Source organism: Acipenser ruthenus, chromosome 52, assembly GCF_902713425.1.
Source record: "Acipenser ruthenus chromosome 52, fAciRut3.2 maternal haplotype, whole genome shotgun sequence".
Lineage (NCBI taxonomy): Eukaryota > Metazoa > Chordata > Actinopteri > Acipenseriformes > Acipenseridae > Acipenser > Acipenser ruthenus.
In genome coordinates, this window is record NC_081240.1 from 3,268,349 (window position 1) to 3,408,247 (window position 139,899).

Consider the following 139,899-nt stretch of genomic DNA (forward strand, 5'->3'; position numbering starts at 1 on the left):
CTGGTGTGTTCCTTGTTCTTCATGATGCTCTTTGCGCTTTAAACGGACCTCTGAGACTATCACAGTGCAGGTGCATTTATACGGAGACTTGATTACACACAGGTGGATTCTATTTATCATCATTAGTCATTTAGGTCAACATTGGATCATTCAGAGATCCTCACTGAACTTCTGGAGAGAGTTTGCTGCACTGAAAGTAAAGGGGCTGAATAATTTTGCACGCCCAATTTTTCAGTTTTTTATTTGTTAAAAAAGTTTGAAATATCCAATAAATTTCGTTCCACTTCATGATTGTGTCCCACTTGTTGTTGATTCTTCACAAAAAATTACAGTTTCATATCTTTATGTTTGAAGCCTGAAATGTGGCAAAAGGTCGCAAAGTTCAAGGGGGCCGAATACTTTCGCAAGGCACTGTATCTCTGTTTATTGATGGGAGTGTTGAGTGCTGGTGTATCTGTGTTTATTGAGGGGTGTGTTGAGTGCTGGTGTATCTGTTTATTGAGGGGTGTGTTGAGTGCTGATATATCTGTGTATATTGAGGGGTGTGTTGAGTGCTGATGTATCTGTGTTTTTTAAGGGGTGTGTTGAGTGCTGGTGTATCTGTGTTTATTGAGGGGAGTGTTGAGTGCTGGTGTATGTGTTTATTGAGGGGTGTGTTGAGTGCTGGTGTATCTGTCTTTATTAAGGGGAGTGTTGAGTGCTGGTGTATCTGTGTTAATTGAGGGGAGTGTTGAGTGCTGGTGTATCTGTGTTTATTGAGGGGTGTGTTGAGTGCTGGTGTATCTGTGTTTATTTAGGGGTGTGTTGAGTGCTGGTGTATCTGTGTTTATTGAGGGGTATGATGAGTGCTAGTGTATCTGTGTTTATTGAGGGGTGTGTTGAGTGCTGATGTATCTGTGTTTCTTGAGGGGAGTGTTGAGTGCTGGTGTATCTGTGTTTATTGAGGGGTGTGTTGAGTGCTGGTGTATCTGTGTTTATTGAGGGGTGTGTTGAGTGCTATATCTGTTTGTTGAGTGCTGATATATCTGTGTTTATTGAGGGGAGTGTTAAGTGCGGGTGTATCTGTGTTTATTGAGGGGTGTGTTGAGTGCTGATATATCTCTGTTTATTGAGGGGTGTGTTGAGTGCTGGTGTATCTGTGTTTATTGAGGGGTGTGTTGAGTGCTGGTGTATCTCTGTTTATTGAGGGGAGTGTTGAGTGCTGGTGTATCTGTTTATTGAGGGGTGTGTTGAGTGCTGATAAATCTGTGTATATTGAGTGGTGTGTTGAGTGCTGATATATCTGTGGTTATTGGGGGGAGTGTTAAGTGCTGGTGTATCTGTGTTTATTGAGGGGTGTGTTGAGTGCTGGTGTATCTGTGTTTATTGAGGGGTGTGTTGAGTGCTGATATATCTGTGTATATTGAGGGGTGTGTTGAGTGCTGATATATCTCTGTTTATTGAGGGGAGTGTTGAGTGCTGGTGTATCTGTGTTTATTGAGGGGTGTGTTGAGTGCTGGTGTGTCTGTTTATTGAGGGGTGTGTTGAGTGCTGATATATCTGTGTATATTGAGGGGTGTGTTGAGTGCTGATATATCTCTGTTTATTGAGGGGAGTGTTGAGTGCTGGTGTATCTGTGTTTATTGAGGGGTGTGTTGAGTGCTGATATATCTCTGTTTATTGAGGGGTGTGTTGAGTGCTGGTGTATCTGTGTTTATTGAGGGGAGTGTTGAGTGCTGGTGTATCTGTGTTTATTGAGGGGAGTGTTGAGTGCTGGTGTATCTGTGTTTATTGAGGGGAGAGTTGAGTGCTGGTGTATCTGTGTTTATTGAGGGGAGTGTTGAGTGCTGATGTATCTGTGTTTATTGAGGGGTGTGTTGAGTGCTGGTGTATCTGTGTTTATTGAGGGGTATGATGAGTGCTGGTGTATCTGTGTTTATTGAGGGGTGTGTTGAGTGCTGATGTATGTGTGTTTATTGAGGGGAGTGTTGAGTGCTGGTGTATCTGTGTTTATTGAGGGGTGTGTTGAGTGCTGGTGTATCTGTGTTTATTGAGGGGTATGATGAGTGCTGGTGTATCTGTGTTTATTGAGGGGTGTGTTGAGTGCTGATGTATCTGTGTTTATTGGGGGGAGTGTTGGGTGCTGGTGTATCTGTGTTTATTGAGGGGTGTGTTGAGTGCTGGTGTATCTGTGTTTATTGAGGGGTGTGTTGAGTGCTGGTGTATCTGTGTTTATTGAGGGGTGTGTTGAGTGCTGATATATCTCTGTTTATTGAGGGGAGTGTTGAGTGCTGGTGTATCTGTGTTTATTGAGGGGTGTGTTGAGTGCTGGTGTATCTGTTTATTGAGGGGTGTGTTGAGTGCTGATATATCTGTGTATATTGAGGGGTGTGTTGAGTGCTGTTGTATCTGTGTTTATTGAGGGGTGTGTTGAGTGCTAGTGTATCTGTGTTTATTGAGGGGTGTGTTGAGTGCTGGTGTATCTGTTTATTGAGGGGTGTGTTGAGTGCTGATATATCTGTGTATATTGAGGGGAGTGTTGAGTGCTGATATATCTCTGTTTATTGAGGGGAGTGTTGAGTGCTGGTGTATCTGTGTTTATTGAGGGGTATGATGAGTGCTCGTGTATCTGTGTTTATTGAGGGGTGTGTTGAGTGCTGATGTATGTGTGTTTATTGAGGGGTATGATGAGTGCTGGTGTATCTGTGTTTATTGAGGGGTGTGTTGAGTGCTGATGTATCTGTGTTTATTGGGGGGAGTGTTGGGTGCTGGTGTATCTGTGTTTATTGAGGGGTGTGTTAAGTGCTGGTGTATCTGTGTTTATTGAGGGGTGTGTTGAGTGCTATATCTGTTTGTTGAGTGCTGATATATCTGTGTTTATTCAGGGGAGTGTTAAGTGCGGGTGTATCTGTGTTTATTGAGGGGTGTGTTGAGTGCTGATATATCTCTGTTTATTGAGGGGTGTGTTGAGTGCTGGTGTATCTGTGTTTATTGAGGGGTGTGTTGAGTGCTGGTGTATCTGTGTTTATTGAGGGGAGTGTTGAGTGCTGGTGTATCTGTTTATTGAGGGATGTGTTGAGTGCTGATATATCTGTGTATATTGAGGGGTGTGTTGAGTGCTGATATATCTCTGTTTATTGAGGGGAGTGTTGAGTGCTGGTGTATCTGTGTTTATTGAGGGGTGTGTTGAGTGCTGGTGTATCTGTTTATTGAGGGGTGTGTTGAGTGCTGATATATCTGTGTATATTGAGGGGTGTGTTGAGTGCTGATGTATCTGTGTTTTTTAAGGGGTGTGTTGAGTGCTGGTGTATCTGTGTTTATTGAGGGGTGTGTTGAGTGCTGGTGTATCTGTTTATTGAGGGGTGTGTTGAGTGCTGATATATCTGTGTATATTGAGGGGTGTGTTGAGTGCTGATGTATCTGTGTTTATTGATGGGTGTGTTGAGTGCTGGTGTGTATCTGTGTTAATTGAGGGGTATGTTGCGTGTTGAGTGCTGATGTATCTGTGTTTTTTAAGGGGTGTGTTGAGTGCTGGTGTATCTGTGTTTATTGAGGGGTGTGTTGAGTGCTGGTGTATCTGTTTATTGAGGGGTGTGTTGAGTGCTGATATATCTGTGTATATTGAGGGGTGTGTTGAGTGCTGATGTATCTGTGTTTGTTGAGGGGTGTGTTGAGTGCTGGTGTATCTGTGTTTATTGAGGGGTGTGTTGAGTGCTGGTGTATCTGTTTATTGAGGGGTGTGTTGAGTGCTGATATATCTGTGTTTATTGAGGGGTGTGTTGAGTGCTGGTGTATCTGTGTTTATTGAGGGGTATGATGAGTGCTGGTGTATCTGTGTTTATTGAGGGGAGTGTTGAGTGCTGGTGTATCTGTGTTTATTGAGGGGTGTGTTGAGTGCTGGTGTATCTGTGTTTATTGAGGGGTGTGTTGAGTGCTGGTGTATCTGTGTTTATTGAGTGCTGATATATCTGTTTGTTGAGTGCTGATATATCTGTGTTTATTGAGGGGTGTGTTGAGTTCCGATATATCTGTGTTTATTGAGGGCTGGTATATCTGTGTTTATTGAGGGGAGTGTTAAGTGCTGGTGTATCTGTGTTTATTGAGGGGTGTGTTGAGTGCTGATATATCTCTGTTTATTGAGGGGTGTGTTGAGTGCTGGTGTATCTGTGTTTATTGAGGGGAGTGTTGAGTGCTGGTGTATCTGTGTTTATTGAGGGGAGTGTTGAGTGCTGGTGTATCTGTGTTTATTGAGGGGAGAGTTGAGTGCTGGTGTATCTGTGTTTATTGAGGGGAGTGTTGAGTGCTGATGTATCTGTGTTTATTGAGGGGTGTGTTGAGTGCTGGTGTATCTGTTTATTGAGGGGTGTGTTGAGTGCTGATATATCTGTGTATATTGAGGGGTATGTTGAGTGCTGATGTATCTGTGTTTGTTGAGGGGTGTGTTGAGTGCTGGTGTATCTGTGTTTATTGAGGGGTGTGTTGAGTGCTGGTGTATCTGTTTATTGAGGGGTGTGTTGAGTGCTGATATATCTGTGTATATTGAGGGGTGTGTTGAGTGCTGGTGTATCTGTGTTTATTGAGGGGTATGATGAGTGCTGGTGTATCTGTGTTTATTGAGGGGAGTGTTGAGTGCTGGTGTATCTGTGTTTATTGAGGGGTGTGTTGAGTGCTGGTGTATCTGTGTTTATTGAGGGGTGTGTTGAGTGCTGGTGTATCTGTGTTTATTGGGTGCTGATATATCTGTTTGTTGAGTGCTGATATATCTGTGTTTATTGAGGGGTGTGTTGAGTGCTGGTGTATCTGTGTTTATTGAGGGGAGTGTTAAGTGCTGGTGTATCTGTGTTTATTGAGGGGTGTGTTGAGTGCTGATATATCTCTGTTTATTGAGGGGTGTGTTGAGTGCTGGTGTATCTGTGTTTATTGAGGGGAGTGTTGAGTGCTGGTGTATCTGTATTTATTGAGGGGAGTGTTGAGTGCTGGTGTATCTGTGTTTATTGAGGGGAGAGTTGAGTGCTGGTGTATCTGTGTTTATTGAGGGGAGTGTTGAGTGCTGATGTATCTGTGTTTATTGAGGGGTGTGTTGAGTGCTGGTGTATCTGTGTTTATTGAGGGGTATGATGAGTGCTCGTGTATCTGTGTTTATTGAGGGGTGTGTTGAGTGCTGATGTATGTGTGTTTATTGAGGGGTATGATGAGTGCTGGTGTATCTGTGTTTATTGAGGGGTGTGTTGAGTGCTGATGTATCTGTGTTTATTGGGGGGAGTGTTGGGTGCTGGTGTATCTGTGTTTATTGAGGGGTGTGTTAAGTGCTGGTGTATCTGTGTTTATTGAGGGGTGTGTTGAGTGCTATATCTGTTTGTTGAGTGCTGATATATCTGTGTTTATTCAGGGGAGTGTTAAGTGCGGGTGTATCTGTGTTTATTGAGGGGTGTGTTGAGTGCTGATATATCTCTGTTTATTGAGGGGTGTGTTGAGTGCTGGTGTATCTGTGTTTATTGAGGGGTGTGTTGAGTGCTGGTGTATCTGTGTTTATTGAGGGGAGTGTTGAGTGCTGGTGTATCTGTTTATTGAGGGGTGTGTTGAGTGCTGATATATCTGTGTATATTGAGGGGTGTGTTGAGTGCTGATATATCTCTGTTTATTGAGGGGAGTGTTGAGTGCTGGTGTATCTGTGTTTATTGAGGGGTGTGTTGAGTGCTGGTGTATCTGTTTATTGAGGGGTGTGTTGAGTGCTGATATATCTGTGTATATTGAGGGGTGTGTTGAGTGCTGATGTATCTGTGTTTTTTAAGGGGTGTGTTGAGTGCTGGTGTATCTGTGTTTATTGAGGGGTGTGTTGAGTGCTGGTGTATCTGTTTATTGAGGGGTGTGTTGAGTGCTGATATATCTCTGTTTATTGAGGGGTGTGTTGAGTGCTGATATATCTGTGTATATTGAGGGGTGTGTTGAGTGCTGATGTATCTGTGTTTATTGAGGGGTGTGTTGAGTGCTGGTGTATCTGTGTTTATTGAGGGGAGTGTTGAGTGCTGGTGTATCTGTGTTTATTGAGGGGAGAGTTGAGTGCTGGTGAATCTGTGTTTATTGAGGGGAGTGTTGAGTGCTGATGTATCTGTGTTTATTGAGGGGTGTGTTAAGTGCGGGTGTATCTGTGTTTATTGAGGGGTGTGTTGAGTGCTGATATATCTGTGTATATTGAGGGGTGTGTTGAGTGCTGATATATCTCTGTTTATTGAGTGGAGTGTTGAGTGCTGGTGTATCTGTTTTTATTGAGGGGTGTGTTGAGTGCTGGTGTATCTGTTTATTGAGGGGTGTGTTGAGTGCTGATATATCTGTGTATATTGAGGGGTGTGTTGAGTGCTGATGTATCTGTGTTTATTGAGGGGTGTGTTGAGTGCTGGTGTATCTGTGTTTATTGAGGGGTGTGTTGAGTGCTGGTGTATCTGTGTTTATTGAGGGGTGTGTTGAGTGCTGGTGTATCTGTGTTTATTGAGGGGTGTGTTGAGTGCTGGTGTATCTGTGTTTATTGAGGGGTGTGTTGAGTGCTGGTGTATCTGTGTTAATTGAGTGCTGGTGTATCTATGTTTATTGAGGAGAGTGTTGAGTGCTGGTGTATCTGTGTTTATTGAGGGGAGTGTTGAGTGCTGGTGTAGCTGTGTTTATTGAGGGGTGTGTTGAGTGCTGGTGTATCTGTGTTTATTGAGGGGAGTGTTGAGTGCTGGTGTATGTGTTTATTGAGGGGTGTGTTGAGTGCTGGTGTATCTGTCTTTATTAAGGGGAGTGTTGAGTGCTGGTGTATCTGTGTTAATTGAGGGGAGTGTTGAGTGCTGGTGTATCTGTGTTTATTGAGGGGAGTGTTAAGTGCGGGTGTATCTGTGTTTATTGAGGGGTGTGTTGAGTGCTGATATATCTCTGTTTATTGAGGGGTGTGTTGTGTGCTGGTGTATCTGTGTTTATTGAGGGGTGTGTTGAGTGCTGGTGTATCTGTGTTTATTGAGGGGAGTGTTGAGTGCTGGTGTATCTGTTTATTGAGGGGTGTGTTGAGTGCTGATAAATCTGTGTATATTGAGGGGTGTGTTGAGTGCTGATATATCTGTGTTTATCGGGGGGAGTGTTAAGTGCTGGTGTATCTGTGTTTATTGAGGGGTGTGTTGAGTGCTGGTGTATCTGTGTTTATTGAGGGGTGTGTTGAGTGCTGATATATCTGTGTATATTGAGGGGTGTGTTGAGTGCTGATATATCTCTGTTTATTGAGGGGAGTGTTGAGTGCTGGTGTATCTGTGTTTATTGAGGGGTGTGTTGAGTGCTGGTGTGTCTGTTTATTGAGGGGTGTGTTGAGTGCTGATATATCTGTGTATATTGAGGGGTGTGTTGAGTGCTGATATATCTCTGTTTATTGAGGGGAGTGTTGAGTGCTGGTGAATCTGTGTTTATTGAGGGGTGTGTTGAGTGCTGATATATCTCTGTTTATTGAGGGGTGTGTTGAGTGCTGGTGTATCTGTGTTTATTGAGGGGAGTGTTGAGTGCTGGTGTATCTGTGTTTATTGAGGGGAGTGTTGAGTGCTGGTGTATCTGTGTTTATTGAGGGGAGAGTTGAGTGCTGGTGTATCTGTGTTTATTGAGGGGAGTGTTGAGTGCTGATGTATCTGTGTTTATTGAGGGGTGTGTTGAGTGCTGGTGTATCTGTGTTTATTGAGGGGTATGATGAGTGCTGGTGTATCTGTGTTTATTGAGGGGTATGTTGAGTGCTGATGTATGTGTGTTTATTGAGGGGAGTGTTGAGTGCTGGTGTATCTGTGTTTATTGAGGGGTGTGTTGAGTGCTGGTGTATCTGTGTTTATTGAGGGGTATGATGAGTGCTGGTGTATCTGTGTTTATTGAGGGGTGTGTTGAGTGCTGATGTATCTGTGTTTATTGGGGGGAGTGTTGGGTGCTGGTGTATCTGTTTATTGAGGGGTGTGTTGAGTGCTGGTGTATCTGTGTTTATTGAGGGGTGTGTTGAGTGCTGGTGTATCTGTGTTTATTGAGGGGTGTGTTGAGTGCTGATATATCTCTGTTTATTGAGGGGAGTGTTGAGTGCTGGTGTATCTGTGTTTATTGAGGGGTGTGTTGAGTGCTGGTGTATCTGTTTATTGAGGGGTGTGTTGAGTGCTGATATATCTGTGTATATTGAGGGGTGTGTTGAGTGCTGTTGTATCTGTGTTTATTGAGGGGTGTGTTGAGTGCTGGTGTATCTGTGTTTATTGAGGGGTGTGTTGAGTGCTGGTGTATCTGTTTATTGAGGGGTGTGTTGAGTGCTGATATATCTGTGTATATTGAGGGGTGTGTTGAGTGCTGATATATCTCTGTTTATTGAGGGGAGTGTTGAGTGCTGGTGTATCTGTGTTTATTGAGGGGTATGATGAGTGCTCGTGTATCTGTGTTTATTGAGGGGTGTGTTGAGTGCTGATGTATGTGTGTTTATTGAGGGGTATGATGAGTGCTGGTGTATCTGTGTTTATTGAGGGGTGTGTTGAGTGCTGATGTATCTGTGTTTATTGGGGGGAGTGTTGGGTGCTGGTGTATCTGTGTTTATTGAGGGGTGTGTTAAGTGCTGGTGTATCTGTGTTTATTGAGGGGTGTGTTGAGTGCTATATCTGTTTGTTGAGTGCTGATATATCTGTGTTTATTCAGAGGAGTGTTAAGTGCGGGTGTATCTGTGTTTATTGAGGGGTGTGTTGAGTGCTGATATATCTCTGTTTATTGAGGGGTGTGTTGAGTGCTGGTGTATCTGTGTTTATTGAGGGGTGTGTTGAGTGCTGGTGTATCTGTGTTTATTGAGGGGAGTGTTGAGTGCTGGTGTATCTGTTTATTGAGGGATGTGTTGAGTGCTGATATATCTGTGTATATTGAGGGGTGTGTTGAGTGCTGATATATCTCTGTTTATTGAGGGGAGTGTTGAGTGCTGGTGTATCTGTGTTTATTGAGGGGTGTGTTGAGTGCTGGTGTATCTGTTTATTGAGGGGTGTGTTGAGTGCTGATATATCTGTGTATATTGAGGGGTGTGTTGAGTGCTGATGTATCTGTGTTTTTTAAGGGGTGTGTTGAGTGCTGGTGTATCTGTGTTTATTGAGGGGAGTGTTGAGTGCTGGTGTATGTGTTTATTGAGGGGTGTGTTGAGTGCTGGTGTATCTGTCTTTATTAAGGGGAGTGTTGAGTGCTGGTGTATCTGTGTTAATTGAGGGGAGTGTTGAGTGCTGGTGTATCTGTGTTTATTGAGGGGTGTGTTGAGTGCTGGTGTATCTGTGTTTATTGAGGGGTGTGTTGAGTGCTGGTGTATCTGTGTTTATTGAGGGGTATGATGAGTGCTAGTGTATCTGTGTTTATTGAGGGGTGTGTTGAGTGCTGATGTATCTGTGTTTATTGAGGGGAGTGTTGAGTGCTGGTGTATCTGTGTTTATTGAGGGGTGTGTTGAGTGCTGGTGTATCTGTGTTTATTGAGGGGTGTGTTGAGTGCTATATCTGTTTGTTGAGTGCTGATATATCTGTGTTTATTGAGGGGAGTGTTAAGTGCGGGTGTATCTGTGTTTATTGAGGGGTGTGTTGAGTGCTGATATATCTCTGTTTATTGAGGGGTGTGTTGAGTGCTGGTGTATCTGTGTTTATTGAGGGGTGTGTTGAGTGCTGGTGTATCTGTGTTTATTGAGGGGAGTGTTGAGTGCTGGTGTATCTGTTTATTGAGGGGTGTGTTGAGTGCTGATAAATCTGTGTATATTGAGGGGTGTGTTGAGTGCTGATATATCTGTGTTTATTGGGGGGAGTGTTAAGTGCTGGTGTATCTGTGTTTATTGAGGGGTGTGTTGAGTGCTGGTGTATCTGTGTTTATTGAGGGGTGTGTTGAGTGCTGGTGTATCTGTGTTTATTGAGGGGTGTGTTGAGTGCTGATATATCTCTGTTTATTGAGGGGAGTGTTGAGTGCTGGTGTATCTGTGTTTATTGAGGGGTGTGTTGAGTGCTGGTGTATCTGTTTATTGAGGGGTGTGTTGAGTGCTGATATATCTGTGTATATTGAGGGGTGTGTTGAGTGCTGATGTATCTGTGTTTTTTAAGGGGTGTGTTGAGTGCTGGTGTATCTGTGTTTATTGAGGGGAGTGTTGAGTGCTGGTGTATGTGTTTATTGAGGGGTGTGTTGAGTGCTGGTGTATCTGTCTTTATTAAGGGGAGTGTTGAGTGCTGGTGTATCTGTGTTAATTGAGGGGAGTGTTGAGTGCTGGTGTATCTGTGTTTATTGAGGGGTGTGTTGAGTGCTGGTGTATCTGTGTTTATTTAGGGGTGTGTTGAGTGCTGGTGTATCTGTGTTTATTGAGGGGTATGATGAGTGCTAGTGTATCTGTGTTTATTGAGGGGTGTGTTGAGTGCTGATGTATCTGTGTTTATTGAGGGGAGTGTTGAGTGCTGGTGTATCTGTGTTTATTGAGGGGTGTGTTGAGTGCTGGTGTATCTGTGTTTATTGAGGGGTGTGTTGAGTGCTATATCTGTTTGTTGAGTGCTGATATATCTGTGTTTATTGAGGGGAGTGTTAAGTGCGGGTGTATCTGTGTTTATTGAGGGGTGTGTTGAGTGCTGATATATCTCTGTTTATTGAGGGGTGTGTTGAGTGCTGGTGTATCTGTGTTTATTGAGGGGTGTGTTGAGTGCTGGTGTATCTGTGTTTATTGAGGGGAGTGTTGAGTGCTGGTGTATCTGTTTATTGAGGGGTGTGTTGAGTGCTGATAAATCTGTGTATATTGAGGGGTGTGTTGAGTGCTGATATATCTGTGTTTATTGGGGGGAGTGTTAAGTGCTGGTGTATCTGTGTTTATTGAGGGGTGTGTTGAGTGCTGGTGTATCTGTGTTTATTGAGGGGTGTGTTGAGTGCTGATATATCTGTGTATATTGAGGGGTGTGTTGAGTGCTGATATATCTCTGTTTATTGAGGGGAGTGTTGAGTGCTGGTGTATCTGTGTTTATTGAGGGGTGTGTTGAGTGCTGGTGTGTCTGTTTATTGAGGGGTGTGTTGAGTGCTGATATATCTGTGTATATTGAGGGGTGTGTTGAGTGCTGATATATCTCTGTTTATTGAGGGGTGTGTTGAGTGCTGGTGTATCTGTGTTTATTGAGGGGAGTGTTGAGTGCTGGTGTATCTGTGTTTATTGAGGGGAGTGTTGAGTGCTGGTGTATCTGTGTTTATTGAGGGGAGAGTTGAGTGCTGGTGTATCTGTGTTTATTGAGGGGAGTGTTGAGTGCTGATGTATCTGTGTTTATTGAGGGGTGTGTTGAGTGCTGGTGAATCTGTGTTTATTGAGGGGTATGATGAGTGCTGGTGTATCTGTGTTTATTGAGGGGTGTGTTGAGTGCTGATGTATGTGTGTTTATTGAGGGGAGTGTTGAGTGCTGGTGTATCTGTGTTTATTGAGGGGTGTGTTGAGTGCTGGTGTATCTGTGTTTATTGAGGGGTATGATGAGTGCTGGTGTATCTGTGTTTATTGAGGGGTGTGTTGAGTGCTGATGTATCTGTGTTTATTGGGGGGAGTGTTGGGTGCTGGTGTATCTGTGTTTATTGAGGGGTGTGTTGAGTGCTGGTGTATCTGTGTTTATTGAGGGGTGTGTTGAGTGCTGGTGTATCTGTGTTTATTGAGGGGTGTGTTGAGTGCTGATATATCTCTGTTTATTGAGGGGAGTGTTGAGTGCTGGTGTATCTGTGTTTATTGAGGGGTGTGTTGAGTGCTGGTGTATCTGTTTATTGAGGGGTGTGTTGAGTGCTGATATATCTGTGTATATTGAGGGGTGTGTTGAGTGCTGTTGTATCTGTGTTTATTGAGGGGTGTGTTGAGTGCTGGTGTATCTGTGTTTATTGAGGGGTGTGTTGAGTGCTGGTGTATCTGTTTATTGAGGGGTGTGTTGAGTGCTGATATATCTGTGTATATTGAGGGGTGTGTTGAGTGCTGATATATCTCTGTTTATTGAGGGGAGTGTTGAGTGCTGGTGTATCTGTGTTTATTGAGGGGTATGATGAGTGCTCGTGTATCTGTGTTTATTGAGGGGTGTGTTGAGTGCTGATGTATGTGTTTATTGAGGGGTATGATGAGTGCTGGTGTATCTGTGTTTATTGAGGGGTGTGTTGAGTGCTGATGTATCTGTGTTTATTGGGGGGAGTGTTGGGTGCTGGTGTATCTGTGTTTATTGAGGGGTGTGTTAAGTGCTGGTGTATCTGTGTTTATTGAGGGGTGTGTTGAGTGCTATATCTGTTTGTTGAGTGCTGATATATCTGTGTTTATTCAGGGGAGTGTTAAGTGCGGGTGTATCTGTGTTTATTGAGGGGTGTGTTGAGTGCTGATATATCTCTGTTTATTGAGGGGTGTGTTGAGTGCTGGTGTATCTGTGTTTATTGAGGGGTGTGTTGAGTGCTGGTGTATCTGTGTTTATTGAGGGGAGTGTTGAGTGCTGGTGTATCTGTTTATTGAGGGATGTGTTGAGTGCTGATATATCTGTGTATATTGAGGGGTGTGTTGAGTGCTGATATATCTCTGTTTATTGAGGGGAGTGTTGAGTGCTGGTGTATCTGTGTTTATTGAGGGGTGTGTTGAGTGCTGGTGTATCTGTTTATTGAGGGGTGTGTTGAGTGCTGATATATCTGTGTATATTGAGGGGTGTGTTGAGTGCTGATGTATCTGTGTTTTTTAAGGGGTGTGTTGAGTGCTGGTGTATCTGTGTTTATTGAGGGGAGTGTTGAGTGCTGGTGTATGTGTTTATTGAGGGGTGTGTTGAGTGCTGGTGTATCTGTCTTTATTAAGGGGAGTGTTGAGTGCTGGTGTATCTGTGTTAATTGAGGGGAGTGTTGAGTGCTGGTGTATCTGTGTTTATTGAGGGGTGTGTTGAGTGCTGGTGTATCTGTGTTTATTTAGGGGTGTGTTGAGTGCTGGTGTATCTGTGTTTATTGAGGGGTATGATGAGTGCTAGTGTATCTGTGTTTATTGAGGGGTGTGTTGAGTGCTGATGTATCTGTGTTTATTGAGGGGAGTGTTGAGTGCTGGTGTATCTGTGTTTATTGAGGGGTGTGTTGAGTGCTGGTGTATCTGTGTTTATTGAGGGGTGTGTTGAGTGCTATATCTGTTTGTTGAGTGCTGATATATCTGTGTTTATTGAGGGGAGTGTTAAGTGCTGATATATCTCTGTTTATTGAGGGGTGTGTTGAGTGCTGGTGTATCTGTGTTTATTGAGGGGTGTGTTGAGTGCTGGTGTATCTGTGTTTATTGAGGGAAGTGTTGAGTGCTGGTGTATCTGTTTATTGAGGGGTGTGTTGAGTGCTGATAAATCTGTGTATATTGAGGGGTGTGTTGAGTGCTGATATATCTGTGTTTATTGGGGGGAGTGTTAAGTGCTGGTGTATCTGTGTTTATTGAGGGGTGTGTTGAGTGCTGGTGTATCTGTGTTTATTGAGGGGTGTGTTGAGTGCTGGTGTATCTGTGTTTATTGAGGGGTGTGTTGAGTGCTGATATATCTCTGTTTATTGAGGGGAGTGTTGAGTGCTGGTGTATCTGTGTTTATTGAGGGGTGTGTTGAGTGCTGGTGTATCTGTTTATTGAGGGGTGTGTTGAGTGCTGATATATCTGTGTATATTGAGGGGTGTGTTGAGTGCTGATGTATCTGTGTTTTTTAAGGGGTGTGTTGAGTGCTGGTGTATCTGTGTTTATTGAGGGGAGTGTTGAGTGCTGGTGTATGTGTTTATTGAGGGGTGTGTTGAGTGCTGGTGTATCTGTCTTTATTAAGGGGAGTGTTGAGTGCTGGTGTATCTGTGTTAATTGAGGGGAGTGTTGAGTGCTGGTGTATCTGTGTTTATTGAGGGGTGTGTTGAGTGCTGGTGTATCTGTGTTTATTTAGGGGTGTGTTGAGTGCTGGTGTATCTGTGTTTATTGAGGGGTATGATGAGTGCTAGTGTATCTGTGTTTATTGAGGGGTGTGTTGAGTGCTGATGTATCTGTGTTTATTGAGGGGAGTGTTGAGTGCTGGTGTATCTGTGTTTATTGAGGGGTGTGTTGAGTGCTGGTGTATCTGTGTTTATTGAGGGGTGTGTTGAGTGCTATATCTGTTTGTTGAGTGCTGATATATCTGTGTTTATTGAGGGGAGTGTTAAGTGCGGGTGTATCTGTGTTTATTGAGGGGTGTGTTGAGTGCTGATATATCTCTGTTTATTGAGGGGTGTGTTGAGTGCTGGTGTATCTGTGTTTATTGAGGGGTGTGTTGAGTGCTGGTGTATCTGTGTTTATTGAGGGGAGTGTTGAGTGCTGGTGTATCTGTTTATTGAGGGGTGTGTTGAGTGCTGATAAATCTGTGTATATTGAGGGGTGTGTTGAGTGCTGATATATCTGTGTTTAATGGGGGGAGTGTTAAGTGCTGGTGTATCTGTGTTTATTGAGGGGTGTGTTGAGTGCTGGTGTATCTGTGTTTATTGAGGGGTGTGTTGAGTGCTGATATATCTGTGTATATTGAGGGGTGTGTTGAGTGCTGATATATCTCTGTTTATTGAGGGGAGTGTTGAGTGCTGGTGTATCTGTGTTTATTGAGGGGTGTGTTGAGTGCTGGTGTGTCTGTTTATTGAGGGGTGTGTTGAGTGCTGATATATCTGTGTATATTGAGGGGTGTGTTGAGTGCTGATATATCTCTGTTTATTGAGGGGAGTGTTGAGTGCTGGTGTATCTGTGTTTATTGAGGGGTGTGTTGAGTGCTGATATATCTCTGTTTATTGAGGGGTGTGTTGAGTGCTGGTGTATCTGTGTTTATTGAGGGGAGTGTTGAGTGCTGGTGTATCTGTGTTTATTGAGGGGAGTGTTGAGTGCTGGTGTATCTGTGTTTATTGAGGGGAGAGTTGAGTGCTGGTGTATCTGTGTTTATTGAGGGGAGTGTTGAGTGCTGATGTATCTGTGTTTATTGAGGGGTGTGTTGAGTGCTGGTGTATCTGTGTTTATTGAGGGGTATGATGAGTGCTGGTGTATCTGTGTTTATTGAGGGGTGTGTTGAGTGCTGATGTATGTGTGTTTATTGAGGGGAGTGTTGAGTGCTGGTGTATCTGTGTTTATTGAGGGGTGTGTTGAGTGCTGGTGTATCTGTGTTTATTGAGGGGTATGATGAGTGCTGGTGTATCTGTGTTTATTGAGGGGTGTGTTGAGTGCTGATGTATCTGTGTTTATTGGGGGGAGTGTTGGGTGCTGGTGTATCTGTGTTTATTGAGGGGTGTGTTGAGTGCTGGTGTATCTGTGTTTATTGAGGGGTGTGTTGAGTGCTGGTGTATCTGTGTTTATTGAGGGGTGTGTTGAGTGCTGATATATCTCTGTTTATTGAGGGGAGTGTTGAGTGCTGGTGTATCTGTGTTTATTGAGGGGTGTGTTGAGTGCTGGTGTATCTGTTTATTGAGGGGTGTGTTGAGTGCTGATATATCTGTGTATATTGAGGGGTGTGTTGAGTGCTGTTGTATCTGTGTTTATTGAGGGGTGTGTTGAGTGCTGGTGTATCTGTGTTTATTGAGGGGTGTGTTGAGTGCTGATATATCTGTGTATATTGAGGGGTGTGTTGAGTGCTGATATATCTCTGTTTATTGAGGGGAGTGTTGAGTGCTGGTGTATCTGTGTTTATTGAGGGGTATGATGAGTGCTCGTGTATCTGTGTTTATTGAGGGGAGAGTTGAGTGCTGGTGTATCTGTGTTTATTGAGGGGAGTGTTGAGTGCTGATGTATCTGTGTTTATTGAGGGGTGTGTTGAGTGCTGGTGTATCTGTGTTTATTGAGGGGTATGATGAGTGCTCGTGTATCTGTGTTTATTGAGGGGTGTGTTGAGTGCTGATGTATGTGTGTTTATTGAGGGGTATGATGAGTGCTGGTGTATCTGTGTTTATTGAGGGGTGTGTTGAGTGCTGATGTATCTGTGTTTATTGGGGGGAGTGTTGGGTGCTGGTGTATCTGTGTTTATTGAGGGGTGTGTTGAGTGCTGGTGTATCTGTGTTTATTGAGGGGAGTGTTGAGTGCTGGTTTATCTGTGTTTATTGAGGGGAGAGTTGAGTGCTGGTGTATCTGTGTTTATTGAGGGGAGTGTTGAGTGCTGGTGTATCTGTGTTTATTGAGGGGTGTGTTGAGTGCTGGTGTATCTGTGTTTATTGAGGGGTATGATGAGTGCTGATGTATCTGTGTTTATTGGGGGGAGTGTTGGGTGCTGGTGTATCTGTGTTTATTGAGGGGTGTGTTGAGTGCTGGTGTATCTGTGTTTATTGAGGGGTGTGTTGAGTGCTGATGTATCTGTGTTTATTGGGGGGAGTGTTGGGTGCTGGTGTATCTGTGTTTATTGAGGGGAGTGTTAAGTGCGGGTGTATCTGTGTTTATTGAGGGGTGTGTTGAGTGCTGATATATCTCTGTTTATTGAGGGGTGTGTTGAGTGCTGGTGTATCTGTGTTTATTGAGGGGTGTGTTGAGTGCTGGTGTATCTGTGTTTATTGAGGGGTGTGTTGAGTGCTGATATATCTCTGTTTATTGAGGGGAGTGTTGAGTGCTGGTGTATCTGTGTTTATTGAGGGGTGTGTTGAGTGCTGGTGTATCTGTTTATTGAGGGGTGTGTTGAGTGCTGATATATCTGTGTATATTGAGGGGTGTGTTGAGTGCTGTTGTATCTGTGTTTATTGAGGGGTGTGTTGAGTGCTGGTGTATCTGTGTTTATTGAGGGGTGTGTTGAGTGCTGGTGTATCTGTTTATTGAGGGGTGTGTTGAGTGCTGATATATCTGTGTATATTGAGGGGTGTGTTGAGTGCTGATATATCTCTGTTTATTGAGGGGAGTGTTGAGTGCTGGTGTATCTGTGTTTATTGAGGGGAGTGTTGAGTGCTGGTGTATCTGTGTTTATTGAGGGGAGAGTTGAGTGCTGGTGTATCTGTGTTTATTGAGGGGAGCGTTGAGTGCTGATGTATCTGTGTTTATTGAGGGGTGTGTTGAGTGCTGGTGTATCTGTGTTTATTGAGGGGTGTGTTGAGTGCTGGTGTGTATCTGTGTTAATTGAGTGCTGATGTATCTGTGTTTATTGAGGGGTGTGTTGAGTGCTGGTGTATCTGTATTAATTGAGTGCTGATGTATCTGTGTTTATTGAGGGGTGTGTTGAGTGCTGATGTATCTGTGTTTATTGAGGGGTGTGTTGAGTGCTGGTGTATCTGTATTAATTGAGTGCTGATGTATCTGTGTTTATTGAGGGGTGTGTTGAGTGCTGATGTATCTGTGTTTATTGAGGGGTGTGTTGAGTGCTGGTGTGTATCTGTGTTAATTGAGTGCTGATATATCTGTGTTTATTGAGGGGAGTGTTAAGTGTCCATTAACTTGGATCTGTTCCAAACCAGTCTGGGCTGTTGGTGGGGTGCTCAGTGGAAGAAGGAATTGTAATCATGAGGATGTGATTTCAACAAACATTTAATGTATAACACTTTAAATATGTCCTGTTTTGTATTGTTTAATTTATTTTTTTAAAAATAAAGATCACCATCAGTTTGAACCAAGCGTTGAATATGGCTTCCATAAATAACATGTTTCTTTTTTTTTTCTCGATTAGGATGATAATATTTCATTTTATATGTCATTATTATAGCAAGGTTAGAAACTCACACTAGCCCTGCAACCACTCCTGGGTTCCTGACTGCTGTACCATCAATTACTACATTATTTAAATGATTCAACAGCCAGGAGTTTGAGCAACCATATTGTTCATTTCCTTATAGCTGCAAGAACAACTGCTAACAGTGGCCTGATTTTTCAAACTCCCAACACCTGGTGATTTCAATAATATACCTAAACAAGGGGAGTTTTGAAACCCTGGACTGGGTGCAGGACTGGTGGATGTTTCAAACCCTGTTACAGTGACTTTTTTTCAGATGACAATAATTAACATTGCATTTCTAACCATGTATCTGTCATTCAGCACATTGTTTCAACGTGCATATGGAATACATGTACTTTATAAGGGCCGAGTGGGGGTGGCTTCTATTTGTACATTAAAGTCAATGCACGGGGTGTTTGCTGCATGTCGTAAATATACTGGTGTCCTTGTAGAACAATGCAGCAGTACAATTTCATTACAGCAATGCCTTACACACCCACCTTTTATTATTCTAAGACTTATGGGAGTAATTCCACAGCTAGAACTCCTTTTTAAAAAATAAAGGCAAGTGACAAACATTTAGAAGTTGTCTGTTAAAGATACAAAACTAGAAATAAACACAGGTAAAAACTACAAGAGATTAATTCTAGTAACAAACGTTTTGGCTAGATTTTTATTTCAGGCAGTTTAAGTAAGTTTATTTGGTTATTTTTTATACATTTTGTAACTCTTTACCTTTTCAATAAATCGAATAATATACACTTGCTAGGTTTTACCTTTAGGCTGGTTCATACTTCAAAATCCCCAAGCTGGTTGTGCCGCACAGCCAAAGTACGAACCTGCCTTTACAATGACATGTATTTTCTTGCTCTTATTGTATTACTTGTATTGTAACACTTGAAATGTATTTGCTTACGATTGTAAGTCGCCCTGGATAAGGGCGTCTGCTAAGAAATAAATCATAATAATAATAATGTATTTGAAGTTCTGGGTGATTTACTTGGACATCAACGAATCCGCGGAGGGCGGCATGTGTGTCTTCTCTGGTGCGTGTGGAGGTTGATTAAGAAGCGGAAGTGCTTCGCACACACCTTGCACTGGTACGGCTTCTCCCCGGAGTGAATTCGGCGGTGTGCTTTCAAACTCCCCGCCTCGCTGAAGCCCCTCCCACACTCGGGGCAGAGGTTGGGCTTCTCTCCCGTGTGGGTGCGCTTGTGCCTATTCAGGTCCCCGCCGTACTTGAAGCCCTTCCCACACTCAGGACAGTGATGCGGTGTCTCTCCTGTGTGCACACGCTCGTGCCTCTTCAAGGTCCCTGCCTGGCTAAAACTCTTCCCACAGACAGCGCAGAGGTAAGGGGTTTCCCCGCTGTGGACTCTGTGGTGGGTTTGGAGTTTTCCTGGAGCCCAGAAGCTCTTCTCACACAGAGAGCAGGGATAAGGGCGACGCTTGTCTTCAGTTCTAAGCGATTGGTGAGAATTCTGCCCATTGTGTTTTTCTCGGTGCGTCTCTCCTGTGTGAACATGCACATGCTCGTGCCTCTTCAAGGACCCTGCCTGGCTAAAACTCTTCCCACAGACAGCGCAGAGGTAAGGGGTTTCCCCGCTGTGGACTCGGTGGTGGATTTTAAGTTTTCCCGGAGCCCAGAAGCTCTTCTCACACAGAGAGCAGGGGTAAGGACGACGCTTGTCTCCAGTTGTCAGCGATTGGCACAGTTTCTGTTCAGTGCTACCAGCTGGAGGCCCTGTGTGTTTTTCCATTTCCTCTCCCAGACACACAGCGCCCAGCTCGGGAGGCCGTGCAGGATCCTCTCCCAGACACACAGCGCCCCGCTCGGGAGGCCGTGCAGGATCCTCTCCCAGACACACAGCGCCCAGCTCGGGAGGCCGTGCAGGATCCTCTCCCAGACACACAGCCCCCAGCTCGGGAGGCCGTGCAGGATCCTCTCCCAGACACACAGCGCCCCGCTCGAGAGGCCGTGCAGGATCCTCTCCCAGACACACAGCGCCCAGCTCGGGAGGCCGTGCAGGATCCTCTCCCAGACACACAGCCCCCAGCTCGGGAGGCCGTGCAGGATCCTCTCCCAGACACACAGCGCCCAGCTCGGGAGGCCGTGCAGGATCCTCTCCCAGACACACAGCCCCCAGCTCGGGAGGCCGTGCAGGATCCTCTCCCAGACACACAGCGCCCAGCTCGGGAGGCCGTGCAGGATCCTCTCCCAGACACACAGCGCCCAGCTCGGGAGGCCGTGCAGGATCCTCTCCCAGACACACAGCCCCCAGCTCGGGAGGCCGTGCAGGATCCTCTCCCAGACACACAGCGCCCCGCTCGGGAGGCCGTGCAGGATCCTCTCCCAGACACACAGCGCCCAGCTCGGGAGCCCGTGCAGGATCCTCTCCCAGACACACAGCGCCCAGCTCGGGAGGCCGTGCAGGATCCTCTCTCAGACACACAGCCCCCAGCTTGTCCTCTTCAATGTGTTCAGCAGAGTGTGAAACTGGCTCAGCAGCAGCTATCTCACCAGCACCTGGGATTTGAAGAGGAGAACACTTTGATTTGTCATTTCATCTGTATGATGTTTGTAATCATGTCACATGGTTCTCGTTACAATTGATCAAGTAGTGTGATGTTTTTATTGATCAAGTACTGTGTTGTTTTTGATAAGCATCAGTTAACCCTTTCATGCATGAAATATTGAAAACAACTGAAAAAACAAGTAGTTTTGGACCATCATAAAAATATTTTTCCTATTGTTTTACATAGGGGGAAATATAGCACTCGCATGAAGGGACCAAGAACAAAGTACATAGAAAGAGTACTTGAAACTGCAAGCACAAGTCAAAAAGGAAGTTAGAAAGGCCAAGAGAGAAATAGAAATGAACATTGCCAAGGGGGCTAAAACCAATTCCAAAAAGTTTTTCCAATATTATAAAAAGCAAAAGAACATTCAAGGAGGAAGTAAAATGTCTCAGAGATACAAATGGCAAAATCATAGATGAAGAGAAAAAAATAGCAAATATATTAAACGATTACTTTTCACAGGTTTTTACAAAGGAGGATACGGACAAAATGCCCCACATGTCGACCTGTTCCTATCCAGTTTTAAATAACTTTAGCATAAGAGGCACAAGTGTTAAAGGGACTAGGAGCTCTTAAAATAAACAAATCCCCTGGGCCATATGAGATCCTCCCAATAGTACTCAAAGAAATGAAAGAAGTTATTTACAAACCATTAACCAAGACAGACTGGAGAATTGCAAACGTAATACCGGTCCACAAAAAGGGAGTTAAAATCGAACCAGGTAACTACAGGCCAATAAGCCTGACTTCTATTATATGTAAACTTATGGAAACTATAATAAGATTCAAAATGGAAAATTAACTATATGGTAACAGTATCCTGGAAGACAGTCAGCATGGTTTTAGGAAAGGGAGATTGTGTCTAACTAACCTGCTTGATTTTTTTGAGGATGCAACATCGACAATGGGTAATTGCAAAGCATATGACATGGTTTATTTAGATTTTCAGAAAGCTTTTAACAAAGTCCTGCATAAAAGATTAATTCTCAAACTGAACGCAGTAGGAATTCAAGGAAATGCATGCACATGGATTAGGGAGTGGAATTCGAGAATGTACCCTAAATTAAAGAGAATGAGAGCGTGTACCCTGAATTAAAGAGAATGAGCACATGTACCCTGAATTAGAGAATGAGATTGTGTACCCTGAGGAATTAAAGAGAATGTTAGTTTCTCACAAACAGGAGTATAAATAAATCACAGCTAGAGTCTGCTGTTACAGCAAGTGAATAAGGAATATCTCTGCTCTGCATTTCTGTAGCAGTGCTGATAATACAAGGCTTGTTTGACTATAACCTGCTGTAGAACAGATTTACTGGGCCCAATCCACAAGAACACTGAAGAAGCTGCTCTCGAATTTCATCACATCATAAACACAAACACAGACTCCTCCATTACCATTAACAATAACTCTCACGGTCAGCTTGCAACTATTGCCAGCATGAACATGCTCATATTCAAAGCATTACCTATATGGTACAGCGCACACACCAGGGCTGAAGTACAGGGGGTGCAACCAATGTTAGTGCATGGAGGGGGAAATCACTCCATAGAGAGGTTTGGGGTAACAATTATACAGTATTTTAAAAGGTATGATGTTAATTTTATACATGTTGATGGGGTATTTTATCAGTGATACAGACACATGTTTATTATTTTTATTGTATTTATTTTTAGTACACGTCAAGGGAAAGTTATAACCAGGTGGGGGTAGAAGACCTCTTGGGAGATCATTGTGGGGGGGCTAGTGTGAGAGACTGTCTCCTTGCTGTGAGGGAGTCCAGTACAGCTGCAGGATTAGTTTTGTTTGAGTATGTACTCCATAGATATTTATTATTTTTGCTTAGTGTTTTCCAGAGTATTTTCTTTCTGTAAACAGTTTAATCTTACTTCTATGTTTTGCTACCAAAATAAACCATGTGTTCACTTTCCCAACGTACTGTTTCCAGTCCGCTCTTTGCCTAGCGACCTCCACAACTCCACGCATTACCTTACAAACACACTCACTCAAGAGAGCAGTTAACAGTAGGAGGTCTTGTAATTTACATACCTTCTGAAGAGCTTCCCCTCAGACTAACATGTTGCTGTCTTTCAATAGACCTGGAAATAATAAAAAGTAAACAATACAAAATAATGGGGGAGGGGTGGATTTTACTACCAACCTAACTTATACAATGAAGGAACAATGGCTGCGTCTACAGCAAGGCAGCCACGTGATAGTCTCACCAATCAGGACCACCTGGAACAGAGCCTGTGCAGTTTCGAAAGACACACGTATCAGCAAACATTCATTTAAAAACATGGCATCTGGTAAACAAATCTGTTTGCAAGCCATGTCTATCTAAAAATGTTTTTGCTACAAATAATGCTGTCAATGTTTTACACACTGCAGTGGCGCAGGTCAATTTCAATTACCGGGTCTGGATTAGCGAGAATCTACTGTATCAAACAATCATGTAGCTAAAACATTATCATTACTGAAACCTGTGGCAGACCTGGGGGCAATAATTACAGCAGCATTGTTTGCTAAAATTGCAATTACAATGCTATTTTGTTCAGTTATAATTATGGTGCAGTAATTACAATTCTACTAAAAAGTAACAAACCACACTCCATTTACTCTAAAAGACAAAGGTACAAATACAGAAACATACTGTATAACTTTTTTTTTTTTTTTTCTTTTTTAAACAAATGGGGTCAGAAAGGTGGTTGAAAATATGAGAATAATGATCGCTCAATGAAGAACACAACATGGAGCTCTGTGATTCCGCTTGAAAAGGTGTGTCCTTCTACAGAGCTCATAATTAGCAGTTCTCATGTATTTGAATTCAAGTGTAATTCATTTGACCTGCTGGTCTCTGATCAGGGTCTAGCTCTTCCGTTGTTTTCTAAATGCAAATAGATTTGATTTTCTGTTCTTGTAATTCAGCAAAAGTGTTCTGCTATGCAGTGGATCGCGTGTTTATCAAACGATGAGATTATGAAAAAATAAGTGCACAATTGATCAACTGTATGGTGTAATTACAGTTACAATGGTGTGTCACGGTCCAACTCCAATTGCAATTAATTCCAAATTACACAATTACAATTGGAATTAACCCCAGGTCTGACCTGTGTGTGGACCACTTAAACCAGTCCAGTCCTGTGTCAAACCCAGACCTGAAAGGTGCGAGTGTGAATCACCACAACCAGCCCCACACTGAGGAGTCAGGGTTTGAAGAGACTGCACACGAATTCAACAAGCTTGTGAGTGACATGCATTTCCACGGGAGCACAGCTGATGGTTTCATGAAAAAGTAAAAATCACATGCATCTACTGAAGAATTAAATCCTGTGCAAAAGAGTGTCCTAATCAAGTCTCCTCACAATGGGACAGGTGGTTCTCTAGTAGAAAGTGTACAGATGGGCCGCTGCCTCCACCATGTGCCTGTACAAAGCAGTGCGCACACACACACACACACACACACACTCACACACAGAGAGGGTCCTCACAACCACGTACTGTAAAACCATACAGCAAACACTATACATGTTATCAGACTCCACTCAATCCAATCAGAGCTATATGATGCCTATGCATTAGAACAAGTATGTACAATTTCACATTTTTGTTGTTGTATTTTATTATATTTCGTTAATGCACGGAAACACTCGGATTGTGTCGTGTTCATAGATATTCCGATGCTGTGCTTTGATAACAGTCCGGAGAAGGTTCAAGGCAGCTACTCTTTCACTCTGCAGAGTGTGACAGACAGACAGACAGAGGTGGATTCCCCTAACAGTACAGTAATACCTACATGTATGCATCCAATAGTAACTTTGCTACAGCCGCGTCGGAGGGCAGATTCTTCTGCCGTTTCAGTTCCCTCCAGCGCTCCATCTCCGCGGCTAGGTTCACCATCCTCCTGCTCCGAACTCGGTCCACTTTGCAGGCCTTGGATTCAGCCTCCGTGAGCCTCCGGACGCGGTATCTTTCCAGTACCCTCTTAGACATGGCTGGCATTCTCTGAAACAGTGTGCAAACCTATTAATACAGTAGAACCTGTCATATCCGATCCCGTCTATTAACCGATGGACCTCTGGCATGTGTCATTTACACAGGCTGCTACCAACTGAACGGTACTGATGGAAACTGATCAATGCACATTTTAATATGGGTCTAAAACAGTAAACTGTCCGTTTGGGAATTCAGTTTCATTTTTTACTTGCTGGAGGATCAAGAGATCTACAAGTGTACATTATCTCCATGTTAACTACCTCACTTATGTGAGTGTTATTTGAGAATTAGACCCCAATGAATTTGCTTGTTACATGGCTCGTTGAGTCAAACGAGCCTTGTAATATCAGCACTGCTACAGAAATACAGAGCAGGTATATTCCTTATTCCAAAGAGACAGGACAGCAGTCTTCACTTCATCCTTCTCTAGTCTAACTTGCCTATATTTGAACAGCTCTTGTTTATCTCTCATCACCGCTTCTTTGTTTCACCCAATAGTGCACATCGTTCTGCACCAGGCATTCACTTCCACAGCCCTCCCCATCGTTCTGCACCAGGCATTCACTTCCACAGCCCTCCCCATCGTTCTGCACCAGGCATTCACTTCCACAGCCCTCCCCATCGTTCTGCACCAGGCATTCACTTCCACAGCCCTCCCCATCGTTCTGCACCAGGCATTCACTTCCACAGTCCTCCCCATCGTTCTGCACCAGGCATTCACTTCCACAGCCCTCCCCATCGTTCTGCACCAGGCATTCACTTCCACAGCCCTCCCCATCGTTCTGCACCAGGCATTCACTTCCACAGCCCTCCCCATCGTTCTGCACCAGGCATTCACTTCCACAGCCCTCCCCATTGTTCTGCACCAGGCATTCACTTCCACAGCCCTCCCCATTGTTCTGCACCAGGCATTCACTTCCACAGCACTCCCCATCGTTCTGCACCAGGCATTCACTTCCACAGCCCTCCCCATCGTTCTGCACCAGGCATTCACTTCCACAGCCCTCCCCATCGTTCTGCACCAGGCATTCACTTCCACAGCCCTCCCCATCGTTCTGCACCAGGTATTCACTTCCACAGCCCTCCCCATCGTTCTGCATCAGGCATTCACTTCCACAGCCCTCCCCATCGTTCTGCACCAGGCATTCACTTCCACAGCCCTCCCCATCGTTCTGCACCAGGCATTCACTTCCACAGCCCTCCCCATCGTTCTGCACCAGGCATTCACTTCCACAGCCCTCCCCATCGTTCTGCACCAGGCATTCACTTCCACAGCCCTCCCCATCGTTCTGCACCAGGCATTCACTTCCACAGCCCTCCCCATCGTTCTGCACCAGGCATTCACTTCCACAGTCCTCCCCATCGTTCTGCACCAGGCATTCACTTCCACAGCCCTCCCCATCGTTCTGCACCAGGCATTCACTTCCACAGCCCTCCCCATCGTTCTGCACCAGGCATTCACTTCCACAGTCCTCCCCATCGTTCTGCACCAGGCATTCACTTCCACAGCCCTCCCCATCGTTCTGCACCAGGCATTCACTTCCACAGCCCTCCCCATCGTTCTGCACCAGGCATTCACTTCCACAGCCCTCCCCATCGTTCTGCACCAGGCATTCACTTCTACAGCCCTCCCCATCGTTCTGCACCAGGCATTCACTTCCACAGCCGTCCCCATCGTTCTGCACCAGGCATTCACTTCCACAGCCCTCCCCATCGTTCTGCACCAGGCATTCACTTCCACAGCCCTCCCCATCGTTCTGCACCAGGCATTCACTTCCACAGTCCTCCCCATCGTTCTGCACCAGGCATTCACTTCCACAGTCCTCCCCATCGTTCTGCACCAGGCATTCACTTCCACAGTCCTCCCCATCGTTCTGCACCAGGCATTCACTTCCACAGTCCTCCCCATCGTTCTGCACCAGGCATTCACTTCCACAGTCCTCCCCATCGTTCTGCACCAGGCATTCACTTCCACAGTCCTCCCCATCGTTCTGCACCAGGCATTCACTTCCACAGTCCTCCCCATCGTTCTGCACCAGGCATTCACTTCCACAGTCCTCCCCATCGTTCTGCACCAGGCATTCACTTCCACAGCCCTCCCCATCGTTCTGCACCAGGCATTCACTTCTACAGCCCTCCCCATCGTTCTGCACCAGGCATTCACTTCCACAGCACTCCCCATCGTTCTGCACCAGGCATTCACTTCCACAGCCCTCCCCATCGTTCTGCACCAGGACCAGGCATTCACTTCCACAGCACTCCCCATCGTTCTGCACCAGGCATTCACTTCCACAGCCCTCCCCATCGTTCTGCACCAGGACCAGGCATTCACTTCCACAGCACTCCCTTATCTTTCACAGCTATTCTGCAACATTTCCATTGCTTTAATCTCTATCTCTTCAGCTGGCAAAACAAGTCTGCTTCACACCAGCATAGACGCTGTGGCCTTGCAGGTGCATTCGCTAATTCACTTTTTTATTCAGTTATACTATTGACTAAGTGTTGTTTAAAAGCTACATCATACAAAGATAAAATTATGAAATAATAATAATAATAATAATAATAATAATAATAATAATAATAATATTTTCAATACATAATAAAAGAAAAAAAGGGAAGCAATTAGGGAACAAGGACTTTGAAAAGGACATCAGGGTTATGATGGAGGCATCAGGTATCTCACCAGTGTGGTCAGGCAATTAAAGGCAAATAGAATGTTAGGTTATATTGCAAAGAAGCATGGAATACGAGTCTAGAGAGGTTATGCTACGATTACACAACACCCTAGTTAGACCCCACCTAGAATACTGTGTGCAGTTTTATTCACCTCACTACAAAAAATACTTAATTGCACTCAAAGGTAAAGTGAAGGGCAACTAGGCTGATCCCAGGACTGAATGACATGAGCTATGAGGACAGGTTAAAACAATTAAATATCTTTTCAGCCTAGAAAAAAGAAGGGAAATAGGGGACTTGACTAAAGACTATAAAATCATAAACAGTATAGATAAAGTTAACCCAAGACACTACTATTAGAAACATGATCTGAGATTTCCTTTAACCTGATTGGTCAATACAAGGGTTTAAATCTCTGATTATAGGACCTTGAATGTTATCTTTCAAACTATGTTTAATCACTGTTTCAAATCAATGCGCCCGAAAATATGTAAAGGGTATTTGTGCATTTTACCTTTTTTTCTGCTTGTTGAAAGAAAATCTCAGTTCTTGTACATGCCCTCTGAATGTTGTCTGTCAATACAGACTATTCTTCTTCCTCGCTGTCCCGTCTATCTATTTAAATTTATTATAGCAAATAAAGTAAAATAAATACATAAATCGAGAATAGAATAGTGTAGCAACTAATGTAGTCTCTTTCTAGAGCAGCAATATTCTTTTTATAACGAGGTGACCAGAACTGAACACAATATTCTAGGTGAGGTCTTACTAATGCATTGTAAAGTTTTAACATTACTTCCCTTGATTTTAATTCAACACTTCTCACAATATATCCGAGCATCTTGTTGGCCTTTTTTATAGCTTCCCCACATTGTCTAGATGAAGACATTTCTGAGTCAACATAAACTCCTAGGTCTTTTTCATAGTTCCCTTCTTCAATTTCACTATCTCCCATATGATATTTATAATGCACATTTTTATTGCCGGCATGCAATACTTTACACTTTTCTCTATTAAATGTAATTTGCCATGTGTCTGCCCAGTTCTGAATGCCGTCTAGATTTTGAATGACCTTTGCTGCTGCAACAGTGTTTGCCACTCCTATTTTTGTGTCGTCTGCAAATTTAACGAGTTTGCTTACTATACCAGAATCTAAATCATTAATGTAGATCAGGAATAGCAGAGGACCTAATACTGATCCCTGTGGAACACCACTGGTTACCTTGCTCCATTTTGAGGTTTCTCCTCTAATCAATACTTTCTGTTTTCTACATGTTAACCACTCCCTAATCCATGTGCATGCATTTCCTTGAATTCCTACTGCGTTCAGTTTGAGAATTAATCTTTTATGCGGGACTTTGTCAAAAGCTTTCTGGAAATCTAAATAAACCATGTTGTATGCTTTGCAATTATCCATTGTCGATGTTGCATCCCCCCAAAAATCAAGCAGGTTAGTTAGACACAATCTCCCTTTCCTAAAACCATGCTGACTGTCTCCCAGGATATTGTTACCATATAGGTAATTTTCCAGTTTGGATCTTATTATAGTTTCCATAAGTTTACATATAATAGAAGTCAGGCTTATTGGTCTGTAGTTACCTGGCTCGGTTTTGTCTCCCTTTTTGTGGATCGGTATTACATTTGCAATTTTCCAGTCTGTCGGTACAACCTCTGTGTCAAGAGACTGTTGCATGATCTTGGTTAGCGGTTTGTAAATAACTTCTTTCATTTCTTTGAGTACTATTGGGAGGATCTCATCCGGCCCAGGGGATTTGTTTATTTTAAGAGCTCCTAGTCCCTTTAACAGTTCTGCCTCTGTTATGCTAAAGTTATTTAAAACTGGATAGGAACAGGTCGACATGTGGGGCATGTTGTCCGTGTCCTCCTTTGAACACGAAAGCCATTGATTTATCTAAAGGTACTGTTATTATAAACTTTACAGTTTGGTTTTTATTTCTGGTAAGAAATAAAGCATTATAAACTAGCTATGTGTGCTTTTTTTTCTACCTGAACTGCATAGCGTTTAAATAAAACAACCGAAAACTGTTTTCAGAATGACTGAAATAACAATATATATATATATATATATATATATATATATATATATATATATATATATATATATATATATATAAACAAAAAGTCATGCAACAGAGGCTTAAAGCAAAATTGCAAACACATGAAAACGTGCATATTCTGTTTCTCCCCACGCGGTTTATTACTTGATCACAGAAATCTGTAGTACCGGTTCAATAAAGTATAATACATGTATTATATATTATTATTGATTTCAAACAGAGTGGTACAGGTTTTTTAGCGTGTTGTGCTGCTGTTGTTTTCACAGGCCTGTCATTATATGATATGGCCTACAGACAACCAACAAACTTTATGACAGCTGCGTTCATTTAAAATCGAGTGCTTGGGTAGGTAGCCTATACATTAAAACTTTAAAATTAAACGTTTTATTATTTTCTTTTAAATCGTAATTTCTCACCAGGACGGAACCGCCTATCGACAGAAGTGGAGTCTTCAATCTTGTCGTCTTCCTTATTCTTTATTGTTATCTTGTTCTCTGCAACTTCAGCTTATGAACACTTTAATAAAAAACAACATGCATAACCGGAAAACAAAATACTTCTGTCAACGGAAGCATGCGTTCTCCTCACTTTTGTTATTGGTTGCGAGCGCAGCTGCTCTGGTAATTGGGTAGTATAGTTGTAATGCTCTAACCCAATCGGAAAGCCCATAGCATCTGTCTTGGGTGGCGTTATTAGAGGATCTTCTCAATTGGTTTAAACATTGTTACTTCTGGCTGTGATATCCAATCCCCGTCCCAGGACGATGTCAATGTTGAAATGCTTGCTTTCTGAGATGTGTATCGCTGCGGACTGCAGGCTCACGCACCGCACTCCTCTCACCCCTGCGTGGAGCTGCCTAGATCACGTGGTGAGGCTAATGTTTTTGGGGTACAGTACACTTCACTCAAACAGTCAAAAACAGAAAATTCTGCCAGTTTTTTTTTTTTATCGTTAAGCTTTTAATAGGTCATTTTAATAACAATAAAGTTTGTAAAATACAACAATTATGAATTTATTTATGAAATATAGGTGAAAACATTACTGCGTGTTACCTTTCATTGCAGGGGTCCATTTCACAGAAGTCCTGCGATTGCAATGGGTTGCGAGGACGCAGAGGTCGGCGCTGCGTGCGTTTCATGAAGCACTTCGCACGTCCCGTCGCTTGCGGTCACTCTTTTGCGATCTGCAATGAGTGAAATCACTAAAGCCCCTAACACAGTGCCCTATGTGACCGTCGCAAAAAAAAAAATCCTTGGGAGCAGGCATCACACACTGCACTGCACAATTTGTGATTTTTTTAGCGTTTTAATTAAATCGGAAACAAAAACATTGGAAATGTGAAAAAAACGCCAAGTTATCAAAAGTGCTCAGCCATTTAAAGTAGAGATATCAAAAACACAAGCCAAGTTTCAAGAAGCCGTTGGGGCAACCTTGGCCCCCACCGCTTTAACAGTTGTGCAGATTTGCTTTGCCGAGGCATCAGCCAAGGGCCTTTAACCACCCCAGAAGTGGTTTATACAGCTTATAACACGGCTACCTATCATGTGGGTGATGAAAAATAATTAAAATAATTAAGACACACTTTTATTGTGTATACATCCACAGAGTAATATAAGAACATAAGAACATAAGAAAGTTTACAAACGAGAGGAGGCCATTCAGCCCATCTTGCTCGTTTGGTTGTTAGTAGCTTATTGATCCCAGAATCTCATCAAGCAGCTTCTTGAAGGATCCCAGGGTGTCAGCTTCAACAACATTACTGGGGAGATGGTTCCAGACCCTCACAATTCTCTGTGTAAAAAAGTGCCTCCTATTTTCTGTTCTGAATGCCCCTTTATCTAATCTCCATTTATGACCCCTGGTCCTTTTTTCTTTTTTCAGGTCAAAGTCGTCCCCCGGGTTGACATTGTCTATACCTTTTAGGATTTTGAATGTTTGAATCAGATCGCCGCGTAGTCTTCTTTGTTCAAGACTGAATAGATTCAATTCTTTTAGCCTGTCTGCAAACAACATGCCTTTTAAACCTGGGATAATTCTGGTTGCTCTTCTTTGCACTCTTTCTAGAGCAGCAATATACTTTTTGTAACGAGGTGACCAGAACTGAACACAATGTTCTAGGTGGGGTCTTACTAATGCATTGTAGAGTTTTAACATTACTTCCCTTGATTTAAATTCAACACTTCTCACAATATATCCGAGCATCTTGTTAGCCTTTTTTATAGCTTCCCCACATTGTCTAGAAATATAGTCCCAAATTTATTTTCATTTATTGTTCGCTTATTAAAAATAGATTGCACATGTTTGTTTATTGTGAATTTCTGCATCGAAAGTGGCATCTCACTAGACACTAGAGGACTGAGCACACACCAATGATGGGCGGAGTTTCAAATGAGACTGAGGAAGTAAGAGGAGCAGCTGCCATGGATGCTGAAGCTGTATCTGTATCAGGTGAATTTGTGTCCTCGTTATATGCGAGGTCCACATATTCAAGTCCGTTTTCATCCTTTCAGATCTCAAAATATGTTTTTATTAGTTGTCGGACACCCTCGCGTCCAGTTGTGCCAGATTAAGTTGATGATCAAACCAGACTTTACGCACCATTTTATTTGTTATTAGTTACAAAACCACAGCCAAAAATGAGTGACATTCCACCTATTTCCTTTAATGTATTTGGGGATGAAACTCTAGATAACTGGCACAACACCAACTTTCTGAGTGAAGACAGCAGTCCATCTGAAAAAAAAAAATACAAATAAAATAAGTGAACCAGCAACTGTCAGGAGTAACACATAACAGAAGATGAGGAACAGCTAAATGAAATAGAAGAAAACAAAGATTGAAAATACAGCATGGGCTGTTAATGTACTTAGAGACAAATGTAAGACATTCATTTTAAGGAAATAAGTCAAAAAAGAATCTCAACAAGGCCAGACACAACCCCCCCCCCCCGAATTACCGGCCTGGATTTTAAGTGTCTGCAGTAACGTGAGGCACTGTCCCCTGACACGGCGGTCAGCTTGGTGCGTAAAGTCTGGTTTGATCATCAACTTAATCTGGCACAACTGGACGCGAGGGTGTCCGACAACTAATAAAAACATATTTTGAGATCTGAAAGGATGAAAACGGACTTGAATATGTGGACCTCGCATATAACGAGGACACAAATTCACCTGATAAAGATACAGGTTCAGCATCCATGGCAGAAGGAAGCAAGTTTTCTTCCAGGACAACCTTGTACTTGGCTTGATTCATGCCAAAGCTGCCCGATTCCAGCCTTGCTGAAGCATCCCCAGATCATCACCGATCCTCCACCAAATTTCACAGTGGGTGCGAGACACTGTGGCTTGTAGGCCTCTCCAGGTCTCCGTCTAACCATTAGACGACCAGGTGTTGGGCAAAGCTGAAAATTGGACTCATCTGGGGGTGCTTCAGCAAGGCTGGAATCGGGCAGATTTGTCTTTGTGAAGGACGCATGAATCAAGCCAAGTACAAGGTTGTCCTGGAAGAAAACTTGCTTCCTTCTGCTCTGACAATGTTCCCCAACTCTGAGGATTGGTTTTTCCAGCAGGACAATGCTCCATGCCACACAGCCAGGTCAATCAAGGTGTGGATGGAGGACCACCAGATCAAGACCCTGTCATGGCCAGCCCAATCTCCAGACCTGAACCCCATTGAAAACCTCTGGAATGTGATCAAGAGGAAGATGGATGGTCACAAGCCATCAAACAAAGCCAAGCTGCTTGAATTTTTGCGCCAGGAGTGGCATAAAGTCACCCAACATCAATGTGAAAGACTGGTGGAGAGCATGCCAAGACGCATGGAAGCTGTGCTTGAAAATCAGGGTTATTCCACCAAATATTGATTTCTGAACTCTTCCTAAGTTAAAACATTAGTATTGTGTTGTTTAAAAATGAATATGAACTTATTTTCTTTGCATTATTCGAGGTCTGACAACACTGCATCTTTTTTGTTATTTTGACCAGTTGTCATTTTCTGCAAATAAATGCTCTACATGACAATATTTTTATTTGGAATTTGGGAGAAATGTTGTCAGTAGTTTATAGAATAAAACAAAAATGTTCATTTTACCCAAACACATACCTATAAATAGTAAAACCAGAGAAACTGATAATTTTGCAGTGGTCTCTTAATTTTTTCCAGAGCTGTATATATATGCACGGTCATGTGATGCTGTTTAACCAGTCAGAGGATGTTATTATTCCAAGCCGTATATGTGTGTGTGTGTATATATATATATATATATATATATATATATATATATATATACACACACACACACACACATTTTTTTTCACATTTTGTTGTGTCGGTGCCTCAGTTTCATGCATTTAAATGAGGATTTTTTCCCACTTATCTACACACCATACTCCACACTGTTAAGGGGAAAAAAGTTTTTATTGAGAAAAAAAATTATATATTAAAAATACAAAATTGAATTGGATAATTGGATAGGTCTCCACCCCCCTGAGTTAATACTTGGTGGAAGCACCTTTGGCAGCAATTACAGCTGTGAGTCTGTTGGGATAGGTCTCTACCAACTTTGCACACCTAGATTTGGCAATATTTGACCATTTTTCTTTACAAAACTGTTCAAGCTCTGTCAAGTTCCTTGGGGAGCGTTGATGGACAGCAATCTTCCAGTCATGCCACAAATTTTCGATTGGATTTAGGTCGGGGCTCTGACTGGGCCACTCAAGGACATTTACCTTTTTGTTCCTTAGCCACTCCAGTGTAGCTTTGGCTGTCTGCTTTGGGTCATTGTCATGCTGAAAGGTGAACTTCCGTCCCAGTTTCAGCTTTCTGGCAGAGGGCAGCAGGTTTTCCTCAAGGACTTCTCTGTACTTTGCTCCATTCATTTTCCCTTCTATCCTGACAAGTGCCCCAATCCCTGCCAATGAGAAACATCCCCATAACATGCTGCTGCCACCATCATGCTTCACAGTAGGGATGGTGTTCTTTGGGTGATTCGCTGTGTTGGGTTTGCGCCAAACATAACGCTTTGCATTTAGGCCAAGAAGTTCAATTTTAGTTTCGTTAGACCACAAAACTTTTTGCCACATGGCTACAGAATCTCCTGAGTGTTTTTTTTACATACTTCAAAACGGGATTCATGGTGGGCTTTCTTCTTGCCACCTGCCGGATGAGATCCTCCCAATAGTACTCAAAGACATGAAAAGTTATTTACAAACCGCTACCCAAGATCATGCAACAGTCTCTTGACACGGGTTGTACCGACAGACTGGAAAATTGCAAACGTAATACCGATCCACAAAAAGGGAGACAAAACCGAACCAGGTAACTACAGACCAATAAGCCTGACTTCTATTATATGTAAACTTATGGAAAGTATAATAAGATCCAAAATGGAAAATTACCTTTATGGTAACAATATCCTGAGAGACAGTCAGCATGGTTTTAGGAAAGGGTGTCTAACTAACCTGCTTGACTTTTTTGAGGATGCAACATTGACAATGGATAATTGCAAAGCACACAACATGGTTTATTTCGATTTCCAGAAAGTTTTTGACAAAGTCCCTCATAAAAGATTAATTCTCAAAATGAACGCAGTAGGGATTCAAGGAAATGCATGCACATGGATTAGGGAGTGGTTAACAGGTAGAAAACAGAAAGTACTGCTTAGAGGAGAAACCTCAAAATGGAATGAGGTAACCAGTGGTGTACCACGGGGATCAGTATTAGGTCCTCTGCTATTCCTAATCTACATTAATGATTTAGATTCTGGTATAGTAAGCAAACTCGTTAAATTTGCAGACGACACAATAATAGGAGTGGCAAACACTGCTGAAGCAGCAAATGTCATTCAAAATGATCTAGACAGCATTCAGAACTGGGCAGACACATGGCAAATGAAATTTAATAGAGAAAAGTGTAAAGTATTGCATGCAGGCAATAAAAATGTGCATTATAAATATCATATGGGAGATACTGAAATTGAAGAAGGGAACTATGAAAAAGACCTAGGAGTTTATGTTGACTCAGAAATGTCTTCATCTAGACAATGTGGGGAAGTTATAAATTAAAAAAGGCCAACAAGATGCTCAGATATATTGTGAAAAGTGTAGAATTTAAAATCAAGGGAAGTAATGTTAAAACTTTACAATGCATTAGTAAGACCTCACCTAGAATATTGTGTTCAGTTCTGGTCACCTCGTTACAGAAAGAGTGCAAAGAAGAGTGACCAGAATTACCATGGGTTTAAAAGGCATGTCGTATGCAGACAGGCTAAAATAATTTAATCTATTCAGTCTTGAACAAAGATGATGACGCGGTGATCTGATTCAAGCATTCAAAATTCTAAAAGGTATAGACAATGTCGACCCAGGGGACTTTTTCGACCTGAAAAAAGAAACAAGGACCAGGAGTTACAAATGGACATTAGATAAAGGAGCATTCAGAACAGAAAATAGGAGGCACTTTTTTTACAGAGAATTGTGAGGGTCTGGAACCAACTCCCCAGTAATGTTGTTGAAGCCGACACCCCTGGATCCTCCAAGAAGCTGCTTAATGAGATTCTGGGATCAATAAGCTACTCCCCGCAGTCTGGGCAGCCATGCGGCTTCTCTCCCGTGTGAATTCTCCAGTGTGCCTCAGATTCCCAGTCTCGGTGGTGTATCTGCTCCCCGCAGTAAGGCATGCCCTCCGCATGGCTCTGCTGTGCTTCTGTTCTTTTATCATACACTCGTTTCAATATGGGGCGAATACTTATACCCCTATGTGAATTAAATACTTGCTTCTACCCAAGACTGCTGGCTGTCCTTGCAGTCTTTTCATACCCATTAAAAACCTTCCATGGGATACTTCAAAGGAGCTATATACTGTGGTTACGGCCCTGATTTAGACATATCTGTCCACTTCTAGTGTGAAGAGGATTCAGACAAGGCTGGTATTACTGCCCCTGCATTCCACAACGCTGTGCTTTTACTGAGACACCGTGTATGAGGAAAAGATGACGCCAACACAGAAAGGAAATATTTAAATGCTTAGCAGCCAAACATTTATTAACTTTTCTTTCCAAGAACCAAATATATTTTGTAGTTATATTGAAAAGCAACTGAGTTGCATATAATACAATCATATCTTCAAAAAAGCGTTTATTAAAAAGCAAAAACAACAAACAAACTTCAGAAAATTCTACATATATATATATATATACATATATATATATATATATATATATATATATATATATATATATATATATATATATATATATTATAATGCGCATTTAGGACATCTTGGTTTTTATTTTGAGAAAAAAAACAAAACAAACAAAAAAACAACAACTTGACTTAAATCCTCCGTAATGTTAACTCCTAAATCGGTTACACCCACACACACACTGATAAAATGTCAACTTTTATTTTAATTATTTATAATCCAGCATAAGAAATACAGTACCTTCCATGGCAAAAAATAAAAAATATGTAAATGCAATAAAAGTTATTTCTTTTTTTTAAATCCTTATTAGATTCAGCTTATTTGCACAATATAGTTCTACCATCTTTTCCTAGGAGCCAGTGATTTTCTTGAGTACCATCCAGCACTAATATAAAGCAGGGCCCTTTCCCTTTAGAGTCACACTGCTGCCAATGCAAACTGCTTCCCGTGCCACACTTTGAAGGAGGATCAGGTTCACCCTGCAGAGTTTAAAACAGAGGATCAGGCTTCAGCTGCAGAGCACATTATGTTACTTGAAAAAGTGTTTTACTTAAACCCAATCTGAAAGCTTCAAGTATAATGCTGCAGATAAGAGCTGTGTTTTCACATGGTTATTTTATATCTGAAGGTCATATAGGCAGCTAGCAATTAAAGTAAAACATTACAAGGGGGTTCCGATAAGTAAACATTTCTAGACAGTCAGCAGCCGTAGACTCCCCCCCCCCCCAAAAAAAAAAAAGCTGACACTCATCCTCTATGCAATCAAAACCATCTGAAAGGTTAAGACCCTCCAAAAACCAATCCAAGCAAAACAAGAAAGTGCAACCATTTTTAATAAGAACTTAACAGCTTACAACTTGTCTCTTATTTCTTAGGTAAGATATTCGACAGTGAAGTCACCCTGCTTTGAAGAGCTGCCCCATTGTGCGGAGAGCCCATGCTGCGATCTCACATCAGACTGACTCAGTTACAGATTGAAGCGGATGGTGGGGAGGGACTGACCTCCTCCACTCTCTGCACTTTTCACAGCGAGCTTAGCTTGCACCTGGAAGCAGCGAGTCTTGAAACCCCTTTGCTGCAGGCACTGCCTCGTCAGTAAATGTACCCAAGCTGAGTTCATAGAGACGACATCTTCAGCCTAATCCTGATTTAAAACGCAAACAAGCCACCCACACCACGTTTTTATTTAAGACGTCTTGGATTACAGATGCTGCACATTTTGGAAAGCAGCGTGAAAGTTTAAATATACATCTAGCCCCTTCTCTAAAAACCCTGAAGCAGGAAATTCAGCTTCAAAACATGTGGGAATGTACTCTCAACCTCCTAAACACCACACTGCAGCAGCAGAATTTTAACTAACAACGAGGGAATGTGCCGATTACCTGGTCAGCACTCCTTCAAGGAGCACACATATCTAACACTCGGCACCCAGCACCGCAAGCTCTGGACGGCAAGACCAGTTCAATACAGGACTGGAATCAGGAGAGGTTGTTAACCCTAAGCTGCATGCCAGGAGTAAAAACAAAGAGCAGAAATGGGTCAAAATCAGTCACCCACCATGGTCATTGAAGGCAATTTTCACTTCTAAAAGCATAGTGGATAATTACAATGTTGAAATGGAAATTATTGGACGCATGTTTTACTGTAAACACTGTTTAAAAAGAAAGTCTAAAATTACAATGGCTACTGCACTGCCTGATACAGAATGCTATGCCTTTAGGAAAAACAACAAGACTTGTACAGCTAGCCAGCTGTTCTGTTAAGCTGGAAGTTGAATAGTGGGAACTTAAACAATTGAAGCTAGCAGGTAAGAAAACACATTTAAGATGTTGTGGCCATTCTCTTTTCACCCTGTAAGAATCTCCACTGCACAGCAGTGACAGCTGCTGACAGAATACGAAACTACACACTGTAGTTCTGTGTCCAACCAGACAGTCAAGTAGTCTGGCTATTCACCTTCACTCCCTCTGCACACCAGCAAGTCACCTCACAAGCGTCCAGACAATCCTTTCCTCTTTCTACACATACAGGAGTTTGCTCTGGGTATGATTAAGGCTGGGACTGAGATTCAAGGCTGGTTTCACCAACTCCCATTAGCACTAATATTTAAACTGCGTAGCACAAGGTAGCCCGAAGGAAGTGCTTATCTGGGTCTGTATGAATTCACACAAAACAAACAGCAGTAGGAGTAGTCTGTATACTTTTTTTCAAAACCTGCAAAATCGGATATAAAAACTGCAGCATACCACTGTCCTAAAACTTGAAACCCTCAGACTTCACTGTGTTGTGATTGCATTGAGACAGTGATGGGGGAGGATGAACAGTTGAAAGCGGCGCTGAAGAAAGCAGATCTGCCACAGTTTAGATTATCATTCCTTGGAAACAGTCTGTTGCTTTTCAGCAACTTAGATCCACTAGCCAAAATTACACTTTTACCAGACAGTGCAAGGCTGTCACTTAGTTTAACGAAAAATTGCATTTTTTTTTTGTTTTAAATTAGACAAAAACAATAAGCTTGTTCCCTTTTGATGGTGAGAGCTCTCTTAGTTCTTTGTTTTCTTTATAACACTCCTAATGTGGTTCAAGAGCATAGCAGCATACGGACGAGAATGAGGACAGTTTTATAATACAAGTTTGAGGCAAAGACTGCCATATCATTTGGGGTCAGCAAACAAGAGCACCCTCCTGTCATTTAAACTCTGCAGGCAAATCCTCTTTGTAATGGTTTGGATTGGCGCAGCTCAGGCACGGAAATTGGCAGCGTTTGAACAGAAAACAGTGAAGCCCAGCAGACTGCATAGTTAACCTTTTTTTTTTTTTTTTTTTAGTTTAAGTTTTTGTACAAACAAATTACTTTTAACACCAAAAAACTTGAGGGAATTTAGTTTTTTTTTCTCCTTTTCTTAAAAAAAGAATCTTAACACATCTTTGACAGATTAAAAATTCACATTTGCATATTAATACATATCAAGGCCATCTATTAGAGAAATAAGATCAAGGCTTTTTTTTATTTAAACAATGTGAGTGGATCACACTCCTTTCTTCTTTTTTTTTTTTTTTTAAATATACAATAACTCTTATTTTCAGTAAGATTGAAAGGCTACAGGAACACACACACACATACAGGAGCATTACCAGGTGTGTTTGCTGTTGCTCAATAGCCTTTGTAACTTTGTAAACTATAAACTTATGAAAACCTTGGAGCTACCGAGCTCTCTATATAGCATCTGGTAGTATACAGAACATCCCTGTGTCAGTCAGGTTAACTCATTCATACAAAACCATTCACCCCCCTCCCAAAAACATAACAAAACCAACCCATACCGGGTTACAAAAGAACCTGCAATAGCTCCTAACCTCTTGTGCCCCCACACTTTCTAACCACTTGAGTTGTACATTAAAAACCAAAAAGTAACAAATGAGAGTCAATAAATCTGCACTCAAACCTCCAGTTTCTGCACCAAGCGCTGTACAGATTAATGAACACATTGGTTACAGTGGTATTATCAAAGGGGACCAGTGTAGCATTGTGCTGGCATTGCAAACAGGAGGGTTCGATGCAGTGAGGGTGGAGAAGCCGGTATTAGAAATTAACAATACTAGAGGTAAAACGTACATAAAAATAAATTAAAGAGACAACACTGTCTTTCTTTAAACACATTAGAAGGATATTTGTTTTTATTGTAGCATTTTCAAGTATGAAAGGGCTTTCTTCGCAAGCCTGCGAGTCCAAGCAAACACCTGCGATGCTGCAATTCTAGGCATATGATCGTCTTTGTAAAATGGGTTATTTTGTCCTGGCTGAAATCATCCCAATTTATTTATTTAACTCACGCACTCAAACGAATACAACAAATACAATTAAATCTGCAGAATCTTTTTTCTAGAAGAAAGGAAGGAGGAGTAGAGGGTCATTCAATGTTGTACTACAGTGAAAGAAACCTCAGAAGATGGAGTGAGCTGCATGTTTGGTGCCTCGAGCAGCACCTGGAAGGACGTGGCAGGCAGTTTAAACAGTTCGGTACGCAGGGCGGAGCATGAACAGTGACAAGTGCAATCTGCGTGACCAGGGAAACACTGGGGTTAGCAACACCCTGCTGCTCCCTCTGCAATGTCCAAGGCAGCCCGTGAATATTGTCAACTTACTGACACGTCAGTGGTCACTAAATACTTGATCTGTCTGCAAAGTTTTGTCCAAGTCTTCAATCATTCTATTTATGCAAGACTTTGATTATGAATGTATTAGTAAATAGAGAATTAGGAGAGGAAAAGAGAACAAATCTCCAAAAACATGCATCTCAGATACAGGCGGACGCTGCAGCTCAGAGCCCTGGCACACCAGCTCTGCATAACACAGCAGACTGTGGTTCTGGAATCTGGGAAAGATATGCTGGAAAGATCTCAAGAGGGGACAAGTGCAGATTACCTGAATGTTTCACTCTACCTGATCTGCACTTCAAAAGGAGATGGGAGGAGTCAACCCCACCAAATATACCTACAAATGTTTTATTTATTTTTTAAAAATAATTTATCGATTCCCCTAACCTTCCTTAAACACTTCGTAAATAAAAAATGTTGTTCAATTTCGGGCCATACCGTTAACACTGCTCCAAATGATTGCTTTTAGGAAAAAACTAAACAAACAAACAAAAACACAACACCACACAGACTACAATTTGTAAAGCCGGTTCTGTAATCAATGCCACACATGACGACCAACAGTGACCACCTGGAACCTCTTTGGAATAAAGTGAGCATGCTCAGGCAAACAGCCCTGCATTACAAAACACACCAGCATGTAGGTGCAGGAAACACATTTTACAAGACAAAACAAGTGCATGCCTTACAGCTTACCCTGTAGAAATCAGCATGTTTAAGGGAATTTCTTAGCTGTTTAATATCCTACTGTGTGCATACCATTCTCCTCCTCTGCTTAGATTTGCTATTCTTCCATTACATTTGCCTGTTTTGCACAAGCTTCAGTGCACAATGCTTCATCTATGGGCATCAGTGCCAAGCATGGCACTTTCCCTACAATCACCTTTAAGAGACTTTTCAGATCATTCATTCGCTTGTGCAGTTCCAAGTAGAACACATCATACAGAACACACATGCAACAGGACATGAAAACAGGTCAGAAATGCATTACCGGGGAAATGCAGATGTTTAAAGTCCTATCTCTAAGATATATTTAATTATTTTCTCAATGTGATTGTTTCCCAAATCTTCTCTCTTAAGCATCCTGTATCTTTCAACAGATTTTTCTAATAGCCCACCCCACACAGACAATGACCACATTTAGAGTGCTTTGGCACGGTCTGGTAATTCCCGTGACATCGGATATTATTGCCCAATTAAACATCTTGCGTTTGTACACCGTCAAACAGAATTGGATTGTAAGTGCGCACATTTATGCATTGTTTATTCTTTTTCCTTTAAAAAAAAAAACAACAACAATAGTTGTCAGACCAACTCAACCTTTGTTTTAAATAGTGCAGGACATTATGTATAAGTGTAATAGAGATTGTAAAATGTAACAGTTTTATGTAAAATTCTGCACATACAGTACATATGTTTTCAAAGCATAGGACGACGCTGCCGAGACGGACGTTTCGAGTTGTGTAGGGTAGACTCCTACTTTTTTGTTTCTGCACCCTCCTTTTTATTGACAAGATTTCAGCTTTTAAGCCCATGCTAATTCAGCATTGAAGCAGACAAGGTAAACCATTTTCCCCTCCATGTTTGCCAAGATCTCCTCCAGCAGGCAATTACAAAAGAGCCACGACTCAAACTGCGAAACTATACTGGTTGGAGAGTTAAGAATGAACAGTAGATTTAGCAGGAGGCTGATTGTTCTTGTTTGGGCACAGTTCTGATCAATTAGGTCACAGATCTAAACCAAAGGAGTTAAAATTGAAAAAATAAATCATGCCAGACTGGAGAAGTGGTCTCCCACACCCTTGCTTGTGTAACTTGTCTTTTTTTTTTGTGGCATTTTGCGTTACACACACACACACATACATACAAACAGCCACTGCAGAGCGAGTTCAGAAACACTTACAGAACTTCACGGATTAAAAGACATTGAGTTTGTTAAAGTCTAGAACTGTTTAGTGACTTATCGTGTAACAAAATGTGTAATTAAATTCTTGTTTAATTTGTATGGTCCAAGTCACAAGCTCCTTTGTGTCACAAATGATAAACTCTTGTCAGTTCGGTTGCTGTACTTCTACAGACCAGCCTTGGATTTCTGTGCAAAACAGGGTAGTGCTTCTACTAGACCACAGGAAGGACAAGTCTAGCTTCTGGCAGTATTCAATAAACTACAGTCAACGACCTCCAGGGAGGGATTGCAGGAGACAGACATTACGGAAGTCCACAATGCAAGTCTACAACAGTGTCTCGCTTCAGACAAAAGTAAACAAACAAATATAAAATCTAAGTGCTGCATCAAAACTAGCACTGTTTCAACTCAATGGCCACAGACTTTCAAAACTGGGACCACATGTAAATACAATGACAAATTTATTTTAACACCAAAAAAGGTATTTGCGTGTTCGCACCACTTTTCCTGAACCAATTTCTCCTCCATCTACAACCTATAATCCAAACTACTACAGAGTAATGGAAGCCATCCTCAGCATTGTTAATTCAATGACAAGTGTGCAAAACAGGCTCTTTTTTTCTCCAAAGGTTCCCGTTTTTGTGATAAAATAGAAGTCAGTTATTGTGGTTTTAGTTTCCAAGCTACATAAAAAAGAATGCAATGAGCAGCCAGTATCTTTGCAAGCTCTAACAGTGTTTATATCTGCAGGGAGCTGAAAGGATGCTCTGTGTATTATTTTTAAGATTCTTAAAGGAAATACAAAAAATGACAAACCTAAAAGCAAAGTAGTACTTGTAACAAGCTAAACCATAAACAAAAGGTGCAATACTTTAAATCTTGCTAGGCAATCAATACTAAACAAAACAAAAAAAAAAAGAACACACACAACTAAACAAAACAAAGCAATGAACAAAAGGATAATTCTTTAAGAACATTCGTGGGTAAACGTTTTCTGTACTGTGCATGGCTGGCAACAGGAACTTATAGGGGTGGTCGATGATTATGGTTTGAGCTTCAAAGCCAGGGTACTGCAAGGGACACAATGCAAAATGCTTTACCTTTCAACCATGTGCTGCCAGGTTCCCTGCCATTCACTCCATTTCTTTTCCTCTCTTCTTCATTTTATTATTTATGTTTGCATTTATATATATATATATATATATATATATATATATATATATATATATATATATATATATATATATATATATTCCCACCCCCAATGTATTATTACAGTGAGATTCCACCAATTTACAAGAGCTGGCTGGAAACACACCCAGTGCAGATAAAGACTGTTTGTTTCTCTCTCTTGCTCCAGTATACAACACGTTTACACCTGTAGAAACATACAAATAAAAAGTAAAAAAAAAAAACCTGTTATAAATGTTTGCTTTTTCTGTCTTAAAAATGCATCTCGTTTCACATTTGAGTGTCTCTCTCTTTCAGTTGGCGATCATTGTTCAAGTATATTTTGAAAGAAAGTGATATGTTCATTTCTTAGTAATTAAGTTAAAACGGGTCATATGCTTCAAGACCGATAATTGCTTCTCCCTCCCCCTGACTGAATATTTTGGCATAGTCTTATTGTTTGTCCTTGTATTTCTAATAAAACTTGGTTTATTGCAAGTTGGGGGGAAAAAAAAAAAAAAAAAAAAAAAACTGTCAAGTTATTAGTGCTGTTCCAGAACACACACGCTCTTCCCACACATTCACGCATACACACACACAAAATTGGTTAAAACGAGGTCAGAGTTGAAAGTTTTTTTTCTTCTTTTTCTTCCTCATCCTCCTCTTTCTCCATAACAATAAACCCAGTTCAGATTTTTAAATTTTTTTTTTTTTTTTTTAAATGGAGTCCGTGCCCCCTCCGAGGAGATCCACTGGCAGTAAAGGAGCCGGGCTGCTGATTTGGTGGCTGTCTTCCATGCTGGGGGAGCCCCACAAACTCGAGGGGTACCCGGGGGCTCCACCCCAGAGAGACTGGCGCTGGGTGTCCCCCGCGCCGCCCCCCACCGTGGCCCTGCCTGCTGCTCCGCTGCTCCACTGGCTGAACAGGTTCAGATTGGCGCCTGCCCCGCTGTTGCTGGGGTCCACAGGGCTGGCACTAGTATCTAGGCTCTGCCAGCCACCCCCTCCTCCCGTCACTGGCACACTTGCCCCCCCTCCTCCTCCCGAGCTGCTCGACACAGACGCTGACACCGCGGTGTTCTGAGCCCCGCCAGTGACTCCACCCTGGGAATGTGCAAAATAGCGGCTGACCTCCTCCTCGCTCACAAACTCCGCCAGGATGGTGGTGTTCCCCAGCACGCACCTGGGAACGAGACACGCAAACATTAATCCAGCCCTTCATAAACAGAAATCATTTCACACCATCTGCTCTGCTCTCCCTACTACTCAGACATTGATTTGACACTTTGACCAGGAGTCTTACCGTTGAAAACATACATGGATCCTACTCAAAGATTGATCAGTTTTTCTTCTAAAGATTGTCTTGGATAGATTAAAGTTAGATATTCGTAAAACATTAACTGCAAAGTTGGACTTTTTTTCATTATTTATTTATTTAATTTTTTTAAAGATTCACTCTACAACCTTTAAAATAAACAAATGCATAAATAAATAAATAAATAAATAAATAAATAAATAAAACAAACAAACTCAGGGCTTGAAACTCCCACTAGGCCTCCAGAACTTCTCTCATTTATGTATAGTACTTTATACATTCAAACACCTAGTTGAAACGTTTATCATGTAAAAGTATTATTTTTTTTGAATTTCTAAGTTCAGCTCTCAAGTTATTAACACTAGAACTGCCATGCAGGTCAATTTGACCCATTTTGGATTTAAAATGTTCATTACTCTTCCGTTGTAAATCGTGTGTGTATGTAAGTTTTTGACTTTTCCTAAATATACGAATTAAATATCATGATGGCGGTTGATAGCCAGAAATCGCAAAAATGATAAAGTTATAAACAGTTATACCTAGAATCGCCACGTGGGTAAATTTGACCCATGCATTACAATATATGTCTTTTTTAAATATAACCCAATATATTTTTTTTGCAAATGCAGCAAACAAGACACGTCTCCTCCTCCTAGCACACATGCTTTTCTATTTCAAGCCTTTCTTTGTTGTAGACAGACAAAGACAGAAATTGATATGACTGTGGATTTGTACAATTGCACCAAGATGCCAACTCAGTGAAAGCCTAGTTGCTTTATTTCTCAATGTACCTGGGAGACAGGAATCCTTCGTTTTGTTCCAAAAATGCTACTAGGAATATATCAGAAGGAAATATTTAATCTTGAAAAGTAGTCATTTTTATTGGAATATGGCAAGCTGCACTCAGATGCATACAGCAAACTGAAATGACAGGTAAGAGAACAACTTATGTGCCGAATATGAAAACATAGGTTATATATTCTTTTTTTTTTTCTATTACTTTTAGGAAAAAAAATTGTTTTACAGGTTTGTATACCCGTTACACCTGTAAATGGGTATATGTACATAACCGTTTCTTTTGAAATGTATATTTTTTCACTGTTTGTAGTCATGCTGTATATGCGCTCATTTTGAAAATAAAGCCTTTTATGTTTATTTTTCCATTTAAATACGGTGTTTCTGTGATGCAAATGTTATATACGATGTTCATGAATAACTTCGGATACTGTTAATTCTATTTGTTTCTTTTGGTTTTGCTAAATTGCGCAGTTCTGTGCATGGATAACATTTAGATTTCATTTTGCTGTTAAGTCGTTAATGGGAAATTTTACATACCGCTACAATACGTACGGGATTTAAATGTATGTACTGTATTACAGTTAACGTGTCGTCCATTTAGTTTTGGCAAGTGATTTTCAGAATCCTATTGTTTTGAATAAAAATACTACTGTTAAATATGTACTTACAAAACCAATATAGTACATCTAAATGGAAGTCTACTTATTTTAAAACAGTCCTTTCAGATATGTATTTTTGATAGTGTCCGTTTTTCAGGGAACACAAAAAAAGATACAAGGGTTGGAACGTGCCAAAATGAAATAATCAGATATGCATCACACGCATTTAACCGTCACCAAAGTAAAAATTGTATAGGATATGTGAGTGCTGGCCGGTATGGTCTGCTGTGGCGTGATGATGACAAACACGGTGCTCGCTGGTGTTGTTTTGCTAATCAGCTGGGGCTCCAGGGCTAACCATACTAACCTTTATTTAAAGTAAGAAAAAAAAAAAACCTGTCAGTCTTTGTGAACAGGATCCCTAGTAAGGCCATACTTAGAGGTTATAAAACTAGGTTGGTGGCTCCATACAGAGACATTGAGAAATACTTTCAGGCTAAACATTTGTCGCTGAATTCCCTGCTGCTGGGAGTGGAATTCTCTAGAGCACTGTACCAATGCAGTGCATTGAGGCGGAGGGAGATTAAGAAGATGCTCTCACATGTGCAGTGCAGTCTGTGCCTTGGCCGCCTCTTGCTTGCTGCTGTAGCGGATCAGAGCGCTGCCCTGCGTCAGGTTCAGGTGGAATGTCAGCAGGGGGCCATGCTGCATGCAGATCGTACGCAGGGTGGAGCCGTCGATCTGGAAGAGAAGCCAGAGGCAAATCAATGAGGGTCTTCACATTCACAACAAGCAGCTGAGCTTCAACAAAGGTGAAGCAAAACTATAGGAAACTAGCGGCTGGTTTCACAGACCTCGATTGGCACAAATCTTGGACTAACGCATGTTAGGCTAGGTAAGGTAGTCCAAGATCAGCAATAACCAGAGTCTGTGGAAATTTGCAGCAAGTAGACTCTGTGGCGAGTGCTTCCTTCAGCTATAAGTACACTGAAAAATACCCAGAACTCGTATACTAGACTGTATTGAATTAGCTGGCTCTCGGATCCCCTGTACAATACTGTTCTCTATACTAGACTGTATTGAATTAACTGGCTCTGATACCCAGTACAGTACTGAGTTCTCTACACTAGACTATTAAATTAGCTGACTCTCAGATCCTCAGTACCGAGCTCTCTGGACTGTATTGAATTAGTTGCCTCTCAGATCAAGTGACCAGGCCCTTGTTCATTACCATGTTTCCCCTCACACTCTCCCTCCCATGACCAGGCCCCTGTTTATTACCTGTGGAGTGAGGTTACTAAGCACCAGCCAGCAGCTAGTCCGGGCCACCCCACTGTCACTCCACGTCGAACCTGCAATAAAAACACACTCAGATATTCATGAAACAATCTTGGACTCTTGAGAAGGAAGCCAGATCTTTGCAAAGCAAAACAGAGCCCCTTGGTGGACAAATCTCAGTTGCAGCAATGTTTAGCACCAAGAATAACCCACAAACAACCCACCCATTATCAAAAGGTTTGCTTATAACTAAGGTAAACACAGACTATCCTTAAATGCCCCTGATAACTTTCAAATTAGGGGTCTCTAGCAAGAAAACAAAGTAATCATTCAGTTAATAAATGTATGCAAGAAATGTGCAGAAGGTAGATGCGAGTAGCTTTGCAGATAATTATAACAAGATATAGAGAAATACTTTAGATTTTTATTTTAACTACATAGGCCATTATTAGTGATGCTTGTGCTGGACATGCAACTGTAGTGGACTTTTGATCAAAATTCTCACATCCTCAAGAACGTGTTCTAAGGAACGCCCATTGCAAATGTTATAACAAAGGGGTCAGCATTTCTCAAGATATAGCCAATGCCAATGAAATCCTATTTTTTATTCTTTCTTAAAATGTGACCACCTACGCTATTATTCTCAAATCCACTTGTACTCTATGTTGTCTCAAAAGCTTGTATATTTTCATCGTCTACGTTGGTCCAATTAAAAAAAGGTACCAATTTAAAAATAATTTATTTTTCATCTAAAACAATACAGCTACGGTTGTTTAAAAGATAGAAATCAAAATGCATGTGTGGTTGAAGTACACATGTGAAAATCTCCATATCCCTTATTGGTATGGTTATACAGATCATGTAGGGTGATACCTGGGCCAAGCAGAATTTTTTTTATTTATTTTTACCTCCCACATATCTGGAGTCCTGACTGCCGCCTCCCCAGCCTCGAGCCAATCGGGGAGCTCCCCCAATCCAGGGGGAGGAAGAGGGTTGTTTCTGATTGGTGAGCCCAGGAGGGGGGCGGGGCAGTGCTGTAGTGTTGCGGGAGCTCTTCCAGAGCTTGTTGTGTCCGATGGGGTCAGGGGGCCAGCTGGACTTGTACTCGCTGTGCTTCGCTGAGGAGGGAAGCACCCCGTATTAAACCTTACAAATCCAGCCCAAAGCCAAACGTTTGAATATGGCAAACCAAAACCGCTTTCCAGAAGCCGTCCGTTTCAACTTCAAGTCTCCTCAATGTCTTCATGCTGTATGTTAGAATGGTTCACGATTCACTACACACACTATTTTAGAGTGTGCGCTCGACCCCGAGTCACACACTCACTGTATAGAATGAATCTCAAACCATTCTAACATTTGAAGCCATTGAAAATGACTTAGCAGAAACGTTTGTCATTGAAATTCATTTTTTTAGTATTTAAATTTAGCACTATTGAGTGTTTAACCCTTTCCGGTCCGATGACGGACCCTGTCCGACATCATCAAAAAGACGTAAAACACGGGTCTCTAGTCGTTTTTTCTCCGGAAAAAGCCGAGAAAACCATTCAATGGCCGAGTGAGACCGATAGGAGGAGCCGAGAGAAGCCAAAAAAAAAAGGGGCTGATCTGAGCAATACACATAGCCCCGACACCACATAGACAACATGGACATAAACAAGATAGCTGCTTCTGCATCCAGCGCATCTGCAGAGCTTTGAGATGTTACAGTAATAAAATAATTACTTGGATCGCATTATTGAGGAGTTTGGTGATAAAACGAGTGATCAGGAGATGATTTATCGGTATGCACGACTATGAAGAGTTATTTGAAAAATACAGCGAGTGTCCTGTTGATATGCAGTGCCTTTTAAACCTGTTTTACTGTGAAAAAAACACTTAAAACAGCACGTCTAAAACAAACTGCGCGTGTGAAAATAAATTGGACCTGACGCACCTGAGATGCGCTGAATAAATGGACCGCAAAGGGTTAATAGTTATGAATGATATATTAAGAGAAATCAAAAGTGGATAATGAACATTCCCACACAATGCTGTCAAGGGAGTCTTGTCTAGTAAGGTTACCTAATCAATTTAGGAGCTAAAAGAATTTTAGCTCCTAATAATGATAATGCAGGGATGGAAAACATAGTTTCCATATTGCGCATTGCCTCCAACTGCTCTCGCCCGGTTTTCTGCCTGCAATGTGTTTACACACGTTTACTCCATGCACAAAAAGAATGTTGTTAGGTTTGCAGAATGTTGATCGTAAACTGTGGACCAACTCCAGTGATGGGACTCCCATTGCATAGCGGTTTGATCCATTCCTGGTTTTACCATGTGTCTAAAGAGACACACTTGAGATTGTTACCTAATAACAGTGGCTAAAACAAGCTTGTAGACAGCTTGGAATGGGTGAGACTGCAGTGCAATGATTCTTATTTCCATACCTGTAACAAAGCCGGTATAGCTTGTTAAACTGAACTACAGCCAACAGATTGAGTCGGCTAAAAAATTACAATTAAGTTCTCACTGCTGAAATTTCGCACAACAGCTCAGGAAAACCTGTGCCTGACTGCAATTCATTCTGCACCAGGCGACTGACTGGCAATCTCTTAGAATGGCATATGAAATATGTAACTTACTTTGATACATTAAAATAAAATATAAATCTCAAGTTTGAATTTTCCCTTTACACTGAAACGAACGCAGCCCCAAGCTGTGGTTCAGAGTGCAGCAAGGCAGAGGAAGCATGGCAGGGAGGGGGGGCGTTACCTGAAGTGCTGTGCACATGTGAGAAGGAGCTGTCGGAGGCACTGTAGGGCCAGGCACCGGGTGAAGGCAGCGAGGTGTTCAGAGAAGGGTTAGAACCTGCAGAATGGAAACCAGATGTGAGAGAGAGAGAGAGAGAGAGAGAGAGAGAACAGACAGAGAGAGAGAGAGAGGAGAGAGAGGAGAGAGAGGAGAGAGAGGAGAGAGAGGAGAGAGAGAGAGGAGAGAGAGAGAGAGAGAGAGAGAGAGAGAGAGAGAGGAGAATCAGAAAAACGACTGCTTCATCCCAAGAGGCTGCAAAACCCAACCCTTAAACCAGGGTAAAATACAGAAAGCCAGGCAAGAAACTCCTGCAAGCCATCCCCCAGTCCTAGGCTTCAAAACTACCTTTTGTTATTTATATAAAATGACAAGGTGGCATCCACAGGCCCATGATAAACCTACACTGAACTGATCAAATATAACAGATGAAGTCTGTAGAGTTTTGTTTTTTTAGTTTTTTTTTAAATACGCTAAGCGCAAGTCATATGTGAATATGTACAGGTGACCCTGTATTCCAGTTTGATCTTCCTGGTTTTACTATGAATTTAGTAACATCATACATTTGTGCTTGTTACCTACATGCACTGTGACTAATAAAGCCTGTATTAAACTGGAATGAGCGAAACAGCTGTGCAGTAGGAGTGGTATCTCCACCCCTGTATCTGCTGTGCAGTAGGAGTGGTATCTCATCCGTGCTGTACCTGCGTTGTCTCGGAGGAGCTGATGGTCGGTGTCGACGATGGGAGACACACCCGAGCCGCCTAGCACGCTCCCGGGGGTCATGTAGGGGTCAGACTCGGGGTCCACGCTCTGAATCCCTTTCCATGGCACTCCAGGCTGGAACTCTGCAGACAAATACCACAAGGTAAATCACTATAAACAACACCTGCTGTGTGCACATGTAAAAACTCAAAGTGTGTGAAATACTGCTCCCCCAGATTCTGATGCAACTGGATGTGTTTCTAGATTCAAGTAAAATGCTTGATGTTTCCCGCATAATAAGAACCCTGGTTGGAGGGCATTACCGTCCTCATTAAGGCAAGACGCTAACGTACAGACAAGGTCAGCTGCCAAGGTCATGCCCAACAATGACACTTAATGCAATTAGAAACTGGTAAACAGATTGATGAATTAAAGTCCACAGGTCTCTAATGGAAAAGTAGCCACAGACTTGTAATTGGAAATCCTAGCTGATGTGTCACAAATCAGCAGCTACACTGTATTGTCCTGTTGGGGACCTCGAGAATGCTTTGCTAACAAATTAACCTGCTTCTTGGGCAAGGGCAAGGACAGCTACCATTGGAACAGCATCACGCTCACTTTTACTGAATTCTTACTTCAAGGCTGTTTCTTACATAACAAAATGTAAGAATGCGTTTCTCAAAACAAAAAAAAAAAGTTATAAAAACAAGCGAACTTTTTTTGGCAAATGCAAAGTCCAGACCCTGAAAGCAGTCCCGGTGTGGTGTAGGCTCTTACCCGGTGGCCAGCTGGCGTGGCTGGGTTTATTCCCCATCTTGTTGGTGGCGGAGCGGGGTGGGAGCCAGCTGTCCCCAACGCTGTGCCCGCCCAGTGAATCTGAACCCAACATGTCATACTGGGAGTAGGGGGAGCTGCCTCGCACCTTCCCTGGAGGTACAAAAGCACCTGAAGCAGGGAAGAGCGAGAGTGAAAGAGACAGGAAGGGCAGGCCGGTTGGTTACTCGGAGCAGGGATAGGCAACACAGGAGCCAATTCACTTCAGGTGTAAGGTAGGTTACTAGAATACATATCCTTATATCATATCATAAGCTAATGCACAGCGTGCACAGTGTTTCATTGTATAAGAGAGGTCATCTCCTGCAGCGTGGACGACAGCACCGCGAAGCAAAGTTGTACAAACTGGATCAGTCTACTCAAACTGTGTGAAAGGACGCCTGTTACACAATGAGAGACACCCTACACACAGAAGGAATTCATTAATACAATTTAATTCACAATAAAAACAAACTAAAACTAAACTACCTAGCATATATTATTTAATTCATATTTTTTTGTCTCCAAACTGTCCAGCATCTTCTGTGTAGACATGCTGCTGCTAACGTCAGTTATATTGCTATAGTAAACAGTGCACTGCGGACTATGGGTCAAACCAATGTTCATGTGGGGTGCATTTTATTGTGATTCTTTTTTCTTCTTTTATCAAATGTCTGACTTCTGGCGTTTTCTGGATGACTCCGTTTATTACATTTTAAACCTTTTAAAAAAAAAAAGTCACAAAGAGTATATACATTAAACAAAAGAGTAGAGGGGCAAAATCTATAACGGTAGTTTACCCCCCTTGTGCCCTATGGGTTAGGCGCCTACAGTCTCAATCAAGTTACAGTTCAAGAGAACATTTTTACAAGGTTTTCCCACAATAAAATATATACAGCCCCCCACCTACGTTTTTTTGGGGGCATTTTTAGTTTTTCATCCATGCGTACTGTACATCCTAAGTGTTGCCCTTTGCAAAGGTTAAGAAATGACGTATGTGCCTTCATTGCCAAGTTCGTTACTTAGCAGCCGTAAAAAAAAAAAAAAAAGCGACCAAGGAAAGACAGACAGAGAGAGAAAACAAAACGGTAGTCTAACATAATGCAGTTCAAATAATATTAAACATTCTCTTAGCAATTTTTTCATGACTTTTCTAAGACTTTCTAAATTTGTTCTTTTTCCTAAGGGTATTTCCAGGCTTGGAAATGGCCACTTTCAAATTCCATTACTTTTCCAGGATTTCTATGACTGTACGAACCCTGTTTAATGCACTTGATTACACTGATAGAACATTTACTAAGCCAGGAGAAGCAACGTAACTGAAATCTGACTTGCACAAGGCAGAAAGGAAGTGTAACAGGAGCTGTGTTTGAGATGGGCGTGACGGTTCAGTGCTGGTCTCACCATTCTTGTGCATGGGGGGCTCCGGCGGGGACGCTGCAGGGGACAGCCCGTCCATCATGGATGTCCACTGCTTGAAGCGAGACTGCTGAGAGCCAGACTCCTTCCCACCCCCCACCATGGAGTTGAAGTCCAGGCTGCCGAGGTTCGCACTGGAGCCAAATCCTGGGAGACGAGAACCAACAGGAGGCTTCAGCTAATTAAGGGTGTATAGAGACACTTCATTACTACCACATGTTCTGCCATTTAACCTTATAAAATAATTAGACATCCAATTAAAGAGTAAGAACGTTCACAAACGAGAGGAGGCCATTCGGCCCATCTTGCTCGTTTGGTTGTTAGTAGCTTATTGATCCCAGAATCTCATCAAGCAGCTTCTTGAAGGATCCCAGGGTGTCAGTTTCAACAACATTACTGTGGAGTTGGTTCCAGACCCTCATAATCCTCTGTGTAAAAAAGTGCCTCCTTTTTTCTGCTCTGAATGCCCCTTTATCTAATCTCCATTTGTTGAAAAAGTCCCCTGTGTCGACATAGTCAATACCTTTTAGGATTTTGAATGCTTTGAATCATATCACCGCGTAGTCTTCTTTGTTCAAGACTGAATAGATTCAATTCCTTTTGCATTCCTTTCTGCATACGACATGCCTTTTAAACCCGGGATAATTCTGGTCTCCGCTCTTCTTTGCACTCTTTCTAGAGCAGCAATATCCTTTTTGTAACGAGGTGACCAAAACTGAACAATATTCTAGATAAGGTCTTACTAATGCATTGTAAAGTTTTAAAATTACTTCCCTTGATTTAAATTCAACACTTCACTATATATCCGAGGATCTTGTTGGCCATTTTTTATAGCTTCCCCACATTGTCTAGATGAAGACATTTCCGAGTCAACATAAACTCCTAGGTCTTTTTCATAGATTCCTTCTTCAATTTCAGTATCTCCCATATGATATTTATAATGCACATTTTTACTGCCTGCGTGCAGTATCTACACATTTCTCTATTAAATGTCATTTGCCATGTGTCTGCCCAGTTCTGAATGCTGTCTAGATCATTTTGAATTACCTTTGCTGCTGCAACAGTGTTTGCCACTCCTCCTATTTTTGTGTCATCTGCAAATTTAACAAGTTTGCTTACTATACCAGAATCTAAATCATTAACCCTTTGCGGTCCATTTATTCAGCACGTCAGGTCCAATTTATTTTCACACGCGCAGTTTATTCTAGACGCGCTGTTTATCCCTTTGCAGTCCATTTATTAAGTGCGCGTCAGGTCCAATTTATTTTCACACGCGCAGTTAAATTTAGACGTGCTGTTTAAAAGTATTTTTTTTTCACAGTCAAACGGGTTTAAAAGGCCCTGCATATCAACAAAGCACTCACTAGGCATCTCCAGCCCCGCCCCACCCTTTCGTTCGCTATCGCTTTCACATATGCTAAGAAATAAATAATAATAATAGTCGTACATACCGATCAATCATCTCCTGATCACTCGTTTTATCACCAAACTCCTCAATAATGCGATCCAAGTCATTATTTTATTACTATAACATCTCAAAAAAGCTCTGCAAATGGCCGTGATAGTCTCTGTGCGCTGATACAGTAACATGCAGCTTGTTTCCTTATGACCGTCCATATGGGATGCCAATGGAAAGTATGACTAATCATGAGATACGCTTTTTTTTTTTTTTTTTTTTTTTTTTTTTTTTAATCGGCTTTTCTTGGCTCCTGTCGCTCCCACTCGGCCATTGAATGGTTTTCTCGGCTTTTTCCGGGGAAAAAACGACTAGAAACCCGTTTTTTGCGTTTTTTTGATGATGTCGGACAGGGTCCGACAATGGACCGGATAGGAATAATTGCAATGTCGGACCAGGTCCGACATTGGACCGAAAGGGTTAAAAGTATTTTTTTCACAGTAGAACAGGTTTAAAAGGCTCTGCATATCAACAGGACACTCAGTACTGCATCTCCAGCCCCGCCCCACCCCTTGTTTCCTGTATTTTTCACTTACCTCTTCATAGTCGTGCATACCGATAAATCATCTCCTGATCACTCGTTTTACCACCAAACGCCTCAATAATGCGATCCAAGTCATTATTTTATTACTATAATATCTCAAAAAGCTCTGCAAAAGTGTGTGATATTCTTTGAGCGCTGGATGCAGAAGCAGCTATCTTGTTTGTTTATGTCTGTTATCTCTGTGGTGCAGGGGCTGTGTGTATTGCTCAGATACGCCCCTTTTTTTTCAGCTTCTCTCGGCTCCCATCGGTCTCACTCGGCCATTTAATGGTTTTCTCTGCTTTTTCCGGAGAAAAAATGACTAGAGACCTGTTTTTTACGTCTTTTTGATGATATCAGACAAGGTCAGACATCGGACCGGAAAGGGAAAATTGTAATGTCGGACCTGGTCCGCAAAGGGTTAATGTAGATTAGGAATAGCAGAGGACCCAATACTGATTTCTGTGGTACACCACTGGTTGCCTCGCTCCATTTTGAGGTTTCTCCTCTAATCAGTACTGTCTGTCTTCTACATGTTAACCACTCCCTAATCCATGTGCATGTATTTCCTTGAATCCCTACTGCATTCAGTTTGAGAGTAAGCAGCTTTTCGAGCATTACGGCCTATACTTTCAAAGTGCTTCGTCCAATCTAACTCCTATTTTTTGGGGTTACAAAATGAACATACAACACCTTCAGGGTGTTTAAGAGAACTTGGATTATATTTAGGCTTGCTACTATTCGATTTTCATTTTTTTGTGAAATCGACAATTAATATCGACGTTTATTAATATTTACTGTTTTTTTTTATCTTTATTTTTCAATTCAAGCAGAGCACGGGTGAAATCAAACTTTATGCTTTAATATTATATATACTTTATGCCATTGAGAAACGTCTCATTTAGAGAAACCCCTTTATCATATTCTACATGCAACTAAACCATGGTTACCATCATTCTAATTGAAATGACATTTGGTGACAGCGAAGCTATACCTTGTAGATATAGATCCTACACAAATTTAAAAATATGTCTCAAATAAACTCTAGAAAATGCAGCATATAAAGTGTATTACACAGACATTTATAGCAAGCATTTACAAGTAAAAACAATATGCACAGACAGAACAAAACATTAGCGAGCAGAACTAACTTCCACTTATTCCGAGCTCCGCCCCTCTCCTTAAAGCACAGCTGGACTCGCAGGAAGCAAGGCAGACTGGCCCGCTTCATCCTGCCGCCAATCAGGGTATTGTGCACAGTGTTTTCCTCTTGCACCCCATTTTCAAATCAAACTATTAACTGTCACCGTATATACTTATAATAGCAAACGCTTACCTACACCTTAACCCACTAATTTCAAAGTAGGAGCTTTGAATGACAGGCGCTGTAGCTGGCAAATGAAAGTGGTCATTTAAACGAATGACAGCATTCTAGCACTGCTTCAGCCAACGAGATCTGTCAGGACGGGATGAAATGATTGACGGTGAAACTACACTAGCCTATTAAGCAACCACTGATTTGACTGACAGCGACCCCTAGCCATTCAGAGCGGAACAGAGACAGGATAGACAGCAAGTATAAAAATTACACAGACTAGAGGATTTCTTAAATTATTATTTTTGGTGAGAAAAAAAAATAGTGAGTGGTTTTACCGACGTTTATCCTATATAAATTTATTTCAGTTGAACTCATATTTTTGGAGAATTCGACGTTTAAAAGACCTTCACCGATTACAATCAAAAAGTAGCAAGCCTAATTATATCACTTAGTTGTTTGGCTCTAGTTTTGTAAATTTCACAGGCATTTTACCTCAAGTAAAAGCTTTGAAAATATGGCCCTGTGTTGAATGATTTTATCTAACAAAATAATTCAATAAATCTTAACCATTGGTGCACACAATATAGTAAAATTATATATATATATATCACACACACACACACACACACACACGTTTTTCCAACTGGTCATTTCAGCTGGAGGGTGAAATTGTCCCCACCCCTTCAATGGCTTCTTTCCTGTCAATAACCAAATCAGCTGCTTCCCCAATTCATGCTATCAACCAGTAACATGCTTTGACCCAGAAAAAAAACACATGTTTTCTATGTAGCGAATTAAAGTGCAAAATAGGTAAGATGTATGCAATTATTTTATTAGCTGCAATTACTTTAAGGTGCTTTCATCCAAGTTCAGGAGCTGCTCTTCTAGTCGCCTGCTATCGACACATGTAACATAACAAGATCAGCCTCTTTACAGAAGAGCCAGCGCCAGCCAGTGCCCTGGATCAAGAATCCTTTTGTTTAGGTGGCACACCTTTTCTTTTGACAATCCCAGCATCATAGGTGTAGCAAGGCAGTTATAAAAGGCCTACTCACCAGAGTACCCTCCTGGCATCTGTCCTTTGGGGTGCAGGTCCTGCATGCCGGAGTGCACCAGGTTGTCCAGGTGCTGTTTGGGCATCCCCAGGTGAGAGGGAGAGTGCTTCATCCCCCCCGCAGACTGCTGCTGCTGCTGCCTCTGCTGCTGCTGAAGAACATTCATCATGCGGGCCAGCTGAGAGAGGGAAAGAGTGCAGGAATGGGAATAAGTCTCCTACTGCACAGCAGTTTCACCCATTCCAGGTTTTACTATGAGCTTGAATAGAAACAGTGTATCTGTAACAAGCTCAAGTGTGTCTTTTTAGAAACATAGTACTGTATAGAAATGGATAAAACCGCTATGCAATGGGAGTCTTATTTCCATCACTAGAGTTCGCCCACAGTTTACTATCAATATTCTGCATACCTAACAATGCATTTTTGCATGGAGTAAACATGTGTAAAAATCACAGGCAGAAACAGGACTAGAGCAGTTGGAGGCAATGCGCAATACGGAAAACTGTGTTGCCATAAGTTTCTGTCCCATTTAAGCTGGTCATTCGCAACAACCATTTCAAATATGCAAAACTCTTGTGAGCTCTGACCTTCAAATGTATGAAGCTTTAGCCAGACAAACAATTCAGATATATTATTTTAGACGACAACCACAGGACGCTCCAAAGTTAAATGTTCAATAGGCTCCAATACTTTAGCACATTGCATTTTGGGAATTGTATTCATTTTTTGCCTGAGCCTCTTGTTCAAAGCTGCTACAGAACTACAGGTGCATTGTGCCAACATTGGATTTCTCACACACTTCATGCACATTCATTGCCCAAGCACCTGGTTGCCCAGCACTTAAGACAGTTTTCACTTTCTAGGATGTACTCATTCAGCAAGCAGGGCAACATGAATTGCAGTTTTTTTTAAATTGGAAAATGACTGGCTTTAAAAAGTGGTTTTGGCTAACAAAACAGCTTCTTAAATCTCACCTGTTATGCACTTACATTCACTACAGAGATCTCAAAATGTGCAGTTTCTTTTTTTTTTTTTTTTTTTTTTTTTAATATAAATTTAGTCGTCGCCAATTATTTTTACCCCGGTTTTCACTCCAATTTAGCATGCCCAATTATTATCTGTATCCCCGGCTCACCGCTCGCAACCCCCCCGCCGACTCGGGAAACTGAGGCTGGAACACGCGTCCTCCGAAACGTGCTCCTTCCAAGCCGTCATTTTTCGCGCTGCAGATCCACAGCAATGCCACCAGACCTATAGTGCCGGAGGACAACACAGATCTGGCGGCTCCGCTGCAGAGCCACAGGCGCCCTATCGGCCACAGGGGTCGCTGATGCGCGGTGAGCCGTGGATTCCCCTGCCGACCTAAGCCCTCCCTACCCGGGCAGCGCTCAGCCAATTGTGCGCCGCCCCCTAGGAACTCTCGGTCACGGTCAGCTGTGACATAGCCTGGATTCGAACCTGCGATCTCCAGGCTATAGGGCACATCCTGCGAGGAGCGCCTTTACTGGATGCGCCACTCGGGAGCCCCCAAATTGTGCAGTTTCAAAAGAAACACAAGGTAATAGCTCTGATCTGAAGCAAGGCCTGCAAACAGACTTCAACTAAGTGTATAGCCAGATATCATGCTTTAAAATAAAAAGATACGAATGTGTAACATGGGTGTTTCTTTCAAAACTGCACATTTGAGAGCTTTACACAGAATGGAACTACACGACAGGGGAACATTTATTGAATAATTTTGTTGGCTAGAACCAAGGGTTGGAAATGGAAAGCAGGGTGCTGGGTTTACCTGCTGTGGGTCTGGCTGCTGTCTCACGTTCTGGGGGAATTTCCTCTGGTTCTGCAGGAGCTGCTGTTGCTGCTGCTGCTGTTGCTGCTGCTGCTGCTGTTGTAGGAGAAGCTGACAAGCCTGTCCGGGAGGCAATCAGCATAAAGAGATTCAGCTTGTATCTTGCTGCTTGTACACTGCTTTTTAATATATAATTACATTTTAAACAGTTTATAGGCAAAACCACAACAAAACATAGAACAGTGTGTTTACACGGTGCAAAAAAGTAGTGGCAAAATATATAGTTTGCCTCCCCTGTGCTCTACACGACACGGCATTTCTACATGAATCATAGGAATGGACCTGGGAGACCATTTTGACAAAATTCCGTCTACAGACGGAGCACTTTCACCCGAGAGAGAGAGAGAGGAGAGAGGAGAGAGAGAAAGAGAGAGAGAAAGAAAGACGAGACAGATATAGATATATAGAGTGATTTTATATATATATATATATATACACACACACACACATATATATACACAGTACTGTGCAAAAGTTTTAGGCAGGTGTGAAAAAATGCTGTAAAGTAAGAATGCTTTCAAAAATAGACATGTTAATAGATTATATTTATCAATTAACTAAATACAAAGTGAGTGAACAGAAGAAAAATCTAAATCAAATCCATATTTGGTGTGACCACCCTTTGCCTTCAAAACAGCATCAATTCTTCTAGGTACACTTGCACAAAGTCAGGGATTTTGTAGGCATATAGTCAGGTGTACGATTAAACAATTATACCAAACAGGTGCTAATGATCATCAATCCAATATGTAGGTTGAAACACAATCATTAACTGAAACAAACAGCTGTGTAGGAGGAATAAAACTGGGTGAGGAACAGCCAAACTCAGCTAACAAGGTGAGGTTGCTGAAGACAGTTTACTGTCAAAAGTCATACACCATGGCAAGACTGAGCACAGCAACAAGACACAAGGTAGTTATACTGCATCAGCAAGGTCTCTCCCAGGCAGAAATTTCAAGGCAGACAGGGGTTTCCAGATGTGCTGTCCAAGCTCTTTTGAAGAAGCACAAAGAAACGGGCAACGTTGAGGACCGTAGACGCAGTGGTCGGCCAAGGAAACTTACTGCAGCAGATGAAAAACACATCATGCTTACTTCCCTTCGCAATCGGAAGATGTCCAGCAGTGCCATCAGCTCAGAATTGGCAGAAAACAGTGGGACCCTGGTACACCCATCTACTGTCCGGAGAAGTCTGGTCAGAAGTGGCCTTCATGGAAGACTTGCGGCCAAAAAGCCATACCTCCGACGTGGAAACAAGGCCAAGCGACTCAACTATGCACGAAAACACAGCTGGAGAGCGGTACACGAATGAGTGTCTGCAGGCAACAGTGAAGCATGGTGGAGGTTCCTTGCAAGTTTGGGGCTGCATTTCTGCCATTGGAGTTGGGGATTTGGTCAGAATTAATGGTCTCCTCAATGCTGAGAAGTACGGGCAGATACTTATCCATCATGCAATACTATCAGGGAGGCATCTGATTGGCCCCAAATTTATTCTGCAGCATGACAACGACCCCAAACATACAGCAAAAGCCTTTTAAGAACTATCTTAAGCGTAAAGAAGAACAAGGAGTCCTGGAAGTGATGGTATGGCCCCCACAGAGCCCTGATCTCAACATCGAGTCTGTCTGGGATTACATGAAGAGAGAGAAGCAACTGAGGCTGCCTAAATCCACAGAAGAACTGTGATTAGTTCTCCAAGATGTTTGGGCCAACCTACCTGCCGAGTTCCTTCAAAAACTGTGTGCAAGTGTACCTAGAAGAATTGATGCTGTTTTGAAGGCAAAGGGTGGTCACACCAAATATTGATTTGATGTAGATTTTTCTTCTGTTCACTATTTTTGAAAGCATTCTTACTTTACAGCATTTTTTCACACCTGCCTAAAACTTTTGCACAGTACTGTGTGTGTGTATATATATATATATATATATATATATATATATATATATATATATATATATATATATATATATATATACACACACACACACACACACACACACACATATATATATATATATATATACATATATACATACATACATACATATATACACATACATATATATATATATATACACACACACACACATATATATATACACACAACTTTTCTTGATGCAGCATTGTTTTCATCCAATAGAAATTGTTACATAAAGAAATTTCCAGCGGCTGTATCACATTAGGGTCTACTATGCATTATAAATATATAGCCATTTGTATTAATTGCCTTCGGTAGGCTTCCTGTAAACTTACTTTATACATAAACATCGTCCTCCTCATGCTCCAAGGCACAATTTAGGTTTAGAAAATATATGCAAGAAGCTACCGCTTGTGGAATTCCAGCCCTGTAGAGCACACTGCTCCTGTAAAACCACCACATTCTCTTTAAAAAAAAAAAAAAGGGGGAACATGCAGTCTGACAAGGGAAATAAAACAGGCGCTTCAATCAGAGCTGGGATTTAACTTTTTGCTTTCCTTTAGTCTAGTTATTTAAGTATCAGCATCCACTCAATTTACAGAATAATAGTGGTAGAACGACTAGTTATTTGCCAGAGTTGAATAGTCAAGGTAAAAATATGAAGGAAAAAAAATTAAAATCATGCATTTGATAATCTCTGGTGCCCTATTTTTGTACATAGTTTTGTGATACAGCACGCTTCATAATTTCCGTTTAAATTCAAACAAATTTCAATATAGACCTTGCCAGTTCGCTACTAGTTTACACTTTAAAACACATAAAGCATGACTGCATTGCTGCCGAAGCATGCGATTAGTCAACTGTCATTTCTCTAGTGCCACCCCCAGCGCAGGTCGTGTGCGCGGTCCCTCACCAGCTGGAACTGTGGTATCTGTGGCAGCTGGCTCAGCATTGCGATTTGCTGCGGGGAGAGCTGGGGGGCCATGTTGAACAGCCCCGTGTTCAGGCCGCTGTTCTGGGGAAGCTGCTTCAGCATGGACGCGGACACCTGGAACATGAGGCAGAGGGGGTCAGGAAAAAAACAGTGGCATATGCTTAGCAACAAACAACTCCCAACACAGCTGTAAAAACCAACACATTGGACCTACATCTACTGTGTGTACATTCAAAATGGCACAATTATGGATGGAAGCATTCCATCATCTAGCAAATGGCACAGTGCTTCTCTAGATTTATGTTAAGCACCATCTACGCAAGTATTAATGAAAAACACCCCCATTTACAGTTATTCAAAAGGCTCTAAATCAAAAGATAAGTAGTGTTTAGCATAGAAACTTGTTAAAGCAAGGTCTAGAGACCTACCACGCAACCTAGTCAGAGCTGCTTGTTCCCTTATTTATTTTTTATTTCAAGGCTGCTAGCCCCTACAAAATTAAAATATTTCAGGCTCTGGCAAGCCAATGAGCTAATTTTTACTGTTCAATCTAGAATTTTGGTAAATGTAAACACACCGCATTTAGAACAAAAAAAACCTTTACTGATTTTTTTTTTATTTAAAAAAAATTGAAAATTCTATTTATTCTGGACTATAGCAGTAATGAAGAGTGTTTTAGGATCTCGTAAGCGCTATCAAACCTGGACTAAAATATTCAAACTCAAAACTTTATCAAAATAACAATCAAAATAACACCAAGAAAGATTTAACAATGTTTATTTAAATTTTTACTACTCTGCAACTATCAAAACACAAAATGCTGTGTAGTATCCCTGGGTAAGGGTGTCTGCTAAGAAATAAATAATAATAATAATAATAATTACTTAAACCTCAAAACCCATTTGCACATGCATAAATGGGGAGTGTCAGATTGTGCGTATTGCTGGTGTTTTTTCGTACGTATGTGAGCGATAGTCATGACGCCCACCATGTTTCACAGAGAAGTCTGTCCTGCAGTATTCACAGCAGACGTCAGAGAGACACTCCACTTCTTTTAATGCATGACCATTCTGTGGTAAATTCCATTCGATATTTGACAAGCCATCCTCAATCTTTTAGACGGAGCAGAGTGACACTTTGTTTGATTTGTGAATGGTTAAGATGACAGTGACTGTGAAACTAGTATATTAACAGACCACTGAGATGATTAACAGCGATCCCTAGCCATTCAGAGTAGAACGGAGACAGGACAGACAGCAAGTACAAAAACTAAACAAAACTATAAGATGATTTCAAAATTGTTATTTTTGGTACGAAAATAAAAACTAGCCAGTGTTTTCAGCAACGTTTATGCTATATAAATTTATTTTTGGGGGAATTTGACTTAACAAGCTTTGAAATTCAAGGAAATAGGACTGTTGTTGGCTTCTTAAATGACCAAGAATAGTTTTATGAACATCAAACTTTCCTTTGTATGTTTATAGACGCAGTAGGACTACCTCTTATATTTGTAAGTGTCGTTTTGCAGATTCTGCTTGTGACACAACCAAGCCGTTAAGAGGTTGTCCTACAGTATGTATAAACATACAAGTCACAACTCCTAAACAAAACAGAATCTGCACACTTCAGTGTTAATACATTACGTTAATACATTTATTATAATTAAGCACAAATGATGGTTGATCTAGAATGTTTAATATAAATACTGTGCGAGATTGAGAAATAAGATCAACAGAACAGAACGGGACATAATACTCATAAAAACAAACTTAATTCTTCTTTAATATGCTGCAAGTTAAGCTATTCATTTCATAGCGATGTTTTTAAAACCTTGTTTTCCCAGCTAGCCCGCATACCTGAGGGGACAGGAACTGGGGAGGCACTTGCGCTCGCAGCCCAGCAGAAGGGTTAATGGGTGGCACCGACGCCGGGTGCAGACCACGCGACTGTGCCATGCCGCTGCCGCCACCGAACACTCCATGATTACCAGCCTGCGGGGAGATAGTGGGCGTGAGAGCCACCGTGTACCCAACTAAACCAATACCCAAAACAGGATATTACCTCGACTCCATGACAGAAGAGTGTGGCTTTATAACTGTTCCAAACCAGGTAAGCATGCGTATCAAACTCACTACAGTGAATAGGCACGCCTTCACAGTGGTTCCTTCAGCTGCACCTGGTGTGCCTAACACTGCACTCACACCCCTATACAGTGCATGATCATCGCTGAATGCAGTAAATTGCAATCAGGTGGTTTTAAAGTGTGTTTGATTGCATGTTATTTCAGGCAGGGACAGGGTGTTACTCCACTTCGCTGATATGGAGTCGAGAGAGAACCCAAACCAAAATACGTTCAGCCAAGCAATCCAATCTTTAAAATCCTCAAATCGCAAAATCTGACGCTACACTTGGAACTGGAAACTCACACTGGTCCCAATCTCGGCACTGGGCTTCAGAACTGGTGTAGGAATGAATGAATAAATAAATAAATAAATAAATAAATAAATAAATAAATAAATGAAAAAAAAAAAGAGAGAGACAGACTGTGGCTATTCAAGCTCATAGTAAAACCTGGAATGGGTAAAACTGCAATGCAAAATAAGTCTTTTCCATTCCTGTAACGGGGGAGAGAACAGCAAGTAAAGCTTCACAGTTTGAAACATGACTGACTTGAAAAAAAAATGATTAAAATTCAATAGTTTCACTGGCCATGGGCCCAAACGCAGGTGCTGACACTCTTCCTTTGGCATGTTACACACAGGAGGCAGCAGAGACAGCAATCAGGGAGAATGTTACAGAGAAAGCAGAGGAGGGGCGCAGTGTGGCTCTTACTTGTCGAGCAGCAGCAGCAGCAGCAGGGCTGTAATGCTGGGGGTTGAACCCGAGTCCTGAGCCCCCCGATGGGGAGTGCTTGTAGTTGGGGGGAGGGGAGAAGGGGGAGCAGGGGCCGTCATCCCCAAGGCACCCATCCTGATTGGAGAAAGGCAAGGTCAGCTGAAAACAGGGTAGGCGCAGGGAACAGCCAGCCAGCAGGACAGGTTAGTCAAGCAAACAAAGGAGAGGGCGGGGAAAAAGACAAGACAAGAAACAGAGAGTTAGTTTTAGTTAGTTTTGAACAGGATGTACACAATACAACTTCACGATATAGGTAAGCAGTTACTAAAGACTAGCGAAGCCCCGGCAAGGAGATGCAATAGGATCTGCTGGGCGACAGGGCGGCTGTAATTGCACAGCATTCCTGAGTAACATGAGGCACCATATGATAAGCAACAGGACCCTAGGATCCTAGCAGTCTGCTGTTGCAAAATGTTATTGGCCACATTTTGAAGTGCATAAGGCCAATTCACACACAGACAGAGTGGTTGTAACAATATAAAAAACAGTAGTTCAACTATTGTTCCCAGTCCATTCTTGCCATTTATACTGTTAATTGTTTTATTCCTCTCAAACACAGGGCTGTATAAGTGATCACATGATTGATTCACCTCTGTGCTTGTCACATTGCAACTTACAGCAGTGTTTATTTATGTACATGTGCTGCCATAGTTACAGCGCTCATGTGTGTTCATGTTGAGCTTGATGCTCGTGATCCTCTTATGAAGTGGTAGTACGTTACAGCGCTCATGTGTGTTCATGTTGAGCTTGGTGCCCGTGAGCCTCTTGTGAACAGTGGTAGTAAGTTACAGGCTGATCAAAAGTGAAATGCTTTCCCTTCGAGCCCAGACAATGACAGGCTGAATCAGCTGAAAAATGTAGAGATTTGTTAGTTCTCCAATAACAAAAAGTAATACGAAACATTAAAATAAATCTAAAAACTCTGAATGTGGTCTTTATCTTGTGTTTTGACTATTAACTCCTGAACCTTGCACCAATAGTGTTAAGAAAGACTGATCTTTGGATTCAGATGAAAAGGGGCACTTGTATTGGACTTTTATCATTGCTTCCTCCATGCTGTATGATACAGAGACCTGAACACTGCGTGCCAAGGGAGAGGGGGGAGGGGGAGACCATTCATTAGAACAGTGCTCCTCTAGTCTGGAGCAGGGTTTGTGGCAGTGGTGGCACCACTGTGGCGGGTCACTGGGCTTGTGGAAGCACTGCTGTGGCGGGTCACTGGGCTTGTGGAAGCACCGCTGTGGCGGGTCACTGGGCTTGTGGAAGCACCGCTGTGGCGGGTCACTGGGCTTGTGGAAGCACCGCTGTGGCGGGTCACTGGGCTTGTGGAAGCACCGCTGTGGCGGGTCATGGGGTGTGTGGAAGCACCGCTGTGGCGGGTCACGGGGCTTGTGGAAGCACCGCTGTGGCATGTCTCGGGGCATGTGTTCCTCACTCTCACCTTGTCGTAGTAGGGCCCGGAGTCCCCCGGTCCCATGTCTTTGGAATTGGGCGGGCGGAAGACCTGTCTCCCCTTCCTCAGCTCTCCGTTGTAGTCGCCCAGATTCATCCCTCGCTTCTCAGCCTCCAGCTTCTTATCCTGCAGGGGGCCTCCTGAGAGAGAGAGAGAGAGATATATGCATTCAAGGTGGTTACAAACTCTGTAGTCTTGCATTTTAAATCTGCTGGTTGTTGAAGCCGACACCCTGGGATCATTCAAGATGCTACTTGATGAGACTCTGGGATCAATAAGCTACTAACAACCAAAACGAGCAAGGTCGGCTGAATGGCCGCCTCTCGTTTGTAAACTTTATGTTCTTATGCTCTCAACTAAAAGGGCTGTAGGTTTTCCACTGGGATCAGTCAATGCTGTAAAATTATTACTTTTTTTTTTAAAACTGTTCTGAAACCCAGGACAGGGTTATAACTCAGAATCAAACTAAAATGTCAAAAACGATTGTTACATACAATCACCCACTGGAACTTTAGCTGCAGCTACACTTACAATGTTGTCCAGAGTGTAGATCTCTCTCAGAATGTCAACGACAAAATACCGTATTCCTTCGAATTTAAGATGCAGCCCAAATTTCCCACCCTCAAATTTGAGGAAAAAATAAATATGCATTTACAAATATACAGTACTGTGCAAAAGTTTTAGGCAGGTGTGAAAAAATGCTGTAAAGTAAGAATGCTTTCAAAAATAGACATGTTAATAGTTTATATTCATCAATTAACAAAATGTAAAGTGAGTGAACAGAAGAAAAATCTACATCAAATCAGTATTTGGTGTGACCACCCTTTGCCTTCAAAACAGCATCAATTCTTCTAGGTACACTTGCACACAGTTTTTGAAGGAACTCGGCAGGTAGGTTGGCCCAAACATCTTGGAGAACTAACCACAATTCTTCTCTCTTCATGTAATCCCAGACAGACTCGATGATGTTGAGATCAGGGTTCTGTGGGGGCCATACCATCACTTCCAGGACTCCTTGTTCTTCTTTATGCTGAAGATAGTTCTTAATGACTTTCGCTGTATGTTTGGGGTTGTTGTCATGCTGCAGAATAAATTTGGGGCCAATCAGATGCCTCCCTGATGGTACTGCATGATGGATAAGTATCTGCCTGTACTTCTCAGCATTGAGGAGACCATTAATTCTGACCAAATCCCCAACTCCATTTGCAGAAATGCAGCCCCAAACTTGCAAGGAACCTCCACCATGCTTCACTGTTACCTGCAGACACTCATTCGTGTACCGCTCTCCAGCCCTTCGGCGAACAAACTGCCTTCTGCTACAGCCAAATATTTCAAATTTTGACTCATCAGTCCAGAGCACCTGCTGCCATTTTTCTGCACCCCAGTTCCTGTGTTTTCGTGCATAGTTGAGTCGCTTGGCCTTGTTTCCACGTCGGAGGTATGGCTCTTCCATGAAGGCCACTTCTGACCAGACTTCTCCAGACAGTAGATGGGTGTACCAGGGTCCCACTGTTTTCTGCCAATTCTGAGCTGATGGCACTGCTGGACATCTTCTGATTCCGAAGGGAACTAAGCATGATGTCTCTTTCATCTGCTGCAGTAAGTTTCCTTGGCCGACCACTGCGTCTACGGTCCTCAACGTTGCCCGTTTCTTTGTGCTTCTTCAAAAGAGCTTGGACAGCACATCTGGAAACCCCTGTCTGCCTTGAAATTTCTGCCTGGGAGAGACCTTGCTGATGCAGTATAACCACCTTGTGTCTTGTTGCTGTGCTCAGTCTTGCCAAGGTGTATGACTTTTGACAGTAAACTGTCTTCAGCAACCTCACCTTGTTAGCTGAGTTTGGCTGTTCCTCACCCAGTTTTATTCCTCCTACACAGCTGTTTCTGTTTCAGTTAATGATTGTGTTTCAACCTACATATTGAATTGATGATCATTAGCACCTGTTTGGTATAATTGTTTAATCATACACCTGACTATATGCCTACAAAATCCCTGACTTTGTGCAAGTGTACCTAGAAGAATTGATGCTGTTTTGAAGGCAAAGGGTGGTCACACCAAATATGGATTTGATTTAGATTTTTCTTCTGTTCACTCACTTTGCATTTAGTTAATTGATAAATATAATCTATTAACATGTCTATTTTTGAAAGCATTCTTACTTTACAGCATTTTTTTCACACCTGCCTAAAACTTTTGCACAGTACTGTACATACAATCTCAGTTACACATATGGAGGCTCGTTGGGCCGTCTGCTATCACAGAGCATTACAGTTATGTGCTGCTTCTCATTTCCAGTCGTGGATACTCACACCTGCTTTTCTCCCAATTTGTGAACTGTGGAATTGCTTGGCATGTCGAAAAATACGGGTGTCTCGTCAGCATTTCCAATCTATTCAAACTGGTACCGTTTGTTAGAAATGCTGAAATTGTAAAAGCTTCTCTTTGAATTGCTCAGGAAGCTTTAAATTATTTGTTTATTTATTTAGCAGACGCCTTTATCCAAGGTGACTTACAGAGACTAGGGTGTGTGAACTATGCAACAGCTGCAGAGTCACTTACAACAACGTCTCACCCGAAAGACGGAGCACAAGGAGGTTAAGTGACTTGCTCAGGGTCACACTGAGTCAGTGGCTGAGGTGGGATTTGAACCGGGGACCTCTTGGTTACAAGCCCTTTTCTTTAACCACTGGACCACACAGCCTCTTTAAATACAAAAAACACACAATGTACAATGACATTCTTTCAAAATTGCACTCTTGGGACCTATATAACGAATAAAAGTGTGCAACCGGTAGGGTTTATGGAACTCATAACCAGTGTGCTGTAATGAGGACCAGTTTGTGAGGAGCTGGTTTGCGGTGCTGGAGCTAATGATGCTTCTTTGAAAATGGCTGCCTGTGTGTCATGAATGATTTGAGATCGGGCAGCAACGTTTTGGTTCGTCTTTTCTCGGCAGTCAGTCACGTTGCTGTTTGTGTACTCGGGTAGTCATGTATTTTGTTGGCGATTTTAATACACGCATCACTATACTGTACTCTAATTTAAGACGCAGGCTATTTTTGAGAAGCAAAAAATGGCTCAAAAACTGCATCTTAAATTCGAAGGAATACAGTATCTGAAACACTTAAACCACAACAGGTTCTGTAAAAAAAGACTGTGTGCTAATATCAGGTTTTCGTCTATTTAGATTTATTGTCTTATATGTTTAAGTGTTCGGTGGTTCTCATCAACTTCAGTGTACTTTCTCTTGAACTCTTTATGAGAATTACACTCAACTTGATTACAGGAAGACACTGAATACTTAAAAACACACATTATTGTTCGCTTTTATACAAACCCCAAAATGGGAGAACTAGACAGCGAAAAGCTTTACTGGCTCACTGCTGCAGGGAATAGTTGAAAGGTTAGACTGAAGATAAACGGTCCACTTACCAACTGACAAATCCATCTTACTGCCCGCAGGATCATCAGCTTGGCTCTGTTGAAGCAATACAAAATAATCTATGAAAATGATGCTTTGCACAACAGCTCTGTGACAATACTAAAACCAATTCAGAACCCCCATACAGTATATTGCGCAATCCGCGTCCAAACTAAAGGAAGTTTTATCACAATTGGATCTCTAGATACAAGTATAAACGTGCAACACACACAGACAAAGAAGACCAGGCATCCCACATTGCAAGGTTGTGTTCAACTCGTTAACCAAGGTTCCTCATTTGGTTCTCTGGCTATATGTAGGACTCGAAAGTTGAAGATAACCACAACTAGAGAACAGTCAGAAATGCATGCGTTTCTGAATCAATTGTGCCTGAATATTTGACCTCAAACCCATTTGCCAAGAAGGGATGTTGCCTGGCAAATTGGACAAGGCAACCGAGGTCATTCTTTGGGGACACAGGGAAGCAGTGGGTTGCGAATAACCCCAAAAAATCCCCCCCATCCCCAATCATCAGCTGGTCCTTCAGAATCCATGGTCATCTCAGCTCAAATTAATTTAGCAGATGCTTTTATCCAAAGCTATTTACATACGGGCCAACGGCAGTGCCCCACCCGGGAATCGAACCTCAAACACATGGTTGCAAGTCCGGAATCCTAACCACCACTCTACACTGCCGCAAAGACAGGCAACAGGGTTATTATAGGTTCTGTCGGGGGGCCGTTCAAGTTTTCATGCTAATTAGGGCCGCAACGATACAGTAACGTCACGATACGCATCACGATTTGATACTTGCGATGGTCCTGTTGGGCTACTGATGCAGAATAACATCAAATGGTCATTTAATGATGGAGACATTTTGCTAAGACAGAAATCAAAATGGGCTAGGGAAGAGTATGTATTCATACCAGCTATAAAACACAGTCTTAATTCAAGAACCGTTTGGTGAAGTACAATGAGGTATTTTGTGCTTTTGGTCTTGCATCCCATAACAAACAATAGTATACAGACCTCTATGATGATATGCTACATCATGTAAAGAAAGTATCACGATTCACAGATACATGATGAATTGTTACACCCCTAATGCTTTATATATATATATATATATATATATATATATATATATATATATATATATATATATATATATATATATATATATATATATACACTGTAAAAACTGTTGTACAAGTTGATTTTCTAGGCACTTAAAAGGGGGGCGCGACTAATATACCGAAGTAATACTTCTTTAAAATTTGAATACATCAAATTAGTAAATGCTGCTGGAACTATATTGCCCAAGTATGGTTTTGGAAAAATGTTCAGTAAAGCAAAGATATATTCTTGAAGTGTTTGGGTACTTGATAAGCTAAAATAAAATAGGTGAATACAGATGTAGGATGTATAACTTGGTTTTACATTATGTTACTTTTTAAATCCATTCAAGTACTATTTGACAGTGGTTTACACTGTTACTACTAGAATGTACAATACTGTAACAGTATTATATCTATATTTTGGTTTACTTTGACATTGCACTTAAATTTACTTGAACCAATTATTTAGACATTTAAAACAGAATATTTCCTAATACTGAAGTTTGAAAAAGGGGAGGAGCGATTCTTACGGTAATATGATGACCTAGAACCATTACAACAAACTGGATTACACAAGCACACCATCTGACGTGGCAACACCTCTGTCTTGTACGTACCAGGAGTCCCATGTTTGCGAACTGCTTGGACAGAGGGTTCATCCAAGGTTCACCGCTTCCTCCTTTTAAAGGACCCTTGAATTAAAACACAGAACAGTCAGGAACCTTTAGCGTCACCCATGTAGACAGCTAGCTGTTAGTACTGATGCATGCTCGTCTCTAGGAATTTCTTTGCAAAACACTTTAGGGGGTTACTTTAAAAAGGTGGGTTTTGAGAAAAAAAAAAAAATTATATAATTTATATATAATTATATATAATATATAAAGCTCAAAGAGCCAGCTTGTAAAGACCAATACAAATCTTTGAACTATTGCGGGAACAGAAAACACCAAGAACACACAGTGGGCAAGTGCTGTAAAACATTGATTGTATAACCTGCAGCAACCATGACCCCAGGGGGATGGGAGTGAGAAGGGTGCAGGTGAAATCTTGAGTTTCTGTAGAAATATGGGACATCGCAAGCAGCACTTCGTCATCTAACATCCAGTGCTGCTGGGCAGAAACTGTGGACTCCACGTCAACATGGCTCCCAATGGTGAGCTGAATATACTGATCTAACCCTTGTTTAAAAGCTAGTTAACAACTTCAAATGAGTATTCAAGTCTGCAAAGTGTTGTTAATCTGTACTACTTGGGACCAATGAACCCTGTCTAAACCCTGTTGTATATTCCGTTTAATAAAGTATCTGTCAATCATAAGTCATTTGAATCATTGGGATTATACTTTACTAATAAAATGTTCAGTTTAGGAGAATACGTATTGCAGGAGTAAAGAGTAATTAACATCTATCTAAAAAATGTACGTAAAAATGCATTGTGAAACATCTAAAATAAACATCTCACATGATACTTTGTATTTTAATCCTGCACAAAGCAGCAGATGTCATTGCTATTACAACTTAATTTGTAGTGAAAGAAGAAAAAGCAGATATAAAGTCAATCCTGGGCCACACCCTCCCCTTGCAAATCAGGGAGGTTGCAAGTAAAAAGCACTATGGACCGAATCTGACAGCGCAGCAAGATTTACGTGTTAACTTCACACCTGTGCAATAGCAAATAACTCAATTCTGTAATTAAGGGCAATTAAAGCAGACAAATACAATATTTATAAAGACTAAATAAATATATGTCAGTTTCATTAAGAGCTTTGTTTCAAATGGAGTTGATTTGTTCCATCAAGAGAACAATTCATCTAGACCACCAAGCTCATGCAACAAAATAATAAAAACATGCATTGAAAGAAGTTAGAAGCTGCTTATAATAATAACAAACAATAATAACAAATAACACAATAATAATAATAATAATAATAATAATAATAAACACCCATTGAAAGTTAGATACTGCTTACAATAACAACAATAATAAAAACACACCCTGAAAAGTCAACAGTTGCAGCGGTACCTTAATGTTGATCTTCTTGCCCCCTGCCCCTCCTCCCTGGCCCCAGCCGGAGCTGTTGCCCTGGGACCCAGCGCTGTTCCACACCCCCCCCTCCTCATCCTCCTCCCAGCTGGAGTGCCGCTTTGCCGTCACCTGGCTCTCAGCCTCGCCCCAGCCCTCTTGCATAGATTTCGAACCTGCAACATCACATACAAACAAGCAAGTCAGGAATGGGAATAACTCTTATTGCGTAGCAGTTTCACCCATTCCAGGTTGATTAGCCACAGTGTACAGGTATCAAGCTCCGGTGTGCTCACATGTTTATTTTTTTGAATATAAAACAGGTTCAGTGCTTTTGAATATGGCCCTTGGTGTAAGACCAGAGACTGCTCCACTCACCAGGTTTGATGGGGTTGGGAGAGGGGTTCCCCCAACCTGACGGAGCCTTCCCAGAATCCTCGGGATCTCCCCAGCCTGTGCTGCCATCGTTGGGCTTGCACCAGGCAGCTGTGCCGTTATCCACCGGCGGACCAGAGGGGGCACTGCTGTTCCATACTGCCAGGGAAAATAAGGTGAATGTCAGTCACTCACTGGAGCTCATCCGCTCACGATAATTAATGGGAGTTGAAACATGATTTAACAATAGTTCTTCATCTAGACTTTCCCCCTAGTTAGTAGATTTCTCTCTCTCAATACTTGAGAGTTGAAAAGTAAGTTTGTTTATTTAGTTTGCGCCTTTGATACAACAGCATCTCAAAGCACTTTACAAGTCAAACTAAAAATTACAATACACTTAAAATTAACATGAAAAAAGTTAGTAAAATGAATAGAAAACAACATTGGCAGAGAAAAAAAAAAAGAAAAGAATAACATTTTGAATGAAATGCTGGTCTAAAAAAGTGAGTTTTTAATCTTGATTTAAAAATATGAAGTAACTCTGCATCTCTAATGACGGTAGTTAATTCCATCATCTGGGAGCATTGTAACTGGAAGCTCTCTCCTTTCCTTTTTGTCTTAATCTTTGGGAGGGACAGAAGACCAGAATTAGTTGACCTTAAAATCACGTCTAGGTACTTATACAGTGCCGTGAAAAAGTATTTGCCCCGTTTGATTTTCTGCATTTTTGCACATTTTTCACATTGTATTGGGTCAGATTTTTTTTGTAAGAAAGAACACAAGAACATAAAGTTTACAAACGAGAGGAGTCCATTCAGCCCATCTTGCTCGTTTGGTTGTTAGTAGCTTATTGATCCCAGAATCTCATCAAGCAGCTTCTTGAAGGATCCAGGGGTGTCAGCTTCAACAACATTACTGGGGAGTTGGTTCCAGACCCTCAATTCTCTGTGTAAAAAAGTGCCTCCTATTTTCTGTTCTGAATGCCGCTTTATCTAATCTCTATTTGTGACCCCTGGTCCTTGTTTCTTTTTTCAGGTCAAAAAAGTCCCCTGGGTTGACATTGTCTATACCTTTTAGGATTTTGAACGTTTTTTCAAGACTGAATAGATTCAATTCTTTGAGCCTGTCTGCATACGACATGCCTTTTAAACCCGGGATAATTCTGGTTGCTCTTCTTTGCACTCTCTAGAGCAGCAATATCCTTTTTGAAGAAGCAATATCCTTTTTGATGAAGATCCAATAACATTGTGTCAAAAATATGCAAAAATGCAGAAAATCAAGACAAGGGGCAAATACTTTTTCACGGCACTGTGTATATATATTATACACACACACACACACACACGCACACACACACACACACGCACACACACACATACATATACATATAAATATCACACACAAAAAATTAAAACAGTATATATATTTTCTTCTATAAGAACATGGCAGCAGTGTGGAGTAGTGGTTAGGGCTCTGGACTCTTGACCGGAGGGTCGTGGGTTCAATCCCCAGTGAGGGACACTGCTGTTGTACCCTTGAGCAAGGTACTTTACCTAGATTGCTCCAGTAAAAATCCAACTGTATAAATGGGTAATTGTATGTAAAAATAATGTGATATCTTTTAACAATTGTAAGTCACCCTGGATAAGGGCGTCTTCCCTCACTACCCTGCTGTGTGTATGATATTATTTTACTCAATATGGGTATGGTACAAGCCCAATGGTGAAATCTATTGTTGTAGCTCATGTCTTCAAATTCAAGTCTGAAATTTAAAAAAGTGGCTCATGCCCAAGAAAAGGTTGGACACCCCTGGAATAATGTGTTTGTGCAGCACCACTTGTTGGCTTTTTGAACTAAAGCAGAATAACGAAATGCTCCGATGCCCAGTTTCAGGAACAAAACATCTTGGCAGCAACACCATCAATGCTTTTTGGATTTAGATTACTGAGAAACACAATATTTGCAGATAACACTATCATCAACAATTTCCCTACAAGTCACCAATCATGTTGCAGACAAACTCCTGTCTTCAGCACTGTATCTATAGTGTCGTCTGGTTCAGTACTCTTCCTACACAACAGCAACATGAGGAGGAGGAGGAGGAGGAGGAGGGAACAGTCCAACTTGGGAATAAAGTGTCAAGGTGCACTTAGGGCTTACCTGAGCTGGGTGTCTTTCCCATGGCTGGGGGGCCTCCAGGTCCCAGGTTCAAGTCCCTGGCAGGCTGCAGAGCACTTCCAGTTTTCTGCTGCTGATGAGGAGGTGCTTGCTGCTGCTGCTGCTGCGGTGCGGCTGCACTATTCTTGTCCCAGAGGTTCACGCTCTTGTAGTTGTAGCTGCCGGGATCCCCCCAAGCCGAGGTACCATCGTCAATGTCCATCGTCCGGCTGATGGTCTGGGGGGACGGTTCCTCCCAGCCGCTTGGCTCCTCCTCCCCAGGGCCGGAGGGGTGCGCGGGGCCTGCGGTCCAGTTCTGGGTGGGCCGCCCCCCGCTTTGACCCCAAGACCCCTGGAGGGCAGGGTCCTGCTGCTGTTGCTGAATCTGATGTGGGGGAGCTTGTTGTGGCGGCTGTGCCTGCTGCTGCTGTTTACCCCAACCACCTCCCTGCTTCGCACCAGGTTCCCCCCATCCTCTTCCTGGAGGGTCATCCCAACCTGAATTTGAGCTGCCACCACCCCCCCCACCCCAAGCCCCCATCTCCGCCTCCCCTACTCCTCCCAAACCCATTTTTCCCTGCCCCCCTCCCCAACCCGTTTTATTGGCCGCCGGGTCGGGTTCTCCCCAACCGTTGTTGTTTTTACCAGCAGAAATCCAGCCAGAGCTACTGCCCGCTTGCCTCCCCCATCCGGCATCCTTGCCCCCGTCCTTCCAGGACGAATGGGAAGGGGCTGCAGGAACGCTCTTGTCCTCCTGGCTCCCTCTGCCTGGCCCGGGGTTGCCACCTCCCCCCCAGCTTGCTGCTAAAGGAGGAGGCTGCTGTGGAGTAGGTTTACTGTAGTCACCCCAGCCCCCTTGATTGCCCCCTTGATTGCCTCCTCCTCCTCTCCTGTCCCTCCACTCTCCCTCTCCCCAGCCCTTGGCTTGATCACTGCTTTGGCCAGGAGGGAGGGGCTCTCCTCCCCAGCCTCCACAATTGCCCCCTGAGTTCTTGGCCTGGACGGCTGCGTTGTTGGCGACAGATGAAGAAGTCGTAGTAGTCATGGTGGGGTGGTTGTTTTTGACAGCAGCGTTCGCAGAGACAGAAGCAGCACTGCTGTTATTGGCAGGGTTACCCGTCAAAGAACCAACAGGAGCGCTCTCCCAGCCTTCCGTCCCTCTGCTGCTGCCATTACCCCCCTTCCTGCCGTCCCCTACAGATGGGGCGGCAATCAGATTAGCAGCATTACACCCCCCGCCGCCACTTCTGGATTCCTCGTAGTCCCACTCCACATTCTGCCTGATTTGGGTTTGGCCCCAACCAGAGTTGGACAGAACTCGAGGATCCAAATCAGTCCTGCTCAGCATGGTCTGTAAGGCCACTTCCGGGTCGGATTGCGGAGGCCTTGGGTGGTGCACCCTGCCGCCGCCCCCCCTCGAGGAAGAGGGGTGACCCCCACTGCCACCGCCTCCTCCAGACCGAGGGTTGCTTCCAGTGCTGCCCTGCCCTCCACCCTCGCTACCGGCCGAGCTGGAAGCCCTACCCCAGCAGGAGGGGGTACTTCCCGGTCCATCTTCCACCTGTAGTCCCTTCTGATTGTCCCACGCTCCAGCAGTGCTGGGATTGGTGGTGGTGGTGGTGGTGTTCGTGACTACAGATGGGCTGCCGCTGTTCGGCCCTCCCGCGCCCCACTCCCCAACCGGAAGGTCCTCTCCCGCCACAGGGGCTCCGCCCCACACTCCCTGAGTTACCCCACCGGTATTGTTCCCCCCCTCCCCTGTGCTGCTACCCCATGTTTTACCACCCTTCCCACTGTCCTGATTCCCGTAACCCCAAGATGTAGTAGAAGCAGTCGTAGTAGTGCCGATTCCACCTCGGCTGTCCCAAGGATCAGTCTTTAAACCCTCCACTTTTGGCTGAGATCTCCAGGAGGATTCATCCAAACCTGCCGTTGAGTCACCCCCAAGGCCCCTGCTACCTTCCTCTCCACGGCTGGCCCCATTGCCTGGGTTTATTTTTGGTCCGACAGGCTGCTGCTGCTCCTGGCCCACACCCCATCCCAGGGCCTCTTCCATTTTCTGTCGGTCCCTGGTCGAGGTCTGATGGTGGTGGAGGCGGCTCACAGAATTAGCATTAGAAGATGAAGAAGAGGATGATGAGGAGGACGACGAGGACGAAGGGGTACTAGAGTAAGAGGACGTCATCGGAGGGGAGTTGCTCGAAGCCAACCTCGCCTCCTCTGGCTCTCCTTTCCTCAGCTGTGCTGGCCCCCCGCCACCGGGACCCTCCTGGACCAGGGCGGGCCAGGCCGAGGGGTTGCTATTTGGGTTAAAGTTGGCACCACCTGCGCCTTTCCAACTGCCAATCCCACTATTACCACCAGCATCAGTTGCTGGCAAAGGACTGGAAGATTGAGTGGGTTTGGACTTTGCCCCGCCGACACCACTGCCACCACCACTCCCAACTCCAGCGGTAGCCAGGGTCCAGACCCCTGCACTACCGCTGCCCGGTGCACATTCATTATTCCCCACCGTAGAACTGGAATTGGCTGTCCCTTGCGGTGGCTGCTGCTGCTGGAGGGCACTTGAGGCACTGGGGTTGCTGCTGCTGTCCACAGCACTGCTGCTCTCTGAAGGTGCTGCCGCCCCACCGCCTGCACCCTCCGCTTCCTTGCCGGCGATGCTCGGCCACTCCTCCAGGTCAGACCCGTCTACGATCACCTTGTCCCAGCCCTGAGGGGGGGCAAGGCCCGCCCCCCCCACCCCCCACGTGGAATTTGCATAATTTGTAGAAGCAGCAGAGGAGGAGGATGAGGAGGAAGAGGAGCTAGAATCTGAAAAATAATAAATTAAATAAATAAGAGGATTTGTTTTGCCTGCACACAAGAACTGTGTTGAATGACTCTTAGATACTCACACCCAGGACTACCCTTAGACATTACTAAAATGATAATGTTAAATAAATTATTCCTCCCCTACATCTGCATTAACAACACCCAAGTAACCATACAGACTCATACTCATTCATGCGTTGTGGGTCCCAGTGCAAGCTTCTATCCCTGGGACTGCAAGCCAAACGCTCCAGCTAGACTCAAATTAGGGAAGCAGTGCTGTGCTTCTTAACCCCCTTCGAGGTATTTAAGCCAGTTAGTTATTTTTGTGTAACTATCTGCAAAAGTTTAAGATCTTTTTTGAGCCTGATAGCAGTTATGTATTTATGTATGGAATGTATTTATTTGCAGTTCTTGGGGGCATGATTACTGAGCTGTACAGAGAGAAGGGAGGGGGGGTAGAGGAACTGAGCCATGTGAAACTCAAAACAAGGAGCTGGGCGTACTGTTAAATATTAGATTCACATTGAAATTGTAGGTGAAAAGAATTGCTGTAACAACGAACTTTAAAAATCTATAAATTCACCTTTGTGATCTGTTCTTTCCTAATTTGTATAGCATACAGCTATGGCCAAAAGTTTTGCATCACCTAGAATTTTGAGAAAAAAACACACACACTACTATGAAAATAATTTAGATCTTTTATTTATGATGTAATCAAAGAAACTACAAAATGATATCACAAAAAGTCTTTTGGCCATAGCTGTAGTTTAATCTGAATCAAAGGGTTCACACATTCTTCAGAACAGCAAACCCAGTCTGCTTTCTGAGGTAAACGTTTTAAGCAGTATATAAAAACTTGAGCTTTTCAGTCCAACAATTTAAACAAGGTATAGGTATATTTCTCTATGGAAGGTCTTTGTGACCAAAATAAGACCTTTAGCTAGCCACCTGGAGGAAGGGCAGTCCGTTTAGCCATGGATTCCCAGTTGTTTCATTTCCCCTAACTCAGTTAGGGGAACGCTTGCATCAAAACAAGCGAGCATAGATGGACCGAATGGCCTTTTCTCGTTCTAGAATTTATGTTTCTACATGCAGAATTGCGCTCAAGATTTTTCACATTTGGCTATGAACACAATACAAAAGCCGGCCGAGGCGAGAAGCTGCTGGGTACTGACCTGTGTGGACTCCACTGTCCCCTTGGTTAGTTGCGGAGGATTGGGGGTGGGTGAGGGGAGCCTGCCCCCCACCCCCCAGGAGAATGCAGGATGGGGGAGGGGGCTGGCCACGCTTCAGCAGGACTTTGTGGTCCTGCTGGCAGCGGAATCTCGGGGGCACCTCCCTGGGCATGTAGCGCTGCGCCGGGGCGCTGGGCGGCTGTCCGTTCGGCACCGCCACCCTCTTGGCATTGTTGCCACCGTTGGCAGGTGGCACGGGGCTGCTGCCAACAGGGCTGGCGGCCGGCGGCTGGGCGGGGCCCGGCTTTGTCACCTCGGGCACTGGAAGGGAGAACATTAGGGTTTTAATTTCTTCTTTTTTTTTTTGTTAGTGCCCATTCTTTCATCCCCCAATTTAGTTCCCTCACCACAGCAATTCCCCACAAAGCTCAGGAGAGCAGAGGGTTCAGAAGACAGTCTCTGATCCTAGACCAAGGCCATTGCCTTTTTCACACCCAGGAACAAGAGCAGATTCACATTGCAAAACACTAAACATTTGTTCTAAATAAAATTGTACTAGATACGAATTTAGGTATGAAAGAATATAGAAACACAAGGCAACAGTCTTATAGAGGACTCCAAAAATTAAAACAAGCCCTACCTTTGGTTTTTTGTTCTGCAACCTGGAGAAAAGGACAGAGACAAAAAGGCAGTCAGGCATTTGACTCAAGGCAGGTAATTTTTGAAAGAAACTTCTTGTCCAATGGACAAAATGCTAGAAAAAAATCTACTTGTCCTTGTGGCAAAATGGTTTGCAGTGCACAGGTGTAGAGGTGATGCAGTGCTCAGTAATAAGAAACACAACACAGTTCACAGTGAAAAACAGCTCCTTATTTGTCCTGGGTTGCTTGTTTGGCAACCTTAAATAATACCTGGCTCTACACAACAATGTGCACAGTGCAGGTAAACCACGGGATTCAATCCCGAAATACTAATAAATCACACACACGATCACAATTCCAATAGTGAGTGCTCCTAGTGCAAGTGGTGATTTAATACAATAATCTGAAAACAGTGCAGTGTGGGTTTGATGCTGGCATTTAAATCTAAAAAATATGTAAAATATGATAAACGGCAAACTAGGTTAGCAACACTAAAAATTAAGATTTTGTGCCACGGAAAGTTTGTCTTGAAATGCTTCTAACAGTAAACTTCACTTTTTCAAACATCCCAACAAGTACATGTTTGACCACAAAGTTTCTAATCCACTAATACCTTAGAGACACGAGGCAGAGAAAGGAAGATTTCCAGAAAACTATAAAAAAAACTGTACCAGCCTCGTACCAAGGAGACTCTGAACGCAGCAGCGAACGACATCCAGAGCATAACTAGGACATCCAGACTATAACACTAAGACAGGACCTTATGGCTGCTAAAAATGGATTGTTAGATTTTTAGGTACAAAATAATGAAAGCTAGATGTACAGTATTTATTGAAAGTACTGATGTTGCATTTTACTCATCCAAAATACATTTTAATCACATAGCATCTAAATTGGAGTGTAAATTGCTCAAATGACCCAAAATCTTACCTGGAGCGCAGTAATCACTGCGCCCCCTAGAAAGTGACATGCCCCTCCAGTTGAGAACCGCTGTTTTAAAACATATTTTCTTAAGTCCTCACTCCTGTTATGCTGAATTTTTTTTCCGATACAGCACCAATTCCTGATATCTAAAATCACTTCCTTTACTGTAAGTCACATGGTCCGACTGCAGTCAAGACAATCATAATAAACCAACACAAATCTAATAACGATAAGAAAACAGATTATCGCTTCTTTAAACATGTACTGATAAATCGGCAAACATACAAAGTAGCAATCTAGGAAAAAAAGCAATGAAGGTTAAACTAAGATAAAGCAATTGAACGATTAAATAAAATAGCGAACAATAGCAAAAACATTAGATTATCATAACTCTGGTTCCCTGAAATACGAATACTAACCATTACAAATGGGTGTTTCCCTTTAAGACACCCAAACCTGAAAACTTTATACCAAAGACGCGGCTGCTGCTCCGCCCCCGTGAGCATGAAGGAGTTGCACACACCAACAACGATGTCATTTTCCTTCAGGGATTGCGACCATGAACACTGCGACCCCGAAGTTAATGGTTAATATTCCTATTTCAGGGAATCAGGGTTATGATAACAACCTAACGTTCCCTTTCAAGAAGTGAATATTAACCATTACAAAATGGGAAAGCATACCCAGGTGAACTGCCTGGAGTGGGAAGAGGTTCTGTTATGCCCATAGCAGAAGCTTGTGGGCCTTATGGACTGCGTGACCGCAAACCACCCCGGTGGTTGATGTAGGACAAAATCCTAGGGCTGCTGCTTCACCTGAGTCGCAGCCCGTGCCTGTTGCCTAGGCACAGGGAGCTTGAAAGCACGCCTGCCTCCACGGAAAGCAGGTGCAGGCTGTCTCTGGGCAGATCCCGCACAATGGTACCACTGCAGCATCTTGTTCACCAGTGGGCCAAATGTGTGATTTGGGGTGACCGGAGCATCCAACAGCGCTGTTTTGCCTCCATCAAGCACGCGTGCTTGGGAGATCCAAAGCTGCCTGCGAGCAACCACCAACGCTGCCAGATTCCTGCCTATTGCCTGTCCACTGAGCTTGGACAGTCGGAGCAGGTTCCTGGAGAGCAAGCGCAGCTCATCCAGCTGTTGAGACAAGGGCTTGTGGGTCTCGGCAACGGACTCAATGAGTGTGCCTGCTTGTTCTGACACACTGCATCCTTGGATAGCAAGGAAAGGTTAGTAGGCTAAAACAGCCGCAATGGGTGCCCCTACTAGCGGAAAATGGGTCAGACCCAGTTTGTCGGCTTCAAACACCTTGTAGACAGAGTCCAACGAACAGGAAACAGACACAGCTATAGATGTGTGTTCCCATGTGGACTTGAGCTCAAACAGAAAAAACAGGTGGACCAGAGGGGCAGCAAAGGCAACAGTAGTTTGCTCATCATAAATATGAGTGCCTCTCTTCTTTCGCAGCAGGCCACCGTACCTGCAGGACTGTAGTAGCCCGCTGCATCAGGAGGTATAAGCTTGCACGATAAGGAGAGCTGTGCCACCGGAACAATGTCCGATTCCGCATCATCAGATGGGAGCCCTGCGTCTTGATCGTCAGCCCACAATAGACAACATATCACCCTACAGATCATACGGCTCTGCCTGAAAAGGTGCAGGTGAGGCGGGAGGAATTGGAACTGGTGGTATCGGTGGGGCTGAACGCTCTTGCAGCATACCGCAAAAAACAGGTCTCTAGTTGTTTTTTCTCCGGAAAAAGCCGAGAACCATTCAATGGCCGAGTGATAGACAGGAGCCGAGATAAGCCGGGAAAAAAAAAGGGGGGGGCATATCTCATGAATACAGATAGCCCCGACACCACATAGATAACACGGACATAAACAACCAAGATAGCTGCTTCTGCATCCAGCACTCAAAGAATATCAGACATTTGCAGAGCTTTTTTTAGATGTTATAGTAATAAAATAATGACTTTGACCGCATTATTGAGGAGTTTGGTGATGAAAACGAGTGATCAGGAGATGATATATCGGTATGCACTACTATCAAGAGGTATGTGAAAAAAACAGCGAACAAGGGGTGGGGTGGGGCGGGGCTGGAGATGCAGTACTGAGTGTCCTGAGACGCGATGAACCGCAATAGGTTAACAGGGATGCCCACCTGTAGAACAGCCACTGGCTAACCTTCCAGTCAGTACAGACAAGCCTTTGTAAAAGTGTGCTGATAGCTACACTAATACAGCATCAAGCTGCAAAAGTAGGCACACCCACAGTAGCTGTTTGGTTTCATTTCAATCCTTACAGAGAGGGAGAGGGAGAGAGAGAGAGAGAGAGAGAGAGAGAGAGAGAGAGAGAGAGAGAGAGAGAGAGAGAGAGAGAGAGAGAGAGAGAGAGAGAGAGAGAGAGAGAGAGAGAGAGAGAGAGAGAAGGAGAGAGAGAGAGAGAGAGAGAGAGAGAGAAAGGAGAGAAAGAAAGAAAGAAAGGAGAATATTAATATAATACACACACAACCGGAAAGCAAGGTGAACACGGTTGAACCAGAAAATAAATACGTGTGTCTGTATTTATTTGAGTAGAAGATTTCACAGCCACCTGAGTGCTAAGGATCCCACAACGGACAGCACTGGAGCCACAGGCTTCCCGCGGGGCAATAGACCGCGCGCGGCAGAAAATACAAGAAAAACTAGAAAGAAACCAAACCATTTTTACTTCAGCAATTCAATATTATTAATTAATCATTTAAAAGCAAAGCTCAAAAAAAAGTTAATTACAAAGGTGATAATTTTCTATCAACACTTTCTCAAGTATTCAGGTTCAGCTGAAAAGGTAAATGGCATCGTGGTCAGTGTGCAGCTCCCACACTGCTCTGACGAGAAGTCTTTGGTATAAAGTTTCGGGCGTCTTAAAGGGAAACACCCATTTGTAATGGTTAATATGCCTTACTTGAAAGGGAACTCTGTACACAAATCTGTTTCCACAGACCATGACTGTTACGAATCTTGGACTAATCTTACTTTAGGCAATGCTATGAATGAAGTGGGTTAAAAAGCCCAATTTGTGGTACACAGGCAACTCAACATCTCTATGGATAGATCCGAATACAGAATGCATGCTTCAGTATACACTGCAGTTCACTAAATATTCAAGCAAAACACACATTACATCGAACATGTTTTAGTATAAACTAACACACACATCCAGTATTGAACCATCCCTACAGAATGGGTTTTCATGACAGGTAACAGCAAACTAAACTATTTTAATATTATTAAAAATGGTGCATAAACAGGAACGAGAGGCTCACCTTCTGAGCAGCCTCTTTCTTCTTCTTATCGTCTTTCTTCCTTTTTTTGTCTTCCATGAACTGCTGCTCCCTGTCCGGCTGTTTCTCTCTGCAAGAGGAAGGGAAAAAGGAAGCCTGGGTGTTACCATGAGCAACCTTCATTTCCATCCTCCACTTCATAACATAATGGCACTCGCAAAACACCTTGAAAATTCAATGAGGAACGCTGATCTTAACTCTGTTTATTTGATACAAATGAAACAGCGTATGAATGAACTGGATACCGGCACAAACAAAAAGAAATAAACAATGATGTTGTGTTTGACTGTTATTCATGCCAAGCCATCAGCCGTTCACATTTAAAAAGGTAGGTTTGTTTTTTTCATCTGTTGTTAGTTGTGTGTGGTTTCATTGCTGTGCAAGTAATGCTGTGTATAGACAAATTAGAATGAGGCAGTCCCTTGGCAATATAAATTAACTTTTTCATGTTGCATAAAGCAAAATAAGAGCAAGACCTTTTTATTAAGATTCCAAAAGCACTAGCCTGTAACATTCAATACCAATACATTGTAAAATGACCTTCACACGGGACATTATTAAATAAAGAAATGATATCCAGCATAATGATTCATTCATTTGAACTCGGTTTTATCAATGCTCCAACTAGTATGCAAATATTGCTTAAGTAACAAAATATGATACAGGCACACACAGGCAAAACCTTGAAAGACTTACAGGTCTTGAAATTAACTTCTCCATCCATTCACCATCAGGGCTAATGGAAGGAATAATCCACCGGCCCCAGATACATTTCTACTGGCCCAGTATAATGTGTATTGATAGCTCACCACGAATGCGGGGTTTGTGTTTCAATGTATGCTTAACATAAGAACATAAGAAAGTTTACAAACGAGAGGAGGCCATTCAGCCCATCTTGCTCGTTTGGTTGTTAGTAGCTTATTGATCCCAGAATCTCAAGCAGCAGCTTCTTGAGGATCCCAGGGTGTCAGCTTCAACAACATTACTGGGGAGTTGGTTCCAGACCCTCACAATTCTCTGTGTAAAAAAGTGCCTCCTATTTTCTGTTCTGAATGCCCCTTTATCTAATCTCCATTTATGACCCCTAGTCCTTGTTTCTTTTTTCAAGTCAAAGTAGTCCCCCGGGTTGACATTGTCTATACCTTTTAGAATTTTGAATGCTTGAATCAGATCACTGCATAGTCTTCTTTGTTCAAGACTGAATAGATTCAATTCTTTTAGCCTGTCTGCATACGACATGCCTTTTTAACCCAGGATAATTCTGCTTGCTCTTCTTTGCACTCTTTCTAGAGCAGCAATATCCTTTTTGTAACGAGGTGACCAGAACTGAACACAATATTCTAGGTGAGGTCTTACTAATGCATTGTAAAGTTAACATTACTTCCCTTGATTTAAATTCAACACTTCTCACAACATATACAAGCATCTTGTTGGCCTTTTTTATAGCTTCTCCACATTATCTAGATGAAGACATTTCTGAGTCAACATAAACTCCTAGATCTTTTTCATAGTTCCCTTCTTCAATTTCAGTATCTCCCATATGATATTTACAATGCACATTTTTATTGCCTGCATGCAATACTTTACACTTTTCTCTATTAAATGTCATTTGCCATGTGTCTGCCCAGATATTAAAAGGGAAGAGAAAAATTGCAAGAACAAGCAACTACTGGAACATGTACAAATTACATTAATTGTGACCACTGAGCAGGTCATAGAGTTAGAAAACAAATACAAGTATGGGACACATTTCCAAGCATGTCCCCCCCCCCCCCCCCCATTGACTGCAAGCTTGAAATGTGCTGTCACTTCAAGACAGATAAACTCTTCCGATTCATTTCCGAGACAGAAACTCTTCCGATTCATTTGAGCCAGCTAATCTCTTGTTGAAAATACGACATACTAAACCTGTTTTTTAAATATAGTACTTAAAAGCAGATTTTATTCTATGACACATTTCATGAATAGCTCTATTGACAAACTGAATAGTTTAAATTTAATTGCAGTAATTATTCAAAACCGGCAAGCATTAAAATATTAAACAATAGGATAAGAACATAATTTCTGAATTCAAATTAACTTTTAAAAAACAGTAGTCATAACTGCCATCACCAAAAAAGTAAAATATGAATCCACCTTTAATTGTACATAAAAACATTAGGGTAAGTGTAACGATTAAGCCCATGCACCTATTAAGCCCACCACCACTTAATTATCAACAGAAAAAATTACTTTTTTCAGTCTTGATGAATCCAGTGGTTTGCTCCACCCATCTCACTATTTAAAATCAACCAATGTTTTTAAGATACAAATACTTTTCTGTCTACTTCCTGGTGGCCATGTCTCCAAGCAACTAAAGAAAACTTTTTTTTTGATGGATTGAAAAGTATTAATGCTTTTTGCAAATTAAAGAGATTAAATGTTGTTGGATAACATGGAAAGCAGTTTTAATGCAATATAAATGTTGTTGGATAACATGGAAAGCAGTTTTAATGCAATATAAAGATACACGTGTTTGCAGGTTTGTACACTCTTAGTTTTAAAAGGAGACTATCAGAGGAGGTATAGTAACTGGTAAATGCGAGATTGCAAGATTGCATTTAATTGCACGGACGACGACCGTCTGACCGCAGGAATAAACACAATCGCACATTGCTGGAGGAACCGATGCGCTCAAGAGATAACATCGGTCAAGCCCAAAAGAACAAAGGGCCACACCAAGATAACACCATCTTAGGCAGTGTGAGCCAGAACCAGTTCTCTTTACCACACGTACACAAGACCCCCCTTTGCATCTAGTTCACATCAAGAAACAACTACTCACTACTACTTCAAAAACTTCTTCAAATGTTCTGAATCTTAGTTAGAAAATCTGTCCAATTAGTACTTTTATAAGTAATATTATTGTCTACAAAGATGGGTCATCTGAAATTTTGGAAACTGAATATGTGCTAGGTTTCAGATTAGTCATATGGTAGTATACTTAAAACAAAAGTCTAAAATTATGCATATTCCATACCTTCTGGTGACACTTTTCTTACTTATATGAAAAAGACATTAGCAATATTGTACATGCTTTTCTGCAATTTGATGTAAGCTTTAAAGGTACACAACCACTTCAGAGCACTTAGCCACTGTAAATGTCAATGTGCTCTGTCCCCAAATTTAATATATCCCCAATGACCATGAATAAAATTATCTGAAGTAAGAGGTCTTGTATTTTTTATTAGAAGAGTAAGCTAATTATATAAATTGTACCTTATAATTACTAAATGGTGGTGTACCTATTAAGCCCATTTAGGTGATAATCAAAACTAAACCAATTTTAAAACATGTCATTTAAAAGGCATGTTATTTTATTTTAACATGCACACAGGATGAGTAAAAAAACGTCAAAACCGCAGTTCATGCCCTCGCATGTTGGAGGTGTGTTACTTCTATCAAGAAGGCACCATCACCAACCTAAATCACAGATAGCCAGGAAGTTTAGACAGAGAGTCACCGAAAAGGTCAAGGTTGAGGGACATCAGGGACTTGAGGTTCATTTAACTGCAGCAGTAGTGTGACATTTCAAGCTGTCTCCAGGTAGCGTAACTTACAAACCTTAACAGTAAATAATAGGCTTAGCTCACCTTTGATATTACAGCAGGCTACAGCCTGTAGGTCAAAATTAGCCATAAGCAGTGCTTTTTAAGCTAAATATCAGTGTAGGTTAAGTGCTTGATTGAAATATCTGACTTGATTGCTAATTCATATTTCTAGAAACATTTGGTTTAGTTTAAAGCACTTTTCTATATCATGTAGGTCCTACAGTAGCTCAGTGGGGTTGAGGGGTTTACTAAAGATGATCTTCTAGATCTTGTAGAAGAATATATTAAGTCCACCAACATTGAATCGTAAACAACCAGAGACCTGGAAGGAAGTAGTGTGCCAGGTTCATGAGAGATCATCCAGAGCCGACAGTCAGAAAATCTGAACAATTTTCACATGCAAGAGCCAAGGCAACGCCAAATCCTACTATACTGGAGCGCTGGTTTAATGAAATCCTTACAAACGCACTGAATGAAAACAGTGTCCATGACAAACCACAACACATTTAATGTAGATGAAACCGGCTTCATCACAGACCCTGCATCTGACAAAATCCTGGCTCCAAGGAGGATAAAAAAAATGTCCACCAAATCCCTGGGGGTAGTGGAAGAGAACAAATAACCGTATGCATGTCTGGCGGCTGGGAGAAGTCTGCCTCCATGCATAATATACAAAAGGTAAACACCTCTACATCACATGGGGTCAGAATGGTCCACAATTAGCAAGGTATGCTGTGCTTGATCATGGCTGGATGGACAGGTCACTAAAGACTATTCTCAAAATCTGTTTTTGACAGTCCTGCAAGGTCTCCGATATGAAGTTTCCTAGTCCTTATTTTTGGTGAACATGCTTCACACGTCTCTCTGAAAAATGTGCTTCTCCTGGGGCTCCCATCTCACCTAACTCATCTTTTACAACCCGTAGACAAAGCTGTGCTTGGAGATGTAAAACAAATAGTGGAGGAGAAGCTACGATGTCATGCATGTCAGTCGTGACAAGATCAGAAAGATTTTCCATTTAAGCTGAAGGATGTGCTTGATGTGGCTTTAAAGTCACAAAATGTGTTAATTAAAATCTATTTGTATATATTTATAAAAAAAATTAAATTTGGTAATATGCAGTGTTTAAAGGGTAATAAATTATTTATCTAAACAAAACAAAAACACTGCACTTAATAGGAACACACATGGGCTTATTGTACATGATGTCCCTATTAAGACCAGTCCAGATTTAGTTCATATTTTGAAAATTATTTTATCAAAAAAATGAAGTCATGAAACTACAAATTAAAAGCTGAATCTTTCATTTACGCCACTCAAATGGCAGAAAACCTGAGCTAAATATCTAAAAAAGGGTTCAAACTAGATTTGGTGGGCTTAAAAAGATACACTTACCCCTATCTATAGGAAATAAAGTATAGCACATAAATGAACTTTCAAATTGTGCCTGTTGCTACTGTAACTCAATCAAGACTGTGAAAAGCTGATGTAGACACAAAGAAACCATGAACTACTGGAGGCTTTATGCCATGGGCTACACTATTTATTGTTAGTGCTTTTTATACAAAAGTAAAATCGCAAAGCACTGTACAGTACCTAGCAGGAAAAAAAAAAAAAAACAATACCATTTGTATAGCATGTCACACAAACGACTGCCAGTCAGACCATTTGAATAACAGTATACACAACACAAAAGCAGCAATTTTAAAGTTACATTAACCCTTTGCGGTCCATTGTCGGACTGGGTCCGACATTGCAATTATTCCTCACAGGTCCTTTGTCGGACTGGGTCCGACATCATTATAGCAACGCAATAAACGGGTCTCTAGTTGTTTTTTCTCCGGAAAAAGCCGAGAAAACCATTCAATTGCCGAGTGGGAGCGACAGGAGCCGAGACAAGTCGAGGGGGGGGGGGGGGGGGGGGAAAGGCGTCTCTCATGAATAGTCATACATGGTATCTGGTATCAGATAACGGGGGCAGTCATAAGTAAACAAGTTGGCTGACTGAATCAGCACACAGAAAACACAGACATTTGCAGAGCTTTTTTGAGATGTTATAGTAATAAAATAATGACTTGGATCGCATTATTGAGGAGTTTGGCGAAAAAACGAGTGATCCGGAGATGATCGATCGGTATGTACGACTATTATTATTATTATTTATTTCTTACATAGGTGAACGCTATAGCAAACGAAAGGGTGGGGCGGGGCTGGAGATGCCTAGTGAGTGCTTTGTTGATATGAAGGCCATTTAAACCCGTTTGACTGTGGGAAAAAAAATACTTTTAAACAGCGCGTCTAAAATTAACTGCGCGTGTGAAAATTAATTAGACCTGACGTGCCTGACGCGCAATTAATAAATGGACAAGGGTTAAAACCGACTAAGATAAGAAAGCCATTTTATAAAAAAAAAAGAATTTGAAAATTGTAACAGTCCCAGCCCTGACAAACTAAGGCAGAGCATCCTGTTATCTCAGAGCGCGGTTTGGAAGATACAGGGTCAGTAACTCCTGCAAATAACAGGGTGCTAATCCATTCAGGGCCTTGTAAATATACAGCAAAATCTTAAAAGCAATTCTATACTGCACAGGCAGCCAGGTTTTAGTCCGTATTCTAGCGGCAGTATTCTGAATAAGCTGCAAGCAGGATATCGCACGGTTTGGCCCACCAGAAAAGTGCATTACAATAAATAAATTCTAGATGAAACAAAGGCATGCATTAGTCGCTCAGCATCAGATACGGAAATAATTGGTCCAAGTTTGGCTATATTTCTCAAATGGTAAAAAGATACTTTAGTAACTTCCCTAATATGAGTCTCAAATGATAGAGCAGGATCAAAGATGACCCCCAAGCTCTTAATTTCTAGTTTTTAGGGTTGAGCACATGTAATCCCACATTTCCTTTTAGTTGGTTCTGTGAGCCCACTAGCATGACCTCTTTTTTTATCTGAATTCAACACTAGAACATTCTGTGACATCCAGTGCTTGATGACTGTAAGGCAAGTAGCTAATAACACCCCGACAGAAGAAATTCCTGGCTTTAGGGATAAATATAATGCAGATAATGTCACCCAAAGGTAGCATATATAACGAAAACAACAAGGGACCTAGAATCGAGCCCTGTGGAACACCACAATCAACTTCCAATAATGCCGATTTTACCACCCCAATAGAGACAAACTGAAACCTATCAGAAAGATAAGATTTGAACCAGGACAGGACAAGGCCAGACAGTCCCACTGTGCTTTCAAGATGATTCAGTAGGATGGAATGGTCTACAGTATCAAAGGCAGCACACAAGCAATAAAAATGTGCATTATAAATACCATATGGGAGATACTGAAATTGAAGGAGGAATCTATGAAAAAGACCTAGGCGTTTGTTGACTCAGAAATGTCTTCATCTTGACAATGTGGGGAAACTATAAAAAATGGCATACAATATGCTTGGATATATAGTGAAAAGTGTTGAATTTAAAATCATGGAAGGTAATGTTAAAACTTTACAATGCATTAGTAAGACCTCATCTAGAATACTGTGTTCAGTTCTGGTCACCTCGTTACAAAAAGGATATTGCTGCTCTAGAAAGAAAGCGACCAGAATTATCCCTGGCTTAAAAGGCATGTCGAATGCAGACAGGCTAAAATAATTTAATCTATTCAGTCTTGAACAAAGTAGACTACGCAGCAATCCGATTCAATATATAGTTATTGAGGACTTTAGGGTCCAAATTGTGTTTAAGCGTAGGCTTTACCACAGCTACCTTAAGTGCTGAGGAAACTATACCGGAGGAAAGTGAACCATTTATCATTTTCAAAACATGGGTATTAATAACACCAAGAACATCTTTTAATAGTTTTGTAGGAATAGGATCAAGAGAGCATGTAGTAGCTCTCATATGTTGAACTAGCTGTGTCAGTTCCTGTAAGGTAATCAAAGAAAAAGCCCCCATAGTAGCCTTAATAGGTGTAGTTAGTAAAATTGTGCTGGAGTCCTCCTTAATAGAAGGTGTCTGTGAAATCTCATTTCTGATGTCTAGTATTTTATTTTTAAAAGCAAAGTCATTGCAGCCAATGTCAAGGGTAGGACTATTAGGGGAAGGATTAATTAATTTATCTAGGGTAGTGAGAAGAAATCAAGGATTATTTTTATTTGTTTCAATTAAAATTAGATTAATATGATGATCTAGCCAATGCCTTCCTATATTTAACCAGGTGGCCCTTCCATGTGATGTAATGAACGTGCAGTTTAGATTCCCGCCACCCCCGTTCTAGTTTACGACCCTCGAAATTCATCTTACGAGTTGTACCATTAAAACATGGTGAGCTTTTTTTTTTTTTTTTTTTTTTTTTTTTTAGACACTCACGAGTTTGGATTGACACTACAGTTTCTAAAATACCAGTCAAGGTGGTTTTGTAGGTATTAACCAGCTCATCTACTGATGAGGACTCAGAGAGTGGTGATGAGCGCAAGACATCAGAAAGCTTAACAGCAGTTGAAGAATGAATTACCCAGGATTTAAATGTACGGTCCACAGTCTTTGTAGATACTGACAGATTCACCTCAAAAAGAATGATCAGAAATACCAAGATCTAGGGTTATAACATTAACAGCTAAACTACGAGAAATTACCAGATCTAAAGTATGGCCACGATTACGCGTAGAACCTTTGACATGCAGGATATAATCTAAGGAATCCAGTAGCCTAAAAAATTCCAAGGAGTCAACGTCAGAGTCAGTGTCAACATGATGGTTAAAATCACCCAATAAAAGAATCCTATCATATATGACTGTCAATATAGATAGCAGATCCCCAAATTCAGTCAGAAATAGCAGGTTTGACTTAGGTGGTCGATAAATAAATAACTACAATATGACCAGGTAATGGACTGTTTAATGTCAAGGTTAGAACTTCAAAAGATGAATAACCTTCAACAATTTCCTGTTTGATTCTAAGTTCACTACAGAAAACAGTAGCAAGCCCACCGTCCCGCCCAGTAGAGCAAGCTTTCTGGGAAAAAAAAGAAGAGTCAGGTGCAGGGCGGGCGCGAAATAACAGACTGCACAGGCAGCAACCGCCGCAACGCCTGTATGCCTGCCTGTCATTGCCACCGGTGTCCCTCAGCACCAGCACATCCCATCTAACACCCATTCACAAACTTGCTCAGCGTCAACTGGCCCGTTCTGTCACAATTCAACTGAATTCTGTCTAATCTCATCCTGCGAGAATTACTCATCATAATAAATGTATTATTGTTGACATTCCTTTTACTGCGCCAGCACTAAGCCCCGAGAAAGATGCACTGTATCATTGGTTAATGACAGGCAAACAGAGGGAGGGACGCTGTTAGACTGAGCTCAATATGACCGCGCCTCCAGGAATTTTCAATCGCACATGTTCACTAGCAGTGTCAATTTAATTTTGTTTGTGAGCACCATGCTAACTCAAAAACTTTTAAAAGTGGGAAGAAGAGCTGTCTAAAACGGCAGCGAAGTGTTCTAGGATTTACCTAATGTTCAGGTAAGAAATGGGTGCACAACAATTTATCCCCGACAACATAATAAATGATGGACGATAATAATAATAATAATAATAATAATAATAATAATAATAATAATAATAATAATAATAATAATAATGTGAACTTACATCAAGTATTGCAGAAATTGGTTGTGCCTTCATATGTTGAGAGCCACTTGCACACTTTGCATTCCACTGTGTTTGAATCATTTAGGAATTTCACAAAAAAATATCAAAACAGCAATGGGTTTTCCGGCCATTTCTTTAGCAGCTGCAATTTAATTTCTTTGATGCTTCGCTGTCCGCTATTTCACATACACGTGAAGATCCTTCAAATAAATGTACACCTATATTTAAATTTCCTTTAAAAAAAAAAATGCATACAACGTATACCACATCACACCATCACATATTCTATGATCATATGGTATAAGGTGATCTGATTGATTCTATGCTTAAAATTACAATACTTAAATACAACGTTGCAATACATTCCAACTAGGGGTGTAAATGGTTTAGAGTTTAAACATTAGAAAAGAGTCAAACGTTTTTAATTTGTTTAATCGTTCAAACTGTCAAAAATGTTCAGGTCAAATATTAAAAAGCGGGTGTCTGCAAATAACGGCTACTCAGTTGTTGTTTTTTTGTATTAGTTCCTGCCTGTGTCACGTGGCATCATTGTCATTGGATATTCTCCCAATGTCCAGCATGCTTTTGGTCACGTGACTAGTCGTCTTCTACTTGAAGATTGATCGAGCGTGGAGGAGGTGGGGCCCAGACATGCAAGCGAAATGTGATAATTCGGGCTGAAAACATAACAGTTAATTATTGAGACGATCGCAAATGGCATGCAACCAATTTCAATTGTGGAGGATACCGGATTCAACTTTAATGTCTTTTGTTGAGCCAGATAACAGAAGGCTTTTTTTTTTTTTTTTTTTTTTTAAACAGAAGATTGCTTCCATTTTATGGTTTATTTAGGTCCTTTTTTTTTTACTGTTGCCAGTCAGATAAGTTCAAACTATTGCAATTAATAAATACTTTTTTTTAAACGGAATATTGATTAAAATCGAAAATCAATTTTTCGATCGATTACATTCCTCATTATATACATCAATATAAATACTGGACATTATTTAAGTTTATCAGTGAAAAAGCACCAAACGCCCTGCCTTGCTATTTACAGTATTTCTGCCACATACAAGCAGTGGGCGTGTTCTTCTTTTCCTGCTCGTGTTAACTAGCATCTGATTTGCAGGTCCCATCCTACCAGCGAATCGGTTTTGAAAATGCTTTGTAAGTACACGCCCCTCTGTGTATTCACTGTATAAACAAACAAAAAAGCTCACTGCCTTGAATCCAGAGCAGGACGACAGGCTTCCTGGAAAACAGCTTGTAAATAAATTGGGCACATTGAAGAAAACTGACTGTATATAGTTTACGCTTCTTTGGAGTTTCAAAATGAACTGTTATATAGTGACTATTTAACAATACTCAATACACAATCAGTGATGTTAAACACAATTTTGGAGTAAGGATCAGCTAGCGGGTATGCATGTTGTGATAAGTAAATCAATTTATCATTACTATTATGATGTTGTAGACAGGGATTTCCGCATTGTGTTTCACAGATAATGAAGGTTAGGTGGTACAGTATTAACAAGATGCAATGCGTGATGCTGCAGCTGTCACTGAATAAATTTAAAAAAGACGTTTATCATATATATTAGATTATAGATTATGTCACATGTACTGTAATGTGTTTGTAATAAATATTTCAGTAACGCTCTTTTCTTCTCCTGACGCTACCAAGGCATAAGTACCCCTCGCATTCAATTGTTGTGCACAAGCTTTCACTTAACTGCAATGATATTGATGATGTCGTGGGAAGAGGAATGCACCGAAAATGTGTGACCAATTAATCGATTGCTATCTTGAGGCTTAACTGACAGCCCTAATCAATTGCATTTAAGGAGAGGAGAAAAGCCAATGCAAAAGACCCATTTACAGACATATATGCAGTAATTTATAGAAATCTATTTATTTTAAAATGCTCAGAGCCTTTGCAGCTAACGCACTTCCCCGAAGATGGCCGACTTCCGGTTTTCTCCTGCTGTCGAGACCGCACAGAGGGGGACGCATACTTACACAGCATCTTTTCAAAATGTTTTTAGTTTAACCTATATATATATTTAAAGTTTAAATGTGTATTAAATTGAACAGAATCTAGCACACCTAATTCTAAATCTTTTCATGTCTTCAGTGTATATAAATTGCTCATTTATATACAGTTCAATGACCATTACTGTTTTGTAATTCGGTGTTACTCCCCCCAAAACACCAACACTAAAAACAAACACCCAAACTTGGTAGATTAGTTTTGCTCAAATCCTTACACACACAAAAAAAAAAACACAGCAGCATGTAGCTATGTATGACATGGTTCAAGCTCCCTGCGTTATGAACCGAGCAGGAGAAATAACATAATAGCGAACGAAACACAATCTTGAGAAGTAGATCGATTTCTGTTTTCATATATTTCTGTAACACATTCTCATTACCTCATGTAGTTCTGCTTTTTAACTAGTAAAACGTGTGCTTTCACGAAAGGGGTTAGAATGTGTCAAACTACATGCCTTTTTTTCCTGAATTCAAGTGTCCACCAATGCACCATAACAAAAAACTAAATCCTTTGCAACTGTAAATTTCAAAAACTGTGAAACTATATAAAGTCTCTCAAATGTAAACCTTTAACATTATGTACATGCAGCTGTTCATCATTGTGATGCAGAGCACTCTCCATTGCCTGACTAAGTTTCTATTTCAAGTTTTTTTGTTTGTTTTTTTCCCCCAAAGCCACGTTGTTTGTCCAGGTTACAGTGGTTAGCAAACTACCAAACTCATTTGACCACTATTGTTTACTACACTCCAGCCATGGGTAAATCTTCAGCCAGTTTGCCTGAAAAACTGTTTGTTTTTAAAATGGTGAGCATGGATTTCACGATTTCCATGAATTAGAACCAGTGCTGTGTAATAATAATATTAGGGGTGGGAAAAATATCCTAATATCCGAACAAATATTTTTTTACATTCAAACACGAAAATAAAATATTTGTCTTCGACAGAAATGCGTATTGTGCAGTTTTTTGGTTTTTTTTGCAAAGTAAAAAAAGTACATAATACATTGTGTATGTACATAACGCAGGGTTTATTTTAGTAATAGGCTACTGTAATAAAATGTCTGTGTCTGCTGCGAGAAATTACATTGCTGAAAAAGCGGAAATCATGTGCAATATGGCAAGTGGCAAAAGGCCTCAGTCTGACGTGTGGAATTATTTTGACAAAATAAATGAACAACGAAACGCTGTACAATGCAAGCTTAGCAGAAAACGAATGACTTACCAGGGTGGTACTACTAATTTGCGAGAACATATTAAAACGGGTGCATGCTGTACTTTACAAAGAAGATCCAGATAAAGGAGGCCAGACGACCATCACCGACTTTGCAAAGAAACCAACTTCGCTAACACAATCGCGTAAAGATGAAACAAGCCAGGTGGTCAACTTCTTGGTACAGGGAATGTGTCCACTCAGTATTGTTGAAGACAAACCTTTAATCGAGTTGCTGCGTTGCCTTCAACCACAGTACAAGGTGCCATGTCGTAAAACCACAAGGAGAACTGATTAAACAGCAACACGATGGACAAAAACCATTTAGGTACATTTAGGTACAACAGATACATGGACAAGTGTGGCAAACGAGTCATACATGACTAACTTGCCACTACATGGACGGTGAGTGGAATTTACAAACTAAAAATTATAGCTACAAAACAGACTGCAGAGAGCCACACTGCTGTGAATCTACAGCACCACTTAGAGGAAATACTGTCAGACTGGAATCCCCCTCTCTAAAATACTTGCAGTCGTTACAGATAATACTACCAATATGTTGCTCATGACAGAAAAGATGGGCTTAACTGTCATGAGGTGTGGGGGACACAGTTTACAACTTTCAATTCAGAAAGGTCTAACAGTACCGGAGACTGATTGTGATACTGGTGCGTCTCAAAAGTTGGTAGGCCACTTTAGAATGAGCTCCACAGCACAGACTGAACTACACCGGCGACAAGAGCAGTTTGGTCTCTGCAAAGACGTGCTTATGCAAGATGTACCAGCAAGATGGACTGAGCGGCTTTCCAAACATAGATGGCCATTACCTGCAGTACTGAGTGACCAAAAAGTCACAAAAGAAGCTCATAGCTACCTTGATCTCAAACCAGAGCAATGGGATATTTTAAAAGAGCTGCTTAACGTATTGTCCCCAATGGAAAACGCTACACGGTATCTCAGCAGCAAATGCAGTCTCACGCTTTCAGCAGTTCTACCTGTTATCACAAACTTGGTTGATAAAATTAAACCAGAAGGGAGCGATTCACTCGCTGTTACAGACAAAAACTTTGATCAGAACTGCCCTGGAGAATTGTTTCCTTAACAATATCAATCTAACCTCTGTGCAAGTGCCAACAGTTAAAAAAAAATTGCCATCCAATAATTTCATCCCAAGGACTACAGTGAAACATACCATCTTTAAATTGGGACTTTAGTGAAGACTGCATGTGTACGTGAGTACAATAATCATTGTAGATAGTAATGCATAGCCAGCCAGCATTTTTGTAAATAGCAACACATGTAATGTACAATAAAATAAATATTTTATTTGTGCCATCGGTGTCAATTTCAGGTGGAGCTTCATGGTCGGCAAGGTGACAGAATTTTTTCCTCTGTCATCCCATCTGGTGCTGTCAGTGTCAGCACACAGTGCAGCTCGTCGCTCAGTAACGAGGTGCAAACAGGTGATTAATCGATCTGTAGGAGCGTTTACGAAGGTACTTTGTTTAAAAAAAAAAAAAATGTAAATCTAAATTTATAACCGTGTTTATTTTTTAGCAAAATAAAATCTAAGACTATTTTTAGGGACCCCAACTGTTGTTGATTCCAACTTAGGCACTTTACATAAGGACTAACAAGTTTACATCAGGACTACCAAGTTTCAAAAGGTACTAGTCCTTTGGACTAGTAGCACAATATTGTTAGTTTCTAACCCTGCAGTGTATAGGTAAGCTCAGGTAAAACCAGGAATGGATCAAACTGCTATGCAACAGGAATCAGATTCCTATCCCTGTTAAAGCATTAGGGCTAACTGGAAACTGGCAGATGAGACTGGCTGCATTCAACTCTCCTTTTTGACATTAGTGAAGTACCACCCATACCAGTAAAAATGCAAGCACCACACTAGGAATTCGCCAATTGACACAATTATTGTAGGCAAGTTTTATGCAATGCACACTTGAAATACACTTCCTTGTCCTTGATTGTCAACTTGTCTAAGGGTATGACACCCTCCACACCTCGTGGTGATGCCTTACCAGGAGAGCTAACTGGGGGGCCCCCGTAGTTCCTGGATTTCGTTTTTATGCCGCCCTGCAACTGGCTTGTTAGTGCAGTCTAACAAATCCACTGTTGCGTCCACATTCACTATGTCTGGGAGCTTCACTGAATGCAATGTAAACAGATTTTCTTTTCAGAGGCAGAATAAAGGATCAATTCTTGTGTTTGAACAACTCAATTATTCCTGGATCTGCCTTTATTCACCACACACGCTGCGGTTTTATTGCTTCACTTTATAGAACTAAAATAAGCACACGTCGGATTCGCTCCTTTCAACCTCCAGGGTGTTTGGTTTGCTCTTGCAGCCATTGTTGCCTGGACAGTGTTTATACAAAACTGCTGCCTGCCTACCAATGCAATGAGATCACAATCATTCACAAGCACTGACTGCAGGGAAGAGTTTCCTGCACACATTCAAGAATGTCCTGTAGATTTTTTTTTTAAATTAAAAATCAAGTACCATTCCAATTGTTTTAATTGTACCCCACACAAACGTTTGAAACATTGCAGACAACAATCCTCCTCCATACGTTCACTGACTGATCACATATTACAAACAGTACAGCAACAGAACAGTCTGATCCAGTGCATTCTTTCTGAATGTCAAAGCTCTATGCTTTTAAGGCATATCTCTGCAGTAGAAATATACTAGGTGAAGTAATTGGGCAAATGGGGTGAAAACATTATGCCTTTATCCTGTCAGCTTGTTAGAAATCCAGGTCGCCATTTGCGACCTAAACGAACCTGTTACCGATTAAAAATATAAAGTCGCCGCTCTGGTGACAGAAGAATTGAGGGAGTCGTCATGTGAATTTCAGTAAGGAAACTGCATTTCCCAGGTACACATTGTGCTGAAAACCAAGGTTACCAGCGCGCTGAGATAAACAAGCACGGATGTAGAGGGCAGCAACTGGCTCAGGATCCTGTGTGTTCGGGGCAGTGAGCTTAGTCAAGTGGTTTCAGGGAGTTGTGCTTATAGCAGCTGCAATGTGTTTACTTCTGACGTGAATGTTAAATAAAATCTTTAGTATTGTGTGAAAAATTCCATTTCAAATCGATGGGCATTCACTGCATATTATTTATGTCGTTTGCTTTAAGTGTGAGTCTTATTGGTTTGGTTTTGAAAGGGGGATTTGTTTCCCTCTTTGTTAATCAGGGTCCAAAATGACACACAAATTTTTGCCGTTATCTTTTCTTGTAAAATAAATATTACAACTGACCAAATATTTGCATTGAAAGTAACGCAAAAAACACTAGAGAGAGACGAGAGAGATGGGTGGTAGGTAAAAAAAAAAAAAAGTTAAATTGTAATTTCTCCTCCTCTATATAGTCAATTCTAAAGTGAGGGTTCCATTGGGATTATTAATAAATAATTGTAATGTTATTTAAAAGTATTGTTTCCAGGGGTTCCCGAGTGGCGCATCCAGTAAAGGCGCTCCACGTGGAGTGCAGGATGCGCTCCATAGTCTGGAAGTCACGAGTTCGAGTCCAGGCTATTCCACAGCCGACCGTGGATGGGAGCCCCCAGGGGGCGACGGCGCACAATTGGCAGAGCATCGTCCGGGAGAGGGAGGGTTAGGTCGGCCAGGGTGTCCTCGGCTCTCCGCGCACCAGCGACCGCTGTAGTGTGGCCGGGCGCCTGTGGGCTCACCTGTAAGCTGCCCGAGAGCTGCGTTGTCCTTCGACGCTGTAGCTCTTGGGTGGCTGCATGGTGAGTCCGCAGTGTGAAAAAAAAGCGGTCGGCAGACGGCACACGCTTCAGAGGACAGCGTGTGTTCGTCTTCGCCCTCCCAAGTCAGCACAGGGGTGGTAGCGGTGACCTAAGCATAATAAAATAAATTGGCCATTCTAAAATCGGGAGAAAATAATAAATAATTGGCAACGACTAAATTTATAAAAAAAAAAAAAAAGTATTGTTTCCCTCTCTTCCCTTTATGAAGTGTTACTGTTGCACAGAGCAAGTTTAAGTCTTAAATAATAAAACTCCAGATATTTTATTTGTCTGACTTGTTTGTAAGCAATAATAAGTACAAATACAAATTGCAGTTGTGAGTTTAAGGCAACGTCTTGCTCGATCTATAAGCAATTGTTTACTTCAAAATCTATAAGCAATCGTCCCATATTCCTTAAAAAAAGTTGTCCACCAAGCTGGTAAGGGATTTGTGCTACCCTGCATCCCGTGAACTCTGAAGAAGTGACCCTGGATCCTGTGAATTCTGAAGAAGTGACCCTGCATGTAAAAGTTTGACAGTTCAAGCATGCCAGAGTTAATATACTTTAGAAGTCCTGGACGCACAGGCTAGTTAATCTGTGCCGAGCAGAGGTCCAAACAGGATACAAAGTCCTCCAACACAAGTCATCCCAGGTAGGACCTAGTTAAGAGCTTGTGTATGTTAGAGGCTATCAGTCCCTGGACACTGGGGCCCTCGATCTAATCAGCCCACAGCAGCACCAAAGCACTCCCAGCCTTAAATCATCATGCATAACTGATCTTCATGTCTATCAGCTCTCACCAGAGCTAAACCTCGCCTTCTTTCCACGAAATCCACCTTGCTCCCCGGCCCCCCAGCCTCCAGCCTTTCCTTGCCACATCAGAAGTCAGCTTCTACATCCCTGGTACTGAACAGTAGGGTGTAACAATATGGTCCATTTCCTGACATTAGTGTATCACCATTAGGGATGTCATGGTGTACCGTGGTACAGATTGCCACAGTTTTGAAACCACAACCATTTTTCTATGCCATGGTTAGAGTTCACGGTTTACCAAGGTATGCAAAAGTAGTTCACGTGTTTCTGTCTCTACCAGCTCCTCATTGCTGCTTGGCAGTTTTGAACTAAAAAACAAAGCGCCGCTGCTCTTAATTCTGTTTTTATCATTAAAATACACTTTATGTACACATACTAGATGCTGCTTGTAAACTCTATATACTAAACTGGTAATCCATGAGCACATTGTAGCCAAGTAAAGAACTGCACCTAACTAACTTGGGCAAAACAGATTTAACCCTTTGCGGTCCTTTGTCGGACCAGGTCCGACATTACAATTTTCCCTTTCCAGTCCGATGTTAAGACATTAAGAATGCTTTGTCGTTGACGTTCTGAGCGTGAGATCTACACGCAAGAGAAATTATAATGAGGATGTGACAATCTACGATTGAGTGTTTCTGAAGTAATGGACGAGTGACAGGAGAGCTATACAGAGTATCAGAGACACTGATCAATATTAGGGAGAGGAAGATGTTCCAGCTGAACTTCAGTAGCTCCAGAAAGAACTTCTGAGTGTACTGGTAAGCCAAATAAGGCCTGACATTATTGAAAAGTGCAGTGGCATTTGTTGTGGAATCAGAGTGCAAGCAAATCAATTTGTTTTACCAGGCTGCAAGTTCTGGGCTAGCTGCCGACTGTGAAGACAATGAGCAGTGAGTGCACATTACGTATTCCACAAGTGAATACAGAGTCACAGATCTGAGAGTAAAGGGTATTTGCGTGTGAAAACAGTACAGCTGTTATACGTGCACAGCGATACAAGCATTCAACCACCACTGCTGGATTGTGGTTCTAGAGGGGCTGCCCTTCTAACCCCACTCAGCCTGAATCCACTCCTCCAACCTTTCTGCTGAGCCAGGTTTGAACCAGCCTTTATTTCATGACAAGCAGAATCACATGCACTGTGACACACCCAGCTGGGGGGTAATAAATGCAACACTAAATTTAAAAAAGTATTTCAGGGAGGAAAATCCTAACTTTACTACACATTAAATTGGGCCCCATTTAAGCTTTTCCTCTATAACTTGCCTAAGCTCAGGTGTGACAAATTCAGCTCACGGTAAAACCGGTAACGTGTGGCTTATTTCCATCACTACATCACTGACATAATTTTGCTTATCATGTAGGTCCCTTTCAAGACAAATCTGTATTTCACCCAGACAACTGCAAGTGTGGGTAGAAAAGAAAACAGCTCAAGGAGGAAGGACATGCTCTCATTATGTTGTTAAGAATGCGCTACTTAAAATAAAGCATGCTTCTTATTTGTACAAGGAATGCTGCGGTCTGCCTGACAGATGTAGTCAGAGAGGTAGCCAGAATATGCAGGGAATATAGGAACAATAGCAGGGGCCTGCGGATTGAACAGCAATATCAATGCTCTTGTCTTTCATCAACATCCTGGCACTCTGATCATTGTTTTTTATCGGATACCGACAGTACAAAACAATCTTTAATTATCTTAATTATTTATTTTTTATTAATTTTGAATCATTTCCTCTGCTAAAATGTGTTGAACACATTGGAGGGGGTCTGGTACTGAATGGCACTATGCAATGCAATGTTGTAACTTCATGCCACATCACAAATTGCTTCTAAATAAATAAATAAATAAATAAATAAATAAAAACAAAATAATAATAATAATATAAAAACTGCCAACTAATGACCAGAACAAACTTGAATTACAAAAAAATAGTTATTTAATAGTACTTATTAAAAATGCAGTTTTACTTTGAATAAAAAACCCCAACGGCATCACTGATAAATTATCTCTGCACTCTGAATCAGCACCAGCTCTGATCTGTGTGGCCACTACTCTGCAACACAGTGCATCAAATCATACAAAAAGGGCTGTTCATTTGGGGCTGGTTCCCAACACCACTATGCTTATATTTTTCCTGGAATTGTGACTGAGCGTTCTGAAGTTATGGACGATGTCTTTACTGCACAGCCTGACCTGCTCATTAACACAACTCCCCACCCACCAACAGTTTATAAAATATGATTGAGCGTGTGTAACAAAAATAGGTACCACTGTAGTTTGAGCCATTCCTGGTTTCACTAGGAGTTTAGTAAGACACACCTGAGCTTGTTACCTACACTCTGTGGCCAATCAAGCATGTGGTAAAGCCTGGAATGGGTGAACTGCTATGCAATAGGAGTCTTACTGCCACCCCTGTTATACATGCACATAAAAATGTACAAAGTTTCATACACTGGGTAAGTTTATCCACCCAAATCAAACTCCTAGTTTACAAACCCCTCGGTTCCCTGGACAGCCCTTACCTGGTAACCCGAGTGCAATGGCCTTATATGCCTCATCATCAGCCCTCTATCAGAGGTGTTCCCTGGGCACACCTCTGCATGTTATTTATTTAAAAGACAGAGGGCTTGTATTGAGTATATTTGAGTTTTCTAGATTGCCAATGTCATGTTAGTAATTTTACAGTAGTAACGCTACTATCTATGATACAGTTTTAGAAAAGACCCCCTTGATACAAATGGTGTCACTGTATAGAATTAAAGAAGAGCAGCGAAAAGGGAAAACATTCGGGACACGCCACCGTGTTTTATTTTTCACCTTACGCATTTAAGCACTGAAAACGTTAAAATAAGCCGTCAGTATGTTCACACTTCTTCAGACAGCCTACTAAGGTACACTAACTAAAAAAAGGAAAATAAAAATAAGCACATTTCAAGAACAGGGGTGAAACTGAACAAAAAAATCTAGTTTACAGCTAGTTTAAAACGCTGCCGCCAGAATTCTTACTAAAACCCAGAAAAGTGTATATTACCCGTTTAGCCTCTTTGCATCGGCTCCTTGTGCATTCTAGAACTGATTTATAAAATGTTGCTTTTAACTTGGAAAGCCCTAAATGGATTGGCCCCAGAGTTATTTCCAGGAGTTGCAGAGCCCTGACAATCCAAGTCGTACTCCAAGATAACAGGATGTGGGGCTGTTGATTTCCTGAGAGTGAATAAAGATGTGTGGGAGGGAGGGTGGGCCTTCTCTTGCAAAGCCCTGACATTGGAGAATGCTCTACCAGCTTCAGTCAAAATATCAGGGAATCTTTATTTTTAAAACAGCATTGAAAGCATTTTTATAAAATAGCTTTACCCCCACCCCCCATCACTTTATCACTGACTATATTGTTTTAGACTGTCTTTTTAACTGCTTTATAGGAATCATCAACAGCAAAACTAAATCAAAACGTTACCCATGCACAGAACTGCGTAAAACGTAAAAGGCAATGCAATTTAGCAAAACCAAAAGAGAAAAAAAAAGTTTCCACAATTAAAACAGTAGCCAGTCAGTATTCAAAATTGAATGTCACAGTTCACTTGCAAATGAAAATGCACAAAAGATCAGATAAAAGAAAAGGCATCACAGTAGCTAAAACTGTCTTGTTCGCTTCGTTTTGGCTGCATTTTCGTCTTATGCGCTGTATAACTGCACAATACAAGACAGACTGATTCGGCACTAGAGAATTTGTTTGTTTATTTTGTTTATTTATCTGTTTGTTTTAAGTTTTTTTTATTTATTTATTTATTTATTTATTTATTTAAAAGTGGGCTGTGATGGATATTCTGCTAAACTGTAACATTGGAGAGATTTGTATCAAATCGCGTGTGACGGGTAAGTGCATTAATTTGTTACACACACACTCCGATAAATTTTTATATAATTATATATATTATATATATATATATATTATACACACATACACAGGAAATTGATTTTATTCTTAATACAAGGACGGTAAAACGTGACTGACGCGTATCTGAGTAATGGATATCCAAGTGCTGACTGTAAATAAATAAATAAAAATACTCCTATGTGCAGCTGGTGGAGTAGACCTGTGGTTTATTTTATTATTTTCTATACGCAAACATTAGACAATGAGTGCCAATTGATAAATCCTTCTAAAATGTATAGTTATCGGTACACAATACATTTTGTAATACAAAATGAGCCTTAAATTAAATTACTGATCAATTATAACCAATTCACCATATGGTTGCTATGAATGTCGGACAACTTTTTATTGTTAAATACAGATAAAACAGAGGTTATGCTTTTTGGATCAAAAGAGTCAACTAAACAATACAAATCTATGCGTTTCAGCTGAAATCTGAAAAGAGGAACTTGGGTGCAATTTTTTACCCAGCTCTTTCATTCGAACTGCATATTAGGAATGTAACTAAAGTTTCATTTTTCCCACCTTGAAAATATTGCTGAAGTAAGATGCTTTCTTTCACTGCAGGACGCTGACAGATCAACGCATGCCTTTGTATCATCTAGGCTTGATTACTGCAACGCCCTGTTTTCAGGCATCCCAAGCTATGTTTTATCCCGATTGCAGCGTGTACAAAATGCTTTTTATATATACACAGTAGAACTCAGTTAATCCGATCTAATTAGGACCGGAGGCAGTTCGGAAAAATGAAAGAGTTTGGATCATGAGGAGAATACACATTAATTGTTTGATAAAAAAAAAAAAATCTGAGTCTGTGGTGTTTCTCACCTTTATTTTAATGTGCAGACAGCTGTGCGATGTTTAAAACAGCTGAGCCATGCGAGAAAAGGAGCAAAACATCCACCACTTATTTAAATTACAGCATATGAACATATTAGTTTTAGAAAACAATACCGTTTTTCTAATAATAAAGCTTAAAGTAACAAACTGGCAATTGAGTATAAAGTACTGTAGTAAAACAGTACTCGCGTTAATAATGACTGCAATAAAAACCCTGACAGTTTGCCTTGTTTTAGAGGAGAGGATCGCTTTTTGCACAATCACATAGCCGCTTCTTCATTAACAGTTCGGGTCAGTATCGGACTGCTGCTCCAAGTACTGCAAGCAGTGGTTGGGTGGATTTGACATCAGTACTCGGTTATAAAAAAAAAATAATAAATAAATAAATAAATAAAAAATAGGGTAATAGCACCGTTTAGACTTTCTAGCACTCCTGGCTCCATGTGCTACACAAGAGACATTTAAAAAAAAAAGATGTTATATTCGGAGAGAGAAAAAAACAAGATTGTGTCGTCTTGCGAGGTAAGCCATGCTAGCAGGGTGAGCAGGTTAATAATAGCTTTTGGTGTGATGTTGTTTACATCAGGATGATTACATTTGATAAAACTGCATGAAAAAAAAAATCACGAAACAGAGTTGGCTACCGTTCCTGTTTGAATTCTTAGGCGCATGTGGATTTTTTGACTGTTAATGTAAGCTTGTGCGTGCCACTGGCATTATACCACGTGTCAGACGTGAAGACACCATTTCTGCATTTACAACTGTGCACAGTTTTCACTGCTAGGTTGAAAGGGGTGGTTCGGTTTAAAAAATTGAGCCGGATTATCGAGGTTTGGATAAACAGAGTTCTACTGAATATATAAATACCATGCCATCGCAGTTTTTGCACAATAAACAAAGTGGCAACAAGACACCTTTGTTGGTCTGAGGCCCGATTCTGAACGGATTTGAACCTCCCGCAGGAGAAAATAACCACACTGGCATGAGGAACCCGAGCGACACGCCCCCTTGTCTGCAGGTCGGCAATTCTGAATGTTGTTCTTGTATACAGTTAAACCGGGTAGCAGTTCATTTATGGCAATAAAAAAATTAAAAAAAAATAAGTGTATTTCTATATTTGGTTTGTTGTACCATTTATATCTTGCAAATAGTGTTTACCGTTTCCCATCCACTTCAATAATAAAGAATTGTTTATATTACAGGGCCGAGATGACTTGCATGGTCACGTATAGCTCTTCAACTTCATTCAAGAAATAAACACTTATGCTTTCCCTGATTTAGTGAAATTAAATAGGTCTAACCTCCTTGTGAACTGCATGTAATTATTCCTTGCCCTTACGCAGTAATATGCAATTGAACATTACCTAAAGATAAAACTGAAAATCGAAAGCTTACCTAAAAAAGCTGGATGAGAGGATTCATTCTTTTGAGCACGCAATGTGTTTGTACTGGTTTATAATACTCTGACGTTATTGTTTTTATTAAGTCAGCAATATGAAAGCCATGCTCATGTTTATTTTCTTTGGGTAGTTTTGGGCCAGAGTTTATCTGATAACAGTACATTATATAATAATAATTATGATTATATCTGACAAAAAAAATTCAACACTTGCACAGAACTGATTATGTGCAGTGGATAGCCTGGTAGTATTGAGCACTAGCGCACAGGGTAAGAAAAAAAATCTATGGCAATCATTTTTATATCTGCATGAAGTGGCTTACAGATGCAGCTATTTAAAAAATGTATTTGTTATAAAAGAAACGGTACGAAATTGTTTAATGCTGGTTTAAAAAAAAAAAAAAATATTGTGGTTTCTAAATGGTTCTGCTGTTGTCAGGGGAAAATGAATCAATGGTCACTTACTTGATAATTGTCTTTGTGAGCAGCTGTCTTTGTAAAGGTCTGTGTGTGTTTGTGAACTTGTGTACCAGTATCTTACAAAAGAGAAAAAATTAAATTTGTACCTGCCAGAAACCAACAAACAAAAGCTCTAGTCTCTGTGCTCCATGTTGTATGAAGTGATCATTGCATTGTGCACTGACAAACTCAATGATTTTACTGTCACGGAATACAGTACTTTTTTATTTTTTTCCTTCATGCAATGCATTCTCTTGCGCCTATCGGAGGTGAAATGTATTTTTGACACCGTTTAACCATCGCGAAATAGGCCTGTGTGTGTGAGCGTTTTGTTTGTGCCAGACATATGCATGCATGTTTATGGTTTCCCCTAGTGACGTCACATATGTCAAGATTCAAAATCAGGGCTTTAACAAGCTTTACGATTGCAAATTTCTTACAGTAACAGCACAAAACAATAAATGATATAGATATCACTATTATAGTGTAATTTAATAAAATATAATCAGATTGTAATGTGAAATATGGACTTTAAAGTAGATCTATATTATGAATGATGTTTCCAGTCATATTTGAAGTTTCTAGGCTTGGCTTTACCACACAGTCGAAGTGGCATCAGCCTAAATGTTTTTGTCTGCTTTATTTTCAGGGTGTTATAGTTAAGGTAAATAAATAAATAAAATATTTATGTATTTATTTATTTAAAGGTTCATAACCCCAAATGAAAGCATCAGTTTGGTGCTGTAGACTGTAAAAGGTTACCAGCAGAACAAAATCATCATTTGAGAAAACAAATGTGGGGAACAAAAACTAAGGACTTCAGATAAAGCCAACAGCTTAATTAAAAAGGTTTGTGCCGAACACCAATACCCAGTCAAATTATACACGGACATACTGTTTCAATGCGGTTACAAATCATAAAGAAAAGTGCAAACATTAGCAGAACTAAGTGATGCTGGAAACCAGCGTTGTACGTTTTGAGGTCACGGGTTGGCCGACTTAATTCCCATTGCCAAAGCAATTAGTGGGCAAAAACAAACACAAAAGGTTGAATTTGTAACTTTAATAATCCTCTCACTGCAGACATGTAATCCCAACCCCAGTACTGGAGATGCAACACAGCACTGCATCTGTCGAGATTATAAAACCCTAACATTCGTTACCAACGTCAGAATGCAACCCAGACAGACATTAGGTTCAATAAACGTCATTCAAACGAGACATTTTTATTAACACAACAATCTGCAAAACGCTTCATTTGGATATGTTTACTGTTATTTTCATTTCAGGTCAAAGCATGAATCGTCCAAATCCCGGGTAGATTTAAATATTTAGTAATGTTATAAATAACACTACTACGGACTACTGTATAGGTACAGTGTTTATCTTGACAAAACAAACACCACCAACGCTAAAAACCAACCTCTAAAATTACAATTCCTTTTTTGAAAAAAAAAGGGGGGGGGGGGGCGGGTGTGGTGGCATTTTATTGCTTTTTTTATTATTATTATTTCTTTAAAAGCGTGCTTTTGACTCGTTTTCTTTGCGGCCCAAAAACATAACAAGGCCAACCTAGCAAACATAAGGCCCCGGGTTTCATCAGGCCTCACCACATACATGAAGCCTTAACAACAAGTCAGCGGAACAGCTCAAACAAATCCCCCGTCAATGACAGACCTCCCTCTGCACTCAACGCGTTTCCGTGAAACAGCAACAAGGGCGTTACTTGCATGAGCAGCGGAATACATATTTCTTTTTATTTTTTTATTTATTTATTTATTTATTTATTTATTGGCACGGACTGTAGCAGGTAGATATATGTTGTGTGTTTGCACCGAACGAAGCAATGCAGTCGAGGAGCAGTGACGGGGAACACGGCTGCAGAATTGGATTTACGCAACGCTAAATATGTACATTAGTAACAATAATTACCGTAGTAAAAACAAAACACAATTGCTCGTTTCTAAGCTTGCAGATAACCCTTAACAACCCGACCAACTGTATTTCTCTAACACCTCCCCCCCCCCCCCCCCTTCTGCAAAAAAACACTTAAATCATACTCACCGAGGAATAATAACAATAAAGTGCTTTAGTGCAAAAATCCAGCAACTTGAGGCATTCGAGGCAAAAAAGAAAGAAAACTCCCCAGAAGAAAGCGACCTGTCTTTTTCCGTTCTTCAGTTTTGTTGCAGAATATTTTATGTTTTTCCTTTTAAAATGCTGTGAAGCCGCTTGGGTGTTGGTCGGCCATTTTGCACTCTCGTCTGTGTGTTTGCGAGTCTCGGTGTGTCTGATCAGCGAGCGCTCTGCTGCCTTTCTCGGTAGGGGAAGCTTTTTTTTTTTTTGTGACCTTCAAAGAGAGGCAGCGCAGGCTCATGTGACCCGTGAGGCCGCCTGTCGCTCAAAGCAGGAAGGTACAGCCTCTTAACGCCGCAGTAGCATGGAATCATCACATTTTCATGAAATAAAAACGAATTATGGCTGGTTTCACAGATGTAGTAGCGCAGCACTAATCTTGGACCAAGGCAGTCCAAGACGTGCTAATCGAGGTCTGTGAAACCCTAATCCATATCTATGGACCAGGGAGTTCGTTTAGCACCACACAGAGAAATATTATTAAGAAATCTAACTATGGGCAACTTGCAGGAAAATCAGCCACTCCACAGCAGGTGTATGAACTAAACATTTTGCTTGCTGCATTCTGTCTCTACCATCATTGACCACAGCGAGGAGCAAAAGAAGAGGGCCACTACCTACATGTACTGGCCGCTGTGGAGCTGCGCAGGCTATTAATACGATCGGGGAAAGAAAAAATAACTTTGTAATGACAAATGTGAATTAGATTACTTATGTGACTAGATTGCTTGCTTAGATTGTTAATATGTGAAGCTGTTGTTTAAGAGGAATGGGTCACTCAGCCATGTTATTGATGCTGAATCACTGGGATCTTTTAGACCCGACCTGACAAAGCTTTGGGACCAATCAGCTGCCTGGAATCGGACCTACATTCTCATATGTTCTATATGGTTGTTATTTTGTTGGTTTTGAAATGAACAATAAAAAAATAAAAACAAACACATAAAATCACATGAGAAAGCAATGTTACGAATTTGTATAGTTTCCAGTATCTTGTGTTTAGATGTCATCCCTGTGCATAGAACAAATCACAATTCTAAAATATATATGTTTAATACGTTGAGGGTGTCTTACTATAACAGAAATCATTTTGCACAGTTTTGTGCAGGCAGAATACTTTTGCCCAAACTGAAGGCGACGACATAACCAGGGTTGGTGTCAATACCTGTTTTTCAATTCCAATTCCTTTTTAAAATCAACTCCCAATTCCAACACATCATTGATTATTATTATTATTATTTATTATTATTATTTGTTTATTTAGCAGACGCCTTTATCCAAGGCGACTTACAGAGACTAGTGTGTGTGAACTATGCATCAGCTGCAGAGTCACTTACAATTACGTCTCACCCGAAAGACGGAGCACAAGGAGGTTAAGTGACTTGCTCAGGGTCACACAATGAGCCAGTGGCGGAGGTGGGATTTGAACCGGGGACCTCCTGGTTATAAGCCCTTTTCTTTAACCACTGGACCACACAGCCTCCTAATTGATTGATCAAAATTGCAATTAGCAGTATCCTGTTAAAATAAGCTTCTCACGGTAGCAATAAATTATTCACATTGAAGTCACTGTTAGTCAATTAAATTGTCTTCATGAAAACTGTAGAACAATCGCAACAATTATGTTTCTAAAACTCCTTCGAAGGAAAGGGAATTGCAACCCCAAGCCTGGATAGAACAAGTATAAAACGTATATATAAAAAAAAAAAAATGTAAAAAAGTTGAAAATGAATAAGCCTTTCCTTGAAGTGAGTGACAGCAGGTACGCCACACAAAGTTCATGTGAATAAAGAGGTCGCCAGCGCTGGAAAGGGTTCTATTGTGAACATGGGCACAAGTGAATGCAGCTCAGTGTTGAATGGGGCTGTGTGGAGGTGAGGACTCAGCAATGCCGTTTCACTGTTCTTTTCATGCAGTAAGTGCTGCTTAGGCTTTTTTTTTTTACCCCCATTGGTTTTTGTGTTGATACAACAAGCTGTGAATCACAAAAGGCTTTTGACAGCCAAATGAAGAGTCTTTCTGAGCTTACAGTTGGACATGTTTTACTGACAAGCAATGCACTTCTCAAACTGGGAATGCCATGGACACAGGACCGGTTTTTTTAGGGCTGTAACGAAAGGTACATTTTAACCTTCGAAGGTTCGGAACACATTACCGAAGGAAGGTTCGAACCTTCGATTGTACTAATTTGCATAATTTACTGGTGACGTCACCATAGCTACTTGTTAATATTTGATTGAAAATCCTATTATCCTACAGGTAATCCATATAAATGGAATACAACATGTAGCTTAAAAATACGTTATATAAAAATACATGTTTATGTACAGGTAATTGATGCTGCTTGATACTCATACATATACTGTAGTGTTGGACGATAATACAATTTTCTGTTATAGATTATAGGCTGTAAATTAATCACAATGATCATCAGCTGAAAAAATAAAATATATAACATTTCTTCCAACGTCTCTTGTTATTGCTAACTTGTTTACAAAGAAAACAATGTTTCATAAATTGATTTCTAGTTTCACATTCCAAACATATACATATATCATATACAGCTCTCGCTAACTTATTTTTGAAAAAAGTAGGGTTGCAACCTTTATAAAATAATGATTAATTAATACTTACACTTTATTACTTGCAACTTTTTTTGCACAATTCAGGGTACCCGTTGTATCTTTATAACATTCATTCCCCTGGCCCTAACCTAGTCTGTTGAAAATAAATGTGAATTTTCTCCAAAACACAACATAGCTCAACTAAATACTTCAGACTGGATGAACATCTTTTTGCAAACTGTAGATAAATGAGAGGTTTATCTGTTTTTTGTCTTTTTTCTGTCTTTCTGAAACCAGTTTCTTGGACGCTGTCTGCCTCTGTGCTGTGACCTTTCAACTGTGGTTTGTTTCTTTTTTTTTTTTTTAAAGGAGCGGTGCTTTAGTCTACTCAATGCTCAGTTTTCGAAATAAAAATGATTAGTGTTGGCAGATATTTTATGTTTCATGTTCGCAATCCAGGAATTACTGACCAGGCCTGGACTACAGGTGACAGCAATGAAGTCGTAATATAAATATATTTTAAACATACCTTTCTATAGCCTGGGCCCCTGTCCTCCTGTGTGAGTTTCTCATCTCCCAGCATGAGAACAGAGGATTATGCTAAACCACCCAGCAGGTAAGCCTGCAGAGAAGAAAACAAGCAACTGCCATTACAATTACAAACTTGAAACCCCTACGACTCCGGGAGACATTGCTTATAAACAGGGCTTCCAAGCTGGGCTCACGTGAAACACACATACACCTCAGATCACACCAGCTCACTTCATGTTGTGTTATGGAAGTGTAGCAGATTAGGAATAATACAAAATGTTTCATGTATTTCTGGTTTATACTATAAATTATACAGTGACATCCTCCTATTAATTTCAATGGGCTATGTGCTGTCCTGAGTTAATTACTTTTGTTGGTTTTTCATTTGAAATTTCCCATTGTATAAATCGCAATACAACACTTCAGGGTGTGTGTCGTTGTACACCCAAGTAACGTCAAAAAGTGGCCCAATAACTTATGTAGAAAAAACAGCACACTGTACCTGGAGCGGAGATGAAGGATGCCCTTCAGTGATAATACAGAGGATGTCAGCTTGTCCTGTTCCAACAGAAATCACCTGCATTACTAATGGAGAACAACTTCCAACTTCAGCTCAAAGACTTGCTGCTTTTCCTACAGAATCCAGTTTTAAAGAGCAATTTCGTTTGGGTAAAAAATATCAGAGTTATCTTAACTAATGTATTCTTGCTGTTCAGATTGGTTTTGTTTAAGTTTCAGTCATCAAATCCTGGTGACTCTTTAAAACTATATACAATACAGATCTAGATACTGGGACACCAGAGTGTAACCATTAACCTATCCCCTCTGCAACACTTTGCCCTTAGTAAAACACCACTTTTACTTTATGCAGTATTTGTTACTGACATATTTCTACATCCACTAGGAACCTGGAAGTGTTTCAGGGGGACAGGTTAATGGTTACACCCTGATGTACCAGAACTACTTGGGTGATTGTACATTATTCTGATATTTCAAGTTGCTCTTTAAAGACAGGGTCCCAAGTTTCAATTAGAATGCTGACGAAAGGAATATTGTAGCACTGCTAAAATGTAATCACATGGTATAAAGACAAGGAGTTTCCAGAACAATAAAAATATCAAGCCTGTATCTAAAATGGATAGGAGCAGTTAACAAAGCAGCATCAAATTTATTAAAACATAAAACATCCCCTCACTAGGGTCTTAAATAGTTAAAAGGGAAAATAAAAAGTCCCCCAACCTTGCCAGTCTCCTTGAGGCATCAAATAGAGTCTTGGACAGGTAGGCGCACCAAGGAGGCAACCTGCCAGGAGAGAACACAGAGGGGACAGTAACCTAGGGTGCACAGGATGTGATGTCAATTCCCAAAACATTTCCATGGAACAAATTCAATTCCTTTCGGCTATCTAGAAAGGGGGCGGAGCTACTACATCTAAATCATCGACCCGGAAGGGAAGCGATGTGGCAGCTGCGGATTGGAGGAGTGGTTGCAATCGTTAACCAAGGGGGCGTGACTGATGGTATATCAATGGGACGTAGCGAGGTGACCTGTTCCATTGTCATGATTAACGCTGAACCCCAAGGAGAACCGTACTGTTATCGTGAGTGTTTTGTTTGTTTGTTTTGTCGTGTCTGACCTGTTTGTTGTTATTAGACGGCTAACACGATCCAGAGCGGTCGCTAAAGGCCAGAACAAAACTCAGACACCACTGCGCATGTGTCACAATTAATTGTATTTGCACCGTGAGCACTACAGCACTCACTGTGGACTTATGATTGTGTTTGTGTTATTTGTGGGTGTTTAAATACAGGGACTTATTTCGGGACTGAACCCGTGGATTAAGCGGAGCAATACGCAATGCTGCGTATTGCCTTTTCTCATTATTGTTGTCATCAGACTTGGGATTACAAATAAAACCATAATTTCACCAGTACTTTGTTGTGAAAAGTCGTACAGCCTTTTCTTGTGTGTCTGCGACCGCAAAACGCACAGGGTCGGATGATGTTGAAAAATCCAACATTTGTTGCATGGTAGCCTACATAGGCTACCATGCGCAGCAACCACTTGTATAATAGTAACAATAATAATGAATACAATGTATTTATTTGTCTTAATGTTATTCTTCTTATATATTTGAGTCACTAATAAGTTAACGTCGCTATTTATTTTCTGTATGCAATTACTTTCCCCATCAAATCAGTAACGTTGCTCAGCTGTTCGTCTGATCGGTGGCAGTATGGAGAACAGCTGACCAGTTTTCTTTGTTTGCTGCTCATAAAAAAAAAAAAAAAAATATATATATATATATATATATATATATATATATATATATATATATAGAGAGAAAAGTGTAAAGTATTGCATGCAAAATGTGCATTATAAATATCATATGGGAGATACTGAAATTGAAGAAGCTATGAAAAAGACGTTTATGTTGACTCAGAAATGTCTTCATCTAGACAATGTGGGGAAGCTATAAAAAAGGCCAACAAGATTCTTGGGTATATTGTGAGAAGTGTTTAAAAGGCATGTTGTATGCAGACAGGCTAAAAGAATTGAATCTATTCAGTCTTGAACAAAGAAGACTACGCGGCGATCTGATTCAAACATTCAAAATCCTAAAAAGGTATAGACAATGTCGACCCAGGGGAACTTCTTTGACCTGAAAAAAGAAACAAGGACCAGGGGTCACAAATGGAGATTAGATAAAGGGGCATTCAGAACAGAAAATAGGAGGCACTTTTTTACACAGAGAATTGTGAGGGTCTGGAACCAACTCCCCAGTAATGTTGTTGAAGCTGACACCCTGGGATCCTTCAAGAAGCTGCTTGATGAGATTCTGGGATCAATAAGCTACTAACAACCAAACGAGTAAGATGGGCTGAATGGCCTCCTCTCGTTTGTAAACTTTCTTATGTTCTTCTTATGTTCTTATATGAGCCAATTTACACATTCACTTCATTCATGAGACAGGCAATTTTAAAATCCTGTCTCAAAGCGGCGTGGGATTGTGGAGCCTGTTGGCAACCCTAATCACAAGTCGACAGTAATGCATACTGGCTGAAAGTATGACCGACAGCTACGACCACTTTGCTGCATCAAAAAGTCTGCAAACTCGGGGGTGCTTCAGTCCTTCTGGCACACCCGTAGAAGTTTCTGCAGCTGACGTACGGCTTTTGTCTGCAAGAGAAGTATAAGCCAACCTTTAGACATGTTGGATTTTTCTACTCTGATTCATTATGAGCATCAACAATTTACTCAAAGCCTCCACTAGTGTTTCCTACTATTATACAACCTTGACTTGCACAAAGAAGGAAAAACTTTGAGTGAAATAGCTCGCATCACTCGATTTACAAGGTGTGGTATCCAAAGCATAATCAACAAGTACAGAGAAACATCACCTATAATTGATAAACCCAGAACTGGAAGACCCAAAAAGCTGTCTAACAAGGATGAGGTGTCATTGTCCATCAAATCAACAGTACGAAGGTCACTCTTGAAATCAGGACTTAAAGAACATAAGAAAGTTTACAAACGAGAGGAGGCCATTCAGCCCATCTTGCTCGTTTGGTTGTTAGTAGCTTATTGATCCCAGAATCTCATCAAGCAGCTTCTTGAAGGATCCCAGGGTGTCAGCTTCAACAACATTACTGGGGAGTTGGTTCCAGACCCTCACAATTCTCTGTGTAAAAAAGTGCCTCCTATTTTCTGTTCTGAATGCCCCTTTATCTAATCTCCATTTGTGACCCTTGGTCCTTGTTTTTTTTTCAGGTCAAAAAAGTCCCCTGGGTCGACATTGTTCCCCTTAAGAAAGGAACAAGACTAAAAGGCTAAAATATGCACAAGAACATAGAAATTGGACTATGAAACCTGTGCCTTCTGCCAGTTCTGTTGTCAATTCAACACTTCTTTCTATTCCTTAAGGATATTATCTTCAAGTATTGCTGGGTTTGTCATTTACAGATGATGTTTCTCTGTACTTGTTGATTATGCTTCGGATACCACACCTTGAAAATAGAGTGATGCGAGCTATTTCACTCAATGTTTTTCCTTCTTTATGCAAGTCAAGTTTGTTATAATAGTAGAAAACACTAGTGGAGGCTTTGAGTAAATTCTTGATTCTCATAATGCATCAGAGTAGAACAATGCAGCATGTCTAAGACTTTTAAACAGCAGTGTATATTTTTGTAAAGTTATAGTTTTACATTCAATAAATAGTTAATTCCACATTTACTAATATTAAGCCCAATTCATTTTAGAGGTTTGGCCTGATCTCTACTCCCACATGGTAGGATTTTAGATCCGTTTGACCAAAATCTGATAAGCTCTTGATTTTATACCAATTCGAAACCATGAAGACCCCCCCGATTGTGTGTGCACTGGTTTAAATCAGGGTTCAACACAACATCATCCTCGGATTGTGTGCACTGGTTTAAATCAGGGTTCAACACAACGTCATCCTCGGATTGTGTGCACTGGTTTAAATCAGGGTTCAACACAACGTCATCCTCGGATTGTGTGCACTGGTTTAAATCAGGGTTCAACACAACGTCATCCTCGGATTGTGTGCACTGGTTTAAATCAGGGTTCAACACAACGTCATCCTCGGATTGTGCGCACTGGTTTAAATCAGGGTTCAACACAACGTCATCCTCGGATTGTGTGCACTGGTTTGAATCAGGGTTCAACACAATGTCATCCTCGGATTGCGTGCACTGGATTAAATCAGGGTTCAACACAACGTCATCCTCGGATTGTACGCACTGGTTTAAATCAGGGTTCAACACAACGTCATCCTCGGATTGTGTGCACTGGTTTGAATCAGGGTTCAACACAACGTCATCCTCGGATTGTGTGCACTGGTTTAAATCAGGGTTCAACACAACGTCATCCTCGGATTGTGTGCACTGGTTTGAATCAGGGTTCAACACAATGTCATCCTCGGATTGTGTGCACTGGTTTGAATCAGGGTTCAACACAATGTCATCCTTGGATTGTACGCACTGGTTTGAATCAGGGTTCAACACAATGTCATCCTCGGATTGTGCGCACTGGTTTAAATCAGGGTTCAACACAACGTCATCCTCGGATTGTGCGCACTGGTTTAAATCAGGGTTCAACACAACGTCATCCTCGGATTGTGTGCACTGGTTTGAATCAGGGTTCAACACAACGTCATCCTCGGATTGTGTGCACTGGTTTGAATCAGGGTTCAACACAATGTCATCTGGAAATGTCTTGTTGCTTCCTGCTCCCTATTCACTTCTTGTGTTATAGTTCCAACTCACTCCAATAGTCTCGTTGCAATCAGACCATGTGACCGACAGCAACGGTACCTGAATGAAGAAGTTCATCTAATGGGCTGTGTTTGAAATCTATTAATATCACAACCGTAAAAAAAAAAAAAAAAAAAGAGAGGAGCCAAGAGATTCAGGGTTACTGTAACATAGCTAACAAGCATGTCAGTGACATGCCTGCCCCACCACGGCTGTCAGACCTAACATCACCATAACATAACCCACTGAACCCGCTGAAGAGACACGGGTGCCTTCGTACACCCCCAGGTTCTTATACTCTTAATAGGCTGGGATAAAATACACAGCAGAGCCTCTCATACCCCATCCTGTAAGACACGGTCCCCTCTTTTAAATGATGGGCCTCTGGCATTTACCCAGGCTGCTACCAACTGAACAGTACTGATGGAAACTGATCGATGCACATTTTATTACAGGTCTAAAACAAAACTCAGGTCTTTAAGAACAGAATGGATTCAGCTGCAGATAAATATATATTTTTTAAAAAATGGTGTGTTTGGGAATGAAGTTTATCTTTTTACATGCTAGCTGTCACTTCATGTAAAACAAAGTGCTCAGTGTAACTGTATTTAATAAAAGAAAACAAGAAATTACTTTACCATTAAAAAGTTAAAACAAGACTTTCACAATAGTGCCAACCTCCAAAGCCAGCCACTGGTTCTCTTTGTATAGAAATACGTGCATTTACTGTACTTTTGTGTTTTAGACACTGCTGTAGCTGAATTTATTTATAATGGCCTGGCTGTAATAATGAAACTATAAGTATAATACCCACCCCCTCTGAGATTTGACATTTTCATTTATCCAACAGGCCTCTGGACATACGGACAAGAGTGACAGACACACAGGCTCCATATGCCCCCAGATTCTGATGCTATAATATTCTGTCCTAAAGTACACGGTGTACAAGTTTCATCAAGCTGGACACGCCGAGAGAAAGTAAGCTTGAGTGCCCGCAGCAGCTGCAACCATATGAAGTAATACTCAAAGCTGTTTGACGACATTGAGAAAGACTTCCAGTCGTTTGTCAAAGAATTGTATTATTATTATTATTATTATTATTATTATTATTATTATTATATAGCGCGTTGACTGTTTTATATTTAGGATAAAACTAAATTACGGGAATGAAAACAAACTGGAAAACCAACACGATCAGTCCTCAGACAGAAAGACGGGTTAAAAATCATCAAAGTGTATTTATATAGCGCCCTTCATACAGGTGTATCTCAAAACACCTTACAAGACAATGGAAGAATGTACAATCATTTGTACACAGAATCAACACCAAATTATTATGAGTGTTCGCAAAACACAGGCTAATAAATGTGTACAGCAGTTGCTGTTGTTGGAGTTGTATTTATTTGATATAAAACGCTATTATATATGATACACTATTTCCATTCGGTACTCGAACGTATTGTTGCAACTTATGAGTTACTCGTATTTTTTTTAAAAAGCGTTATTTGGAACAATGTAAACAAAATAACTTATGAAAGAATGCTTGCTTGTTTGTTTTGTTTTGTCATGTCATGTAACTCACCCGCCGGTACAGCTTCGTTCGGTGTGTGTAAAAAAAATCTTCGACTACAATATAAGCAAAATGATTCTTTGGCGATATAATCCTGCCGCAAACAAATCCAGCTTTCTTACTGTATATTGTGTGTGCAGAGCTCTGCCTATATTCCTGTTTCCGCTACTTTTTAACTAATTTCTTCTCCACCCTCCACATCTTCCGTCAAATTTCCTCTGCTACTTTTTTAAACACAGACACCCAAACCCTACCGAAGAGATTGACACGCCCTCTTCCCGGAAGAAAGACACCCTATTGGACCTGGAAGCCATCCATCAAAAGTCTGACAAATCTCATTGGTTTGACGAAGAAAAAAAACCCACCGCCTTTACAGCGAATGGGACCCGCCCAATATTTGCATTGGGTTTCAGTTACTTGAGTCAGCCCAGATCTGGATATTGATTGGGCATTGTTAATCATCGCGTCCCCAGCGTATACGACCATTGGTGGATTAATCCATCGATTCTACTGGTTGCCGCGCTGTCAGTCCTCACAAAACTATACTCTCATTGGTGTATTTGATAATCAGCTCGTAAACAGCTTGCGTGAGGCAAAGATACCATTAAGCACACGATTGGACAATACTATTGTTGAAAACAAAATTTCAGTTTGATAACCAATTTTATAATTATTTAAGATATCATTGTTTTTAGATGTAGTGTACGAGAGGTCAACGACCCGAATTCTAATAAATGTAGAATTTGAAGTGTTTACCTCCGAGTTCACAGCACTTAACAAATCCCTGGTATCATGCATGCCAACAGTCCCTATATGGTCGGGACAGTCTCGATTTCCTAGCAAATGTCCCGCGTCCCGATGCATAGGAAGAAAGTCTCGATTATTATTATTATTTATTTCTTAGCAGACGCCCTTATCCAGGGCGACTTACAATTGTTACAACATATCACATTATACATTATTTCACATTATACAGATATCACATTATTTTTACATACAATTACCCATTTATACAGTTGGGTTTTTACTGGAGCAATCTAGGTAAAGTACCTTGCTCAAGGATACAACAGCAGTGTCCCCCACTGGGGATTGAACCCACGACGCTCCGGTCAAGAGTCCAGAGCCCTAACCACTACTCCACACTGCTGCTAACTTACACAAAGGTTAAGAACGCTTCATCATGTCTATTTTTACTGTCATGATGGTCTGTACATATTCCTGCGAACGTGTTCCAGACCCTCACAATTCTCTGTGTAAAAAGTGCCTCCTATTTTCTGTTCTGAATGCCCCTTTATCTACTCTCCATTTGTGACACCCCTGGTCCTTGTTTCTTTTTTCAGGTCAAAGAAGTCCCCTGGGTTGACATTGTCTATACTTTTTAGGATTTTGAATGCTTGAATCAGATCGCCGCGTAGTCTTCTTTGTTCAAGACTGAATAGATTCAATTCTTTAAGTCTGTCTACATATTACATGCCTTTTAAACCCGGGATAATTCTGGTCACTCTTCTTTGCACTCTTTCTAGAGCAGCAATATCCTTTTTGTAGCATGGTGAACTGAACACAATATTCCAGATGAGATCATAGTAATGCATTGTAAAGTTTTAACATTACTTCCCTTGATTTAAATTCAACACTCCTCACAATATATCCGAGCATCTTGTTAGCCTTTTTTATAGCTTCCCCACATTGTCTAGATGAAGACATTTCTGAGTCAACATAAACTCCTAGGTCTTTTTCATAGTTCCCTTCTTCAATTTCAGTATCTCCCATATGATATTTTTAATGCACATTGTTATTGCCTGCGTGCAGTGCCTTACACTTTTCTCTATTAAATGTCATTTATTTATTTTGTTTACTTAGCAGACGCCTTTATCCAAGGCGACTTACAGAGACTAGGGCATGTGAAGTATGCATCAGCTGCAGAGTCACTTACAACTACGTCTCACCCGAAAGACGGAGCACAAGGAGGTTAAGTGACTTGCGCAGGGTCACACAATGAGTCAGTGGCTGAGGTGGGATTTGAACCGGGAACCTCCTGGTTACAAGCCCCTTTCTTTAACCACTGGACCACACAGCCTCCACATTTGCCATGTGTCTGCCCAGTTCTGAATGCTGTCTAGATCATTTTGGATGACCTTTGCTGCTGCAACAGTGTTTGCCACTCCTATTTTTGTGTCGTCTGCAAATTTAACATGTTTGCTTACTATACCAGAATCTAAATCATTAATGTGCAGCAGTGGGCAGCAGTTTTGAGTAGTGGTTAGGGCTGTAGCCTCTTGACCAGAGGGTCATGGGTTCAATCCCAGGTGGGGGAAACTGCTCCTGTACCCTTGAGCAAGGTACTTTACTTAGATTGCTCCAGTAAAAACCCAACTGTATAAATGGGTAATTGTATTGTAACACAGCAGGGAGGGGGTTAATATCCTCCCTGCAGAAAACATGTGCGTATGCACCGTTTTGTTAATTGTGTTATTATTTAATTATCACCCGCACCTGGTTACGATTGTAAATTGGAACCAGGTGCAGGGTATTTAAGAGAGACAGCTAAACTACTTGAGGCTGCTGAGTAGAAGGAAACAGAAGGCTGTGTGTGCTGTTTCCGAGCAGTCTCCTTTGTAAGTACCGTGGTGTGTTTGTCTGCCGGTAAACAGCTTAGCTGGCCGGTTTGGTAGTTAGGGTGAACCTACCTGTGTAGTTAGCACTCCAAACGGAGCTAGGTGTTTATTTTGTTTGTGTTTATTTTGTGTATTAAAAATAGCGCGTAAGCGCTTAAACTCCATTTCTTGTGTTCTGGGTCCTGCTTTTAAAGGGGCAACGAACCAGAGTGAGTGCCACTCTGTTACAGTATGTACAAATAATCTGATATCTTGTTACAATTGTAAATCGCCCTGGATTAAGGGTGTCTGCTAAGAAATAAATAATAATAATAGCAGAGGAACTAATACTGATCCCTGTGGTACATCACTGGTTACCTATCTCCATTTTGAGGTTTCTCCTCCAATCAGTACTTTATGTTTTCTGCATGTTAACCACTCCCTAATCCATGTGCATGCATTTCATTGAATCCCTACTGCATTCAGTTTGAGAATTAATCTTTTATGCAGGACTTTGTCAAAAGCTTTCTGGAAATCTAAATAAACCATGTCGTATGCTTTGCAATTATCCATTGTCAACGTTGCAGCCTCAAAAAAATCAAGCAGGTTAGTTAGACATGATCTCCCTTTCTTAAAACCATGCTGACTGTCTCCCAGGATACTGTTACCATATAGGTAATTTTCCATTTTGGATCTTATTATAGTTTCCATTAGTTTACATATAATAGAAGTCAGGCTTATTGGTCTGTAGTTACCTGGTTCGGTTTTGTCTCCCTTTTTGTGGATCGGTATTACGTTTGCAATTCCCCGTTATTTTTAGCTGAATTTAGTGACTTCATTGACAGTCCATTATGATAGGATTCTTCTACTGGGTGATTTTAACCTACATGTTGATTCAGAATCTGACTCCACTTCTGTGGAATTTATGAGGCTCCTGGATTCCTTAGATTATCTCCAGCATGTAAAAGGTCCCACACACAATCGTGGCCATACTGTAGACCTGGTAATCCCTCATGGTTTAGCTGTTAAAAATGTATTAACTACAGATCTCACCATTTCTGACCATCTTGCTATTCTTTTTGAGGTCAGCATACCAGTAACTACAAAATCCATGGACCGTACACTTACATCTCGAGATATTAATTCCTTAACCGCTGGTAAATGTTCTGATATACTGAGTTTATTATCATTCACGGAGGGCTTATCTGTAGATGAGATGGTGAATACCTACAGCTCCTCATTGACTGGTATCTTAGATGTTGTAGCGCCTGTCAAAACTCGGAGGGTGTTTTTAAAAAAAAAAGCTCACCGTGGTTTAATGATGCTACTCGCAAATTGAAATATGAGGGTCGGAAATTAGAAAGGAGATGACGGGTAACAAAACTGCATGTTAACTACAGTGTATGGAAGGACCACCTGGCTAAATATAGGAAGGCTCTGGCATTGGCCAGATCAACTTATTACTCTAATTTAATTGAAACTAATAAAAGTAATCCTAGATTTCTTTTTGCTGCAATTGATAAATTAATGAATCCTTCTCCAAATAGTTCCACCCTTGATACTGGTTTCATTCCTAGCTGTAATGACTTCTTAAATCACTTTAAAAATAAAATACTACACATTAGAAATCAGATTCCACAAACATATTCTATTAGGGAGGCTTGTTTCACAGCATTACCTATTAGTGACTCTAATGCCATTATGGAAGTCATTTCTTTGATTACCTTCAAGAGCTGACAGCTCTGATTCAGCACATGAGAACTACAGCATGTTCTCTTGATCCCATTCCTACAAAATTATTTAAAAACGCTCTAGGACTTATTATTACCTACATTTTAACAATTATAAATAGTTATATTTCTTCCGGTATTGTTCCCTCAGGACTTAAGGTAGCTATAGTAAAATGCTCAAGAAACACAACTTGGATCTTAAACTCATTAATAACTACAGGCCCATCTCCAATCTTCCATTCTTAGACAAGGTTTTAGAGAGGGTTGTTGCATTTCAAGTACAAAGTTTTTTAACTCTTAATGGTGTATCTGAGAAATTTCAGTCCGGATTTCGTACTGCACATAGAACACAGACAGCCCTTGTCAAAGTTGTAAATGACCTACTGATAAGAGCTTTCCATCAGTTCTAATTCTTCTTGATCTAAGGGCTGCTTTTGACACCGTAGACCACTCCATCTTATTAAATCGGCTCAAATACTTAGCGGGACTTTCTGGCCTTGTCCTGGTTTCAATCTTACCTATCTGATAGGTATCAATTTGACTCTATTGGGGAGGAAAAATCAGCATTGACCAAAGTTGATTGTGGTGTTCCACAAGGTTCTATTCTGGGTCCATTGCTATTTTCATTATGTATGTTACCATTGGGTGATATCCTCAGGAAACATGGTGTGAACTTCCACTGCTATGCGGATGACACCCAGCTGTATTTGTCTTTGAAACCTGGTGATACTTCTGTCAGGGTTTTATCTGCTGCTTGCCTTGCTGACATCAAGTGCTGGATGTCTCAAAACTTCCTAATGTTGAATTCAGGTAAAACAGAGGTTATGTTTGTAAGATTGCATGAGTTTGACCCTAGCAGTCTTTTATCAAATCCTAAAACTGAAATAAAAAATGTGGGGGTTCTCTTTGATCCTGATTTATCATTTGTCTCATATTAGGGAAGTTTCTAAAGTATCCTTCTATCACTTGAGAAACATCGCCAAACTGAGACCTTCAGGAATTGATTACTATAATGCACTCCTCTCTGGCATCCCAAAACGTGCAGAGTCCTGCCTTCAGCTTGTTCAGAATACCGCTGCTAGATTTTTGACTAAAACCAAAAAAAATGAACATATCACCCCTGTTTTAGCCCCCTTGCACTGACTCTACCAATGCACTACCTCCATGTGTTAGGGAAGCTGGGTCTGTGGGTATTTTTAAGTCTAAACTTAAAACACATTTTTATAAAATGGCATTTTTATCTTAGTGGTTTTAATGCAACATAATTGCTAGCTTTTAATGATTATTATTATTATTATTATTATTATTATTATTATTATTATTATTATTATTATTATTATTATTATTATGTACAGTGCCTTGTGATACTTCGGTATGAAAGGCGCTATATAAATGAAATTCATTAATTAATTATGCTAAAGTTATTTAAAACTGGATAGGAACAGGTCAACATGTGGGGCATGTTGTCCATATTCCATGGATGTTTTCTCTGTTTTACTCCAATCTACTTCTTTTAGTCTCTGTTTCATTCCCTCATAGTTTACCTTCCTAAAATTGTAAACCTTAGCTTTAGTCATTACTTTTAGGGTTTTAAAAAGCACTTCAAATGAGACCATGTTGTAGTCTGAGTTTGCCAATGGTTCTCTGACCTCTGTTTTAGTTATTCTGTCTTCATTATTTGAAAAGACTAAATCAAGGCATGCCTCCCCTCTAGTCGTTCCTTGACAAATTGCGTTAGGAAGCAGTCATTTGTCATTTCCACCATTTCAATTTCGTCCGTCGTGCCCCCCATCGGGTTTTCCCATTTTATATGGGGGAAGTTGAAATCCCCCATTAGTATGGCTTCTCCTTTTCTACACACATTTCGAATGTCATTGTATAACAGATTATTTTGTTCAGCGTCTGAATTTGGCAGTCTAAAGCATGCCCCTATTATTATGCCCTTTGAATTGTTGTCCATTATTCTGACCCATATTGATTCAGCGTTGTTTTCTTTGTCCAGATTCAACACCTGGGCTTAAAGACTATTAATTATGTATAGCGCTACCCCTCCGCCTCTTCTGTCTTTCCTATACAGTGTGTACCCACTAATATTATATTTGTCTCCATCACTCGGATAACCAAGTTTCTGTAACACCTATCACATCATAGTTACCTGTTAGTGCAGTAGCTTCAAGTTCTAACATTTTGTTTCTGAGATTTCTAGCATTAAGATAAATACATTTAATGGCTGTCTTAACTGAGTCGTTGCCCTTGTTTTGATGTAGTCTCCCTTCTGTTTTTTTGTTGATTTCTCCCCCCTCCCTTTCTAGTTTAAAAACAAGCGGAACGCTGTAACCTGATTGAATCAGATTGAACAACGAAGCAATGTTCCAATCCAAACAAAAGTAACGCAGTAAGTTGCCTTTACACCCTCAATGCGAGTAAATGCATTTTATATACTTCGCTGTTTAGAAGTGTGTGTGTTTATACCAGCAAATTGATTTGTTTATGCACAGTTTCCACAAGCATTGTGTACACTTGAAACGTCACGAAAAGGCAGAAGTGAAACAAATTGCCGTAGGTGATATTATTATAAAGGAACTACAATTGTGTGTGGGGCTGTGTTGTGTTGTACCTTTTTTAAATCACCTTGATAACTATTCTCAGAACTGTTGAGAGAAACGGGACTGGAAATAATAGTAACAGACTGCAAACCTGTTAAAGCAGCAAGTTTGTTTTACTGTGTACCAGCACTACTGAAGAAATACACTTTGCACCAAACAACTCCTGGGGGGGGAACGCTGAATCCCTAGAGCTGGATTACAATAACAATTCTCCAGCAACGTGGTGCAGACTGAGAGCACTCTGGTTTTAGAAAGGACAGAAGACAAAACACTGAAACCAGTGATTAGCAAGACTTTATTTTCCCCCGAGTTGGGTTGGGGACTGTTTACTGCTTTAAGCACTGCAAGCACAAAGTGACCGCTAGTTCCATGGAGTTCCAGGAGGGGCAGTACGGAGCCAGTGGTCTTGTAATACAGCAGAGATCCAGGAGTGGCAGCACTGGAGCGGGGCTGTCTGTTCCAAGCCATGGAGTTAAAGATAATTACCTGGAGGGCCAGCTCAGGAGCGCCCTCTACTGGAAATTGGAAACCTGGAAAAGAAAGAAGAAAAACAGTAGAAAAAGGCAAACCACAGAGCTCATTAAAATTTCGGGACAGTGTTTTAAATACTCACCTTGCCGTTCCACGCCAGGAGGTTTAAGTGGACGGTGGGTGGAGACCTGCAAAAAACGTGGAGACGTGGCTGGTGTATTTAAAGGGTGATCATGGGTGTTGGTGAGGTGACGGTAAAGGAAGTGCGGTGCGGCTTGTTTTTGTATTGTGTGATGTATTGTTGTAAAACTGTAGCGTTTCTGGTCTCCAAGTCTCTGCTGACGCACCCTGTCACATATGGTGTCAGATTTATCAAAGCTATTACAAGAGTCAAGGAGGAGTTCATTAGGAGCTGGTTTGGTGTGACTCAGCTGGCTGTGATTCTGATGTGCGGACTTCAGAATCAGCAGTTAACAAGTCCCTGAATGGAACATGTGTGTTATTTATTCCTGGTTCCATCGCTTTATGGGGCAGCAGTGTGCTCAAGTGCAGACAGAACACAGACTTCAGCACACTGACAGGGACACCTGCAATGGAATGCAAGTTGCCAATGAATCTACAATGTAACTGCATTTTTTTCAGGGTATTTATATATTTTTTGCAAACTTCTATCTGCCCAGACCTGCTCTGTTCTGCATTCTCATACATCTGAAGCATCGTATTCCACGTTTACTGCAAACATGTTACAACTTTCTCAGGGCAGGGTGAATGAGCACACAGCATAGCTCAAAACAGGAAAACATACTGAGGCTCAAAATCATAATTTTCTATACAAAAATGTTTGTAAAGTGATGGAGAATCAATATGAAGTTTTTAACAAACACATTTTTTGATTTATATTAGATTTAAAAAAAAAATAGACTTATTCTTTATATGATATTATAGGTCACGCCCCATTAGTAGCAACTTCACTTAGAATTTTTCAGAGTGTAGACAAGCGCTCTGAACGTTTAAACCACAACAGGGTCCATAAAAACAGAATAAGTGCATAAATATCAGCTTTCAGATTTATTGACTTAATGTGTTTGTAAGTGTTCAGAAGTTGAGAGAGTATTTCTGTGTCACTTACAAACATACAAGTAAACTTAATAATATTATTATTATTCAGACATTCACTTTCGAGTCCTCAGCTTCACGTGGCTGGAGAGCCGTGCTCATTAATAGCGTGTATGTAAGTGTGCACCTGAGAATGGAGTCTCCGCTGTAGTACAGGCTGCTCCTCTCAGTGTCTTGTACTAGCACTATAGCTCATGCACACATCTTATTGAAGGCTGTGATTCAATTTGATTTGATGAAATGCAGAAACCTCTCGCCAACAGATGCTGCAGATTGTGAAAGCAAATCCTACCAAGCACTTGCTATAATTAACTTAGCTCCCAAATCCCCCGTGATTTCTTGTTTCACTGTTGATGTTCCAGTGTGCACAATCCTGGTGGCCAGCTCCTTTGAGTGCTGCTGCCTCCAAACACATACATGATTGGAATATGATAATGTAAATAAACCGCTCTTCAAGTTGGCAAACTCAGCAATTGTATTGATATGTATGCAGACGGACCAGGTAGGCCAGGGTGTCCTCGGCTCACCGCGCAGCAGCGACCCCTGTAGTCTGGCCGGGAGCCTGCGGGCTTGCCTGTAAGCTGCCCAGAGCTGCGTTGTCCTCCGACGCTGTAGCTCTGAGGCGGCTGCACGGTGAGTTCGCAGTGTGTAAAGAAGCGGGCGGCTGACGGCACACGCTTCGGAGGACAGCGTGTGTTCATTTTCGCCCCTCCCGAGTCAGCGCAGGGGTGGTAGCGGTGAGCTGAGCCTAAAAAATAATTGGGCATTTCAAATTGGGGAGAAAATAATAAATACTAATTGGCAACGACTAAATTAAAAAAAAAAAAAAAAAAAAAAAGGACACAGTCCTTATCTGGGGATGATATATGGTGGGTGGCTGAGTGTTGTAATCTCCTGCAGTGATAGTTCTTATTAGCACGGTGTGTGTGAGTCATAAGCATGAATTGTCATTAGAAGGTCCAACAGGGTACCACAGCTGCAATGGAGAAAAGTTACCAAATGAATTGTATGTTTATTAGAAGGGCCAAGAGGGTTACTACCTCTTTATTGGAAAACAGTTACAAAAGAAGGAATCGTTCAAGAATGATGTAACTACAGGTTGGGTATGACAAGGCTGTATAGAGTTTAACTGTAAAAAGTTTACTTGTATAGAGTTTATGTGTTGGCCCAGAGGAATGAGGACTGCACACTCTGTGTTGTTATGCATAAAGTGCCTTTTCATATTGCATGCTGATTTTGAAGTTTAATAAAGTGTTAGTATTAAACTGGTTAATATTGTTGTATTGAGCGAATCACTCTGGGTTAATCCACACAATAAGACGTACCAGTGAGCCAGTCAACAAGAGGAAGTTCAAATCAATAACAGAAGAAATTCAAATCGATATCAGAAGAAATTCAAATCAATATCAGAAGAAATTCAAATCAATATCAGAAGAAATTCAAATAACAGAAGAAATTCAAATCAATATCAGAAGAAATTCAAATCAATATCAGAAGAAATTCAAATCAATATCAGAAGAAATTCAAATCAATATCAGAAGAAATTCAAATAACAGAAGAAATTCAAATCAATATCAGAAGAAATTCTAATCAATATCAGAAGAAATTCAAATAACAGAAGAAATTCAAATCAATATCAGAAGAAATTCAAATCAATATCAGAAGAAATTCAAATCAATATCAGAAGAAATTCAAATCAATATCAGAAGAAATTCAAATAACAGAAGAAATTCAAATCAATATCAGAAGAAATTCTAATCAATATCAGAAGAAATTCAAATAACAGAAGAAATTCAAATCAATATCAGAAGAAATTCTAATCAATATCAGAAGAAATTCTAATCGATATCAGAAGAAATTCTATTTGTTTTGGGAACTTGGCCTGGCCGAGGTGTTATTCATCTTTATTATTCAAACCAAGTCGCCCACAATGATTTCAATAACGAAGTGACGTATTCTACCAATGTCTTCCCAAACATTCCTTCTGCTACCTATCCATCTGTCATTTCAGAAAGGAATCCCTGACTTTGAGCCTTACATCCACCCACAAGATGGTCACTGGATTAACTGGATCTTTGGTGAGCTTCTTTTCCAGGTCTGACATACTAATTTGATTAACTATGCTGTCGCTCTCATGCTTTGCCCAGTACGCTCCTGACAAAATACCTTTATTGTTCTTATCAGCACAGCAAAATGCTGACCACATAAATTCAGGCACGTTCACTTTTTTGTCCACGCCAATGAATTTATCAGTGGATGGATTGGCACCCACAATAACATAGGGGGTATTGGGAACTCTGCAATTGCCTTTTAATATATTTGCCAGGTTGGTTTCATGTGCACTCCATATAACGTTATTGAAGTTCCTAAGCTGTGGCACGACATTGGTGTAGGTGCATGTGGCAGTCGCCCCGTCCCCAGAATTGTGACTGAAAGGGTTGACGTGTCCTTTGGTGTATTTGTAAGCTGTAGCGTCCTGGTAATCCTCATCAGTTGCTTGATTCTTCACTCCTGAACCTGGTTTGTACTCCAGCATAGATTTCTCGCTACTACTGGGATCGCTGACCTTCAAAAGATAGACAAGAAAACGTACACTACAACATCATTGTCTTTACCTGGTACTTTATACTGGGTTAAATCTTATAATGAGCCTCATATTCCTACTGAGTCTCTACTCAGACTCCCCGGAAAACCATGTGGTCCTGAAACACAGACATGGACTGAGACACAAACATTTTTGCTGAGGTTAACAATGAACCACATACTCTACTCTGGGAGAAACATTTTGATTGGGATCCCGCTGAGTGCCACTCTCAAGTGCATGAACTCATTCAGTACTAATCAACCTATAGTATGTCCTACAGGATTGTTTTAAAATCAATTCAGCTCAATCCCACTCGCAGACCATACAATAGCAACATGTAATTAGAAGATGTAGTAGTTCTGTGTAATGAGAGAAAGAAACAATCACATTTTGTTTAGTTCAGCTCTATACACAGACACACACACAGACAGACAGACACACACACACACACACACACACACACACGCCTCCTTCACTGCTTATCTCATCCAGAGATAAGGTAACGACCCAATCTGAGGCTTTTACCTTCATGTTACCTTTCATCACAAGAGAATAAGTGTGTATCAAGGTAAATGTACCAATGTAAGTGTCAGACAGACAGTTTCTCATACGTCTAACTCCTAATGTCCTTTTTAAGTTTCATTATAACTGGATAAGTAGTGTGACATACAGACAGGAAGAAAAAAATAACAAAATAATTATGTGTCACATGAAAACAGGCAGGCAGGCTGACAGACACACACATAACCGCCATGCATCCCCAGATTATGATACAAGAGCTCAAGAAGGTCCTTAGCAAGTTTCATCACAATTGTAGAAGCTGTCCTCTAGAGAGATGCATGCGGAACCCTAAACTGAGAAGTATGTACGAATGTACACCTCCCTCTGCTAAATCTTTACTGTCAGGGATATGCACCTCCAGAAGGGGATAATAAAATAAACACCTTCTTACCTGGGGTTCGTAATACCAAAGTGGTCTTTCACCGTTGTTGCCGGATTTGAACACATAAGCAGAATAAACTGGAACCCTCTTCTCTTTATCAAAAAGCGTTGCATAATGATATTTGTTATTTGACAACTGACAAATGCGTACATGGTTGTTTGTGGCAATATTTTTAGGGACTTGTCCTTTGTAAAAGCTTGATTTGCATGTTGTCAATGAACTGACCACTTCTGCATCTGATGACAGTGCCACCAAACTGACGAGGAGTACGACGATGGGAAGCAGACGGTACATGATGGCACAAATCTTGTCCTGCAGCTGATAGGAAAGCAACTGCTGCTCCTGAGATATTTATCTATCTTTAAGAGACACCTATGCACGCACACACACACGTCCGACACTGATTAACTAATCCAGTGCAAATATCAAGGTAAGCAAATATTTCTCATAAACAGATAGACATTACGCAGCAGCTGTGTCCCCTGCAGTGTAGTTTCGGGGGGGATGGGTCCATATGCTTGATATAACTCTCACAGATGCCTCGTTTCCATGCACCACTCAGCCCGGGTTGAAAACCCTGCTGCCCCTGATACTGCATTTCCATGTTCATTTAACCGACCCGCATTGGCTGCCAATCTGGGCTGCCCTGATTTTTTTCAGACCCTTTCCCAAAGCGGGATGGGTGGAAGGACATCACAAAACTGACCAATCCAGTGACGTGTGGGCGTAAACATTTAATCTACTTCCACGGTCAGCAGGAAACAGATACACTTTATTGGCATTGCAGTCTTTTCACTCAACTCAGGTAGATTATCAATACGGGTGAACCTGGGTCAGCTGGGATCAGCTGCTCAGTCCGTGCTCATGGAAGCAATGTAAGAGTAGCTTCAGATTACATTTTATTTGTATTGTCCTCTTAAATTGTAACGTTGATCTGAGCGATTCTTATTTTTATTGCAGTTACTCAAGGTGCCGGTTCAGGAGCTGCTGTCCGGTTTTGATTGCCTGCCTTTCAGCACCTCAGCCGTGGGAGTGGACTGCAGATCCACCAGCGGCAATCCTTCTTCCTCCGCTCTTACTTCCAAGAGGCAGGAAACCAGGTTTGTAGCAAGACGTGCTGTTACCAGGGAAATGGAAATGGATGTAAACAGGAATAGAACATGGGTTTTATCAAGAATAATTGTGCATTTAAGTTATGCAATAAGTAATACATTTGTAACAATCTACCTTTGACCCAACATTCCCAGAATAAGAATCAGTTACTACCAAAAACTCCTTGGAAATGACATAAAAAGAAGATGGCAGAAAGGCAGACACACAGCAAAAAATAGGATTGCTAGGTTTGTTTGAGTGCAACACATTTAATTTCAAAAACATCTATCCAACACACACAGATTACCAAACAATTTTATAACCCACAGTACCTCTGATAGCTGCTGACCCATGCACATAAAACCAAGTTGAAACAGAATAGGGCAGAATAGGACAGAATAGGACAGTGGTAAATCCACCGGAAAGCCTACATAGGTAATAAGTAAATACAAAATAATGTCCCATAATAATAGTCCAGTATAGATGTCCCAAAAAAATAATCCAATAGCATAACAAACAAAAACAGAAAACACAAAAAGTCAAAACAATGTAATCCACCATACAAAATAAAGTTAAAAGAAATTAAACAAAAATCCTATTTTCTGTTCCTTGAATGCCCCTTTATCTAATCTCCATTTGTGACCCCTGGTCCTTATTTCTTTTTTCAGGTCAAAAAAGTCCCCTGGGTCGACATTGTCTATACCTTTTAGGATTTGGAATGCTTTTGAATGGTTATAAAGGTCAAGGTCCTCCAACATATTTAAAAGGGCAACGTTTCCTAAAACTCACTCTTAAAAGGGTAACAGTAAACATACATTTAAGTATTGTATGTTCTGACTTTAAACATTTTAATGTTTTTTAATGTCTGGCCAAGCTAAAAGTGGTGCGCTTAAATGACCACTTAAATGATATTCACTTTTGTGTGACAGTCATTCAATAAGTGAGTGAGTTGATGTGTGGCAAGGTCTACTGAGTGGTCATGGTCATCAGCCTGGCAACACATGAACAAACAAAATGTAGTTCAGCGCTGGGCAGTGCACCTTTATGAACTAATAACAAAACTAGACAAAAGCCAACAAAAATACAAAAACAAGTTAAAGCCGGCTTTTACCGAAAAAAGAGATTTGTAGAAAAGCCTTAAGCTCACACATACAGCCATGCTCTCACTCCTGAGTTTCACCCGAACTGAACTTCTAGGCTGGCTACAGCTTTTAATATTCAATTGGTCAGTTAATTAAGCAAAGATCAGCTAGGTAGCAGTTGTTTTTTATATATTTTAGATTTCCTCCCCTTCTATCTCCCATTCTTTCACCCTGAACACACCAACCTTGTGCGAGCAAAAACTGCCTCTTTTTATGCAGCTGTGCCAGGACTCGATTGCTTATTAATCATTCAGTCGAGTCCGGGCACAGTCTGCACGTGAACTGCTTGGGCAGGGAAGGCAATTAACCCTCCCCTGCCGACTTTAAACACCCGTGCCCACATACATACATACATACATATTACATCACATGTGCTACATAACCCAAACTATACCACAAAAACCAAATACACCCAGGGGTGGGGGGGTACCCCATCACACGCCCATCTTGGTGAAAAGGCATAGCTGTAAGACTGCTGAACAACTCTATTGTTATCAGCTGAGGGGCACACAGCGATTGGATAGAGCGTGGCGACGCACTGATCACTGGGAGGAGTTCAGCAGTACAAGGGGGTGCAGCTGTGTGAGCACAGCCCATTTACTTTGACACTTTAGCAGACCAGAGCGCTGCTGTGTTTGTTGTTGTTTTGTGTGTTAGCAGACAGAGACGGATTTGGGAGCTGAAGCCACAGAGCCAGCACAATCACCAGAGCACCTGCACTGTCACATCATTTCAAACTGTTACAGCACCCCAGAACACCTGCACTGCCACATCGCTTCAAACTGTTACAGCACCCCAGAGCACCTGCACTGCCACATCACTTCAAACTGTTACAGCACCAGAGAGCACCTGCACTGCCACATCGCTTCAAACTGTTACAGCACCCCAGAGCACCTGCACTGCCACATCACTTCAAACTGTTACAGCACCAGAGAGCACCTGCACTGCCACATCATTTCAAACTGTTACAGCACCCCAGAACACCTGCACTGCCACATCGCTTCAAACTGTTACAGCACCCCAGAGCACCTGCACTGCCACATCACTTCAAACTGTTACAGCACCAGAGAGCACCTGCACTGCCACATCATTTCAAACTGTTACAGCACCACAGAGCACCTGCACTGCCACATCACTTCAAACTGTTACAGCACCACAGAGCACCTGCACTGCCACATCACTTCAAACTGTTACAGCACCCCTGAGCACCTGCACTGCCACATCACTTCAAACTGTTACAGCACCACAGAGCACCTGCACTGCCACATCACTTCAAACTGTTACAGCACCATGGAGCACCTGCACTGCCACATCACTTCAAACTGTTACAGCACCCCAGAGCACCTGCACTGCCACATCACTTCAAACTGTTACAGCACCATGGAGCACCTGCACTGCCACATCACTTCAAACTGTTACAGCACCCCAGAGCACCTGCACTGCCACATCACTTCAAACTGTTACAGCACCCCAGAGCACCTGCACTGCCACATCACTTCAAACTGTTACAGCACCACGGAGCACCTGCACTGCCACATCACTTCAAACTGTTACAGCACCACAGAGCACCCGCACTGCCACATCACTTCAAACTGTTACAGCACCACAGAGCACCCGCACTGCCACATCACTTCAAACTGTTACAGCACCCCAGAGCACCTGCACTGCCACATCACTTCAAACTGTTACAGCACCACGGAGCACCTGCAGTGCCACATCACTTCAAACTGTTACAGCACCCCAGAGCACCTGCACTGCCACATCACTTCAAACTGTTACAACACCACGGAGCACCTGCACTGCTCTTATGAATATGTATATATGAATATCTAAAGAGGTGCAATGTTTTTTATTTTATATATACATTGTTGTGATCGAGCTGTTGTTGAGTGGCATGTCGGTGGTGACGTCACGGACCAGAAACAGAAACCAAAACAGGTAAGGAATGGTGGTGGTGAAACTGAGCTATGGCGCTCAGCTATTTTATTAAATAAATAAAACAAAAGGGTTAAACAAACACAAACCCAAAAGGCGCGTTGGCCAAACAGATAAACAAATAGGTATCGTGCTGCTGTAAAAACCAGCACGCTTAGCAGTTGTTTTTACTTTCTTTCTCTCTCCACAAAACTCATCCCGCCTCTGACACTCTCCGCATTAGCGTGGACAGCTGGCGGCTTTTATATTCTGGCCAAGGGGTTAACTAGCTGTTAATTATCTTATTACCCCTCGGCCACAGTCTGCACGAGTTTAATAAGGATACATGACTGTCAGCTAGTTAAATAAATCAGTAGCTGATCAGTTACCCATCCTCACGAGGTTTTTAAAATATAAAAACAATAACAGATACGCAGCGCTTCGCCGTAATATAAAACATAAATCATAATATAAATAAATAATGAACAAAGGGGCAGGACACTCCGCCACACATGCCCCCCCTTGTGCACAGCACACATGGCCTTTTCGGGCCACCTCCTCCCTTAGTCCCCAAAGTCCCGGTTCACAGTCCCAGCCCAGGAACAGGGGCAGCAACGGGCCAAAGGTGGCGGCCACGGTGGGAGGTCCTCCCACCGCAACAGCTGTAGCGGCCAGGCTGACCATACACAGGCTGGCTCCTCCGGCCAAAGCAATCTTGCGGCCGCCCGACGGCCTGTGGGGGTGGTCTCCTGACCTTCCCCCCCACTCTCTGTAGCCGACAGCTCCCTCTTCTGGGGCTCCAGCCACTGAATTTCCTGCAGTGAAACTGCTGCGGGGGAACGTGGTCTCCTGACCTCTCCCCCCATCTTCATAGCCGGCAGCTCCCTTCTCTGGGGCTCCGGCCACCCAATTCCCTGGAGTGAAACTGCTGCGTAGGGAACTGGTCTCCAGACCTCCTCCCCCCCCCCTTCTTCATGGCCGGCAGCTTCCCAGGCGAAGCAGAGCCGGCGGCGACCCAAGGCGATATTTTGTGTAAATATTTATTTTTTGTTAGTTTAATAAATATACGACTACGGCCATTTTCAACCCTGTATCTTTTGTTTTGTCCTGTTTCCTGGTCCGTGCCACCATCCACCTGCGTGGGATTTTAACCCACGCCTCCATTCGGAGCCGGACCAGGAAGCAACAGTGCGTTTTTTGTATTATTTTTTCAAAAAGTTATTTAAAAAAAAAAAAAAAAAAATGGGGAGAAGAAGTGGGAGAGGAAAGCTGCAGCAGCAGCAGCAACAACAGCAACCGCAGCAACAGCAGGAGGTCTGGGATAAGAACATAAGAAAGTTTACAAACGAGAGGAGGCCATTCAGCCCATCTTGCTCGTTTGGTTGTTAGTAGCTTATTGATCCAAGACTCTCATCGAGCAGCTTCTTGAAGGATCCCCACCCCTTCACTGGCTCCTTTCCTTTCATAACCAACCAGCTGCTTCCCCTATCGACTGACATGCTTTGCTACCCAGTAACACACTTTCACTCAAAAGACTGGTGAGGGGAAATGACCTAGGAAGTGCAAGTGAAACAGATATCTTGAAAATAAGGCAGAGAAAATGGGAACTTTCTTTAACTGAAAGTAGTACCTGATATAGTATATTAAAATGAAAAAAAGAGTTTGCTCTAAAATGTGTTTCTTTCAAAACTGCACATTTGAGACTTGCACAGCACAGTAGGTAAAGATGTAAGGGATTATTTTGTTACCTACAATTATTTTAAGTGGCAAAGCCTCAGGAACTTGTTCAGAATTGTACCCTTTATACAGCAGAAGCAGTTATAAACCTGCATGGCCGTGGCTCCCATGTACCCTTAATTCCATTCTCTTTATATAGAAGAACACAAACAGCACGGTCTGGTAGCTGTTTCTTCCCACTACAGCTTAATAAAGGGGGAGGCACTGTAACATGTTTCATTAAGTTTCAATGAAGTACCCCGGCTCAAAACAAATCTATTCTTTTAAAAGCTGAGTGATTTATTATCGCATGAATAAACATTGGAAAGTCTTAGCCCTAGGTTTAAAACAAACACAAAGTAATGTATGCTGGGAGACTAGAAGGTGGCATTTGATCCAGTGCTCATAACAATATCTGAATCGCTGTAGAATTTTAATCTACATTCTGTTTATATTGATTCCCTGAATACCAAAGATTTTCATTAAAACATTTTTACAAATTATTTTAAAACCCTGTAATGCACAGATCTTTATAATATCCCTGTGCAGGATACAGCAGTGTAATAGGAATGCACAGGAAGCTGGTATTGTTACAGTTAGTAGAATAATCTCATTAATCAGAGCAATGGACAAGGGTTTGGAAGATGGCCATTTTGCCTCCAAGTGGTTTCAAAATGTTTTTATTGTTTCACCTTAAATTGAACTACCAGTGGAGTATATATGGAGTATTCAATACACATAGAAAAAACAGACACATTCAGTGATGTGTGTGTGTGTTTCTCTGTGTGGTTGTTTGTCTTTTCAGGGTGTGTGTGTTCCTCTGTTTGGTTGTTTGTCTTTTCAGGGTGTGTGTGTTCCTCTGTTTGGTTGTTTGTCTTTGCAGGGTGTGTGTGTTTCTCTGTGTGATAGTTTGTCTTTGCAGGGTGTGTGTGTTCCTCTGTGTGGTTCTTTGTCTTTTCAGGGTGTGTGTGTTTCTCTGGTTGTTTGTCTTTTCAGGGTGTGTGTGTTCCTCTGTTTGGTTGTTTGTCTTTGCAGGGTGTGTATGTTTCTCTGTGTGATAGTTTGTCTTTGCAGGGTGTGTGTGTTCCTCTGTGTGGTTCTTTGTCTTTTCAGGGTGTGTGTGTTCCTCTGTGTGGTTCTTTGTCTTTTCAGGGTGTGTGTGTTTCTCTGTGTGGTTGTTTGTCTTTGCAGGGTGAGTGTGTTTCTCTGTGTGGTTGTTTGTCTTTTCAGGGGGTGTGTGTTTCTCTGTGTGGTTGTTTGTCTTTTCAGGGTGTGTGTGTTTCTCTGGTTGTTTGTCTTTTCAGGGTGTGTGTGTTTCTCTTTTTGGTTGTTTGTCTTTTCAGGGTGTGTGTGTTTCTCTGTTTGGTTGTTTGTCTTTTCAGGGTGTGTGTGTTTCTCTGTGTGGTTGTTTGTCTTTTCAGGGTGTGTGTGTTTCTCTGTGTGGTTGTTTGTCTTTTCAGGGTGAGTGTGTTTCTCTGTTTCGTTGTTTGTCTTTTCAGGGTGTGTGTGTTTCTCTGGTTGTTTGTCTTTTCAGGGTGTGTGTGTTCCTCTGTTTGGTTGTTTGTCTTTGCAGGGTGAGTGTGTTTCTCTGTGTGGTTGTTTGTCTTTTTAGGGTGTGTGTGTTTCTCTGTGTGGTTGTTTGTCTTTTCAGGGGGTGTGTGTTTCTCTGTTTCGTTGTTTGTCTTTTCAGGGTGTGTGTGTTTCTCTGGTTGTTTGTCTTTTCAG

The 139,899-nt window shown here is 41.4% G+C and overlaps 2 protein-coding genes and 1 long non-coding RNA gene across 3 annotated transcripts; 1 reads left to right on the forward strand and 2 right to left on the reverse strand.

The window, feature by feature from the left end:
- Positions 1-17,456: 17,456 nt before the first annotated feature.
- LOC117432694 (zinc finger protein 665-like) lies at positions 17,457-29,563 on the reverse strand. The gene is made up of 4 exons (XM_059016131.1): positions 29,361-29,563; positions 23,991-24,199; positions 22,244-22,293; positions 17,457-20,143 (listed from the first exon to the last, which is right to left on the reverse strand). The coding sequence occupies exons 2-4, from the start codon at positions 24,194-24,196 to the stop codon at positions 18,624-18,626; spliced, it is 1,776 nt and encodes a 591-aa protein (XP_058872114.1). The 5' UTR covers positions 24,197-24,199; positions 29,361-29,563; the 3' UTR covers positions 17,457-18,623.
- A 6,389-nt stretch (positions 29,564-35,952) lies between these two features.
- LOC117965669 (trinucleotide repeat-containing gene 6B protein-like) lies at positions 35,953-120,519 on the reverse strand. The gene is made up of 24 exons (XM_059016121.1): positions 120,279-120,519; positions 114,660-114,722; positions 113,923-113,978; positions 113,419-113,511; positions 84,449-84,536; positions 80,216-80,237; positions 79,576-79,896; positions 73,433-73,588; positions 73,055-73,230; positions 71,651-71,725; positions 69,927-69,972; positions 66,482-66,633; positions 64,002-64,136; positions 62,125-62,259; positions 59,234-59,353; positions 57,445-57,622; positions 53,078-53,239; positions 51,638-51,805; positions 50,860-51,003; positions 50,120-50,215; positions 48,277-48,486; positions 47,372-47,442; positions 46,692-46,831; positions 35,953-44,561 (listed from the first exon to the last, which is right to left on the reverse strand). Exons 4-24 carry the CDS (start codon positions 113,460-113,462, stop codon positions 44,096-44,098), a joined length of 3,105 nt encoding a protein of 1,034 aa, XP_058872104.1. The 5' UTR covers positions 113,463-113,511; positions 113,923-113,978; positions 114,660-114,722; positions 120,279-120,519; the 3' UTR covers positions 35,953-44,095.
- Positions 54,164-54,418, forward strand: LOC131722950 (uncharacterized). The gene is made up of 2 exons (XR_009320061.1): positions 54,164-54,265; positions 54,347-54,418. It is a non-coding gene; the product is annotated as an uncharacterized LOC131722950 (long non-coding RNA).
- Positions 120,520-139,899: the final 19,380 nt, after the last annotated feature.

Bases quoted from the DNA above. Each gene is read 5' to 3' on its own strand.
- LOC117965669 (XM_059016121.1), bottom strand. From the start codon at position 113,462: ATGAGAAACTCACACAGGAGGACAGGGGCCCAGGCTATAGAAAG. The intron at 47,443-48,276 runs GTAAAAATAAAT...TTTTTATTGCAG, and splicing joins GGACTCCAGATATGTGGGAG to GTTCGACGTGGAGTGACAGT. The intron at 44,562-46,691 runs GTGAGAGCATCT...TCTCGTTCCCAG, and splicing joins GCACAGACTGCACTGCACAT to GTGCGTGCTGGGGAACACCA.
- LOC117432694 (XM_059016131.1), bottom strand. From the start codon at position 24,196: ATGCCAGCCATGTCTAAGAGGGTACTGGAAAGATACCGCGTCCGGAGG. The intron at 22,294-23,990 runs GTAGGTATTACT...TATTATTTCCAG, and splicing joins TTACTATTGGATGCATACAT to GTCTATTGAAAGACAGCAAC. The intron at 20,144-22,243 runs GTATGTAAATTA...TTCAAATCCCAG, and splicing joins GAGGGGAAGCTCTTCAGAAG to GTGCTGGTGAGATAGCTGCT.